Source organism: Argiope bruennichi, chromosome X2, assembly GCF_947563725.1.
Source record: "Argiope bruennichi chromosome X2, qqArgBrue1.1, whole genome shotgun sequence".
In the NCBI taxonomy this organism is placed as follows: domain Eukaryota; kingdom Metazoa; phylum Arthropoda; class Arachnida; order Araneae; family Araneidae; genus Argiope; species Argiope bruennichi.
The window spans coordinates 7,335,358-7,461,257 of NC_079163.1; the positions used below are offsets into that span (position 1 = coordinate 7,335,358).

Genomic DNA, 125,900 nt, shown 5'->3' on the forward strand with positions numbered 1-125,900 from the left:
GATCAGATCAAGAACTGGAATTGATCATATACAGAAGTCGCGCGATGAAACATGGAAACGAGCAGGATGCTCTTAATCAATGGAAGATTAGCTTCATGTATTTGCTCCTCGTAATTCAAGCTGGTGGTCATTTTACAAGAATGAAATCTTTTTTATATGTGGTTCCAATTTTCATTTGTTAGTTTTCCAACTAGCCTATTAATTATTTAAGAATATTTAGGGAACAGGTTCTTAGGCATTCAATTCATTGTTATACTAATAGCTTTTCACTTTGAAAGCCATTACAGATATCTTGGTAACTGTTAATATTTAACTGCTGTTATTTGGAAACCGAGATTGATTATGAGTTTTATAAAATATCAAAACATTTTATATCTTCCTACATATGAAGTTTTACATCTTACTTCAGTTAATTGAAATTCATTTATTTACCAAAAAGTTATTAATAATCTATAAATTAATTACATTCTCGGGCTGACATTTTTGTTGCTTATTTACATTCCGTATTTTCGTTTAAAGTACTTGCGTTCACAGTGCGAACAGCTACTGGTACTTGTGTGTTATCGAGACAGGGTCACCTCCTAGGTGCCGGTCCAAAAAGCTCATATCTGTACATGTTCTTTTCTGAAAGTATTACCAAAATTGTAATATAAATATTGCAATAGATTTAAAATTCATTCAAGAACATTATTTGTTTTTGTGTGTGTTAGTTTGTTTTTTCCTGATTAGGATATAGTTTAATCATTAATTTAAAGGTTAGTTTGGAAAAGTGTTCCAATAACTCGTCTTTTAAATCATGCTTCATTTGTGGAAGTCGCACCAGAGCTGATCGCACTGAAGCACTTACTCGAAATTGAATCAGCACACTAGAACTTTATTAATGTCAAAATAAACATGCTATTGTTTGCCAACGGTTTCTAAAATCCTCCGCGCTTTTGCGCATTTGTTAGGATGGGTTTAATTCGACAAAATAGGGGTGAGATGAAAGATGAAAAGATGAGATGTTTACATTTAAGTATAAAGTAAATTCCAGAAATGAGTATATTCTTCTGCGTCTCACCCCTTGGTGAGATAGGATTGTGGAAAAGCGGTCACCTCAGGATACAGACACGTAAAGTAAAGCCCAAATTTGATAAGATTAAAACAAATACAAGGCCTAAAATGGATTCCAATGTAAATGAATACTTATAGAGATAATTTTGCTGAGGATAGCGATAAGTTTACCGATAATGAAGTTTATTCTATTCGTCAAAAGGAAAAGATATACAAATCCCTGGTACCCCAACACCAACTAAAAGAGTTACAGGGAAAATAAATAACGATTTTTTTAGGTCTTCGAGTTTAGATTTTAGCCAGATAGTCGTACTTTCAATGGAAACTGAAGGGAATTTGCAGGTAGTGACTAAATGCTAAAAGAATATGAAGAATAATGGAAATTATAGGCTGACTACTCCGATCCACCCGGAGATACACGGAAAAACTTGAATGAGTGGACCGCGATGACAGCAACACTGGCAGGAACTGTGGTTGAACCGGCCATGGTACAACCCTTCCCTAAGGAAGTACGTCTCGTCATCATTTGGAGGTAGCCACACCTATCCTTTCGTATACGAACCGTATTTGTATTCGGGTGGCTAAAACCAGTCACCATGCCGGAAGCTTCTCGGCCCGAGGGACAAAAACATAATGGAAAGAAAAAGATTTTGAAAAACAGTCAAAAAGGGAGAAAAACTCAAGATGTAGGTTGAGGAAAAGAGAATAATGAAATAAAAGAACCTGGAATTTACGTTGAAAAGACAGAAATGGAGAAACATGGAAATGGCAATACAAATGGAAAAAAAATAATAGAAAACAACGGCCAACCCTCAGAACCATCGGAATTCTTAGAAAAATTTGAAGAAATTTTGATCAGAAACAAAACGGGGTTGGCACTCAAACCTGAAAAAAAAATCCCTGTGTTTTCCCTGTACGTACATGCAAGATAATAGGAAATGCGCGAACAGCATCATGTATTGGTTATAATGGAATAATAATACTCCATAGTTTTAATGAATAGAAAAAGCAAGGTTCTTCAATAAATATGGATTCAAAGAAGATGCAGTTTTTAAAATATTAAACTTTTGGACGTTCAAATACTTTTTATTGTATTCTTCACAAATATAAAATACTCTGCTAAAATGCCTTTTTTCAGTTTCAATAGTTCCACCTGGAATCAAGTAGCTTGTAGCCACTATTCCAGTATTGGTATATTTTCTTAGTCTTAGATTTTTAAGCTCTATCAAAATGTCGAATATTTTCTTCGGTTAGGCTTCTTTGACAATATTTTTCATTAACTGTTTTTCAAAAATTCATATAAGAAAGACACCATTGGTTCAGACGTCTGAATTTTTAAAAGAAATGGCTAAAGAATATATTTGCAATGCAACAGAAGCTAATTTTAGTCAGAATCACAGTTTATCCTGACAAGCATTTATAATATCACTAGTGGAAGATCCAGAAAAAGGACTTTCTTTTTTTTTTAATGAAGTTTATGCATTTCTTTATATTATATTATCAAACGCTTTTAGAGTACTTTCGCAAACAGTGATATTTTCTACCCAGTGGAAAGAACAAGCTTCAATTAAAAGCGAGAAGAACCAGTAACTTATAGGAAATCGGCACGTCTAGCTGGACTATCTATAAATATTCTATACATTGCTCTTAGAATGACATCTACTTTCTATTCCACAAGTATGACAAGTTTTATGTTCATACTGAAGTGCTCAATGGATTATGTTTAATCCACAAGTACCTAGACCTACAGTCATTTTTACATTGATTTTATCCAAACTTGATATAACTTCTTTAAAATTCTCAAACAATTCTTGAGCAGTGGTATGCCTTAAAAATATTGAATTCAAATATCTTCTGGAGACTGTTGGTTGATTCATTGCAATATCTTACAATAAAAATCATTTGGTATTTTTGTGAAATGCGGTTTAAAGCTTAGTCAAAGCATATTCCATTTTTTAAAGATATTGTTGACGGAGCTAATCCGTAACAAATACTGTGTGAAATTTTTTTTGTGCAACTTAAAATACATTTTGTGGCTATTTCACTATCAGCGAACGTAGTGAAAATATTCCCATTATATCACTGAATGCATTAAAGGACGAATGTGACGCAACAAGTTTTAATGCACATAAAAGTTCAGCTTTATATGATTTTTCTTGAATTAAAAAGTTCGAAATTGGCTAATTTTCATTCATAAAATTTCACGTGTCCTCTTCTCCTATATTCCTTTTGCATATAAAGTCCAATATTGGGTATATCTTTTTTGAACAAGCATGAAATTTTGTATATTTCTGTTTTAGAATTAATATATACTTGTTTTTCCATATTACTTAAGTTTAGTATCTTCTTAAAAAGCGAGAAGTATGCAGCAAATGGATTTTACGGAATTTCTCTAACCCATTCAGCAGAGTTAGCTCACATTTTTATCCGTCAAATCTGTATTAAATAAGGATTTGCAACAGCTCATTGTTTAGAAATTTCTCTAATCTACTCTAAATAAGCTCACAATTTCTCAAATAATAAACAAACCATTCAATAAACTGGCATGTCAGTGACTAAACACTACCCGTGATGCTTTCCGCAGGCTGAATGTTGATATTCCCGCCAGAGAAAATTATTCTCTCTCGCAGTTATGGCAGTCTCGCACATTCTAATTAGCTGAGATCCAGGAATCTCATGGAAAAAGAACAACTACCTCTGAAATCAAAATTAAACTGATCTATATGGGAGACCGGGGCAGGTTGACACCAGTTTTGATTACGAATTTTTCTTATTTTTTTAGTAATGATTAAATAGCTGATATGTGTTCCAAGGCATTTTTACATCCTTTGGCTAGTACAAAACGGCATTAATAACATTTTGGTTAAAAAATAAGAGAGCAACATCGAGTTGAATGAGCTAAACTCCACCAGTGTCAACTTGCCCCTGGACCGGGGTATGTTGGCACCATACGCGGGGCAGGTTGACATTATATGTTTGTACTTTTTCTTATTATACTGTAGGTATTTAACAAGAATATATATATATATATATATATTAATTACGAACTTTTATTGAACTAAAGTTTAAATAATTAAATTTAACTACAAAATGCACATTTTTTTTTCGGATTTAGGAACATTTGACCAAGATACAACGAACTCAGATCGACTTCACATTGAAAAAAATGTTTTTTGTCTCTTTTTTGCTCCAATGCCCAAAGGCGGTGGTAGAACCATTTTTAAATCAGCCTAATTAGATAACTGCTATCTCAGCGTTATTGGGGGAAATAAATGCGTTCGTCATTTTAGAACTTTTCTTGAGGAAACTCATCTTTCATTTTTGGGAGCTCTTTTGCTTCAAAATTTAAGCGGAGAATATTGAGATTTCTTTATCTTTAATTAACAATTTTACTGATGCAAAATAATTGACTTCTGGATCTTTTTCTAAATTCAAATAATCCGATTTCTCAATGAAATCACAGTTGATATCAACATCGCCATCATCTGGAGACCTCCATTTTTCTTTATTCTAAGAATGAAAGATTTGCCTCCTGAATTTAGTTTTCTTTCTCTGCATTTCGTCTTTTGCCACTTTCCTGTTTTTGGTCTTTCTTTCTTCATTTTTACTGTGTAGGACATTAGTCTTGGTTTTCACAAATGTTTTTAATCTTTTTATCTTAACGGCTTGTTTTCCCCCCTGAAATGTATCCTTCACCGGGGTATCTGTCAAAATAGCGGCCTGCTTCTTCCTTCGCCCTTTTCTTGTTCCTTGTCTTGTGCCAGCCTTTGGTAATGGCCATAGTTCTTCCAACGGTGAAACACTATGTGGGATCAAAACTTCGGGATCTGGGGATAAAACCTGCAGTAATTGAATGCCATTTCTTTCATGCTTTGCTTTGGAAATTTCATCGGGATCAGTAGGCATCAGATTAGAACAAATGCAATCGAAAGCTGAAGAATCACTGAGATATATTAGATGTGGTTTGAGGACGGTCTGTTATATAAATGGGAAAAAATTCCGAATCGAGAAATATTTCTGGGTTCAGTGGAGTTATTCCAGTAGTTGCAAAGCCGGCTGTTATATTGCTGTCGGTGGTAGCCAGTGGGAGAGCAGTCGCTATGATACCTGGAATATCGTAAATCTTCATTGTTTTTCCAGGATTGTTTCTATGCCATGAATCACATGCACTGTTCACTTATTTCTTTAGCGGGCTATACACACTGCGATCCAGAGCTTGTTGCTTATGGCTACAATGAGGTGGAAAACTCAGTACAACTCCGTTCGCTTTGAAATAATTGAATGCTGAAATCGAAAGATGAGAATCATGACTGTCCAGTAGAAGTAGCGCAGGTCTTTCCTTTGTCGATTTTGTGTACAGGATGAAATGTTTAGCAAAGTGCATAAAATGCTCTTCCTTCATCCATCCTGCTGGATTGTAACATCCAGTGCTGCTGTAGGTGCCCTACTGAGGAAGTGATCTCTGAAATTCACACGTGGAACAATGGAGAGGAGGAATCTTGTTTCCTACAGCAGATTCCTCTTTCTGCAGATGTCATTTTGCTAATCTGTTTAAATCCCCTCCGAGCTAATACCCTGTCGGGTTTTTGAACAGTTGAGATCCCTGTCTCATCCATATTTCATATATCCATCCGAAACTGTACTTGTCGTAACATTGCGTCAAAAGTTTTAAAAAATGCGGCAACGTTTGTTTTATTAAAGGAGGCAGCCCGGCTGAGAATCGTTGCTTCTGGCCTTCTGATGGATAAAGAAGTTCCTTTTTAAAAATAAGCTGAACCAATCCTCGTCTGCTTGTTGATTTTCGTCCCTTGAATCAGGCACTTTCCGTTTGAATGAAATAGCAAACTCGTACGCAAATTTCCGTACTTCTTTCGGACTAAGACCAAAATAAACATATGACGCTCGTTTTACATATTCTGAGAGATCTGCTTCCTCCTGAAAGCTGAAATTTTTTCTTGTTGGTAGATAGCTGAAAGTCCTAGGATAATCACCCCCGGCTTTTGAAGCTTTTAGGCAGTAGCATTTTAAGTAACGCAAAGCTATCCCATACTTTTCAGAAGCCTTTGATTACGACAATTCTTTATGCAATATCGATTTTACTGTTTCCACAATAACGACACTGGGGGGGGGGGGTGAAGCTCGGTTTGTCGTTCTCTTTCTGTTTCTAACCATGGCTCTGAAAAAAATATTAGACAAGTAAATCATCGACATCATCAAAAACGCAAGACAAACCTGCCCCGCCGGTGCCAAAGTGCCCCGCCTGGCTTGGTGCCAACATGCCCCGTCACGCCATTTTAATTTTGATTCCATTTTTGATTCAGAAATATTAAATTAATTAAAAGATGCTTTTTCACAAATACGTTCATAAATATCAAAATACTAAATATAATATGCGAGGTTCTTCATTGCTAATATTGTATATTTCAGAAGAAAATCGAGTAGTAATACTTACTCTAGTGTCTGTAGTGAATGAAACCGACTGAAAACTTTGAGCGTATGAAGTCATACTTCCTGTTCACTCTTCCTCTTTCTACTGAAATTTAGAGTATTTTACCTGCGCTATTAGCAAAGTGCCAACTAGCCCAGAAAAAAAGGGTGAACGAGTAGAAAAGACCCGAGTTTCCGCGATTATACAGTTGTTTGATTTTTGGTGCTATGATTACGATTCTCTCAATGTTCTGAAATAGGCATTTTGTAAATGGAAAAAAAAAAGGAACATAGAAACTTAAAATTATTGGTTTATAAAAATTCAAGTTCACACATTTCCCGTTTTTTTAGATTTTTAAATTTCCCTAGATACTCCCGATGCCGTGGCAACCCTGAAATAAAGAAATATTAAAGTAGAAAGCTTACACCAGCATGCGCAAGTAAATTAAGAATAAAAGAAAATAAATAAGCTTTAGAAGAAAAAAATCAAAGCAAATACCGGCTCAAATTTTATTAAGCAAGTGCAAACAACCGATATTACACTAGTTGATGAAAAATTGAAATTGGTCCGAAAGAGGAATACTTTACAAAACAAAAAACCAGCGTCGTTGCTGCGACCAAAAGCGAATTTACCAACTTCAGTGGTAAGACCTACAATACAAGAAATTTATTTGACTGCGAAAATGAGAACATATTTTCTTCCTAAGTCCACAAAAAATAGGTATTAGATCATTGGGTCAGACCTGCAGCCGGAAACTGTACTGGTGCTGGTCGAAACTGAAGAAATGGTACATAAACTAAAAGATGAAATAAACATCGAAATTTGAAAAAATGTATGGCTATTACCCTGAGAGTTCCACTGATTACAATATTTAATACAAAGGATAGTGACAAATTAGGAGATGAAGAGGAAACAAGTTTCTTGAATCGGATAAGGCAATGCAATGGTTTTCCAGATGGTGATACGAAAGTACTCCTCCGAAAAAAAAAATGGTAAAGAGGGTTTAACACACTATGTTATAAGTTTGGACACGAGTTGACCAATGCCGAAAAAGCAAAATATATTGCAATGGGGCTTTGGATATACAAAACCATGCCGTCGTTTTAAATGTCGGATTTGGACACTTAAAGGCGAAGAGTACCGAGATAGAGGAAAGTTGCTGTAAATGTTCTGGGACGCATAGCCATATAAAATAGGATGTTAAATATATTTTGAAGGTCATTTTAGCAGCGAGATATTAGCTAAATGACATTGAAATAATGATCGGTCCTGGGATCTGAGTGACAATCATGCAGAGAATTTGTTGATTTACGATAGTGGAGTTACAGAATAGTATTAATGGCAAGAACCCAAATCCGAAGTCTAGGAATGCATATTTTAAGACAATGATCTAATAAATTGGATAAAATATAAATTATCTTCCTCTCGAATGGTTAAACTTTAACTCCGACAATTATTCAACTTCTGAGCGATTTAAATATCTCCTTGTTATATCATGCCCATAGACGCAAATTATTTCAGCAGATTTAAGAAGTGCGAACATTTTTTCGTATGTTCTTAAGCTGAGGTCTTTTGTGTCAGTTCAAGATATATCGCATGGTTTGCAAACATTTTCCCAGTACTGTACTAATATAAAAACGCTTAGAGCTATGATGAATTGAAATTCTTATAATTAAGGTCAAAGTAAATTTTGAGGAGACTGATATTTTCCAAACTTTTAGTCCTTTGTATTTTCGATTCGTCCAGATTTGAACCCTATTAAAATTCTGTGCTTGAAAATGTTTTTCGCTCATTCTATTGTGCATCCCGTTACGGCCACAATGAGTCCTATAACGGGAACATCTGCTGGCTTTACTTTTTCGAACTTTGGTAACTACCTTAGAAGTGACACCATGATATTACAGAGACTAACGTTAACCATAACCTGCAACAAATCCTTGCTCCCAAAAAACTAATTAGCCAGCCTATGGACAAGCTTATGAAGAAATGTGCTCCAAGAAGAATGCAGAGTATTCCGGGGTTCTACTTTTCTTAACAGGTCGTCATGTCATATGCAGCCAGCACATGGGTTTAGCTCGCAAGAAGCCAAATATTGAAAAAATTCAAATGCCAGCCGCAATACTCTAGGAAAACCAGGGAGCACAGCATCCATATTTACGAAAGACTAAATTTTTAGGATAAAAGTAGATCCAAGGTATTTCTAGATTGGACACCCTAGGCGAAACCCCCGAAAATCTATTTTGCCAAAACGAATTGCAGACAATGGAACCAAGATTTATGGGAATTCAGACTGCTCTTCAATAGACCAACTGAGACTACAGGATGTAATTAAACATTGCGATATCTTGATCAGAAAATAAATTAAAGAATTAGACTTCGTCTCATCTAAAACTTTATTAAAAACATTTAAATATTAAAACAAATTAAAATTACAATTTTAAAAACTTTTTGCAGTCCAGCTACCGAATACATCAGGATGCAAGTTTTTCAATCCATCGACGATAACTTGATATTCTTGTAAAAACTGTTGGAAAGCGTTCATCACAGTCATTTCTATTCCACGTTAGTATACCAATCACTTCGAATTTGTCATCCTTGGCTATGATGAGAGGTGCGCCAGAATCGGCCTGCAAAGAAAAGTCAATATACACCTACTTATTTGACTGGTTTATTTAGAAAATGCGAGATATCTACTTTTTATTAGGTCGATTAAAGGAACCGTTCATTTCTCTTATTTCTTATATGCATGGAAAATTTAACGCACCTTTAAAACTTGCATAAGAATATTAAAATTATTTGAAGTTTTAAATCCGTTTAATCTTTCCCTAATTTCCCCCTTTTGGGAATTTATCAAATCAAGATGAGTTATGTATATTCGACGTACCTATTGGATTGCATCATGGATGTTTGGTTGAGAATTAGAGTCTCGGGCTCATTTTTCTAAAAAAATCGACATTAATTTTCTTTTGCATTTCTAAGCAATGAAACGAGCCTACGTATTTAATGATTACGCATCCAATTTATTTTCTGTAAGCAAAAAAATTCCTTTGAGCTTGCGATTGATACTTTGTATAGAGTAGTATTTGGTTATATTATTGCCCCGTTTCGAAGAAACTATTTTGATTCGCGGTCAGATAAAGTGACAGTTACTTTTCTTTAAACTTCCATACTGCACCGACAGATTTATCTCCAACAAAACCGCTTATGCGGCGGCACTTCGGCAGAAACTGGTGTGAGCTTCGATTTCTAATCCCGAAGATGAAACCTTACAATTACAATTAGGCTACCGCATTTCGTGAGGTGAATTTAAATTAAGAAATTCAGTAGTTTTTATCGAGTAAACTACTACTGAACCAAGAGTGTGTCATTTTCTAATGAACTTTGTACGTTTAACCCCCCCACCCTCCCCTAATCATGTGGCTCGCTTAACTTCTAAGATTATGTTGCAGCAAAGTCTACTTAATAGAGTAAAATTATCATGCATTGCGCACTAAAATTTTAGTAAAAATTTAATTTAGAAAAGTGTTATGCTTTCTAATCTTCATCTGAAGATATTACAGAAAGGCGATCTCAATTTATGGAGGAGACATGGCCTATATGTAAAGTTAAGAACTTTTCAAAACTAACACTTTGCAACACATGATAACATTTCACGTTTAAACAGAAGTTTGACTTTGTTCCAATGAATATAAAGTTAAGAAGTTGAAGATATCGGTATCTAATGAATGAGTTTATGAAGTCCGAGTATTGGAAGGCTTGAGATGGAATTTAAGAAATGACCATTTTAGTCACACTTAGGGTAGTCGTTTATATTTTAAACTGAAATGGGCCACTACATTTCAAATACAATTTCGGCCATATTGCACAGTTCTAATGATGATCTTTGCGCTCGAATTCTCGGTAGGTTATGAAACAAGCATTACGAAATACAAACACTTAGCGTTAGTATTTTCACCTAGAAACGCTATCATTCCGATTCCAAGTTTCATTCCTTCCAACTTTTCGGCAAAACTTCAAATACTCCTTCGGTATGAAACAGTTAAGCGTTGAATATTTTATGGAAAATATCAAATATTGAAGTACGCGATTGAATTGGGCTGCGACAAACAGAAAATTAATGTCGCTGACTTAAATTGTTTGGGAAAGACATTTAGACGTTTTTGTAAGAGTTAAGATGTAGTAAATTTACTTATTCAAGTTCAAAATAACTGCTCGATGCCAAAATGAAAGATTTCATACTCCAAACAAAAACGTTTATACTAACCATTTAAGTTAAATACCATATTTGGAGACTAAAACATTTAAACTGAAAACGACGAAATCCAACTAGAAAATACTATATTAGTAAAATATTGATACATCTATTAGATTGGCAATCGTACTGAACCATTTTCGTTAAATATCAAACTATTTCAGAGGTACTCTAAACATATTTTGAAGTACGATAGATCGTAAAGGAAAAAAATGTGAAGTAAATTTTTACATTGCACATGGTTTCATCTGTTCTAGGTTCTGTACAAAGGATAGAATCCGAAATTGCAGTTCGCATTCGGCTCTGACATTCCCGAGGAGAAATCACCAATAATGGTTCCACATCTTTGATTTCACCTACAATAAAAGAATTAAAAGAAATAGTCTTATAAAAGAAAAATCGCCATCTGATTAAGCTTGCATACAGTCATTTTTCAAGGAAAATAATTCTCCAAAATTATAGTCCCGATAAGATTCAACTATATTCCCTTCAAACTATATTGAAACATTTTCTGGTGGCAAGATCGATACAGTCGCAAGAGTATACATTCGATATAAAATTAAGAAATTTCAGTTATTTGTTTCATCAATGTAGTCTGTTTCAACAAAAGCTTGTATACAATTTGTTTGATGCAAACTTCTCGACCAAATTTTAAAGAGTTGATCCCATTAGCTTATACGCCTGAAGATGCATAGCTTTGTTATCAAAATTTATGAATATTCTGTACCACTCCAAATTTTCTACTATTCCTTTGAACATCAGAATTCCATCGTACTAGAAGTTATCTTTTCACGCATTCTTTAGTTAATCTCGCAGATTTGATTTTGTTGAAGTCTGAGGATTAACCGTTTGGGAATTTTTTTTTCATCCGACTTATAAGTCAGCTAATCAAGAGTCGAAGTATGCTTTGGGAGCTTCGTAAACTTGTCTGAACATATAATTTGATGAAAAGTTTAGATCAGTCAAACTGCCAAAAATTTGTCAATATGTTCAAATATTTAACCCCGAGGGCGGATAGGCGAATGTAATTTCCTATCACTACTAGCTTCCATAATTTTTAGGGCATGAAAGAACCTCGTGTTTTATTTTGTAGAAGGTATATACAGGGTAGTTATAATTAAAATTCCACTTACAAATGGTCATAAAAAGAAAACTACTGGACCAAATGTTATCAAACTTGATAAAAATTTAAAGGAGGTCATGGGAATTTCTTTTCCACCAAAAAACAATAAAGTTCAAAACTCACCACCAGGGGGAAATAGCGCTGTACGCAATATTTTTAAGCAAAATAGGACATGAAGACATCGGTTTAAATTGTGTTTAATCATTTCTGAAACTTGTTACAAAGCATGTTCAATGTGGTGTCCGCCATTTTCTGAAAGCAAGTTAAATCGCATCACTGCATTCTCAGCATTAGCTTTTAGCACATCAGGAGGATCATGCCGGCGGATCGCATTTTTCAATTCCGCCAAATTTTTTAAATTATCACCATAAACAGTACATTTGAGATAACACATTGAACATGCTTTGTAACACGTATCAGAAACAAACACATTTTAAACAGGTGTCTTCATGTCCCATTTTGCTTAACAATATTAATATAGCGCCATTTCACCCCTGGTGGTGAGTTTTTGAACTTTGGCAGAAAAGAAATTCCTATGACCTCCTTAAAATTAACAACTTTGATAACATTTAGTCCAGTAGTATTCCTTTTATGACCATTTGAAAGTGGAATTTTAATTATAACCACCCTGCATTTACATTCGAAATCATTTCACTTTTGCCCCAAGAGTTCCTTCATTCCCGATTAGCAAATATCACTATTCAACAACTCAATCTTCATGCAGATTATATTTTTGTAAAATCCAACCTTTATGCCTGATTGATTACATTTGAGGGGCTTTAAATGAAGACCCCCCCCCTCCTTTTTTGAAATATCGACGAGCGTTTTCAGGAAATCCTGTGGCCTTTTGAAACCGAAACTCGGCCATTTTGTATTAAATATCGAGTTTAGTTTAACTTGTCTTATTCCTCCGTTCTTTTTATTTAGTTTTTTGAAGGGGGTATCCTCGATTTACTTTCAGAATTACGAGTCTGAAAATTTTCCTTTACCATTTTACTGCCAATCCCGATCCATTCCCGATTTCTGGCAAGATTTTTTCCTTCCTTAAATTAGCAAGCGGCACTTTTATTACCCATATTTGTCAAACTTATGATTTGAATATTATTTGAAACGAACTATTTTAAATATGTCAAATGCATACATTTGTCTTCCGTTTTCGGAAATATTTTTGTAGCCTTATATAGACTTTTGTTGAAGACCACATAAATATTTTAAAATTCTGATAATTCAGAAGAAAGTTCCCTCACATACGATATAAGATTTAACATGAGAAAAACTTTTCTTGAAATATTCAAATAGCACTTTAAAACTTACGACAATATCTTAGATTAAAAATATGCAATGATTAATACATTGCATGCACACTGTAGCATGCATGCAATGGATGGTCGACTGCTTGTCATCCGAAGATGAATTTTCCTTTTGAAAGATTTAAGATTTGTTGCTTAATTGCACTTTATATAGTAAACGTCATAATTTGTCATACGTCAAGATTAGCTATTAGATGATTAAGAGGATCGACTTTGAAATTAGTAAAATAATTTATCGAAATCTGAAGTTTCCGCTTTAATATTTTATCGTCTAAAATATATGTTGAATGAATGAAACAGAAGAAAAGTTTTATTAACATGTTATCGAGCTTAAAGCTGCAACTATTAAAGACTTTCAAATGTCTTTAAAGATCGAAATATGCTTGAAATGCTCCATGCATGTTTGATGAAAAGATTATCACTTGTTTCTTCCAAAATTAATGAACAGAAATTTAAAAACTAGGACAGATTGAGCATTTAGAAAATTAGAAATTTTGTACATTTTTTTAAAATTAAACATTTTATTTAAAGTTGAAGATAAACAATTACAATTTTATAGCCATATCAATTTGCGATAATTCTTAATGGAGTCTGCTTATCTGAATATATTGAGGTACAAACTCTTCAAATGCGATACGACATCAAACTTTGTTACAATGCGAGCTGAATGTTAACTTTACTCATTTGTATCTTGTAATTCTAGTTAAATCTGACATTGCCTGCAAGAAACTATTGAGAATGAGACAAATTGTACTCGCATCATCTCGCTTCTTTCGATAGGATTGATACATTAGCATGGTATCACCCGGGGGGTGCACCTCGAAATGAGGATGAGACGTTTCCGGTATGGTAGTTGGATTTTGCCACCCTGGTGGGTACATAAGTAGGTGGGGAATCTGGTTCCTCCATCGATGACGGGACGCACTTCCATAGGGTAGGGTTGTACCGTGGCCGGTGATGGCCCTTAGGACTCGCAGTTCCCGCCAATATTGCTGTTGCGGTGGTCCGATCATTCAGTCTTCTTAATGCGTGTGCCTTCGGGTGGGTCGGAGAGTCAGCAATACGACTTACATTAGCATGGTATCTCGTCAATTAGTTGTAGATGTTTCATGGCAAGGCTATGTGTGCATAAAATGGTTACGACACATTTATACCAATAATCCTGTTAAACGGATAGATATTGGCAAGAATTTTTTTAAATCAAGATTCCCCAAATGTATAAAATTTGATGGTACAAATTGTTTGCTTGTATGCAAGACCAGACTTTGAAAGTCATTTATTCCCATAGCTTTCATAATAGCCTCAAGTATCAAAATTATTGCATTTTCTATCAATCTTACGATACGAACCGAGAACCATTTAAATGTCTCGAGAGGCAGATTAATGGATTCGGTATTTCGTAGATTGGCTTATGAACTTTCACTGAAGACGGAATGCACAGGTTTCTTTGTTATTCGGAATTTCTATAAAATATAGTTTAAGTTTATAGGCGTAGCAAATCAGAAACTAATTTTTAAGAAATATAAGAGTAATGTTCGAAAGTTATCTCCAGTTTTCATTTTCTTTAAGTGTGCTTACCTGGTGTTTCTTTCCAGCGCAACAGGCTTGCTGATTCATTGACTAAACCTTCTTTGCTCTCATTCTCTTCGGATAGACAAACTACACGTCTGAAATCTCCGAGTTGCACAGGACGAGACAACTTTAGAAGGGCTATATCATTTTGCATCGTTCTGGGGTTGTAGCCAGCGTGCCTTTTTATTTCAATTACTTCAAAATCGGGTTCGGAACGATTCTCCGAGGCGGGTCGTCCCAGACGCACCAATATTTGGTTCCGAGGTATCCTGGAAACATAGAATATTTTTTGTTTAAATCAAACAAATGGCGAAGTGAATCAAATTGTTTTAGAAAATAGCTTAGTATTCATTCATACATTCGACAGAAAAAGGAAAGTTTCAACCCGAGTCGCTGACTTCTTCGCATAATATGCTCCGAATATTTTCATCCAATTAGTTATTGAAAGCCGTATAGATAAAGTCATTCATATAATTTAAATGACAAATTGCGTGGACGTTTGTATAGACATTATGTTTCCTTAGTTTCATGGAAGGAAAAAATCCCATTATCTTAAAGATTAGAAAAGTTTCTTGTATTTATACTAATAATGGATTGCCGGATGGATCCTTCACCTTGAACAGAGACATTCCTAATGAGTGTCTAGAAAAGTCAAATTAATCGTACACTAACTATGGCAGTTATTCAAGTTATTTTTGAACAAGAGACCAGGAGTTTGTTACTTCGCTTCTCTGAGTTGGTACCAATTACTAACAAGTGAAATCAACTTCTGGCATCTTTTCAGTTACAAACGACTACTGAAATTGCGATTTTCATAAAATTATCGTGTTAACAGCAGTATCCGGAAGATGCATAATTACGCCTAGTGATGCAACTAATTTAAGTTACGGTAAAATCTTGCCCGAATTAGTTATTCTAAATAGGACGATTTACCCGGACCAACCTGGTTTATATAAGATAGTGCGAAGCTTATTTCTTGAAGACGGGTGAAGAACTTGCGTTTTCACTTTTCTAGAGGAATACATACTACCACATCAATTTAGACAGCCACTTGCTACCGGTTGAAGTACGCGACTTGGAATTCAGAATTATACTAAGCCATAATTTAAACAGAACTTAATTGTACTCACGGAGGTTAATTATATCGAAATAAAATTTAAGCTTGAATATTTTAGAGATTTTTTTTCAGGAAATTCCCTTAAAGACGGTCCTGTCTAGGTCCTAGTTAGGAAATCCAACCAGCTATTTACGAAACTAATTATCTTTGGATTTATGTCGTATGGTTTAAATTTCTTGAACTACTTGCTTTCACAGAAAATAATCGAGAAATATGAAAACGTAGTATTAGAACTAAAATGTCGATTAGCCATTACTAATACATTCACTATACTGTCAAAAACCTCTGTGTGTAGCAAGCCATTAATATAATGATGATATTACAGACCCGGATATCTAGACACTTGTTACTCGTATTCTATAAAAGCTAAGTTAAAGGAAAATTCAGTTATCTTGGAAACTGCATTCGTATAAGAGGGTGTTTATGTTTGCATACGCTTTAAATTTTCCAGAAGCAACCCGGATTTTTTAGTTTCAAATGTTTCTGAATTAAATAAAATGAGCAGATACAAAATTCGGCAAAGATGCAAAATCATCGAAAATAAACAAGATTTGGGGTTTGTTTCAATACAGGCAAATGATAAGTCGCTATTTATACTTTGAGATTTTTATTTCAGTCGTTTATACGGTAACTTTGCTTTGAGAAAGATTGATTTCTAGTTCATTATGAGTGATGAAACATGATTAAGAATTTGAATTGCAAATTTTATATTTGAATATTTAGTAACAAATAGTATTTTCCAGATATATCGTTTAAATAATTAAAATTCTGGATAAATTTAGCAATTAAAAAGTTTAAATAAAAAAATATTGAAAAATAAACGGTTGCATATTTTTTGCAATTTCTTTAAAATTTACATATTAATAGTAAAGCACTATTTAATTACATGTTGCAGTTTCATTAACTGATACTTGAAATCCTTTTTAAAGAAATTTTCATACTTTATCTACTGCTACAGGCATTTAACTTTATTATGCGTCAATTAGTTTCTGAACTAGCAGCGTCCGGATATTTTGACGAACTGTACATCGGGAGACGGTTCAATCTTATTTTAAGTGAGACGAGATCAAGAATCATTACTTATCACTTTGTTCATTAGAATGCCTTTTCATCATGTATCGATACTAAAATTTTACTAGAGATTAAGATATACTTGACATTTTTGATACACATTACTAACGGATTTAGTCACTTAAGATAGCAAATATTCTATAGTGCATGCTATCAACATCAGTCTTCTGTAAATTACAATTTAGAATACAATGGAGCGATTCAAAACCTCAAACTATCTACCAGAAAATATCAATGTCTGCTGTATTTATATTTACAAAACATGCATTCTATTTTGCCCTTTAGTTAAAAGTTATGCCGAAACAATCGACGGTCCAGTTGATTTCGAGCAATGACTTAATTACCGTTAGTGTTTTGATTAATCATCCTCAAAAGGGCTGAAGTGGTAACCGACATTTAATATTCCAGATGATTTCTTTAAACGTACGGAACCAAGTAATTTAAGAAGTGGATGCGAAAAATCATTTAAAAGAGCCAATCAAGCTGAAACTATTTTTCACATACTGTAACAACTTATTCAAGAACTGTCTACGAATGTTACTAAGTTGATATATGACACTGAGTCGGCTTTTTCCTCTGAGTAAAATTGTAGTGGCTTACTTTAAATCGCATTCACAATGGAGTTAAACGTAAGAAACTGTAGATAGAAAGACAACTTTGTTGGAATAACAATAACCTCAGAAGAGTCCTGGAAATATTTAAGAATCGGTAATTAAGTATTGTCTAAATGAAACTCAAAACTAACCTTATAGTACAATGGGCAGCAGTAAGCACATACTGTTCTTGGATAAGAGCTCCTCCACAAAATATTTTGTCTGAAGACTTTGCAATTAGTGAAGCCTAGAAAATTATCAATTGAAAACAATGGTTCAAATTTAAAATAAGGAATAATTAAATCGTTCGATTTAACCTTCTATTAGTCGCAGTCATTTCCCTACTTGAATAATTGCAATGTATTTAAAGGGTATAGGATCTATTTTATGATATTGTCAAAACCAAATAACATTTTCCCGAAATAACTATTATTGAAATTGTAAAATAGTCCAAGAAAATTCAGATGAATTAAAAATGTCTAATCAATGCAGGTTACATGCACGATGTTACGAGCGCCTTTGGCTAAAAACTAATTTTAACTTTAATCATACTAGAGCTATAACTTGCTTTTACAACTCTAAAATCAGAATTAACTGCGCGCGAAACCAATGTATGTTTTTGTATATGGCAACTAAATATAAATATAGCATGTAAATAGAATTGTAATTTAGATAGATAATAAAATGGAGTCAGATTAACAACGAGTGGATTATTTCGCATTACGATCCCACATCTTTGAATCTTATTAGCGGAGAAACGACTGAATGAAATGAAATTCAGGTAGAGTCTCAACATTGTGGTGACCCGGACGTGATTGCTAAAAATACGGTACGTCTGTTTTTATTTGCAATAAGAATTAAGTAGTGAAATAAAAATGGAGATGTCCGTTAAGAAGCGAATACCTATTAGATCTAACTTTACGAAAACGTATAATGTTTTAATTGAAAGATTAAAGGTCGATGAACCTCAGGAAAAAGAGATTAAATCACTTTTCGGCAATTTGGAACGAATTTATTCGGATTTGGCCAAATTAGATAATGAAATATGTAGTTTTCTTCTGGAAAATTCTGATACCGAAAAGTATGAAGATGAGTATATGAAAATCGAAGAATACAGCACAAAAATGATTGAAGCGAAAGTAAATGTGGACATATATTTGACTAAACTTTCTTACGCTGAAAAGGAAAGCGTTGGTTCTGTTTCTCCTAGAATTAAACGAAAACTTAAGTTACCTAAAATAGAACTCGTTAAATTTAACGGTGAAATTAAGAATTGGCTGGCTTTCTGGAGTCAATTTAAGCGTATTCATGATGATGATAAATTAGAAAATGAAGACAAATTTCAATATTTGATCCAATGTGTAAGTGAAGGAACTAGAGCTCGGGAAATTATAGACAGTTATCCTCCAACAAATGCGAATTATTGCAAGGCAATAGAAAGTTTAAAATCGCGTTTCGGAAAGGATGAGTTGCTTATTGAATACTACGTTCGTGAGCTACTAAAATTAGTTATAATAAATGCTTCAGAAGCTAAAAGGAAATTAAGCACGTCGCAAATTTATGATAAATTAGAAACTTACTTAAGAGCTCTAGAATCAATTGGTTTAACATCAGACAAGTATTCAGCAATGCTTTTCCCCCTGGTGGAATCCTGCATACCTGAAGATATATTCAGGGTATGGCTGCGTAATCCAATTATAATAGCAAATCATGACCCGGAAAGCAATGCTTATTCAGAAAAACTGAAAAACTTATTACTCTTTCTGAAAACAGAAATAGAAGGTGAGGAAAGAATTCGCTTAGCGAGATCAGGATTTGCGCCTAAGGTGTGTAAGGAGAGGAATTCTGATTCTGTGGCTACTGCTACAGATTTGTTTTCAGGAGGTACAGAAAAAAGAAAACATAATACCATCTGCGTTTTTTGTGAAAACCCTCACGAAAGCAAAGAATGTTACAATGCCAAAAAATTTGATTTTGAAAAGAAACAAAAGATTTTGAAAAATAAAAAATGCTGCTTCACTTGTTTAAAGCCTGGCCATAGGTCAAGAATTTGCAAGTCAAATGTACAGTGCCTGCTTTGTAATAAGAGGCATTGGACTTTGATGTGTCCAGATCTGCCAACAAACAAACCAAAAGTCAAAACACCTGAGGTGGAAGAGAATCTAAATGTCAATTTATCCAATCAGTGTGCTGCTGAAGAAGTTCTCCTTCAAACATTGCAAGTTAATATTAAAGCAGAAGGAAAAACACGCAGAGTACGAGCTCTTATTGACAGTGGTTCGCAGCGATCATACTTATTAGAGAAAACAATTAAAGAAATGAATCTGAGGCCCATTGAAGTTAAAAATATCATACATTCGGTATTTGGTGGATCTACGTTAGAAAAACAAGATCATGGACTATATGAAATAACCCTTCAGAATTTGAATACGGGATTCACTTACGATATGCAAGTCCTCGATCAACCAATTATATGCGGAAAAATACCTCGGATCCACAAAGGAAATTGGCAAAAGGAGTTGAAGAAAAAGAATATAATACTCTCTGATCAAGGCAATGATTCTCCTGACATTGAATTGCTGATAGGGGCTGACTTTTGCGGACAGTTATTCTCAGGAAATATATATGCTCTGAAATGTGGATTAGTAGCATATGAAACAAAATTAGGCTGGCTGATCATGGGTAAAGTTTTTGGAGGAAAAGAGGAAAATACTTCCGCTCAACTGGTGACTTCAATGCTAATACAAAATAGCTCTATCTCTGATCCTTGGAAATTAGAAACTTTAGGTATTATGGATCCAGTTGAAACTAAATCTAAAGAAGAAATGAAAAGAAACGCAATGGATCATTTTATGAAAGCAGTGGATAGAGATGAAAATGGCAGATACATAGTTAAGCTACCTTGGATAGAAGCAAAAGAAATTCTACAAGACAATAGATCCACAGCTGAACAACGTTGTATCCGTACTTCACAAAAGTTAAAAGATGAAAAGAAATATGCAGAATATGAGGCTGTTTTTGAAGAATGGCTTGAGGAAAATATAATAGAGAAAGTGCCCAAAATGGAGGAGGGAAATCCAAGTTATTATTTGCCGCACCGAGGTGTTTTTAAGGAAAACTCATCAACCAAAGTACGTCCAGTGTTTGACGCTTCTTGTCGAGTTAAGAAAGTTCCGTCCTTAAATGACTGTCTGGAAAAGGGACCAAATTTAATAGAGCAAATTCCACCCATTTTAAGAAAATTCAGACAAAATAACATTGGGGTAATTTCTGATATTAAAAAAGCCTTTCTTCAAATCTCAATTGCAAAAGAGGATCAAGATGTTTTGCGATTTCTTTGGTGGAAAGATTACGAAACAAGAAAATTTGAGATACTTCGTCACCGCCGTCTTGTTTTTGGCCTCACTTGTAGTCCTTTCCTCTTGGCAGCGGTTTTGATGAATCATCTAGAGGAAAGTAAAGAGTGCTTTCCTGAAACCTCCGAAATATTGAAGAATTCCTTTTATGTAGATAACTGTGTGACATCCGTGCGCAATGAAGATGATCTTACCCGATTCATTCAAGAAGCAAAGCTGTTGCTTTCCAAGGCTTGTTTTGATCTTCGAGGTTGGGAATATACAAGGGACCTAAGTCGGGACGAGCCAACTGTTCCAACCTCAGTACTTGGACTGTTATGGAATACAAATGAAGATTTCCTTTTCTGTGATTTACAAAATACAGAATTTAATTTTGATGTTTGCAGTAAAAGAAATATTCTGTCAACGTCTCAAAAGATATTTGATCCACTTGGATTTTTATGTCCTGTGACAATATGTTTAAAACTCTTAGTGCAAAATATTTGGAAAAGAAACTTAGGGTGGGATGAAATTCTACCAGATGACATTCAGAAAAAATTCAAAACTTTGATTGTTGATTTGAAATTGCTGTCTGAAGTTAAGATCCCTAGGTGTGTAAAGATCAATGGCTGCACAGAAGGACTAAGTCTTCATACCTTTTGTGATGCCAGCAAAGTTGCATACAGTACTGTCGTATTTTTGAGAAATACCTTGGGAGAGGAAGTCAAAATATATTTTATAGAGGCAAAAAGTAGAGTAGCACCTTTAAAGGTTATTACAATACCTCGTCTAGAATTACTAGCATGCTGCATTGGAGCTAGGTTAACTTCAGATATTAAAAATTCTATGTCTTTGAGAGACGTACCTACTTTTTATTGGACAGATTCTTCTGTTGCTCTTCATTGGATTCAAAAAGAAGATCATTGGGGTACGTTCGTGAATAACAGAGTAGAAGAAATAAGAAGTCTTTCTTCAAAGGATGCTTGGAAGCATCTCCCAGGCACTTGCAATCCTGCTGATCTCCCTTCCCGTGGTTGTTCAATCCAAGGATTTTTGAAATCGAGATGGTGGGAGGGTCCACAGTGGTTGAAACTTCCAGAAGAAGAATGGCCAGCGACAGACTCTGAATACAATTTTGAAGAGGTTTTCCGGGAAAGGAAAAAGAGGGTCGTAACTTTGGTCAACTCTACAGATCTGAATAAATCCTGGTATTTGTACAAGTTCTCAAGATATTCAAAAATTGTGCGAATGATAGCATGGATGCTACGATTTGTACAAAATTGCCGAAATCCAATTAACAAGATGAAAGATCTTTTAACTGTTGCAGAACTAGATGCCGCCGAAAGAAAGGTGATACAAATCGTGCAACAAGAAACCTTTAATAACGAAGATGCAAGATCAAAACTTAAATCACTCTGTGTGTTTAATGATTCTGATGGACTAATTAGATTGAAAACTAAAATTACTAGACGAGATGATGAAGAAAATTTTAGATACCCTCGAGTATTGCCTTGTAAGCACCCATTAGTGGAGAGATTGATTTTCGAACATCATTTGATCTCTTCCCATGCTGGAGTTCAAGTTGTCCTAACAGATATCCGTCAAAAATTTTGGATTCTGCAGGGCCGAAAAACTGTCCAGAAAGTGCTCTCAAGGTGTATAAGATGCAAAAGATATACGAGCAAGAAAATTGAATCAATTCCTGCGCCACTACCGGAAGATCGTGTACGGGAAGCCTTGATATTCGAAGTCACTGGAGTGGATTTAGCAGGGCCGCTTCATTTAAAGGATGGGAAAAAGGCCTGGATCTTGCTTTTTACTTGCGCTGTATATAGGGCCATTCATTTGGAATTAATACAGAGTCTTTCAACTAATGGATTCCTTCTAGGTTTTAGAAGATTCGTCGCAAGACGAGGGCGACCTAGGACTATATACAGCGATAACGGAACAAATTTTACTGGAACAAATAATTTGATGGGTTCTCTTGATTGGGACAAGATTGTCAATGACGCCTCCGTCTTAAGAATTCAGTGGAAATTTAACCCCCCAACAGCTGCTTGGTGGGGCGGATTTTTTGAGAGCATGATTAAGATGGTGAAGAAGCTTTTAAGAAGAGTTTTAGGAAAGGCATCGCTTCATTACGAAGAAATGTTCACTATTCTTTGTGACGTAGAAGCCAACATCAATTCTAGACCTTTGAATTATCTATCGGAAGATCCGAATGATTTAATTCCACTGACTCCCTCAATGTTCATTCAAGAGACTACAAAGGTAGGAGTTCCCGATTTGGATACTTTGGATAAAGTAAATATCTCCAAACGATATCAGTATCAACAAAAATTACGAGAGGACTTGAGGAAAAGATTTCGAAAAGAATATCTAAGCTTGTTAATCCAGAAGAAGCCAAAAGGAAAGGAATCTAGACAAGTGCAAGTGGGAGATATTGTTATAATTGAAAGTGATATCAAAAAGCGACTAGACTGGCCTTTGGGATTGGTAATCGAAGTGTTTCCTGGGAAAGATGGCTGCATCCGAGTAGTGAAGCTGAAAACAGCGAGTGGGGAACTTGTGCGTCCAGTGCAACGTTTATACCCCTTGGAATTAGACAATGACGATCCTGTGGGTGCGAGAAAAAACGAACCGGTTGCTTCGTATGAAGAAATCGAAATCCCAAGCTCGGAAAATAACAACTATGAAACAAAAACTAGAAGTGGAAGAAGAGTGGTTAAACCTTCACGTTTTAAATAACTTTTGAACTTTATTATGTACTTTTCAAATATGTGCATTTCATGTTTTGATTTCTAAATATTTTGAATGCAATATTTTGTTAATTTTGATTTTGTAACCTCCTAATTTAAAAATCAAAAGGTGGGAGGATGTTACGAGCGCCTTTGGCTAAAAACTAATTTTAACTTTAATCATACTAGAGCTATAACTTGCTTTTACAACTCTAAAATCAGAATTAACTGCGCGCGAAACCAATGTATGTTTTTGTATATGGCAACTAAATATAAATATAGCATGTAAATAGAATTGTAATTTAGATAGATAATAAAATGGAGTCAGATTAACAACGAGTGGATTATTTCACATTACGATCCCACATCTTTGAATCTTATTAGCGGAGAAACGACTGAATGAAATGAAATTCAGGTAGAGTCTCAACACACATCTTTGATATTGCGACTAATGGAGGGTTAAATTCTCCGATACAGGCATAGGTACAACAGAAAAATGCTAATCCAATTCAAGTTCCATCGACCTGGAGTTTCGGAGTCGATACTTAATACAGTCAATTGTATACACTATAAATTAAGACTTCAGTGAAAAATGGACATCAGGCGACAGGTAATTTATTTAGATTCTATACCGTTATGAAAAGTCAAAATTCAAGAGTATATTTCATTTGGTCCAGGGGAATTTCGATCTCAAGTAATACCTTATCTAACCGATGAATATTTTTAAAATAATGCAGTTAATACTCTGTTTACTAGAATAGAAAGCCTTTAAATTTTAGATATTAATAAAAAACTTAAATTGTGTATTGAATGAACTAAAACTTTAAAAATTGCTCATTTGCTAATAAATTCTATTCTTCAACACTAGAAGATCCTATCATCAACTTTATGCAAGATTTAATTTATATCGTTTCAGGTAGTTCCCTGTACAGTTTCGTTTACTTGCCTGCTGTATTGGCCACCATTTCCATTCTTTTATTAAAGGAATCTTTACGTTAATTAGAAAATAATTAACATTTAAAATAGACTGACCTAGGTTAACTCATTTGGCATCATCTTTCGTTTGACATTTCGATCAACACTAAGAAAATCTAAAATGTTTTCGAAGTTATCATGATCTTGGATTCGTTGAAGTTCTGGTGAAACACTGTTATCACACGAAATATTGTTAATGAAGCAAAGTTATTTAAAACTGAATTTGATAAATATTTAGTTACAAAGCATAAATCCTCAATATATTGGTCAAAGAAACGGATATTAATGCTATAACCTTAAACACTTATTTGAGACAATTTCTTTTTTACAGATTTAAATTTCGAAAGTTACGATACCAAGATATCTAGAATTCGTGTGGCAGAAGTGGTATCCAAATGTTAATTTTATACTTACCATCCAAGGCCATGGATCTCGATTTGTGACCATCAACGGTAATCTTCCACACTCTAATGGAAAAAAAAAATGTTTATAAGATACCATCTTACGGGACCAGAAATATTAAAACAGTTGATCATACTTGCCTTTTAAAATTTGAGAAGATTTTTTCTCGTTTAGTATCGCTTTATTTGGTTTCAACTCTTCCCAATCTACTCGCACTGTTTCAACTGGGAATTCAGGACAGCAGACGCCAATAAAAACTTCATCGACAAGACATACATTCCTGAGCAATTCGTCAATATTGCTTATAATGCTCGAAACTGAACACTGCTGGATCGGCATACAATTACCAGTTTCGTTTTTTGGCGTAACACAGCTTTTAAATTTAAATTTTTCTTTTTCTTTAACATTCGTGAGAATAGAAAATACGTCTGAATTAACAGGAAGACTTCTAGCGAAACGAGATTTGTCGAAACCTATTGCACTTCCATCATCTCCATTTTCATCCATATTATCCATATCTGAATCATTAAAACCGTGTGTTTCACCGAAAGTAATGCTTTCCTGTTTCGAATTTTTATTGCTATCAATACCTTCTTCAAAAGTCAAAGCTTCAATAACAGGGATATTAAAATTCTCATTATCCGTACTTAAAATGGATTCTTTTATGGGTTGAGGCAAGTTTCTGGGCAGTACTTCATCTTCCTTTATTCTCTTATTTTCATATGTAGGATTTCGTCGGACTAATGCTTCGATAACTACAGGCCTTTCGAAATTTTCTACTTGAAATGTAGGCTTTTCTCTTCTAACCAACGCTTCCACAACAACAGGAGCTTCATGTTCGGGCTCTTTTAATTTGTAGAAAGAGTCAAATCCGACTGAGTAATTGGGTGCATCAATGACGACATTCCCATCCTTAAATGGCTTCGCTTTAACAGACTTATACATATAGGAAGCTGCTGGTTCAACAATGACGGACTTATCCTTTAAATAATCCACAACGACAGGTAGTTCACTTTTAGTAGCAGACGTAAACGGTACCTTTTTTATAGGCTCATACATACTGTAGGAAGTAGACGGCTCGACCTTCACGGGTTTATCTTTCTTGCTCAGAGAATCCACGACGACCGGCAGTTCACTCTCAATGGAAGAGGTAAATGGTACCTTTTTTATAGGCTCATACATACTGTAGGAAGTAGACGGCTCAACCTTCACGGGTTTATCTTTCTTGCTCAGAGAATCCACGACGACCGGCAGTTCACTCTCAATGGAAGAGGTAAATGGTACCTTTTTTATAGGCTCATACATACTGTAGGAAGTAGACGGCTCGACCTTCACGGGTTTATCTTTCTTGCTCAGAGAATCCACGACGACCGGCAGTTCACTCTCAATGGAAGAGGTAAATGGTACCTTTTTTATAGGCTCATACATACTGTAGGAAGTAGACGGCTCAACCTTCACGGGTTTATCTTTCTTGCTCAGAGAATCCACGACGACCGGCAGTTCACTCTCAATGGAAGAGGAAAATGGTACCTTTTTTATAGGCTCATACATACTGTAGGAAGTAGACGGCTCAACCTTCACGGGTTTATCTTTCTTGCTCAGAGAATCCACGACGACCGGCAGTTCACTCTCAATGGAAGAGGAAAATGGTACCTTTTTTATAGGCTCATACATACTGTAGGAAGTAGACGGCTCAACCTTCACGGGTTTATCTTTCTTGCTCAGAGAATCCACGACGACCGGCAGTTCACTCTCAATGGAAGAGGAAAATGGTACCTTTTTTATAGGCTCATACATACTGTAGGAAGTAGACGGCTCAACCTTCACGGGTTTATCTTTCTTGCTCAGAGAATCCACGACGACCGGCAGTTCACTCTCAATGGAAGAGGTAAATGGTACCTTTTTTATAGGCTCATACATACTGTAGGAAGTAGACGGCTCAACCTTCACGGGTTTATCTTTCTTGCTCAGAGAATCCACGACGACCGGCAGTTCACTCTCAATGGAAGAGGTAAATGGTACCTTTTTTATAGGCTCATACATACTGTAGGAAGTAGACGGCTCGACCTTCACGGGTTTATCTTTCTTGCTCAGAGAATCCACGACGACCGGCAGTTCACTCTCAATGGAAGAGGTAAATGGTACCTTTTTTATAGGCTCATACATACTGTAGGAAGTAGACGGCTCAACCTTCACGGGTTTATCTTTCTTGCTCAGAGAATCCACGACGACCGGCAGTTCACTCTCAATGGAAGAGGTAAATGGTACCTTTTTTATAGGCTCATACATACTGTAGGAAGTAGACGGCTCAACCTTCACGGGTTTATCTTTCTTGCTCAGAGAATCCACGACGACCGGCAGTTCACTCTCAATGGAAGAGGAAAATGGTACCTTTTTTATAGGCTCATACATACTGTAGGAAGTAGACGGCTCAACCTTCACGGGTTTATCTTTCTTGCTCAGAGAATCCACGACGACCGGCAGTTCACTCTCAATGGAAGAGGTAAATGGTACCTTTTTTATAGGCTCATACATACTGTAGGAAGTAGACGGCTCAACCTTCACGGGTTTATCTTTCTTGCTCAGAGAATCCACGACGACCGGCAGTTCACTCTCAATGGAAGAGGAAAATGGTACCTTTTTTATAGGCTCATACATACTGTAGGAAGTAGACGGCTCAACCTTCACGGGTTTATCTTTCTTGCTCAGAGAATCCACGACGACCGGCAGTTCACTCTCAATGGAAGAGGAAAATGGTACCTTTTTTATAGGCTCATACATACTGTAGGAAGTAGACGGCTCAACCTTCACGGGTTTATCTTTCTTGCTCAGAGAATCCACGACGACCGGCAGTTCACTCTCAATGGAAGAGGAAAATGGTACCTTTTTTATAGGCTCATACATACTGTAGGAAGTAGACGGCTCAACCTTCACGGGTTTATCTTTCTTGCTCAGAGAATCCACGACGACCGGCAGTTCACTCTCAATGGAAGAGGTAAATGGTACCTTTTTTATAGGCTCATACATACTGTAGGAAGTAGACGGCTCAACCTTGACGGGTTTATCTTTCTTGCTCAGAGAATCCACGACGACCGGCAGTTCACTCTCAATGGAAGAGGTAAATGGTACCTTTTTTATAGGCTCATACATACTGTAGGAAGTAGACGGCTCAACCTTCACGGGTTTATCTTTCTTGCTCAGAGAATCCTCGACGACCGGCAGTTCACTCTCAATGGAAGAGGTAAATGGTACCTTTTTTATAGGCTCATACATACTGTAGGAAGTAGACGGCTCAACCTTGACGGGTTTATCTTTCTTGCTCAGAGAATCCACGACGACCGGCAGTTCACTCTCAATGGAAGAGGTAAATGGTACCTTTTTTATGGGCTCATACATACTGTAGGAAGTAGACGGCTCAACCTTCACGGGTTTATCTTTCTTGCTCAGAGAATCCACGACCACCGGCAGTTCACTCTCAATGGAAGAGATAAATGGTACCTTTTTTATAGGCTCATACATACTGTAGGAAGTAGACGGCTCAACCTTCACGGATTTATCTTTCTTGCTCAGAGAATCCACGACGACCGGTAGTTCACTCTCAATGGAAGAGGTAAATGGTATGTCTTTAATAGGCTTCTCTTTAATAGGCTTCTCTTTAATAGGCTTCTCTTTAATAGGCTTCTCTTTAATAGGCTTCTCTTTAATAGGCTTCTCTTTAATAGGCTTCTCTTTAATAGGCTTCTCTTTAATAGGCTTCTCTTTAATAGGCTTCTCTTTAATAGGCTTCTCTTTAATAGGCTTCTCTTTAATAGGCTTCTCTTTAATAGGCTTCTCTTTAATAGGCTTCTCTTTAATAGGCTTCTCTTTAATAGGCTTCTCTTTAATAGGCTTCTCTTTAATAGGCTTCTCTTTAATAGGCTTCTCTTTAATAGGCTTCTCTTTAATAGGCTTGTAGTAGGATGTAGACGATTCTACCATGACTGCTTTATCTTTTTTTCTCTTAGAATCCAAAACGACTGAAAGCTCAGACGCATCATAAGGCGCGGATAGAATTTTGTCAGGATCGTAAGATACGGATGGCTTCCGTTTTTCAGTCAATAGATCCAAATTTGAAAATTTATTCTTATATTCGTAAACATCTGGGCGTTTTATAATTGAATCCATCACAATTGTATTACCATCATATTTATACTTAATGGGGTTTTCTTTGATGGTCAAGAATTCATTAATTGCTGGATTTTCGCCATTTTCATGATCTGTATGACCTCTCTTGACAAGAGCTTCAACGACAATAGGATTATCGTATTCAGTACCATGTTTTTCTATAACCTCTTTCTTGACGAGGGCTTCAATGACATTTGGAGTCTCCACATCGGATTCCAAATACCTTCCATCCAAGTATTGAGTTACAGGAAAATGATTTTGGTCAATGAAATGCCAGGTGTGTTCCGCTTTCATCTTATGGCGCTCATTTGCATTAGAATATGGGTCTTGTATTGGTTGAGGAACCATCGGTTGGTGATAATACGCAGACCAGTCATGCCCATTCGCTTGAATATATCCTGGTACATAATCTTGGTAATTTGGAAGATTTTCTGGAGAATACCTTGCTGGCAGTTGTACGATGCCTTCTTCAACTGGAATATAGTGATAACTGGCTAAAATAAAAAAAAAAGACAAATTAATTTACTGGAAGTACAAATTAATGCCCTGTATATCTTTATCAGTCTATATTACAACTAAAAGTATTCATACCCTCGTAATCTCTTTTGTACCTACTAGGGAACGCTTTCCCCTGAACTCCAGTCAAAACATACAGCACGATAAAGAATATCAGCATTTTAAACTGAAAAATAAAATTTAAATCAAATTTATTTCGAAAGAGTGCACGAGGTAAAGTTATTTGCCAGCTGAAATACTACATGCATATAGAAAGGAAATACTGGTTACATTTTATAGCTAACATGAAATAAAATTATTCAAACTAAAGTACATTAAGTGCTAGAAATTTAAGATTCACTTTAAAAGCGATAGAAATTCAAAACATTTAAGTAATTTAAAAATCAAACAAATTAAATTATCTTGTATTTCTTTTTTTATAACCAATTTCCAACAATATCAACGTTTACATGTACTAAAAATTCCTTTATTATAAAGACTTGCATCACAGTCAGTTCATTCTCACCTTCCGAACTACGTGGGCATAAAAGAAAAAAATCTTTTTCATGATCGAAATTTAAATGCTAAAATTTCCAACTCATGCGTCTCTGTGACGTGTATATGCAAATTTTTAATATCCTTTTGACTTTTTTTCTTTATAAAAAATTCTTAAGCATATTTTTCATCAGAAATACGGAATTTAATTTTCGTTCATTAGACAATAATTTTATTATGTCATTATGCTCTTAGAAAATGCCATAAGCTTTAGCTTAACATATTGAATAACAACGAAACATTAATTCAAAATTTGCATATTGTTTAGTAAATGCGCTATAGGCTTCGAAAGGAACTGAAGAGATTTTCAGTTTTTATCCTTCCTTACATGACATGATTCATTACATATTCTTATAATAGTGCTGCTCTGAGAATGCAATATTTTTAGGAAACTTATATAAGGAATGAGAGCAGAGACTTCGTCTTAAAAGTAAGGAATTTTTTTAAATCTAGTTTTCAAATGTTGTTAAAAGTTTAGTATTTAGTTTCGATTTTATTTCTATAACTTATGAGAAAAGTGTATGTAAACAACAATTATTCCTTTAGTGCAGATACTAATTTTTAAAAGTTCACACTTTTCAGGACAAGTATATTTCAGTACTTTAAATCTTTCTCCAAATAATTACAAACGTAATTTTTTTTCTCACTATTGTACAAAATCAAAAACGCATAAGATAAAAAGTGCTTTAATTATCCCAGTAATTTGTGCGCTTTTGTTTTGGTAACTTAACGACTAAATAGACTGAAGTTTAAATCACGTAAACGCTCTGCTGTAAATATTACCACTTGAGGAGCAACAATAATTGCCAGATCTCGTTTACTGGGGCGAAATCAGATTTTTTATTGAATGTTTTAACCAAGAATGTTGATACTGAATGTTTATACCGAGTAGAATAAAAAAAAATATTGTGTATCTTGATTAATAATATATACAAGAATGTTTTGAATTCATTAATCTGACGCTGGCTTTAAGTCTTGCGAAAATTGTTTTCAAAAACATGCAATATATTCGTGAAAATTGGAATGTAGTTGTGCATAACTTCAATCGTATTTGTTTCTAAAAATGTAGTTATTCTGATATCATCAACTGGAAAAATTGAGAAATGCGCTTTTAAAAATTGGCATGGCCTCTGTAATACTTTGCGAAGTTGCGCAAAAAGTATAGACTTGTTGCAAAAAGGACAAATTACCATTAAGGGTAACGACTTGCGCTGGATCTTGTCAGAGTTAAAAAATATTTTTATAAAGATTTTAATTTCTACAATACACGAAATTTTAGACAAAACTCCATTCCAAATTATCGTTTAATTTTTAAATTGTGTGTAGTCATGAGAAAAAGATAACGAACATTGATTACTCCGATTACAAGTTTAGCTAAAGTTCTCTAAAACTAGCTCATTTTTAGCCTTTTGCTTTTTCGCATGCAAAGGTGAATCTAGTTCGCTTATCCAGTTGATACAAAACCATGTTTGAACTGTAATGTCTTATTCATGTTACTTTCAGATTTCTATATCACTGGACTTCTAAATATTTAGTGTCGCAACAGATGTGAATCGCATAAAATACCATGTATTCTTGGAAACTTTTTATTAAAGGGAATCTCAATGAGTTGAATCTCAAGCAAAAATCTATGAATTTTACCAAATGTATTGTATCATTTAAAGTAGAAAGTGTCTGATTAGATTAGTTTCAAATTTTGGAGGAAAATTTAGTTTAATTCACTTTCTGACGGGTGGGGGGATTTGATAAATTCGCGTTTTTAAAAATAGAGCCTCCTTTGTGTTAGTGTTATTCAGGCATCGAGTTATTACTTATAAACTGACATTAAATCTTTCTAAAATGCTATAAATTGTTACAAAAATTACTTGCATTTAAAGAGTTAAATTTGCGTAGAATGAAATCTTGTAAAAAAAGTTTTTATTGGGACCAGGACATAGCCGAAAGTCACTGAATATTGAAATAAACTTGTGTCCCATTTATAGATGTTCTATCGCATAAATTATTAGGGTAAAACATGGGTATCATTGAAAAGATTATTTTTGAGCTTTAAGATGTAAAACTTGATTTTGTGCTGTAATATTTTCGGAAGGAAACGCGGAAAAACGCAAATTTCACTCAATTTTTAAATAAAATTCCAATTAAAAATCTTTAAAAAAAATCTTCTAGAGGTGCATATTCCTGATCTTCAATGTAGAAATGTGCCGAATTTGGTAGCTGTGGGCCAAACGGTTTGGCTGGTAGAGCGCTAACACACACGCGTGCCTTTATTATTATAGAGTATAAAAATACTCAATGTCATTCAGAAATTAGCTAATTTCAATGCACATCAATTAAGCTTCATTATTTTATTGCTCGCTGCACTTTAGGGTAAGAACATAAATAACGGTTGAAACTTTTAAAATTTTCCAACTCCTAAAAGGAGTACAAATTAAGCTGGAATAATAATTAGATTTTAAGTAGAGAGGACTTGGCCTCTTTTGAAAGGATTTGCACCTTTTTAAATTTATCCAAATGCCACTAGCAGAATGTAACATTTATTACCCTACTTAAGGGATTCAATCTTTTATAGATTTGCTAGATATGTCTTGACTTTAGCGGTCTATAATTTTATCACATACAAACAAGTTCGTATATAATTTGCCAATATAAGAATTACCTATTGAATGTTTCTAACACAATAGTGAAATTTCTCATTTATGAAATGCATTTATTGCACTTCCAGAGATGAAACGTGCGAATATAGATGCAAGGCATACGGCCGTATTTGTCTTGGTGATTTTATTTCAATTAACAAATGTAGTATCCGGAGCTTCACTAGGTAAGTTAAAATATTAGATTCCATTTTAGTAGATATTTTTTTAATAGCAACTTGGTTCTTTATGTCGATATTACAATACAGCGAATCTTAAGGATGATTCTTTCAATTAGATATTTTAAGATAACTAATGAAGCTAGAAACAAACTCGTTTCAAAAACATAATTTCTCATTTATGCCTAGGATTACTCGTGAGTTATTTCATGTTACACTTCAAACTCAAATTCTCGTTATGAACTTTAATTTGGTAATTCGAAATAAAGATTCGTGTAGAAATCTGATCAACATCTTTCTTTATGGGGTAAAGATGAACTTTCTGATCCTTTCTCGCATATTCGGGATTATTTCGGACTGAATTTCAGGATGCAATGTTTCGTTTTCCCAGAAAAATCCTTAGATTCTTAGTTTCAGGTTCGATATCTAAATTTACTATCATTTCTACATGTTAATTCATATAATTAATACTGGCATAATTACTTAATATCAAACTGCTGTCGGGAAGTAACTCTTAACACAATTTGTTCTGAAGCGATCTTAGAAGAGCTTTTTAATTTGTTTCAGAATAATACAAATGAAATAAAATAGCACCTAGTTTTAGCTCTTTGAAGAGCTTAAATGCTTGTATCGTCTTAAATATAAAGAAGGAAACAATGTTAAAAACAGCCGATAGAATATTAAAATGATTTCATAGCTTTATGGTCCAAGCCCAACTTCTCAAGATTATATAAGAATTTTAAATGTTTGAATCATTAATACTAATAATGGTACTCAAATTCAGGAATAAAATCAAATTCCGAATGAAATCTTAAAATATCCCCATTTTAAGGCATCTATACCTTTACTAAATAATTGATTGCCGTAGTAGCTATTCTACAGATAGGATATTTTATTTGTAGTTCGTAAAATGAGTAATATTTTTAAAGATTTAGTTTGAAATGTTTTGATAATGGGTAATTTTTATATACTTGAACCCCGTTTAGTAATTTAGAATGAACTATTCCGATGCAATTACATTTCAGTCGCTTGCTTCTGTCAGGTTTTCTAGTAATATTTGTAGAATGATCAATAAGCCTTCATATAGCTTTTGAAAAATTGTAGATTTTTCTTTAGCGTATGTTAGATTTTGTTTAATACTGAGATATCGATTTTATTGAACAATGTATTTTTATAACTCGAGGGCCACAAATGAGCTGATACTGAAAAATAAAACCAGAGCGAGATAAGGTTCACAAGATGAATTGCTATACTGCTTTGTAGTCGAGCTTTTGTTTTTAAACTGCGAACTGCCCAGTCTTGACCATTATGATACAACTACTTATAAACTCAGCCCCTCCCAGAGGAACTTGAAATAGGCAAAATTATTGAAACAAAATACTATATTTCAATTCAAAATATTAGTTCATAAATTTTTACTTGCTGCTTTTTTTCCCGATTAGAAACTGATATAACTTTATTTCTTAGCTTCTCTTGAAGCTTTGATACTCCTGCAGAAAGCCCGTCATTTAAATCGCGACATGAATGTTGTTGGGCATTTAAGGTTGGTACATTCATCGGAATAAAGGAGTGCGACTTTCTGATGCATCTCACTGAAAAATTGAGAACCATAAGATTAGCATATTTAAATAGATTAATTTTCATGCACTGTACCTATGAGTAAAACGCTACTTGCAGGTAAAGAACGCAAGCGTTTCTCATTCAAACATCGTAGTTACGCTGCATTATCCATAATATACGTGGGAATATATTCTCGAAACGAATATTTCATTTATTTGGTTCAGGCTTGTACATAATTTTGTTATCAATTGCATCTACTTCCTCAACTGCATGAGATTTGAAGTTTAGTCAATGTTCTTGGTAACAAAATATAGTAAAAATTTCAAAATTACGACTTATTTTACTTTGGAGGTAACTTTGAGAAAGATCGTGACTAAACAGTAGAAAATGATTAAAATCTTTAGTGTACCTTTTTAGTGCATTAAGTGACTTAATTTAGATAATCAAAAAGAAAGTTCGTTTGAAATCAAATTTAAAATAAATAGGTTTGGAAAAGTGTAAATTTGAATACTGATCATGACAGTACAACTTTAAAAAAAATGATCCGAAACCTAAATTCTTAACAAGTTTAACTATGTTGCTGAGAGGAAACTCGATTCTAATCTCTAACCTGTTAACTAAGGCTTTGCTCTATGTGCCATATCACTCCAATTTCGTATGCTAGTTGTACAGGAATAGGTGGTTTAGTCTTAACTCTGTGGTTGGAACTTTAGATAGCAGATAATTAAGGAATTTTTCAATGAAAATCGCATTTTAACAGTGGTATTACTTGATTTAAACTTTTGAAGGATTAACTAAGAATCTCCGTTAATTGCAAGAATTTGTTTAAAATTCCTTGATGGTGAATAAAACTTTCTTTATTGCTGTCAGATGGTCAGAACCGAGAATTTTTAATTTTCCTTTAAAAAGTTTAGCTGAAATCAATAACGCCGCTTAATGCTTCAATAAGCATCTTCAGAAAATTAAATCTGACTGAAGGAAATTATTTAAGAACCAGAAAACAGACCCAAAGTATCCTATATTTTCATCGAAATAAAGTGTCCCAAAATAACGTCAAATTACATGATCTCGAGTTCAAAAGGAATCTTGCAGAGAATGAAAATCCTCCTCCCTCCTTAAAATGTCATATTAAAGGAATATTCAGAAGGGCTTCTAAAATGTTTATCCATAGCTCTAATAGCTGTAAATGTCTTCCTATTTTAATAATTGCAATATTGTACAATTTTTGCTGTTTGACTTAATATTTACATTAACTTTGCAAGACATTTACCATATATAAAGATTTTCCCAGATATCTCATTTAAATTTTACATTTAGACTAAGGTTTTCAAACATTTAAAATCGGTTCAAGGGGCTTTTATTTTGAATAAAAAATGTATAGAGCTCCAAGAATTGTTAAATCTGATATAGGGCTATTAGCGAATACAAAATGATATAAATTTGAAATTCCTGAGCATGCACTGAATATTACAATACAGTTAATCTAATAGTTTCTTTCTTATTTCTTTTTTTAAAGGAAACTTAAAACTGTTTAATGAAACTCTTGATGAAGAAGAGGAACGTAGAACAGTCCTTCAAAATATCCAAAAAAATTACGCAGATGAGTTCGGAAACTATGAAATGGCAGACATCGAGAACTTTTTATCCGATTTTATGACTCCTGTGAAGAAAACCAAGCCGATTTATGCATCTAAAACATTTTTTGGGTCTGGCCAATTTTTTGGTGTTCATGAAAGATCCAAAGACGACTCGCAATATCAGCCTTGGAACCCATTTCGAGCAAATCGTGTCATAGAATCTCAACCTTCATATTTTGATGTCCCTGATGACTTATTCCAACAACATGTATATAGCGAAAATGATCAGGAAACCTCTTATTACCAGACGGATTATGAAAAAGTTTCCGATTTTCCTCGCGGGCTTGGGGACCTTTCGGAAGATAGCCTTCCTTTCAAAGAAATTGCTAGCTCTGAAGGTTTATTACGTGAAGTTTCTCGCCCGGCGGATGACGGTGTCGAAGGTTTGGTGGATGCTGGATCCCACCTGGCGGATGACGGTGTCGAAGGTTTGGTGGATGCTGGATCCCACCTGGCGGATGACGGTGTCGAAGGTTTGGTGGATGCTGGATCCCACCTGGCGGATGACGGTGTCGAAGGTTTGGTGGATGCTGGATCCCACCTGGCGGATGACGGTGTCGAAGGTTTGGTGGATGCTGGATCCCACCTGGCGGATGACGGTGTCGAAGGTTTGGTGGATGCTGGATCCCACCTGGCGGATGACGGTGTCGAAGGTCTGGTGGATGCTGGATCCCACCTGGCGGATGACGGTGTCGAAGGTCTGGTGGATGCTGGATCCCACCTGGCGGATGACGGTGTCGAAGGTCTGGTGGATGCTGGATCCCACCTGGCGGATGACGGTGTCGAAGGTATGGTGGATGCTGGATCCCGTCCTGAAGAAGGGGACTTGGATTTGAAGGATTTTCACCCGGAAGAAGTAAAAACAGTAATTAGATTTGCTCAATCCTCTATGGAAAGTGAGGGCAGCGAGTTTGAAGAACTCGATGATTTAACCGAAAATCGGGAGAATTTATCTGTTCAATCGGTGAATGGTGATGACAAAATATCTGATGCACCTAAAAATCTGGAAAGTGATCTTATTTTAAGAGAGAATGGCGACTCCGAGTTTGATAAATTTAATGTCTCAAAAGTATTTCAGGATATATTGAGCTTTAACACGTCAAACACAATGGATCCTAGTGAGAATTCTAGAAATGAAGATCAAATTTTGAATCTAGAAGAGCAAAGCATAAATGAATCTCATTTAGGCAAAACTACCGATGAACATTTAAAGAAAGTACAAAGAGATGAAGATTCTGATTTAAAGGAATTTGTTGAAAAGCAAAATTTCGATAAGGTGTCGGTCGCATTGGAAGACCCGGATTTCCTCCAGTTTAATATCGATGAATTTCAAAGTAGTGGTGATATGGATGATAGTTTTGACGTAGCCTTGACAGACACTAGACTTGAAAGTAAATCTGGACGTATAATAGATTTTTTTCCCAGAGGGAATAACACAGCAGAATGCACTACTCCTAAAGGAGAACCGGGTCACTGCCGTAGTGTGACTCAGTGTCCTCTGAGTGCCCTTGAGAGCAACTTTAACTTATTTTTACAATATGTATGCTTATCGAGGGGCGTTTTAATAGGAATTTGCTGCCCAGATAACCCCGTGATTGAAATTTCAGATCCCACAGAAAATTCTACTGGGACTAACGTGACGGAATTTAAGCAACCTGACGATGGTAAGTTTCTCCATTCATATTGACTTCATTTCGATTTTCTTTCACAATTATTATTAAACAATTATTCACAATTATTTACTTCATAATTATTAAACATTTATTTTATCTTTGTAGGATGTGGTCTCAATTCTAATACCAGGATAGTTGGAGGGAAAGTATCTCTACCTCATGAATGGACATGGATGGTAATGTTAGACTTTGAAAGATTTCAATCAAATCATTCACAGAAAAGGAAAAATGTATTTTTATTTTGAAACGAGTGAAAATAGGATTTTTCTGTATGCTTTGATTAGCTCAAGTTTTCAGTTTTCAAGTTCTATAATATTTAGTCACTAAAAAAAGTATTGGGACACTTGGCAGGAATAACTACAAAACTATTTATAAAAATATTTATCACCTTAAAATAAAAACAAAACGAATCGAGACATTTTAGCATTTGGTCTACAGTTTGTTAAAATTATTTTATTGGTATTTTAAAATTATAATTTGATGTAGCTTTTCAAATATAATTCAAAGGCAAATAGGAGTCAAAAGTATTGGCACACTTTTGAAATGAGAAATTCAAAAAACATTTTGAATTTACTACCACATTTTTAGACTATAATTTTAAACATAAAATTTTCAATAAATAAGATTAGTTATAGAAAAAATGAAGATATGTCGGTTGATGTGCGAAATCTTGTAATAAATCATTGGAAAAATGGACAATCAGTTCGTTGTATAGCACATATCTTGAAATTGAGTAGGTCTACTCTTTTTAACATTCACAAGTTCAAGAAATCGAATAGTGTTCAAAACAAGCAAAAGCTAGGGCGTCCAAGGACATTTAATGAACGGGAAGAGAAGTGTATTATGAAGCAAGTTCACTTTAATCCAAAAATTAGTGCAGTAAAATTGACTCTGCGATGTACAAGTTCGGAAAATATGTAAATCCTGAAACTATCAGAAGTGTTTTAATGAAATATAAATATCATGGCAGACTACCTCAAAGAAAGCCCTACATCAGGAAAGCAAATCAACAAGATAGGCTAGCATTTGCTAAAATGTATGTAAAGCAGCCAAAAGAGTTTCAGAAAAAATATAATTTTTGTTGATGAAAGCAAACGTTTTCGGATCGTATGACGAGCAAAAAGTTTGGCGGAAACCAAATATAGCAATGCATGTCAAAAATGGGCGGCCTACGGGACTTTTAATTAGACTTTTTTGAGCACGTTTTTTTTTTTTTCAATTACAACCATAATTGTATTAGTGTAAGAGTTTTGTTTGAATTATTATGATTAGTATATATCAAAATAATATTGATTTCTTTATTTTGGCTCCAATTGTTCATTTAAGTAAAATATTATAACAATCTGTGAACTTGTGTGTCCCAATACTTTTTTTTGATAGACTGTATAATAAAATACGAATAAAGCGCTACAGAACACAAGTAACATAATAGTATATAGGCACTGAATGGAGAACTTAAATCTCTTGTGTTAGAAATTGATAAACTTGAAGAAAGTTGTTTGTCTAAAACATACAGTGTAACGAAATATTTATGAAAGTCCCTGACAGTTTCATGCATTCAAGTTTCGCACCAACTCTTCACCTTCTTTGAGATATGATTACCTTCAACAGATAAAATACGCAGAAGAAACCTTCTTTATTGTTTTGCTTTTAGTTAGTTATTTGATTATATTAGTTTAGTATCTTGCTTATATCGGGTACTGAAATCACTCTCGTATATCGTCTTTTCTCTACTTTGGAAGTAAATGACACTGGACATCTGAGCATCGATTCTTGTTGCACTCCAATCTGCTCAGTTTGAATTGCGCATCTCGCAACGCGTAGAATATAAGGCACTATAGGTTGCCAACCGACATAGAACAGCTCTCGTAGTTTCGACTCTTTGTTACTGCCTATCTAGAAAAAGTCAAGTTTTTAGAAAGAGAACATGTTTGCCTTCCTCATTGATTAATAGTGCTCCTTAGCTTATATAAACTCAGGATGGATAAGTTTCTTCAAGAATTAAAAAAAGGGTTATTAGCACTAGAAGGGAGGACTTCGCCAATCCTGTGTAACGGTGAGTGTTTATATCTTGCGCTTGCATTGATCGAAGTCAAAGATTAAGACGATCGTTTAAAAATATCAAAGATGAATTGCTTTTCTTTTAGATTTTCTGCGCTTTTAAGGTACTAATTGTATCATTATTAAACGTTTTAAAACTGCTTTTAATTTCTGTAAATTGAAAATATCTTTTAGTTTGTAGCTTTAAATATGAATTTTTAGACCTACACGATACCAAATACTTCAGAGTTCAAGCATAAATTCGTATAATCTTCTCTTTTTAGGTTGCCCTACTGCGACGAAATAGGTTTTTCTGTGGTGGAGTGATCATCAATGACTGGTACATTCTCACAGCTGCTCATTGCGTGATGGGGTATTCATTTTATACTTCATATCAAATCGATTTTTTGAGGTACTTGTGTTATCACTTTATCAATCATTTATTTCAATATCATTTGTCTATTCCTTTTAGAATTAAAGTGAAAGACCTCAAAGTTAGACTAGGGGAATACAACTTTAGCGAGAAAAATGAGCACCAGGAAGATATACCAGTGGCCGAAATAAAACGACATGCCCTCTTTGTGACTTTAACCTTTCAGCATGATATTGCTTTGTTGAAATTGAAGAGAAGAATAGAATATACAAAGTTTATAGGCAGTATATGTTTGCCCAATCCAAAAAGTGGAAATTATACCAATGTGAATGCCACGGTTGTTGGTTGGGGTACGGTAGCATTTGGTAAGTTTTTTTGTATCTTTAAGCCTCCTCTCCCCATTATTCGAGAAGGAACAAATCTTTTAAAGTTTTTCCTTCAATCCTTTCATACAAATTATTTAGCGCGATGCACTAAGAGAACCGAAAGCCAATGATATTCAACCAAATCAGCATTGAATAGTTTCTTCTCTTTACAATCTTGTAAAGTAAGGTTGTGGATAAATATTTGATATTAATCTTCCACTGAAAGTAGTTTAATTGTAAATTTACAAAAATGATTAAAAGAAAAATTCATTGAGAGTATGAATTTTCTATAGGAAAGGCAACTGTTCCAGATATTAAGAGAACTTGGAGCTTCAAATCTGTGTAATGCGAAATCAACAAACTTGTCTATTTCCTTTTCTAAATACCTGGATTTCTGCAACTGCTTCTTGTTTAATTTGCAATTGTTTTCTTTCGATACAAGAAATTTAATTGCATAAATTGTGATCCTACCTTAATAAGTTAGCCTTTAACACTAGATCATTCTTGAAAAAGTGTTTTTACTGACTTTCATTTATGAAATATTGTCTACTTTTGGAATACTAAACATCTATAATAGTTCGGTGTGCAATGGACGATTCGATGTACCTGATCGAATGATTTTAATCTTTATGCAAATTGAAGTGGTTTTCGAAGCTGTTCTTGAAACGTCCAAGATAAAATTTCAATCATACGCGATACTATATTTAAATATGCTTTTAAATCGTGGATTTGAAATGTGCGCTTATTCTGCATAACTCTAGTGTTTTATTTTTTGCTCTATATTTAAAAATCAAATTCTATTATAAAGACGAAATCCATCTTAAATATGCTTTTGGTTAAAATTAAATCGTATGTAAGAACATAGTTTAATCTTAGTGCATGTAGTGAATTTTTCTGTGAAGTATTCCAATCTTCAATTGTGAAATTCATATCATTTTAAAACTTCGTCGACTCGACAGTAAGCGTGGGCAACGCTCTTAAAGTCCCGAAAACATAGATATTACTTAGTCCCATGATAAGCATCAAGGCTGGAACTTTCCAAAGCTGATTTTTTTTTGTTGGGTTTTTTGGTAGGGGACGCCATTTTGGACCAGGATTCTTATTTGTGGGTGCATGGTCTCTTAATGTTTCTATAGATACAAAATTCTTCACTATGCATAAAACCAATACTTTTCAATGTTTCACTATTTATAGTTCATAAATCTTGCTGACAACTGAAGTCAGAAATATACAAACTGAGCTCTGGTTGTTTAATCTGAACAATAAATCCTTTCCATCCGCGTTCTTAACAAATTAACTCGGTTCAGAAATTTGCCATCAAGTCTGGTCCTATATATTTCTGCGATGCTATTTCGAAACCAACAATAAGACCTGTTTCTGAATCAAGCTGTAAGTTTCCCAATCAAAACATCTCTGCCCCATAGAGGATGAATAGTAGGCGTATGATGGCAGTGCAATACTTACCCAATACAAGTTTAGACTTTTACCAAGTTTGAAGTACGTAAATTCGTATGAGCTGATCACATAAACTGCAGAATATGTTCAGAATATTAGATGCTTTTAAGTGTCACCTATTCTGGCCCTCGTGCAAAGCGGTGTCCAAATTATGGTACTCAACGTATGCCAATTGTGCAGACATCAAGATGACTCCAACTCTTGCATATCTAAATTATATTTCTTGTTTTCTATCTAATAAAGCTTATTCTAACGATTTTTCGAACAATTTTTGGAAAACTAAATTTAAACAGATAATACCGCTTTCAATTTTTTCCAGAAGCAAAAAATTATGAAAGCCGTATATCAAAGAATGGGATTTCATACTCTCCAACTCTAAATATTTGCGAACTGGCAATCCAGTAGATCTAAAGGTTCTTCCTTTAAGATTCCTTTTCCAAATTTCATTTTAAAAATAAACTTGTTTCACACAATACTTGATTTTAATCGCATATCTATATCTAACTTCTAACCATTTCTAGTTTCTTTGAGGGTGTCTTTCAATTTTATTCTGAACAAAATAAAAAAAATTATCTAAATCTTAAGCTTCAATACAGTTTATTATTCTAAAAGAGGATAAATGCATTTCCTTGCTTCAGAGTGCCTGTAAAAATATGCACTTCAAATGCTTCTAATTTTGAAGAATATTCTACTTTCACAGCAAATTTACCTTAACTCGGAACAGCAGAAATCGTATTTCGAGCTCTGAAAAATGAAACAATTCAAACTGAAATCGCAAAAAGACTCAGTTTAAAAAGGACTATTTCATCAAGAAAACGCAAAAGTCGAAGCACCGTTTATTACTTAAACAAAACGAATTATACTTCCAATAGAACCCTCTTGATCGATTGATTTTCAAATAAATGCTTCAAGTCAATGGTAGGTGCACTATCGCTGCAGATTTACGAGATTCTGACAAAATGTTGAGCAGTGACACCGAGGGCTCGGCGTTTTTCTGCTTGTGATATGAACTAAATTATGAATCGTGGATTTTCAACCAAGTTTTTAAAGGGGGAAAACTTCCAACTCCTAAAATAAAATTTTTCTTTGTTATAGAGCTGCCGTGGTTTTCGTCATACACTTGGTCAATCAAAAGCTTAATAAATGAATAACCAGTTTGCATCGTATTGCATGACTCGTGTGGAAAGTCTCGGGAGGTATTACTGCACTTGATTCATTCAAATGAAGTCTCCCTTCCATTTTTTTTATATACTAACCTCAAGCCATGGCTGCGAGTTTTCTTTTGACCTAATCAATTGCGATATACAGTTTATATTTACTCCCATTTTTCTTTTATCCCTCGGAATTTGACAAATCGGTTAATTACCAACTATTATTTTGTGTAGGTTTTAGGGTCATAGCCGGATTTGGAGGAAAATGGGTATTAATGTTTGAGGGAGATGATTGAAGAATTAATTAATGATTGCTCTCTATCGAATAATGGCGAGCATGCTTGTTTTCATTAAGGGAATTATAAATTTCATTCCCTAGATATTGCTTTTTGCCTTCCATATTTTGCTGTTAATTTTGGTTTTAAAATAGAGAATTACCTGCCTGATCATCACTCCTCCCTTTTCCTAGAGTTCGTTCTGAATGGCTTTGTTGCACAATCCCTTGCGTTAAGTTTTCCAAAGCCGAGTGAGGCATTTTTTTTAAGGCCTATTGTAAAAAGAGGTGGATAATAAGAATGTGGTATGTTTGATCTGATAACTCGCACTCGAATTGCAGCTGTATTTTGCACGTATTCCAAAATCAAGAAATCGTTATCCCAAACTTCGCAACCCTGGAACTCGAATTGCGTGGATGTTCAACCAAAAAAACGCGTATGGAATAAATTCAGAAGACGCCTTATAACATTCAATATTATAGTTTTCCAGAGAGCGAAATATATTACAGGATTATACGCAATCAAGGGGATTCTTAATAAAATTTCTGAAATGGTTTCCTGTTTCAAAGAAATGCGGATCAATGTTAAGAATACTTGTAGAATAGCCCTCCCTTTCGTGTTTCAAAAAGGATGACGGGTATTTTTAATATATAGAAATGGTAAATATCCTTGAGGAATCTCTTGCATCTTAATTCTCACTCAACGGCTATTAACAGCCTTTCATCTCAATAACCCTAGAACGTAATCTTATACACGATTTTATACATCAGCTTCTGTATATTATATAGCTCTTGTATATAATAGAGCTATGTAGTGCTTTGTCAACTGTAAAACATCACATGGAACAAACAACATAGACTATTCAATGCCGAAATATTCTTTTAATGATTATCTGGCAATGTTCTACAAAAGTTAATAGAATCTAGGAGTAAGCCTTTCCAATTAGCGGAAATGTACTGTTGACTAAAACTCCCGACTGAAACTTGCGAAACATTCTAAGAACGCTTTCGATTATAAACTACTGGATTCTATAAATTTGGAAAAAGGTCAATTTAGATTGACATGTGTCTTGATGGAGAAAACGCCGTATTTTACCTTTTCAGTGGTTTAATAAAATGGCGTTCGGATGTTGATAATCTTGTTTCATTGGAAACTGGAACCGCACTTGTCGAACGTTTCTCTTTTTGGTCAGGTTTTTCCATCTCGAAATAATTTTGGTTTGTTATTTTACGATTTTTTATTTTAATACGAATCGACCCGCTTTTATTCGAAGTTTTACAGGTCATAGATGATTTAAAGAGCGTTTAGAAATAACTATTACAATGCAAATTGCCATTAAGAGAGCATAGCAGAATAGACTTAAGTGTTGCATTGTGTATTTTAAAAAGCGAATCTTTTTTGTTTATATCATGATATTAAAAAAAAATTTGATATACATTTTTCATTTTCAATGAACAGTATCTCGGGTAAAGGTAACCGCAAAAAACTAAACATGATCTAATCGCAACAACTTTTCAATTCGGTAAGTTGTACGCGTACATTTCTATAGAAAAGATTTGCATCAGCAGTGAGAATTATCACTCAGTGTACCATTGACTATCGTCAATCGGCACAAATTCTTTGCAATAGTTATCTCAATGTGGCTTTTGCTCCTCATTTCCGATACAAGTAGGCAACTGCTTAACATTCTGCGAGTTTTATCAAATACTGCTAGAATAGCTGACTACACCAATCTTTTATGTGTTGGTTGCCCCGTCATCCGGTCTAAGCTAGATTATGGATGTGTAGTGCATAGCTAAACATGACTTTCCCAATCTGAGTTTGAATTACATGCACCAAGTCCTTCGGTCGTGTTGTAGTGCTTTCAAATTTCACCAATCAACACTTAAGAATCCTAAGACATTAATATTATGAAGGTGAAAAATACTCTACTGGTTATTTCTTTCAGATTTTAAGCAAACGTTTTCCTACCTTACCGGAAATCATTTCAAATCCTTTAGGCATGTTTATTTAATACTCGTCTTTCTGGTATTCCCTTATGGAAATACGTTTAAGCAGATAGCTTACAAAAGTCCATAACATATCTGACAATTTTATTCAGACTTCACGGTTAGAGCATAGCTTTGCTGCATCCATTTCGAAACTCCTCATTCCAGGCCGGGTTTTAGTTTGGTTTTGATCTCTCGAAAGATAATTGTTTTAATGATTACATCCCCGTTTTCCTTGCAAGGTCAAAGTTTTAAACCCTTAAGTTGTGCCTGAATCAGTAGCAATCAAGTTGAAAGCTTCAGATTTGCTTATGCATTTGCCTTAAAAATAAATGCTGGCTGTTTATATGAAGAAAAAGTATTTCAATAAATCATCTACTGACTATGAAATTCTCAACAAGTTGTGCCCAGTTCTTTCATCATCCGTTTATGCTTCCGATTAAATTCTTTAACTTTATTTTACTTCAGAATGGTTCCGATGTTTTATTTTCTTGGATTCATGCCTGTATTGTAACAGAGGAAATAAGATGGTTGAATCTGTTACAAAACCGGCATATGAACTTTATATGCAGCTTCCTCAGTATGCGGGAGATGTGGACATGCATTGGAAAACGAATTTTTTAGGCTGAGAAATCAACCGAATTCAAAAACGGAAAGAATTCTTCATATTTTAATTGGGTTAAGGATTTATCACTCAAAATTTACCCATGAAAATTGATTTTTCTTGTTACTTCCATATTACAGTTCTTGTTGGGGCATTCCAAATATACTTGATTGTTCAGCCCTGAATGCATTGCGCTGCAAATATTTCGGTTTTATGTGATTTACCATTTTTTAACTGGACAAGAACACATTTCAGCATTTTTATATTTACATGATTTTGCAAGATATCCGATTTTAACTATTCATACATTCTTAACTTCGAAATAATTTCTAGCTTTATTTCTTGAACATGTTTAATTCTGAATAAAATTAGTTTTAAATGTGAAATTAAGTGAAGTTTCTTACAAAATTATCATGCGCCAGAATTATACTCGCCTTCTAAAGGAATCATTTAAGAAAATTGATTCATTTTAACCCTTTATTTGTGGGAAAATCCTTCCCCATAAGCTGCATAAGAACTTAATCAGTTGTGGGAAAGCTGCTTTTAAGAATTATCAAATAAAGAATTTAAAACATTTTAACCTCCGATGCATTCACTTTGTGTCAGATTTGTATTTAATGACCTTCTTGCTGAGAAATTTCTGAGGATTAGGCATTTGGAAGACGGCATGCAAGTCGATTTAATTCTTTGTACTGTCTGCGCTCATGGGGAGAAAAGGTGCATTTCAGTTATTGGTGTAAAATGTTAGTTGCATTGATAAACTGGTTTGAATATTTTCGTTTATCAAATGGAAAAACGTAATCGTATATTTAAAGATTTGTAATTTTTGCGGGGTTTTGCGTAATAAGTGCTTTTTTACGGAACTCCTCATAAGTCCAAAAATCGTCATTGGTTGTTCAGGAGAATAAGAAACGAATGGAGGCGCTTTTCAATACCATTAAGGATGAGATTCGCTTTGAACGTCTGTATAGAAATTCTTTCCGTATGTTCTTAATTCTGAAAGGCTTGATTTTATTTAGTATTCAAACTGAAACTATTTGTTCAGCTCAATGGTGGGTAAAACTGGCAATGGTGATTATTTCGATAACATTAACAGTTATTTCGATATTCTAAACCTGATTTCTTGCGAGATTACCGAATTCTTTTTGGTAGCATTCAGAATCATTTACAAAACGCAACTAATTTAAATATGGTTATTCAATGGACTAATTTGAAACTCCTTTTGATGCTGATTTGACAAATTTGAGGAAATTTTTCTGAATATTTAAGAGTGATCCTGAATAGATTTTTTTTTTTTGCTAGCTTCAGTTTCTTCGTTTTAATACGTTGACTGCCGAACTGAATTTTTCACAATGCAATTCATATGGCCCCGCTGGTCACCAGTGATCTCCACGGCAGTCAACGTGTTAATTTTGTCTTTGCTATCAATTTAATAGCCCGTTGGCTCTAAATTGGCATCGGAAAAACACACTTTTGTTTACATTCGGTTTTATTTTTTAAACGCTAGTGGCTTTATTGTAATCGCTATAGTAATAGCTTAGAAAAAGCATGGTTCTTACGCAAGTAAAAACCAAAGCAAATCGAAATCAAGAACGAATTGCCTCATTAAATTCCAATGTGGAGAAGCAAATAGCAAAGAAATGTTCTATATACCGTTAAAATCATGGGCATCGTAAATGAACAAGCGAGTTTCTGGAGCAATGAATGCCATTTTATAATATGGGTCCTCAGCCTTCCTTACTTTTTGAATGCCAAGGAATGCGCTCGTGTTATTATAAGTACCATGTATCCAAACGGTTGAAAATGATAGAATCCGAAGATATATTTTCGGAAGATCTTGGGCAGTATTACTTTACAGAAATGATTTTGTAAATCTAAAATTGCTATATTCTGCATTATAGGCTTTGTTTAGTCTCTTTCCGGATGCAAAATCTTCCAGCAAAATCAATTTTTCAAAATACCCAAAATGGAAAGAGTCGACTTTGTTAGCAAGTATGATTGCATTGCTTGTAATTCTCGAAACGAATAGATATTCTCGAATGCTAATTTCTGCTTAGTTTCGTTTATATTCCTTGAGGTTCGTGTTTCAGAAAGGGAGGCATCTTCCAAAATGTATTGGTTTTTTCTTAAGAAAACGCTTAAATATCCAAATCTTCGGAATATTACTCTCTATTCATCATAACTAAGGTAACTTAAAGCTTCATAAAATAACTTTCGGCATACGTGGGAGATCGTATCGCAATATAAAGTTCGAATGTATCTTGAAGATAACACTAGATTGTTGTATACAATTAACTATAGTACTTGGAAATTCATTTTAAATCTTTGAACTTAAATTGCAACCAATGCAATCTCCAGATTATGAAATGGGGAAAAAATGAAAATCTTTCAATTGGAATTTCTTTTCAAGTTCGTAATGATACATGAAAGGTATTCCTCGAACGTATTTCATTTTGCATTTCGATAATTTTGCATTGGATATTCTGCTTGAAAAATATTTGTTTCAAAGATAATCTGTTACTACTTACAATAACGATCATTTGAAGTTCGCTAATATTTCCGATTTTGATCTATATTAAGATTGTAAATATTCATTGAGTTGTCAATAGGTTTGGATAATTTGGTACATATTATAGGTTCAAAAATCTTTTTAAATGAAATGTAAAATATTGTTACGATGTTCTATTTTTATTGCTATTTACTTATCATAATTGTCCTTGTAGAGAATTCGTACAAGATCTTTTATGTTTAATACGGATTCTTGATCATTTATAACTCTTACTATTCGTATTAGTCACTTCCATATGAGAAAAAAAGGCAAATCCTCACTTCAGCCGAGGATTTACCTTTTCAGCCAAATATTAGGCGGCGCTGAATGAGCCAAGATCTAAGGTAGCGACTTAATTTTTTTCGTCATTTTTTTCAAAATGACGGAAAAGTAGAGTAGTTAATCAATAATTAGAGCAAACTTTTCAAATTACTTTTCAAATGAACCGATGCAGTCCTAAATTTTAGTTTTTGGACTCTGTGAACTTCGTATTTTTGTGAGTAATGTCTACTGTAACATTATTTTATAGGTGGTACAGCAAGTCCAGTTTTACGCCAAGTAACGGTGCCTGTTTGGGATAACGATGAATGTGACAGAACGTATCGACTAGAAAGAATAACGAATGCATTCATGTGTGCTGGATCTCCTGAAAATGGGGAAGACGCTTGCCAGGTAAATTAGCAAACATTATAAAACGTGTTAAAGAAGCGTACAGAATTTTTTGAAAATCAAACATGTGGTCCATGATGAATTAGTTCTTACTGATCAGCGCGATGTAGCAACTCTCAACTTACGTTTAATATTGCAATTTCGATATAGAGCAATCGAGGCATTTAATGCATCTTTCCAATGCAAGAGATGCCGCTGCTATAACCGAATCTATTCTTAATGCAAGCACGTATATATCGGTAAAAATGTCTTCAATTGTTTTTTCCATTAATGTAACGTGGAGAGAATACTCAATTTAATCGATTTCAAACGCCCAAAATATTATAGAAATACTGTATGTAATAAAAATTCATCTGCAATTAAGAATTTACCAATATTAAAGGAAAAATAAAAATAAATAAAATGAAGGCATGCTTTTCAGATTTCAATCGACCCCAAGCTGAACAAAAGGACTTTCAAATGTTGCTGCAACAATAAATAGAAGCTAAATAAAACTTAAAGCTATTCTAAAATTCACCGATATCTGACTGAAAATCAAACTGCTTTGCAAGGCAATCTCCTAGATATTGACTTTGTACTTTAATCAGTTAACTGTTTTTGACGTGTATACTCGTTATGGGAAAAATGAAACGTTTTGTGTGATGACGATTTTATTCGTCAGAAGTAGCGACAATTTGCAGTTTGAGTTTTTTTACTACAATTGCAATTCAAACATATTCGTAAATTTAAAGATGTTTAAAATATTTTGAGGCCAAATCGCAATCAAAAGAACAAATAAAATTAATCAAAAAAAAAAAACCTCGTATAATTTGAATAGTTTCGTTATGCGTTATACCATGCTTTGCTCAAAAATGTATGTTAATATAGGTAAATAAATGCGATTATTGAAGTCATTTCATTGTGACAACTTCACATTACCCATATATTGTTTGACAAGTATACTCATCATCGTTAAATTTTTACGAAGCATTTTAGATAACCTTTCCGGCCTTTACGGAAAATGCGTAACTGCTTCTTAATATGCAGTAAAAACTTTTTAACTACTTGTGGTAGCAAGAAATTCATAGTTGCGGGGGCCAAAACAGTCCGCTATAACTCGCAGCGAGATGACACAAAGTATCCAATGTTTTATTTAAATCGGGAAAGAATTAGAGGATAATATTTATCCTTTAAATGAATTAAGTTTCTACCCAAGACTGTGAACTGTGTTCCGACAAACAATCTTAGTCGACGGGTCGCGAACATCATTTTTACTTCTGTTATAATTGTCTGCTGACGAGTGTAGCACGTAATTGGCGATTCCATGACAAAAGCGACACATGCATGGAACTTCTTTCCACCGCTAGTTTTTAAACAAGTCGATATAAGTGGAAATCTTAAATATGTTTTGTAATTCTAAACTTTCTTTCAGGGAGATTCGGGAGGTCCTTTAATGACTCTTAGTGAAGAAGGTCGTTGGGAAGTAATCGGAATAGTTTCTTGGGGACGGCGTTGCGGGGACCCCACGTTTCCTGGCGTCTACACTCGAGTTAGCTCGTACTTGAACTGGATCACTGAAAATGCAAATTGAAAAGAGACCTTTGATTTATTGATCGACCACAAAAGTGTTCAACTGCGTTGATTTTATTCTTTTAATGTCATGTACAAGAATACTTGTTTTTAAATGATTTGATCATTGCACATTGTTTTTAAATAAGGATTTTATTTCTACAAAATCTAAGCTGGAGCAGTATAAATAAACTATGAAAATTAAATAAAGCAATTTTTTAAATTAAGTTTCTTATTTTAAATGTTTTATTTTTAGAATTTAAGTTCCACATCGTGTATATTTTGGCACCAATTATTAAAATTCAATGAAAGGAAATTTTCCATTCTTTCTATGGAATTTCGGGAAACAAGTTAATATAAATATACGAAACCTTTCCTAAACAGTTCATGTATCAGCGATGGTTTGCTATTTAAAATTCAAATACAAACAGCAGTTAATATTCTTTAAAAAAGACTACAGGCATTTTGTCATTGTCACGTGATTTGTTGCACAACCCAGTCTTTGAATTTCGATATCCTTGTGCACACTCCAGGCATGTTGGGTTCTGCACAGCCAATGCCCCACGATATGATACCAGCCAAGAACCAGTAGCCTTCATCCGCTTGGATTTGAAGAGGTCCTCCGGAATCTCCCTGCAAAATGAATTTGACAAATGTAGCAAAGAGCAAATATCCAAGTCACATTTTTAACTTTCGATCGGGGATAAAGAGCGAGATTTCTGTGTTGAACGAAAGATTCTTGCCGCAAGTACATTTTTTATGCAATCTTTGCAGCAGCATTCAGATTCTAAATGAAATTTTAAATAGCCCTTAGTATTACGTAAAGCATAAGTCTTTTAACCCTTGCCGATTGAAATATTGATTATTTAAAATAGTACTTCCGGATAATCAGTTTTCCTCATTTATTCTTTAAAATAATGAGCTTCAAAGATTTTGAAATAGTTTAGCTTCCTGAATCAAATAAAATAGTTTTGAATTTTGTTCATTTTAGTAGTTTCAAGTTAATCCAGAAAAGGATTTTAGTTCTAAAAGGTATTTTAACCCTTTATTTACCGAATTATTTTGCCATCAATTTTTCATTTTTGAACCATTAGTTAAGTTTCGGTACAGAATAAACCCAGGAGGGGAAAAAAGCAATTAAAATAATTAATATTTTAATGTTTTTAGTAGAGATCTACTGCTTTCTTTTGGAAATCCGTTCTTTCAAATGCTGTTAGAAAAAAAAAATGGTCATTGTGAAGATATCAGTCGGATTTGAACGGTACTTTAAAATACCGTCGGTACATAAAGGGTTAAGTTTTGGTTTTATGTTCCTACTTTTCTGAATTGGCCATCTGCAGGATGCAATTAATCTCGTATTTTTTAATTAAAGCCTCGGTATATTAAAATTTCAGCTCGATTCTTCAGGCTTCCATATTTATCAATAAGAAATTTGTGAACATTTAGCCTCAAAAGAAAAGAACCATTGTTCTTTTTCATCCAGTTTGATAGTTCCAGGCCTTGAAACACATTTCAGCAATTATTCATTGAAGAAGTCAGAATTGAGGCTGCACATGTTCCTTGAATCAATCAAAGGACTTTAAAGGGCATATTACTTGCAGAAGATTAAAAAAAAATATTATATTTTAGAATGAAATCACACACTTCACCTTGCTCATACTATTGTTCATCTTCGCTATTTATAGAGAATTTTGAAACGGATCAAATTCCTCTACTTTTTTTATCGTGTTCCTTTTTGGCAGATTTAAAGTTTATAAAACTCGATATTCGTCTGGAAAATAACAAACGATATCCTGTTTGAACTATCGAGTTTGGTCACAAAGTGCGAATATTGAAAACAATGCTGGCATTTTCTCCATAAAATTTTATTCTCTTAATAGCATATTCTTCTCTTTTACAAGATCTTTTGAAAGAAAGATCTTTTTTACAGCAGTTGGTTAAGTTACCGAAACAAGACGTCAACACATACTGATTTACCCAACATTACAAATTGGAAAATAGGTATAGCACTGGTATGGTTACAATCGGGGATTACGATACCGAATACCGGTATTTGAGCCATTTGTACAATTTTGTAATACCAGTATTTATGAGAAATTTTTTAAATTGTCTCCAATATATGTTCAGGGATCGACAACATAGTAAAATAGTATGTTTCTGTTTGTCTCCCTAAAGGACGAAATTAGACTATGAATACTAAGTTGCATCGTACAATCAAAAGAAGTGATAAAATATTATTTGACAACGGATCGTAAAACCCTGCGTGCTTTTGCGCATGCATTAGGATGGGTTTAATTCGACAAAATAGAGGCGAGAGGAAAGATGAAAGGAGATGTTTACATTTAACAATGAAGACTCGCGTTTTATGAGACGTAAATATTACAGATAATTAGTAATGCAGAATGTCTTAGGGTATTTACATAATTATAATGGTTTTAAAAATGAAAGGGACCAATCAAGTCAAATCTGATCAAGTTTATAGCAAATTTTCTAAAATTTTTACCCACAAACCTATCCACATTCAGAAGAATTCGGTACAGTTACCGAAGATTTTGATGACACTAATATCGATAGTGAAAAGGAATTCTCTTGAACAAAAATTGGAATTAGCGATAAATAAAAATTTCAACAAACCAAAATGCAATACAGAAATCAGCTATATCCAAAACCATCCTACGAGAAATCGATTTATTTGAAGACGAGAGATTTAGGGGTAAATACTTGGAAAAAATATATCGCGCGTTGCTAACAGTATCACCAACTAGCGTAAATGCCGAAAGAGCATTTTCGGCAGCTGGTAATCTTTCCACAAAATTACGTTCCAGGCTTAATGACAGTACAATTGATGCATTATGTTTTTTACAATCACATTTCAAAAATTTTTAATTGTACCACTGAATAGTGATATTTACACTATTTTGCAATTGAAATAAATGAGACGTTCCTTTACTTTTTTGTGATTCTTTATATACTGTTATAATTTATAAGTTACAAATTATTTTTTGCTATATTTGCACTAATAAAACTGGCAAATAAAACAAAGAAACGCCTGTGTTTTCTTTCTTTTTCTAGAATTTCTACTACCGGTATTGAAACCGGTATCCCGGTACTAAGATCTAAAAAATAACGATACCGGTATTGAACTTTTGGTCCTATATTGCAATCCCTATTTATCTTTATAATCTATTTTGTTGATTTATATAAAACTTTGCACTCGACATGTCCTATTCCCTTCAGCATTCATGGGTTGGAGAGGGAGGGAGTGGGGGGTGCTAGCTCAGGTGTCGTCCTCATCATCTTATCGCTGCTCAAAATGACAAGATCCGTCCCAAAATAGCTTTAGTGTTGATTTAAAATGGGACGTTAATATAACTAAAACTGAAACTCAGCATTCATGGAATTGGTCTGATAAATTATTTTTTGGATATCCCAGAATTTATTCAATTATTAGTTGCATAAACCAGCACGAACTTTTAATTTAATTGAAGCTGCACAATGAGGATGATTTTGACCATATGCGAGTTAGCAACCTCCCCGGCGAGAAAATGATAGAACCAGCGCTCTTTCGATCCCGTTCAGATAGGAAACTTCATCAGTTTCATAGAAATTATTTCAAAATGTATTTACCTGACAGGAGTCTCGGCCACCTTCTTCAAATCCTGCACACATGAATATGTCTGGAATATATTCATGCCTTCCAGCCGCCAGAAACATATTTTTACATTTCTCATTACTGATTATTGGAACCTGAACTTCTTGCAGTATTGATGGCAGTATTCCTCCTGCAAAATTAATTTTTAAATTTCATTAATGTGCATATACTTTAATTTGTAGAGTGAAAAGCTGACACGCTTCACCTTAATACTATAAAAAGAAATGAAATGTTACCTTTTTTTAAAAAAAAATATTTACTACTTGTAAGAACATGTATAGATGATATCTTTAATTTGGTGGCAGTAACAGAAAATGTACTACTCAGAGAAGATAAAACAAAGGAGTTACTTTCATTTGCTGCTAAATTCACGGAGGTTTAATTCTTTTCTGAGCAATTCTATATATGAATAAAAATGACTTTCTACACTAAATCTCCATGATAAGCAAACTGTTATTTCTTCGTAACAATACAGTTTTAAGATGTGCATATTAAATAGAAGTATTCGCTTTACTTATCACTATATCACTATTTAGCAAATGTTACGAAACAGATTGCAATTTAGTCTAGGTTTTATTGATAATTTTAGTCACTGGACATGGATTACAAAAATAGGCACTTATAGCTGTAAAGCCTTGCTCATGAATGTAATTCTTATAAAAAAAATATTAGCTTTTTTCCAGGGCCTGTTATAGCCATAATGAAGATGATTTGTACAATATTCTGTAGTTATGGTCTCCATTCATATGTAAGCTGCTTATCAAAATAAAGATACAGTCTGAAAAGTTATATTCCCTTAGGTTTTCAACTAAATGTTCAAAATTAATGTCAGTTATTAGCAAATAAAATCAAAATTGGACTTAGGAGTATATATGAATAAATGAAAAGTGAAAATTAGGCAGCAGGCAATATTTTGTCCAATAGGAACAAATTGAAATGAGGGTATGTAGTGTTGTTTAAATATTATAGGGCTTCCGAGAGTGATGAGTTTCCATATTGCTCACTCACGGTCAGTATGAAAACTTATATTTATCTATCAAAATGCATTATTTAAGGGAAGGGCAAAATTGGCTGTTAATAGGTATGCATGGGGGAGATAAAAGCAAATAATGGCTGTGCCTTTTCTGAAAGTGCAATTTTAAGCTGCTTTATGATGTAGACAGTCATTTTGTGAGTTAAGTCATCCCATGCAGTGGGTTGAAATTTAACGATGAAGTTGAGCTACCTCTTCGAGGGATATCCTCCATTTTTAAATATACTGATATTAAAGATTATTTGTGTATTCAAATATTAACGCATATTAGTAAATTGTTCGGATTAACAACACTCCTAAATATCCTTAGGATTCCAAGACTTAGTTGACAATTTTATAACCTATTACAGAACCTCCATCAAGAATATGCAATTCAACCCTTCGTTTACAATAACGTCTCTGATACGAGCACCAAATTGCTGCATTTTTAGTATTTAAATCTGCAAATAAGTGAATGTATTCAGTTATTTAAAACCCAAAAATCACGTGGAAACTCTTTAAAATCTCGAGTGCCCTTAATGTTGTAAGAGATCGAAATAAGAAAAATTGTCCAAAAGAATATGTCATCTAACAAAAAGGTTACGGAAAGTCGTAGTTCAAGTAATCAATCCAGCCATTTTCAATTGAATCAAATCAAAAACACGATGAAATCGCTTCTGTGGAAACGGAATCTTCCATGAATAAGAAGGGACATCTTATCAAATGGTTAATTAGTTGTTCCGAAGGAGTCGTCATTCTATACTGATTTAATTTTTTAAAAAAAAATACATATATATTTAAATAGGTGATCGTATTCTTGTATTTAATATTGTATTTTGTATTAAATAAATATATAAAATTGAATATACAAGCATTTTTTTGCAATCTGACCCTTAAAATTAATTATCTATACGATCAGAAGTGGAAGAAGCTGACTTGCAGGCTCTTTTTCCAACGATTTACTAAATTTTAAAGCACCTATAAAGGAACAATTCTTTCCTTCCTTAATTATTCTATAAGGAAGGTATTTTTGCTGGATCACATTCTCTGAAATTTCTGGTTACGGTTCTGATGGGAAGCCAAATTTCACTACCGCAAGCAGAGAGGCATTGAGTGATCGGAAGGTCAAGAGAAACTTGGATACTCTGGGAGCTAGTCTGGATGGGTGTCTATAGGCACAGAACATTAGTGCATTTATATCATTTTTTTTAACCTCTTTTCCACTTTTTATAATATACCCCGTGTGTCATTTACACTTGTTAAATCTCTTCTGACGACAGATAAAATACAGGGTGGTTATAATTAAAGTTCCACTTTGAAATGGTCATAAAAGGAAAACTATTGGACCAAATGTTATCAAACTTGGCAATACTTTAAAGGAGATCAAGATAATTTCTTTTCCGCCAAAGAAAAAAGTTCAAAAACTCACGACCAGGGAGAAAATGGTGCTGTATGCAATATTGTTAAACAAAATAGGACATTAAGACTTCGGTTTACAAGGTGTTTAATCGTTTCTGAGACGTATTACAAAGCATGCTCAATGTGGCGTCCACCATTTTCTGAAAGCAAGTTAAATCGCATTACTGCATTCACAACAGTAGTTCTTAGCATATCAGGAAAAATGTTACGCACATATCGGTAATCGCATCTCTCAATTCCGCCAAATTGTTTAAATTATCACCATAAGCCAACAGTGCTTGTGATGAGCTTTTGAACTTTTTTTTGGGAGGGGGGGAGCAGAAAAGAAATTTCCATGACCTTGTTTAAACTATTACTAAGATTGATAACATTTGGTCCGGTAGTTTTCCTTTTATGATAGCTTCAAAATGGAACTTTAATTATAACCACCCTATATTATACCCACCGGGTGCCACTTACCTTCACTACGTCACTGAGCCTATGTCTCAGGCCTTCTAAATTAATAATAAGACGACCCTATGAATAAGTGATGATTAATTACATCTTCCTAACTTCTTCCAAATCAAATCACTTCTAGAATCATAGTACCGTCTACACATAATCCAATTACTCTTGGTTGCATTCAGCATGACAATGAATTATTATATCCCGTCTTAGAAGATGAACTGATTGGGGTACCAATACTGATCTTCTGGAAAAATTATTATATAATTAAGTCTGCATGCAGCAACACAAAGTGTAATTCAAGTTTCTATGGTAGTTTGAAGATCTGAAATCCTTTTTTCGGATTCTTTGAGATAGCAATAACAAAAAAAAAATATCTTCGACTGCAGCTATTGACTTCCCTTGACTAGCCTATTTACTAAATGATTTACAGCTTAAAAACTTTGATTGATATTTAGATTTTTGAGCATATTCCATTTGTACTTAAGTCAAAAAGTACATTTAATGAAAACGGATCATTCACAGGAAACAATACTTCACATTCAAATTCCACTATATAGAGCACTATCAGCCGCTTAATTTGTATATTTCATGTGCTTACTTTTTCGCAAAAGTTCAATTTTTCGTTCATTTATAAAAAGAATCAGCATAATTACATCAATGATCGATGACTGAACCTTGAACAGAGAGCATACTTTTACAGATTATACTTAAATTTGATAAAGAATGTGTTAATTTAGAGGATTCGAATTGAGTTCACTATAAATCAGAGCTAACAATATAAATTCCTCTCTTTATAACTCATTCCTTAGTATTAATCTTATAAAGTCAATTTAAAAATCAAAGAAAAAGATCTTTTTCATTTGTTTTGATGTATTGATAAATTTCTCTCTTCTTAACCCTTAATTGGAGAGGTGAAAATTTAGGACTCAAGTGGGGAGGTGTGGTCTACGAGACCGCATCTTCTTTCAATAGAAAACTCAATTTGAGTGTAAAATATTAGCATGAAAATCAGCCAATATATTCTGCAGATATTCTTCTTGATATATAAATATGTTTTAGAAATTTTTCCAAATATATTATCATAGGAAAAAGTAATTGCGTTTGATCACATTTTCTTCTCAAATTACATGTTACAACAAATAATATTCTTGAAAAAACATATCACTTTTTATTTCATTTGTTTTTCCAGTATCCAAAGGTACACAGAAAACAATATCAGGGAAAATTAAATAATTATATGGAAAATAAAAAAATTGACCTTTTTTTTTTATAGGCATCATCCCTAAGTAGAAACTTGTGAACATTCGTAGCATGGTTTTTCAGGGCATTTTAAACATACAGGTTAAGTATTAGTATAAAAATCCGCCTGTAAATTCTGTAGATGTTTCTCTTGGCGTATTCATATATTTTAGAAATTTTTCAAATGCATTATCATTAGAAAAATTAATTATATTTGAACATACATATCAGAATCAGTCGAATTTCTTTCATCGAAAAATTTTTCTGTACAATTATCTTCATCACTAAAATTTTTTTCTGCTTCATTTAGAAACTCTAGAGCTCTGATTCATAAAGAGGATCAGTAAGTTGGATGATATTTTGAGGACCCAGTTTTAGAGCCATCGGCTAAGCCTTTTATAATTCCGGAACACTAAAAGGGGAGTGCGGTCTCACTGACGTGGTGCAAAGAAATAGTTCAAATCTTTAAAAAAAAAAAAAAAAAAAGCATCCGCTGAAACCGGTTGAGAAAGAGCACGTGTAGTGAAGGTCACGAAACAAGAAGCTACTGGATCAATCCATTCGATTGAGCTAAAAATAGAATGGGGTGACTGAAAGTTTATTATTAGCGGTCTGAGATACTGCTCCTCTCCAGTTAATTGATAATGGAGACACAATAAAAGAAAGATCTTTTGATGGGGGTGTAAAAAAATATGATAAACTACGCTTTGATGAAAACGTCGTGAACAAGCATTACAGTGAAATAATTTTGTGCTTGTGAAAATAATTACAAAATAATTTCCTTAATACTAGCGCTGTTATCACAGCAACATGCAAGTGTATTCGTAGACGTGATCAAATTCCTGGGAGAATAAAAATGACTTTTTTTATTCGAAGAGTCATTTTTAAGTTATTAAATTTCGTTACATTTTGGAGGGTAATATCAGTTTCAGACATACGTAAAATCATATTCGATTTACATCAAAACTGAACGAATTCAGCAAATGATTGCAAAAATAGTGCCGAATTCCAATAAAAGTTCGAAGGAGACAGTGGACAAAACAGGAAAAATAATGTCTTTTACAGGAAAGGAATACAAATAAGATGATTTTCAGGACAGTCAAAAATATGTCTTACAAAAGAACAGATCTAGAATATTTACGATTCTTTAAAACAGAAAGCTATGCAAAAGCATTTCTATATGAATGTCACTGCTTGATAATCAGATTGAGTGAACGCAGGGCTATTTGAATTCCATAGTTTGATGCTGGGACTAGGAACTTCTTTGGCGGAAGAATTATTCCTTAAAAAATATGAGTGTGTGTCATTCAATATTGCAAATTTGAATATTTATCACAATTAATAGTTCAAATGGAAATATTAATTGTGGCAAATATGACATTTCGACGAATAATTGATTTCCAGTCAGAGACTGAATTAGAATTTTTTCGAATACAATTTATATGTATTTGTGAATTCTCAGTTTTGAATAAAATCGCGAATATATAAAAATAATTGCTGAAATGCTGATAAAAAATTCACTCGTTTAAAATTTTGTAATGTAGATTGATTTTATTTTTAAATATTGTTTATCGCAGCTAGAGACAGTTATAAAATTTCCAAGAAATACATAGTTAGCAAGAAATGAGTTACCCACTTCAGAGAGCTTTAAAATGCGTTCTGTTCATCAAATGAGATAAAATTTGAACTACAGATTATTGAGATGGTGCGCTTTACATTTATTAAATAAAAAATTAGTACAAAAATTCGCCGTTAGGGGAAGTTATAATACACATAAAACCATTTAATATGGTTTATAATTGTTAAATAAAGTAAAATTAAAATTGCTCAATACGTCCTCTTCATATTCAACAATATGCTCTAAACGGAGAACCATATTTTCTATAGATGACTGGAGTGAGGAATATTAAGAATGTGGCGCCAAATGTTGATCTGGTAGAGATTTGATGCCTTTGACGTAGATATTGTCCTTCAAATAACCCCACAACCAAAAGTAGCAAGGGGGGATGTTCGGCGTGCGAGGAGGCCATGTTATTGGTAAATGACGGCTGATAACTCGTGCTTCTATGAAATGCTGTATTAACAATCGCTTTACACGACTTACTTTTTTTTTTCAATATGAGATGGTGCACCATCCTGCATGAAAAGGATATCTTGAAGGCATCCACACTGTAGAAGGCATTACAAAATCCTTCAACATATCATGGTACCTTTGTCCTGTGACAGAACAAGTTTGGATTCCATTTCAAGTTATCTCTTCAAAGAAATTCGGTCCAATGATAAAGGTAGCTGTAAAATCACACCATAGTGTCACTTTTTTAGGATGCAAGGGTTGTTCCTGGATAACGTGAGGGTTTTCCTCTGCCCAAATTCGACAGTTGTGGATGTTAACTTGCCCATTCAGGCAAAAGTGGGCCTCATCACTCCCCAGAATGTTCCATGGCCAAGTTGTGTCAGCCACCGTTCGAGCAAGGAACTGAAGTGCAAAAATTTTAAGGAGCTCTAAGTCCCCATCCTGCAACAGGTGCTCAGATTTGATTTTCTATGGATAAGAATGCAAAATCTGTCGTACGAGCTTTCGTACAGTTGAATGCGGCATATCCAGAACACGGGAAACAACTGGCAAACTCACACTATTATGCGGCGACTAATTGCTGGCTTCAACGAGCGCGATCGCAAAATTCTCGATGCTGGGATTTTTTTTCGTTCTCCGCCTGAAAAAATGCCACGTTGCCCAGTTTTTTCACATTTCTGCATCATCTGGCATAGGGAACCTGGAGACATTGGACCTCTTCGTATCTGCTTCATACGACGAAATTCCTTTAGAGCAGCTAAGGAGTTTCATTGATTCTTGTAACATGACGGACAGAGAAGAAACTAATGTCCGTGCAGAATCTGCCTTCTTTTTATTCAAAGAAAAATGGTAATAGACATGCGCTGTAATGCAAATTATGTTTCACATTTTCAATATATGCAAATAAATGCCATTTGTGTTACAATGCCATCTATTGGTGAATTTTTGTACTATTTTTTTAATTAATAAATGTAAATTGCATCATCTGAATAATCTGTAGTTCAAATTTTATCTTATTTGGACCAATAGAACGTATTTTAGGCCCCTCTGAAGTGGGTAACTTATTTCTTGCTAACCCTATACACTGTACCCCATATACACTGATCTCTCTTCAACATACTGTTAATCGTTCACTTTTTACTGTGAAAATAAAAATGCGCTGCTGAAGTTGCTACGCCCTTTTTTTATTTTTACTTATAAAATCTCGCGTTAAAAAAAATTGAACAGAATTTAAAAAAAAAAAAATTCTTTTTGGATAATATTTGATAAACTAATTTAAGCAGAATTTCAGAGCACACGAGTTCTATCGAAATGTTGCCTTGTTGTCCTTTGCCAATTACTTTTTATCAATATATAATTGAATTGCGATAATGTAATAGATTTTAGGAAAATACATACTGTTTTTAAAATCAACAACTTCGACTATTTACTAATTTCAAAACTATTACTGTTTTATATATTTTAACATTGCTGCTATATATTTTTGAAATTTGCTACATATATTTTCTTTACAAATTATCATTTTGTTTTCTTGTTCATTTTTCGTCAATTGACGTTCGTACTTTATAGAATTTAGTTAAATTAAACAACTCAAATGGAATGCCATATTCTTTGAGTATAAACAAAGAAAACTATGAAATTCATTTCTCTAAGAACTTACCTTCACTGAGCCTCCCCCAGCCAGTAACAGTTGCATTTTTTCCAACAAGACTTTCTTCTACTGGAGGTAAACAAATTGGAGATATATGAGGGTATTTTTCTGAATCAATTGCTTCCTCGAGCTGCACCAGTGCTAAATCATTCTCATATGTGAAGAAATTGTACCTCGGATGAACAATTTTCTTTTTTGCTCCTCTTTCCACATAGCCGTGCGGTTCTTGAACACTAGCAAAATCATATTCGCCAACCCTTATCTTTATCTGAGATAAAAGTAAACTGAAAATAAAAAAATAAATTAATAGAACGCATCTCTCCATTCCAAGTTTTTAAATTGAAGTTAGTTACATCAAAATGTTAAACTAGATTTTTAAATCAGTGTAAATGTCATAAAAATGATTAGAATGTTCTACACATTAGCTGGTATTCATTTATTAAAATGGATGGTTGAATTTTCTTTAGCTTCAATAACCGAGATACTAATTTTTAAATTAAAAAAAAGCTCATTGGATCTTAGTTTAATACTCAGGTATACCTAACACGATATGTCCCAAAAATGCGATTCTATAATAATTGAGATTGGAAGTAAGTTAAAACGGTGGGAATATTTCAGGTTATTTGCCAAAAAGGTTTTCAAACACCGTAGACATTAACCAACCCAAAGTCACATAAAAGAGGGTTGACAAAGTATTTAACTGTCTATAAAATTATAGATTTTTCTTTTCTTTTCAGAGCTTTATCTGGTTTCACATCTCATTTAAAATCAATGGGATTTGAAGAACAAAAACGGATCAATTATCCGTCAAATATTTGGCAAGTGGTTAGATACTTTTGATACAAACTATTGCCATGAGTTTGAATTATTAAGATTTATAGATTTTATTTTTAGGAAAGGGATTGTCTTATCGAATAATGGAATTCAGTTTTCTTTTAGCAGTTAATTTTCACTGAATCCCAGGGATTCTGACTCCCTAAAGCTCACATGTCATTCCAATGGGACAATAATTGCGCACCAAGGAACATTCACATAAATATCCATATATCCATTCACATGAAATATCCATATTCAGCTTTTATAAAAAAATTTTTTTTTTTTTTTTGCTTAAATAGCAATGATGTCAAAAATGAATATACATGTCTATCAGGACTCATCTCAATCGAAATGAAGCTTTTAATTTTATACAATCTTTAAAATAATTAACATACACAAAAAAACTTATCTAATACAGTACACTCTCGATTATCCGCGGAATTGGGTGGCGCGGCCGCCGCGGATAACAAAAATCGCGGATAATCCGAAAAAAGCTAAAAACGGGTATAGCAGAAGAGAAAACAGTCATTCCAACTTTGAAAAATCGTTTTATGTACAATGAAACGTAAAATAAACAACAGGAAATGTTTAACTAACGCTTAATATTTTAGTATATCACTCAAAACTAACCTAAAATGCATTTTGTTAATGAAAACAGAAAAGTGCTTTGTGCGTACGAGAGGCGCCAAGGATGCACAGAAAAATTAATACATATGTACTGTTTTAATACTGTAATGTACTATGTAATTACAAAAGCATAACTGTAAAACTACTCCTTTTTGAAGAAATCAGTCATTTGTGTTTGCTTCTTGCTTTGGAAGCATTTTCTCTTTGCTTGGAAGCAAAAAAAAAAAAAACTTTGTGCGGTAGGCGCGGATAATCCGCTCGCGGATAATCGGGAGTCTACTGTAATGCATTTATTCAGCTGGACTTATTCATCATTTTGATGTGCAGTATCACACATATTACTATAAAAATAAATCATTTCATTCATCTTACTGCAATGAAGTTTAATCACATCACCTGACACATCAATTATAATAAATTTTCATTTGACATTGCTCTAAACAAACTCATATCTGCAAATTTTCTTCATGTTTGTTGCAAAGGTCCCGCTTTACAAGTTTTTTAAGGTTTGGTTTTATTCAAGGTGGAATAGTCTTTACGACCTCACTAAGATACAAATTGTCTAAGTTTCACCTCCATCGCAGCCTCTGAACAATTCTCTTTGCTCTAATTACCCTCTACCACCGCCACGAAGAGGCGTGAGGCAAATTGCGACGGTCAAAACCCATCAGTAGCAGAAAGGATCCATCAGCTCAAGGAAGGATGTCTGACCAGTAGAAGGCCAGCCCCTAAATTTAAATCAAGCATTGTAGATTTAAAATTAAGATCTGTTATTGAGGATTTCCAGCTTGCCTTACTTTTCAGTAGGGGGGATGGAAATCTTTAGTCGAACTTCGATCAATTGATTTTTTTTAATTAAAAAAATCAAAACAAATTTCCCCTCTGGTTTCATGTCGGTTTAATAATTATTTAGTATTAATATAACTAATAATAAATAATTTTTCTGATATTGCTGTTATTATTAATAAATCAACTTAATATTATAATGATTTATTGAATAATTATTTGAATGCCCGGGCCAGTTCACTTCGCGGAATGACATGCAAAGCCCCCGTCGAAACTCTTTATATGGTCACAGTATCATCAAAATAGCACCTTTTAAACCTCATTCTAAGTTTTGGGAATAAAGAGTGCTAAATCAGTTAAATACGGAAGATGATTCAAGATACAGACGCTATTTTTTTGCCATTTCGGACAAGTAATAGTGTATACATATAGAAAAATCTTTGTGACTAAAAAAAATAACAAAATGCTCGATGTTCTTGAAATTTTCGATAAGAAAACTTACTCATCTACACAATGCCCAGCTGTTGCGACCCACTGCCGACTAATAAGGGCTCCTCCGCAACGATGAGTGCTGGAAAATCCAAAGAAAGATGTCCGTCGTACAGATGCCTACGAAGAAAAAAAATAACATGAGTAGGGCGAACATATTTGAATCGCTGTCCTTTGATGATTATTACACTGTTGCAATGCCGTATCACAACCATGACATCCACCTTTGACACTAAAATGATTGTCAACAAATGATTCTTAATCAAGATCATTCAATAATGTTAGAAACTTTTTCTTAGTTATTTGTTATTAATTATTTTGCACAACTAAAATTACACAGAAAAAAGATGGAACTTAGACTGGATGATGCCTTAGAAGCTATTGCAGATTTTGTATTCAAATCTTTTCAAATTAAATATATAAGTTGCTGTTAAAGTTTAAACAATATTGCAGTTCTAACAAGTTTGCAATAAAAGCATTACTTTTTTTTTATATATCTTAAGGACCTTCGCAACGTCTATTAATGATTATTTTAAGAGATGTCATAAATATTCATTTTTTATGTATTAAATTTTTCTTTTTAACATACATTATTTTTTGCCAATATCCGAGTAACAACCCTAGAATCACACATATATTGTACATTATTGTGTGATATCGAATAATATGCGCAGTATTGTATAATATTGTTGAATATTGAATAATATCCTTTAATATTGTACAATATTGAGCAGCAGGCTGTGCTACTTGAGAACTTTACATAATATTGACTAATAGTTCTTTTTTAATGAAAGGCTTGTGAGGAGATAAAAGATAATCATTTATATAATGAAATGTAATCCCACCGGGAAGCACCTTAGATGTGAGGCTGAGAATTTCCCGGTATGGTGGTTGGTTCTCGTCACCTGAGTGGGTACAAAAATAATGTAAGGTCCGCTACCTCCTTACATTATTACATCGGCTTATTCCTACCTCTTACCTTAAGGTCGTACCTCCCACGGAAGGGATTGTACTGTGGCCGGTGATTGTCTTTGGGACTCAACCTCAGTTCCCGCCAATGCTGTCGCGGTGGTAAGGTTATTCAGATATATCCATATGTCTCAGGGCTGGTCGGAGTAGTCAGTTTGTTATATATTATGAAATGTAAGTAAAATTGCAGCTCTATGTGGAAGGATTTCAACTTGGTTAAGCGATCGTGTTTGGATTCTTTAGTTATTCGGGTTCGATTATCACAATCTATTCCCGATTATTTATTTTTCAATTAATAATAAGGAAAAGTAGATACTTGGCTCTGATTTAAAGGAATCCTCTGAGTAGTATTTGATAAAACTAAATTTTCTATTTCTGTATGGGTACAAACGGAAAAGTCAATTTGACATCGGACTTAATATAAATAAATTTACTGGATCTACTTTATTCACTGAACGATCCCATTAATCAGCAATTAAAAAAAACACTTAATGCATTAAAAAAGCAAACAGTCAGTGTACAATCTATATAAACTAAACTAAATGCTAAAAACCTGCAGTAACTTTCGCTAAAATTAAAAAATTGCCAAGAGCAGAAGTGATAAAAAAATAAAAATTGTACTGTGTTAAAGTTGGCATGTATAAAGGAACAAACTATCAATCCGATATTTCGATTGATTCTTGAGTTGGGATTGAATTTAAGTTTGAGTCATACAACAACAAAAAAAAAGTTTTTTTAATTTTCTGTTATAAAAAACAGTAGAACTGAATTTGAGAACGAATTCTTCGCCAGGGATGCATTTTGAGAAGTTCTTATAGCCGAAAAGTTAAAAATAAATAGTTTCATTTTATTTGAAAATATTTTTTTTTCATTTTTAACAAATTAATTTAAGATCTGTGAATTTCTTTGTTATTCAGCCTAAAAACTGATGGTTTTAATTAGTATTTTTTTTTCTTAATTTTTATATTTCCATTTATTGAAGTACCGATTACTCCATTATTTTCTTAGATTTAATTCGATGAAAAAAAAGATCTAAATTCTTGTAGCATATTTCCTTTGTAATAAGATCCTTGAGAAAGCTTTCTCCAGTCAAACCTTCAACTCAGTATTAAAGAAAAAAGAATTCAAGTTCAATAATCAGTTAAAATTTTATATTACCAAAGGCTGACTCAAATTTGGTTTAAAAAATTACGTTCATTATTTTTAAAAATATGCTGTTACACAGGATTTCTACATTCTTCAATTTCTAGTTCCCTATGTAGAAATTTTCGAAATTCTGGTTTAGTTTCTAACATTCAACTGCTACCTTTCTATTTATAATTCCTTAAAATTACGTCATAGCATTAGAATTTTTATGAGAATAGACATTGAATTTTCATTTATTTATTTTATTTGAATCCTTGTTTAGTAATTATCTTTTCCAGTACTTAATATTGGTCTTTAAAAAACCAACAGGTACCTTACAAAACTAAACATCATAAACATGTGTTTTTACAATAAATGAAATATACGATTGATATTGTAGGATAATATACATAAGTGATAGTACTTACATAAATTTATAAACACGAATTCACTGTATTAATTACAAATTGACTATATTAATTAATTATTAACTGCGTCGATCAATATTTGAGTTGTTTTGGCTTCAAAATTTCATTATGTGAAGATTTCAAATAGCATCCAACTAGTATGTTTTGCCCAATCAATAGATGGCAGCACGATATTCGAATAAATTATGAGAATCGGATGTGACAATTTTTATTTTACAATACATACAATGTAATACAATGCACATTTTTTTTTTTTTATTGTTCAGCAAAAATTGAGAAAATCTATGCAAATAAGATTAAGGGCGAAAAGAAAAAAAAAATCTAACAATTTAATTTCGAATTTAACTTATAATTAAAATCAATAAATCAAAGTACTAATTGTTTAATTTACATTTCTTAAAAAAATTATTCCCATTAGATGCATAAAGAAAATACTAAATTAATAACTCGATAAAATTCATTGAAAAAAAAAAGCAAATGTTACTGTTATGCTCCTAGTGGTAAGGATAAGAAAAAGTGGATTATAAAATTTCTTATTTTTATTTAAATGAATACTTTACTGGTATTGTTTTATGACTGTGATTTACGTATGATGTCAGTAATAACTCATCTCAACTTGAATTAATTCTATATAATTATTGTGCTGTCGTTCAATGTAAGATACATTTTCAAAATTTATATAAATATCCACAATTAAGATGTTCTTATATTGGCGTGATTTTTTAAAATATACTATTCAGAACCATCTGTAGCTGGATCTAACAAACGAAATGCCACCAAACTCGGTATGGAGGCTAATGATGACATGGGAAATAGGATTGCGTGAAAAAAAATATTAATTACAAAATTCACCTATAGTGATATTTGTGGCGTTGTACAACGTAAAAAGTATTACAAATAATAATAATAACACATACAAAATTACAGTGAAATATTAAGCTTCCGATTAGTTCCCCGGCAAGTTAATACAGCTTCACCAATAATGCGCTTTCTGGTAATGTAAGCCGTACATTCACTTCGGCCAGCTCACTTCTCCTTAGAATATCTTTCGGAACTATTTCAAAGTTTTCATAGCTGTTGTTGCATGCAAAAACTTAAATTTACATTTTGTTTTGATCCCCTTAGATCCCCTGCTAATTTCCGGTTTGGTAAATTACAACAGCGCCATTAATATCTCTATCGGCGAGTTTTATTTATTTATTTATTTTTACGGAATTTTACTTCCGTGTCATTATTAGCCTCCATACCGAGTTTGGTGTCGTTTCGGTTGTTAAATCGAGCTACAGATGGCTCTGAATAGTGTCAGTTTCAAAAAAATCACTCAGTATAAAATTCATAATATTTATTGAACCTTTTGATAAATTGCCATCCATAAACAAGACTATGGATCATTTAAAAGGGGAGGGAACTTATTTCCGTCAATTATTTACGAAATCATTGGATGAAATCGAAACCGCTATGAAATTGGAATTGCTAAGATAACCACAAACCACAAACTGGCTACTCCGACCCGCTGGAAGGCACACGGAGAAACTTGAATGACCGGACCGCCGCAACAGCACAACTGGCAGGAACTCTTGTTGAGTTCTAAAGTCGCATTCCGACGGCCTGTGACCTATACGGATATGGTCGTAAATCTGCCAACTGACCCATTGTATGACCACCCCCGCCTGTGGACGTCGGTCGGGAGTTTCCCGTAAATTGTCGGTAAAATGAATAGACATCAAAGAATCCCAGAAAACCACAAGAGAGAGGAAAGAGGGGAAACTGATCTTTTCTCCAAACACGCACAGGCTGTCGGAATGGGGCTAAGAGGCCATCACCGGTCACGGTACAACCCTTCCCTAAGGAAGTACGTCCCGTCATCGATGGGAAGAGTCAGACCCCTACACTTTTCATGTATCCACAAGGGTAGAAGACCAACCACCATGCCGGAAGCTTTTCATCCTCAATTACTAGGTCCCCCCCCCTCCAGTGGGACTGGTAAGTAAGATAGAATTGATACTAGTATTCGGTATTTCGAAAACTGAAAAGTTAATTGAATTAGATGAACAAATATGAGTAATGTGATCCACAATTGAAAATTTTGAAGGTGAATTTTTTGAGTGATATCGATTTAACAAAAAATTATCGCGATCGATGGATTGCTAGGAAAACGAAGGTTGGTTTGAATTTAGCATCAAATGGAGAAAATGCGAATGACAGTGTGTTAAAAGAAATAAAATGGACTTTTCTTCTTCTTAAGCTGTAATGAAAATATTTTTGACGGCAAAATAAAGAAATGGTTTGGATTCTAGAGACAATTCAAAAAAATTCTCGAGAATGGTTGCATTGATTCGACATCTTCGGTAAGTGACAGAAACTGGTTTGTCAGCAAGAGATTAAGAAGAGTTTTCAGCCATCGGGAACAAACTATTAAAAAATTAAAATACTTTTTTTACTAAAGAAGAGTTATTTATACGAATTTATTCACGCGAACTTTGGAATCTTGTTTTAATGCAAACGCAGAAGAGGAAATTTTCTTTTTGCATGCTCTTTATGATAAATTAGAAATCCAGCTACGAGCACTGAAGACATAAGGAGTGGCATCTGTGAAGTAGAAATCAATATTGCACCCCTTAGTAAAGTCAGTGTTATCAGTTTATCTCATCAAGGATAGGGACTGGACTTGTAGTAGAATAAATATAAGCCGAATATTTTGGAGGACTTTTTAGAATTTCTTCGATCGGAAGTTAAAGATGATGAGCGGTTACAACTTACTCCATCAGGTTTCGTAAAGGATCAAGAATTTCAAAGAATTAAACAGAAGGATAAAATTCCTATTTCATCTTGCGTTGTATCTAGTGAAAGGAAAAGAGACGATAAAAATGATAAACAATACATATTTCATTATAAGTCATTTCACGATTTCTCAGAATGCTTGAAAACTTCTGACTGCTTTAGGAGAAAAAAGAAACATTGAAGAAGAAAAATACGTGTTTTGTCTGTTTGAAACCAGGTCAAAATTGAACGGTTTACAAAATCAATTTAAAATGCACTATATGCAAAAAAAAAAAAAAAAAAAAAAAAAAAAAAAAAAAAAAAAAACATCATTATCATGTGTTCAAGCATATATCAAACAAAGCAAGATAAAGCACAAGAAATAAATTTGAAAGTTCTCTTGTCATTGAAGAAGTCGTCTATATTACTGGTAATGGTATTAGAGAAAATCATCAATAACGACAAATCTAGAAGATTGTTTGATAGGTTTAGTTTAGTTATATTAACATCCCATTTGAAAGCAACACTAGGGCTATTTCGGGACGGACCTCGTTATTTTGAACCGCGGTCAGATGAAGATGAGGACAACTGATCTGGCAACCCCTCTCCAAACTTCCACACCACACCAGTGGGAGAGCATTTAGCCCTGTCAGATTTAGCATGCACCATACCCGCTCACACGACGGCTTTTCATTGGAATCTGGGCTGGAACATAAAACCCTCCGGTTCCGAAGCCGAGACCTTACCACCAGACCACCGCGGCCCAATTGTTTGATAGGCTTTCAGAGATCTTTCATAAGAAAAAGTAAGCGAATAAACTAGGATTGAAATCAATAGATCAATTTTGTGCTTTGGATTTTGAGGGAATTGGGCAGTGAAACCAAATAAGAATCCCACTTTTTTTTTTTTAATATTTCATTGCAAAGCTCGTGTTCAAATTTCAAGCACTATATTTCTGTTTTGGGTGAAAAGAAGATTTGTGGTGCTATTCTACTTGTACATGATCATAATATTTATCCCATTTTGTAAAAGACTAATATACATTTAAGAGATAAAGAGAAAATATACTTGAAGTAAGTTTATTGATAAAAATAAATTACCTGGTATATTATTCGCTGGATTAATCGAGCCCATTGACAATAACTTGACAGCTACGGAAACAAGACTTGGACATTTCAAAGGAAACAAACTATTCAAAATCTTTGGAGAATATTACTTAGGCTATGAAATTAGGTTTGACGGAATTATGAAGCCTTAATATGATCGTTATAAGATATTCTGTCGAAGTTAGGTCAAGACAAATAATTAATGAAAAACTATTGAATTTTTCCGTAAAACTACTAAAAGAAACTGAGGTAAAGATACGAAGTATATTTGTCGTGGAAAAGTGTACCTCCAGAATTAGAAAGCAACAAAGAGCCAGACGTTATATGATTTAATTCAATTACAAAAAGAAAAAAAAAAAACCTCATTCAATCTGAACATTTAAGAGAATACAATAATGTGTTTCATGAGGGAATTCGAGAGGGAACTGTCGAAGTTGTAGGTAAAGATTAAAAAGAAGGACTCTGTTTACCATATCATCCTATTAATAAAAACTGGTGATACAACTTCGCTTAGTTTTTGATGTCTCAGCAAAGGGCTTTATAGAAAATTGTTTGACTAATTGTTCAGAAAAAGGCTCAAATTTATTAGAACGGATAGTGCAATTTTACAAAAATACTATTAGAATAATGTCAAATATTGAAAAGGCCTTTATACAAATCATGAGAAAGACAACAATCCATATTGTGGAACATGAATCTGAACGCTTTACTGATAATTCACTTTATTTCTCAAAATATAACCCTATCCGTAGCAACACAGATATGGGAATTTGAAGCTTCTGGTATTGTGATTGGATCTCGCCTCGGTGTGCATAGTAACTGCGCGAGGTTGAATTATTCCCTCCAATGAGGACCATTTGGACTCAACCGTAATTCCGTGTTATTGCTATTCTACCGCCAAGATAATTCATATGCCTTCAAACTGCATAAATGTAACTCTTTTGCAGTTATTTTTCAAAACATTCGAAGATCCAAAGAATACTCTATATCCTTAAAAATTGTCACCAGAAGGAAAATTTGAGAAAGGTGAATAAAACTATGAAAAAAAAACAATCAGCTGAAAATTGCTTGCTGAAGTTTATTAAGAAGGAAAGTTTGCGGAAAGCAAAATGAAAGTCTTGAAAAATGTGCAACATTCAAAGATGAAAACTATGTCAGTAGATTTAGAACAGCTTATACAGTTAGATGTTGATGCAGATTTTAAGTACCAGTAATGCTAACATGACTAATAAAGCAGCAGCATTATGAACTGCGACAGGCAAGATTTCAAATTCTCATTTCCAACTTGAGGGAAAATTGCGAGATTATTTCGGTCATCAAAATAAGAAAGCTCGCAATGTATTGTATGCAAAAAATTCAAATGCAAACCTACAGAACCCAATTTAATATTCCTTCTTAAAATGAATCAAAATTTCTACAGTCTCTGAAATTACAGGGATTGATTTGGCAGACACATTTTGTTTAATTTTGGATAAAAAGACACGGATTTCACTTTCAACTGTGCCATTTACAGGGCTGTCCATTTTGAATTAGTCCATTCCTTGTCATCATAAGCTTTTATAATGACTGTAAAAAGATTTTTTTTTGTTAGGAGGATCTATCTGCACTGCTAATGGAACCATTTCCGTTGATTCAAGTAATGATGTGAAGAATTTAGAGTGGGGGAGAATCACCTCGTACTTAACTATCAAGAAAATGAAATGGAATTTCAACTCTCCAGTTGCCGCAAGGTGAGGTTATTGGTGAGAGCAGATGATCTACATACTTAAAGAAATACTAACGTGAATTTTGGACAGAAAGAGAGTCATCTATGAAAAGTTGGAAACTAACATCTGCTACTATGAAACCGCAGTAAATTCCAAGTCACTCGTATTCAGAAGGTCTAAAACCATTAATGCTTGCTTGCTCCTTGAAAAGCATTCCAAGCAGCGACGCAAATGATTTAGACAAAATCTATAGTAAAAACTTAAATAAAAAATTATATTTTGTACAAAACCTACGGCATGATTTAAGAATAAATTTTCGCAAAGAATATTTAACTCCGCTGATACATAAAGGTCACATTCGTGAATAATCTCTGAGTGTTGGAAATTTGGCTCTGCTTAAAACTAACGTAAAACGCCTCCACCCACCGGTTGAAGTTTTTCATGGAGTAGATGTGCATTCAAGACCAGTGATTGGTTTCCACTAAGCAGACCAGGTAGATGCCTAGGGCTGCTAAGCTAAGAGGCGGTAGCAAGCAAGTTGATTAAATAGCTTTATTTTTATATTTGCCAAAAAGGGTTTTAAAAAGTACAGATTCAATGAATGATAAAATATTAGAATAATATGAAAATTTTACCAAGTATAAAGGGTAAGGTTCCTATAGATTTTATAAATTCATTTAATGATTAGAATATTTATATAACCAAACATTTGCTTCAATAATATTGTGTACAAACGTGGATGCTAACCATATTGGAGCCATAATCTAATATATAAAAATGAATTTTTGTTTCTTCGCATTTAAGCTCTATCGTACCATTCAACCGATTGCGACAAAACTTTGCTAGCTTATTGCTTGCATTTGCACGAAGGTTATAGGAGTAGTACAATTTTTATATCTTAAATTGAAATTTTTGTTTGTTCGTATTTTATGCGCTGTCATCTGATTGCGATAATACTACTTTGCCAACTTATTGCTTTGAATCTAGAAAATCCATGTTTTTCACATGGTCAGTTGTATGTTGGCTGCTCACGAGTCACACAATTTATTTGTTTCTGCAGAAGACGGAAAAACAAAAAATATTGCCTACCCTAAAAATATACTTGAATAATAAAGTAAACAAATGGAACAAATTTTATTCAATGGGCGTATTCACTCAATGGATGTATTCACTGTTGACAAGAAAATAAATATCATTCTTTCTATCATTCCTAATTAAACAAGATAGCTATTTCAAATTTTAAACGATATTTCCAAAATTATTTCTTCTGTGACAGCAATATGCCGGGTACCAGCTAGTAGATAATAAAAACAAATACATATTCTCGAAGTTAATAAAATATTAGCCTAAAATAAATCATTAACATATAAAAGTATGCTGAAATATGGAACTAAATTCATCATTTTATTAAAAGAAAGGCCTCATAATGTGTTTTGCTTCAGGCTATAAGACACCAACTGTTAAAGAGTCGCCAAAGTAGGAAGAGCTGATGAGGTGAAACTGAGATCATTCCACACACTTTATCCCTTGGAAATAGATGGTTCGGAATAGTTACTATTAGTTGCTTAACAAAAAGTAGAAAGTGCAAACAGTTAGTACTAGTGTTAGTACTAGTTGCTTCTGGCAACTAGTACTAACTGCAAACACTACATGAAAACTAGTCACAAGAGAGTCACGAAATGACTTCACTTTGAATGTTAGTAGATACTTCAATACTCAGAATGCAGGTTTCAGTTACGTTTATATGAATCGAATTTTAGATATTTCTGGTTTTTATTATAAAGTACATCCATCTTTTCAACAGTCAGAATATTTCATTTTAGTCCCACGTATTTTATCAAATATATTTGAAGACCCATTGTCCATGCCCCTTTCAGAGTATGAACAATTTATCTTCAAGCTTCTTTCATCCTTTTAAAGAAATTCTTAAAATATTCAAGTTAAAGCATATTTTAATTCCTTGTTTATTTCAATTTTTAGAGCCTTATTCTATTCTATATTTATTCCTTTTTATAATTAAATTAAAATAAATTTTGAATTCTAATTTTCAAATGTATAAGGTTAATGAAATTTATGGACGGACATTTCAACATACGAAATTTTCATTTCGATTTCAATTTTTCAGAGGAAAGACATTGACAACATATTATCTTCTAGAAGTCAAACATTCAAAGTTTACTGTTTTTATTATGGTATTTATTTCGAGCAAAAATTCGTGACACTTTTCTAAGGAAGAGACGAAAATCGGTTACCTGCCACGGCCAAGATCCAAAAGCGGAGTTCTTTCCTCCAACAACTTTCTTTTGAGGGTGAGGATTTTGCAAACCGCAGGGGGAAACTAAAAATAAAATATAAAAAACTAAAAATAAAATGGTTAATGATTCTGTTTTCTTTATATAACATGCCGGACATGGAGTTATCAAGCATTCAACTCAATTTAAGAAACTGGCAAATGCGTGCATTGCAATTTTTCAAATGAATCATTTCTGTTAAATACATTGACACATATTCTGTTTTCTAGGTTTAACTAAGCAAGATTTTTTGCTTTTCTCCCTTTACAGCAATGTTTTAAATCACGAAAATGTTATTTAAAAAGAAGAAAACAAGACTAAACAAGTCTAACTAAATTTTCTACATATGAAATACACAAGTTCTAGTTCAGCTAATTATAAATACTTAGTAATGCAGAAAAAAAAAGTGTTCTGTACTGGCAACTTATGCCACTGGGATAAAAAGCCTCTTTACATGGTCTGTTGATTGTTTCATTTGTTCTTAAATTCAAAATTTCTCTATATCGAAGAGCTAAATGATTTTTTCAAGCATTCAAGTATATAAAAAATAAACTTACTTGGGAAGGGAGTTGATTGCTTAGAGGAAACTGTTGTTGAATATCTTTCAGTTGAAGTCGAAATAAATGGTTTCGAAGGTGAAAATATGCTTCCCGTTGGCTTGATGCTTGAAGACGGTCTGATTATTGAGGGTACAGTGCTTTCAACTAAGACACTTCCATTCACAATTGTTGCATTGTATTTATTAGTACTGACAGGCAATTTTGTTGTCGGAGGAGAGAACCAGTTAAAATGCGTGGTTCCCGGTGGCTTCGGTCGATAAGTTGTAAAGAAAGGTATCATCGATACGCTAAATGTCGTTGGTTTAACTGTAGAATAAGGAGTTTTTTCACTTGTACTGAAAATCGGGCGATAGGTATACGTACTCGACTTTCTTGTGGTTGAAACTCTTTGAGTCGGCTTTACTGTATGTCCATTTGTGCCGAAAATAGGCCTATAGGTAGTGCTAGGCTTTCTTGTGGTTGAAACTCTTTGGGTTGGTCTTACTGTTTTTTCACTAGTACTGAAAATAGGTCTATAAGTAGTGCTATTTGGCTTTCTTGTAGTTGAAACCCTCTGAGTCGGTTTTACTAAGGAAACAGGTTTACTAGTTGATGAACTATTTTTGGAACTGTAGGGTGTTGTTGAGGTCACTTGTAAGTGTGTTGTTTTAGGTGTAGTATAATAATTGGAAAAAGTAAAAAGATGCGATTTTGAAGGTGTAGTGAATCCTGGGCTTGGCTTCCATGATGGTCGATATTTTGGAGTTGTTTGTGGTCTCCGAGTTGTTGATGATTTTGTTGAAATAAATAAATGAGTAGATGGTTTATGAGTTTGTGGTCTCTGAGTGGTTGAATACTGAGGGCCCTTTGTTGAAGCATAGAAAGAAGTGATAGCAGAGGGACGGAACCAGCCGTTCGTAGAATTAGGTGAGACATTTCCTGAAAAAAAAAATAGACGCTTATTAAAAAGCATTTCAACCTTTGAAACAACTGAAGAATATCTTAGTTATAATCCAAAAGAAAGAAAATAATTTGGCTAATATAATTATTTTTTAAATAATTAAATATAACTGAGGCTTAATAAGAGAACTGTTAGTAAACCGAAAGAGCGGTTTTTAAAAATTTGAAATAGGAAGTGAAAACAAATATTAGCTTCACAATATTTTTGATTCCCATGTACTTATATACAAAGCATTACTGCCGAGATAGGATTAAATATATTTATTGATGGCTATCATAATTTTTTTAAATTGAAGCATCGGAATTTTTTTCCAAAAATTATTAAGTAATTCACATCCTAATTAATTGTTTGTAAGTTCTTTAAAATCAGTATCTACCAAAAAATTTGTTTTTGACATTTTTTTAACATAATTTGTTACGACATCATTGGGGAAAATGTCACGTCATATAAATAACTGCGTTTAAATTATTCTTCTGTTCATGCATATAAGACAAAACAAGTTTGTTTGACACTTTATGCATTTTGCTTATTTCTAAAATATTTTGTTATCATATAATTTCTTCTTATTTGAAAACATGAACGACAAACTGTATTACAATGTAATTTTTATTAGTTTGAAAATTACAATAATTCTGAAGATTTATCTGGATTACTTAAAATGTTTTCTAGATACTTCTTTATTAATCAGATGAACATTTTCACGGATTTATTTCCATGTTGATAATCAAATAGTTAGATGTTACGTGCTAAGATAGAAAGCAGTTCATTGATTTTGATTTAAAAATATGAATTTGGGTCATGTTTAAAAAAAGAAATAAGAAAATTCTGTTTATTAAATATCCCCCTCTAGTAACAATGTTTTTAAAAAATAAAAGTTACTGAAGAAATCAAAATTTGAAAAGAAGAAACTGAAATCTGTAAAAAATAACAGATGACAAAGATAAATTATTATATTTATGACATTATAATTGTACTTCCATGTTTCAAAAATTAGTAAAACTATTCAAAAGATTCACTTGGGCATTTCTGCTCTTGAAAAAAGAACTGGTGATGCGGTTTTCTCTAACTTTTGTTACAAACAATGGTTTATGAATTCTCCCATCTAGAAATATTAATACATTGTTAAAACAATCCAATTAAAATGAAAAAATATTTTTGCAGGTAAAATATTTTAAAATCCTTAACAATTAGATTTCATATACAAGTTTTTATTCTTTTGACACTACCTTGCAGCAATCAATATGACCCAATTTTCTTATAATTTTATAAAATGCGTGACTTACAGCAAACAAAGCCCCCTTTTTAATCTTTTTTTTATATGTCAAAAATAAAAACTTTCTAATAACAAGTGCATAATGGGTTTCGTAAAAGTTCGTAAGTACACATAAAAATTGCTTCAAAATACTTACTTTCCAAAATACTGTGGACCTCAGATAAAATTAATTTTAGAATTAAATTATATAAATTTCAAAATGATATCTGTGTTTTATAATTAAAAGCAATCTAAAACAACGGAATTACAATAAAACAAAATCATTTAAAAATAAAATTAATATCACTGAATGCGATAAAAACGAAATTAATATCGCTTGATAATAAGACAAATATCACGTGATATTCAATATAACTCCAATAGTATAATACCAATATAATGGCAAAAAAGTTTGTAATTTTTTAATATCGTGCTGCAATTGAGAAAAAACTTCAACATAGGATCTAAAAATACTAGTCTAATCCAGTTTCAGTCATTAAAAGTCATTAAAGTCATTTCTTAATTAAAGAGTACTTTATAAATTTTAAGATTTCAAATGAGATTACATTCGGAAGTAAAAAATGTGAGTTGAGTGCAATTTAAATAATATTATCATTAATTTAAGTTAATAACACATACATTTCTCCGAGTAATAGCACAGAAAATAATTTCCCAAAAAGTTTAATTGATGCCTTCCAATACTTATTAAAATAAATTCCATTAAAAAATTTAACATAAGCTATAGAGTTTGAATTCGAAATGATGCACTTCGTTGTCAGATAAGATCATATAAACAGACAAGAAAGTTTTATTCTTTCACGCCTTGCCAAAGCTATGATGATTTAAATATGCACCACATTGCTGTTAAATAACTTCCATTTCCTAAGAATCCGGAATTTTCACATGACGAACTTTTTATGCAAAACGAAAGGGAACTCGCTCCCCCCCCCCCACACCCATACACAAGTTTCGAAGTGAAGTTTGTCGAGAATTCAACTTGGTTCCTATAACTCCAATGTACTTCATCTATAAAAGTGTTTACAGAAAAACCATTGCTCATACTTTTCATTATGCACAGCCATAAAAATTTTAATCATGAAAACGAAAAGATAAATTTATGGGGGAAAAAAATAGTCGAGTGACGATGAGGACGGAATTTTTGTTGGGGCATTTGAGGTCTCGTCCGCAACCTTTAATACAATTTAAATTATCGTTTAAATGCTTTGTGGCTTATAGTTTAGTTTAGATTAATGTCCCTCTTCGGAGAAACAAAAAGGGCTATTTTAATAAGGTTCCCGTAATTTTGAACCATGACCAGATGGCGAGTATCACACTTGAGATGGCATTCCATTTGATGGCATCCATAGCACGACAATGGAAGGATGCTTGACCATCGACGACAGATTTGGTTTGAGCCAAACCAACGTGCAAGGAGGATCTGTAATAAAAGCAGGCTTCGAATCTGTGTCTTGTGGTCTCGAAGCCGACCCATCCAGCAAGGCTTTTCGTGTGAAATTCAAAATAAAAATTCTTAACACCCTGATCTGCAAATTTACTCTACTTCCTATTTAAGACATTTATTTTTATTCTAATTCCTATAATAATATATGGGCATTTGAAATATTGATACACTTTTAAGCAACTTTTGGGCTTTAAATTACTTAACACTTTCATTTAATTGCAGTTTTAAAATTAAGAATTCAGAAAATCAATGCTCTTCATTGTATGCGAAGGGGGTTCATTCAGCTTCATCCACAAGCGGAATAATCCGTGCATAATGCTTGTTCGGAAGTGTAGTATCCGTTGCTGATAACAATTTGCCGATCATTCTGTTTACGGGTACAAAGAGATTGAGTGTGAAAAGATGGAAAAATCTCTTTACAAATTTTTGATGCATTTGTAACTATATCTTTCCATTATATAAAACAATCATATTAAATATGGCATGATTTAAAGAAACTATTTTATTTAATTGAGAATAATTATAAATCTAACAAATTCAGTTTCTAATATGTTTGTTCTAAGAGATAATTCTCAAATACAATCAATCAGTCGGCTAATTAACACACATAATATACACGTTATTGAAGTCGAGATTTTTATACAAGATTTAGATTGAATACTAGTCCCAGTACAGTTTATAAATAGTAGAAACCAAAACCTTTCCCTACATTTATTAACAGCAGCAGTTACCCACAATATCATTGAATACATATATTTTTAATAAAGTGGTTTAATCAAGTCATAAGATTCTAGATCCTATCAAATAAATTTGATATTGTATTTTTCTCGACAAAAAAAGCAGGTATTGACAAACGATGGTAAACATTTCAACGACTTCTGGAAAAATTCTTAACAGTTGACTGAAAAGCAAAACATCTAATATGATTAATCTAAAAGTAAATATCTTACCGGTTAGAAAAATCTAGCTGAATTGAAAGGAAAACTATAATGATGCTATTTGTTAAGCTTTTTAACGAAAAGAGCAAAATGTTCATGTTGGAAATCATTTTTTTTTCTGAATAAAAAATATTACTGATACAAGAATGTGAATAACTATGAGTCACTAATAGTTATTCACTTCATTTTCAGCTTTCGGAGCTTTAACGAGACATTTCATTTCAGGCCAATACAAATGCTACTCAGTTAGATAAGAATTTTATCTGATTCAAATTGTGATGTATATATGTACTTTCTAAGATGAAGGAAAAATCATTTCTATTCGAGTATTATATACAACCTATACCTAAATCACACTTTTTTAAAAACTAAATATCTGATAGCAAAAGTTCATTTTTAAAATTTTATTAAATTAACAATATTTTATATAATTTAAATGTTTTTAATTTCCTTCAAAATAGTTCTAAAACGTGTTTATATTAATGGAACTCTCCTAGCTATATCGCATATGCTGTACGTTTCAGTATTCCGAGACTACAATTGTTCAGCGACTCTACCTCGCTAAGGGATGAAACGAGGATCAGCACATGTCTGGAATTCTTCGCCATCCTTTAACTTTGATTTCCGTTTCATTAGATACTTTTTCATTCAGATTTCATTCAGATATGTGAGTTGTTGTGTGTGTATATGTAAGTACCGTGTCATTTCTGACCGTACAATTTTAACTCAAAACTGCGTACTGATTGCTTATATAGCTAGTTAGAGTGGCATAAAAACATTCGGGAGTGGTACAAGGAGTATTTTTTATAATATCATTAAATGTGACCAAAATTATCGACCGTTGATGATTTCAAAATGTTATCAAAAATTCAACAACAAATAAAAATGAAGTGTTTTAATATAAATTATTTTATATTATAGTAAAAAGGTGAATTATCGAATTTTAAGAGCAGAAAGTTTTGAGCTTTAAATTCAGCTTACCTATACCAAACTCTCTGTATAGCGCTATCAATTTTTTAAAACAAACAAAAAACCGGCTTTATACCATATAAAATCAGCAAAACGTGGTAGAAAGATGAAGTGACATCCTTTCCCTGATGGTGTTATCACGTGCTAGGAAAAATTTAGAATGAAAATTAAACTAATTAGAACTTCAACTGGCCGGGTTTATCTAAAATATAATTAATGATAAATAATCAAATTTTAGATCGTATCAGATCTAAAATTTGATCCTTTTAAATTTTAGCAGAATTTAAAGTAAGTTATATTTGCATGTACCAAATAATGCAACAAGCATTTGTATTTGCCTTATCAATACCGTCTGTGCTAGTCTTCCTATCAAAATATTAAACAGGATTCAAAAATATTAATATAACAGGATGTATATAAAAAATATCGAAATTTCAATCTCCTAGATTACATATATAGAGTTCGTTCGCTGCTAAATTGAAATAACCAAGATAAATATCAGCTATGTGCATTCGGAAAGATTTTCCCTTCTGACAACAACAATAATAAAGATAAATAGAAAGTCTTCTGCATTTTGACGATACGATGGCAACTTCTGAAGAGAAAGTCTTCTGTATTTTGCAAATAAGATGGCAACTTCTGAATAGAAAGTGTCTGCGATTTGTTAAATATATACCTAATCTAGAGAATAGAGAGAATCAATAGAAAGATTTTTTTTAATTTATTTTTTCCCAAACAGTAACAAAATCCTTAATTCTGACATCAGTCTGAATTTTTGTGAAAGAACAGAAGGAGATCAAGTTTGTCTGAAGATAATACTTAGAAGGTCAGGCAAAGTTATTGTATAGTTTTGAATGTTTCATTAAGGATCATATTTATTTGTCACCTCTATCCACTGGCTTACTCGATGTGCAATATGGGACTCATTTTTAGTCCTATGCTTCCATTATTCCTGACCTGATGATTAAAGTATAGAAATAAATCGGCCATGGATTATTTCTGAGCAACGTGACAAAGTGTTGACTTATTAAAAATTTGTATGAAAGCATTGCCTTTCAATTTATATATGATGCATTATTAAAATATTAAGCAATTTTCTTGCTCCGATATTTTTGATGCCTCGAATTTTTTGGTGTTCAAGTTATTTAAGATTATAGATGCGAATTCATTAAATTAATTTTAATAAAATTTTTATACCTTCATATAAATGAACATTAGATTACATAATCAAAAATAAATGTCTTCTCTTTCATTTTTCCCATTAATTATCTCTTCTCTGTATTAAAAACAATATAGAGTTTTTATTTTCGCTTTGAAGTGAAGCCTTCTTTATACAGATAGCAATGTTCATTATTAAATCAGTTGAAAAAAGCTTCCATCTTATATAAATATTATTCTTTTATTTTATATTTCTTTTTCAATAATCGAAGTCATTATTACCAATAGTCAATAATCGAAGACATTAGATACGTCGTACCTAATAACGTCAGTGATGACATTATATATTACGTCATATTGATCAAGGTAGTTTTCTTAAATATTAGAAATTTCTAACTATGAATAATGAAAGAGAAACAAGTATTGCCAAAATTCTCAGAGCCCATGAAATATTTTGCACTTTCAGTTTGGAGTTTAGCAACTGATATTCAATAAAATAAATACGGCTTTATGCAAGTACCATTCATAAGCATTAGTTAAGAACACTTTTTTGAATTTAACAGCTATGAAAGTGAAGGAGTTAAGTCCATCAGTTTACCAGACTTATTTATATCTATACTTATAATAAAGCTCAATGTGTGTGTGTGTGTGTTGGCGCTCTACAGACCAGGTCATTTGACATACAGCTACCAAATTTGGTACATGTATACCTTAGAGGTCGGGAGTGTGCACCTGGGGTCCCTTTTTTTGAAATTTTAATTAGAATTTTAATTATTAATTAAAAACTAACTTTTCCGCCAAAAAAATCTTCCATTTCCTCCACCGCCAAATGAGTAAGACTTCAGTTTTTTTTTTCTCCCAACAGAAATGAGGCTAGGGTTAACATTTTTCAGCGGATTATTTCAAACGATTCTGTTTATTTTCTTAATGTTTTATGCATTTAAAATTAAACATTGTTAATTAATCCATGTTTCAGATTCATTCTGAAGTACTTTTGAATTAAAATAACACAGAATAAAGGAAATTACAAATGTATAATCTGCATAGCGTTACCCCAACTGGCGTAGAAAAATTCGCGCATTTGCGTTACCCTAACTGGCGAAGAAAATTCACGCATGAGCATTGTTCTGATTGTTGTCATGACAACCACTATCAACGGATGATTTAAATTATTTTTAGGTTAGTTGCATGCTTTTGTAAGTAAATTGTATTTATGTTATATATTTTTTGTATATGCTTATAGTTTTAAGTACATCGTTTTTTAAGTAGTTTTTTTTAACCTGTTTTCAATGATTTAAATATTTTTAGGTTAGTTGCATGCTTTTGTAATTAAATTGTATTTATGTTAGTTATATATATTTTTTGTATATGCTTATAGTTTTAAGTACATCGTTTTTTAAGTAGTTTTTTTAAACCTGTTTTAGACCGATTATTTTAAACGATTCATTTTATTTTCTTAGTGTTTGATGCATTTAAAATGAAACATTGTTAATGAATCGATCTGTTCATGATGAATCTGAGAAAATTTTGTTGACAAATTCTTGAGATATTACATAAATTAAGAAAGATATTCTTTAGTGCCCATAAAGTTTAAACGCTCAGTGACTCTATTATCAGTAATCATATTATTAAAAAAATGCTTTGTTTCAGTAAAAAATATTATGATATTAATTGCAGATTAATCATTTACACTTTAATTTAAAGCATAAATTCTACGAGGGGTAACAGAAAATTAGAGAGGTACATATCACGTTATGACTGAAGGCCTTTATAATATTATGAGTGAATTATATGACTATCAAAATTTGAAGTTTTATAATATTTTGCTGAAGAATCTATTAAAGTTGGAATTGCATAAAATATTTAATTATTAAAGTTTTAAAGAACATTAAGATTGGCGAACCGGCTGGTCGCCAAAGGCGGCTAGTAGTATAATAAGGAAAAAGTGCGTTTGACACAGAAATCTAAGAAACGGATCAATAATGATTTCATGAAATAGGAAACCATATAGAAAAAATTATTCCATAGGGTTTTCCTCAAATCGAAATATATTGTAATTTTGTAATTCAAAGAGGAAACTAGTGGTAAATAATTAATTTTCGAATGCTAAGGTGTTAGAATGGATATTCTGTACTTTGATTATCCTAACTCCATTTTATGGACTTCAGTGTTAATTAATTGCCTACTAGTAATGTAGCAATCGCAAATGCTATCTAACTATGCGCATTGTTACAATGCAGTTTCTATGAACGAAACCGTGTATATTTGAGCTTAGCACACCGAAAAACGATTCTCGAGATCGCAAGAGTAAAAATACTCTTTGTACAGTGTAACTTAAGAGTGCAAAAGGTGAAGATATCAATGTTACTGCCTGTCAATCTCAAAGCGAAAGGCTTACAATAGTAATTTTTAAGCGATTTTAAGCCGATCATTCAGTGCTTGCCTTTATACTTTCGCAGGTCTTTCATTTTCATTTCTGAACCTGGTTTGTGCTCTCTATTGATGCATTTAAAATTCTATTTTCCATCCATTTATAACTTTTATTTAGCTATTTGTACAATCTTAGTTAGAATTTTAATTGAAAAAAATTCTCATTTTGTGCAAACTATGACAATATAATGTAATCAGCAATTAAATTTTGAACCTTACATGGAAAATATAATAAGTAGTATTCTCGAAGATAATTTAACTCATTGCGTTTATATGCATAGGAAAAAACAGACCAACAGACGGCCAACCATTTTGCAGATTTGGTTCTAATTTGATATTTTAGATGCCCAGTCTGGGTATCAAATTTTTCTCCTTAGCTCTTTGCGTTTCGTAATTATCGAATTCATTTGTACTACAAAAGCCAGCCAGATAGATAGACTTCTTGCGAATGGATTCCGTTCAAAATTTGGGTGAAATGTACAAATTTAGTCTTCATTCCATACATCTATCCCGAAGCATTTTTGAGTTATTTAGTTCCCAGGCAGATTGACATAAAGTTAAAAATGTCTTTTTCTTACTCAGCTAGGTCTTAAACGTGGAGTTTCGTCAAAATCTCGAGTTTTTTTGAGATTGCAATACTTCCTCTATACTTAGTAAACGAGAAAGTAAAAATATTCCTTTATAGTTTTTTAAAAAAATGTCCGGTTTTTATAATTAGAGGTGATTTAGATTACATTAAAAACATGGCGATTTTTTACAATTTTATACAAAATTGATTTTAAATTTACAATTTGAATTATTTTATATGAAACATATTGAAACCAACTCTCCAGAAAATAGCTTACAATTTAAAGTTTTGTTATTTCTATATGTCAAACTACTACAAAGTACTTAATACTACTAATACAGGGTGTCCCAAAAAACCTTAGCTTTTATTCTTTAAATATGGATCACGTATATATATTATAAAATATAAAGTTACATAAAAAAAGTGCAGAATTTTATGAAATCGATTAACATTTTCAGGGTATTAAATTTGAATAAATATAAAATTTCAACTTTTACGTTGCCCCATACAAAAATTTTCGAGGGTGTAAAATATCTTCCATGCACTGATAAGGTGATGCACAAAATTTCAATATTTTATCATAAAAATTTAAAAGAAGTTGATGAGGGTTTAATCATAAACTAAAATGTAAATATTTACAGCTAGAATACAAATGATCTGATAAAGTATCACAAAAAATAAAATATTCTTTTTATCTTTAATTTTATTTACATATTTTTAAAACTCTACTTCCTGAAAAATACCTTAAATTTTTACAGGATTAATTATAGAATAAAACTTGAAAATGGCACTATCAAAATGAACAATAAAACAGCTAAGAAATGCTTGCATATGCCGGCCTCTCCTTCTGATCGGTATGTCACGTAAACGCAACTGATGCGTCGTTGCATAAGAAAGTTGTGCGTGTTCTGCCAGTGATCAATAACATTGCTTATATAAGAGTAACGCTCGCAAACGGACAGTGTAAGCGAATCTTATTTCACATTTCCACTGCATTTTGTAAGTGTAATTGCATTTACATAACAGTATTTGCAAAACAGAAACGGAGAACTTTTTGAAATGCTAATGTGAACGTTATCATTGAATGAAATGATATGAATGCTAAATGAAACGTTACCATTGTGATTGCACAGTCTATGCAATCACATTGATAACGAAATTGCACAGGAATATCAACATACATTTCCCAATTCTCGATTTCCTTTTGGAAGATTTATCCCAACTGATGCAAAGAATGCGTGAAAGAGGAAGTGTACATCCTGTAGGTGGGCTAGGTAAGCCCAGACTTCAACGGATGAAGAAACTGATATTTTAGCTGGTCTAAGATTCAGATGGTATCTAGATTTTAGCAGAATTCAGGAAACATTGCCATGTTTTAGAGCTAAGAAGTCATTTTTTCGTTTTTTTGTTTGTTTTTGTGATTGCTATCAAGTTGGTCATTTTTTAGTGTGTGTTCTTCCCGTTTTGGGGTTGTCTAAACGTAAAAAATAAAAGAAAGGAGACAAAGAGTTCACTGCTCACCCTAAAATGATTTCAACTTTTACTATTGCATGAACAAAGCGGTAATTATCATGAAATGAATAAGTGCGGTGATGGAAATCTAACTAAAATCGGTATTTTTTTAATTTTTGAAGGAATGTAAGGAAACTCGGTCAATACAAAACTAAATTATTAAAGGAAGTAATTGGTGCACAGCACCAACAATGAAAAGACTTTTTCGATGTGGGAGAAGAAATTCGTATAGGATTCATTCAAATTCAATGAGAAATGGCTCAATAAAATGTAAAGTACAGAGCGGAGATCATTTAACGCAGATTGCAAGAATCTAGTCTAAATGCAAGAATTGTACTAAAAAGGCAATTTTATTTTCGAAACGGAGGTTTAAAAGATTAAAATAAGAAGAAAAAAAAGTGTTTACTAAACATCAAAACAACTGGATTGTGTGATGAGACCAAAATCTTACTTTCTATAGGGAGAAGAATAGGAGAAACTTTCTATCCTCATTGCATTATACCCACTTAATATTATAAGCTAGGAATAGCAACACACATGGTCAGAGTTTGTATAATTAATGGGAATAAAAATGCCTCCAAAAACGAAGTACGTTCCAAAACTATTGCCTTCCACATATGAACATTTCTCAGATAATGAAGAATTTATTTTTCCACAGGATTTAGCTCCATGCCGTGTTGTAAAAACGGGTTTCAAGACAACCATATTTCCCTACTGAAATAATTTGGGAAATCGCCAGAGATTAATCCAATTGAAAATTTAGGGAGAAAATGAAAGGAATTGTTTCACAGAAGCGACCCAGAAGTAAAACCAAATTAATTGAAGCAATAATACAATTAGAGTATCCAATAATAACAGCTCAGGAACTAAACTCATTGGTGAGCTCCCTTGAACGGCGCTGAAAGGAATAATTAGGCTAAAGATTATACAATTATTAACTATCATAAAGGAGAATTTTAAAATACTGTCAATCGTTCTATATTTCCCTTTTCTTCCTTATAACTGCTGTTCCAATACAAATGTAACTACAAAAATTATGTTATTAAATTTGTGATAAATTCTGTTAAAAAGATATATAATTGTATGGTATTTCACCTAAAAAAAAGTGGTATTTTGAACCATAAAAATCTCAAAAATGCACTTTTCCGAAAGGTTTCTACAATTCTGGCCATCACCGTATGCTGATGGGAGATAGATATGTCAATGAGATTCTGAATATAATCACTTCTTGTTTTACGATGAACAACCCTTAACAGTATTTCCATATGTTTGGTTTCAAGAGCGCGGATCTCTAGCTCATTGTACCACAGATGTGAAACGGTGGTTGAATAACGAGTTTCCAAATAAGTGGATAGCCTTGCATTAGTCAATCGTATTTCCCACAATAAATTCTGATCTGTTCAGTTATATTAATGTCAAGTTTTAAAGAAACATTAGAGCTATTTTGGGACGGACCTCGTCATTTTGAATCGCTGTCAGATGATAAGGACAATGCCTCAGCTGGCACTCCTTCTCCAAATTTCCACACCATACTAGCGAGAAGACGCTGGGCCCGGTAAATTTAACATACACCAGACCTGGTTATACGACAGTTCTTCGGAGAAATCGGGCCTCGAACCTGAAATTCTCCGGTTCCGACACCTTACCACCAGGCCACCGCTTTTCTTCTGCCTACCAACTTTGATATAACACTAATGGATTTTTATTTGTGGATTTGTTTATGCACAATTGTTTATTTGTTATCTCTCTTCAATAAAACAGTGATGCAATAACACGTTCAATATGGTTATCGTAGCATCAAGGAGTAAGAACTTGATCGACTGCATAGAAATGTTATCAGACGAATGCAAAGTTGTATTGGCATGGATAGAAAATATTTTCAACAAGTTTTGTAATCTTTGAGTAAAGTTATTATGTCCACAAAATTTAGATATTTTTGTGCTAATAAATAGCGAAATAATTATTTATTTATGCAATCATTATTTTCTTCTGTAATTCATGTACAACCCCAGAAATGCGAATACCTGACACGATGCATATCCAGGCATAGAAAAGAAATTTAAATCAGCATTTGTGTATTTTGATATCTTCGAGATGTTCTATAATAAAATGCTGAAAATTTATACATCGCCTTATTAGTGTCAGGGGCAAATTTTACTTACCTGGATACTTTTGAACATGTGCCGTATAAAAATTAAAATTTTGTATTAATTCAAATTTAATAACCAGGAAATTTTAATCGATTTCATAACATTCTGTCCTTTATTCGATTTAACTTTGTAATTTATATAAGGGGTGTTCAAATGAAAAAGTACGAAACGTCGTAACAACGTAACCGTTAGCATATTTGCCTATGCCGCTATGGGAGAACGTAGCGAAACATCTACTGCTGGTATTGGAGTCTCCGGCGTAGATCGGAGCACGCGCGGCCGCTCGCATGTTCAGGAGAGAGCAGAGGCTCTTATTAAGAGCGCCGTCCATTTGATGTGGCACTACATGTGAAGACAGGATGGCGTTCACATTAACTCCATTGTGTACTGTGAGACCTTCTGAAGACTACGCAGGTCCATCAAGAACAAAAGACAGAGGCTTCTCACGGAAGGTGTCGTTCTGCTCCATAATAACGCACGTCCACACGTCCCCAGGGTCCCACACGCGGAACTGGCTAAATTCAAGTGGGCGCATCTCGACCCTCCGCCCTACAGCCCAAACATGTTAACCTGCGATTTTCATGTGTTTCGTCCCCTGAAAAAACATCTGAAAGGGAAGCGCTTCAACTCAGACGGTGAATTCAAAGACGCTGTGAAGGACTGGGTCTCGTTACGGCCATAGGAATTTTGGGAAAAGGGAATCTTTCGGCTCGTTAATCAATAGAATCGTTGTGCTCAGGCCTATGGTGTATACTTTGAATAAAGCCTTCATTTATACCCACAGTGTCGTTTCGTACCGTTTCATTTGAACACCCCTTGTAATATACAGAGTAAGTTTGACTTAATCTGCAAAACAAAACAGCCCATGTGGATCATAAAACTCTATAGCAATCTGGCCTAACTTTTACCATTGGTAGGTTTTGGTGTATAAAATAAATATGTTACAAATTGGGAAAAATCCAAATTTCAAGAGTTTTTGAAAAAACTGCAATTAAAATAATGCATATTTTGAAAGAAAGGAGAAAATTCTATAAGATGTCATTTTCTTCAGGATCCTTGGTCTTAAAGCCGAGCTACAAGCGTCAAAATCTTGACGGAATGAAAAATCGAATTGTTCATCAAATTTTTTAATTTTAAATACCGTAAATACCGTTCTACCTACAATCTTTCAAAATTATCAAACACTTGTCCATACTTACAGCTTTTGAAAGAGTCTATAATAAACCATATCAATATTCTGGTTGAAGAGAAATTAAGTCTTTCGTTTTCAATGCATCATAAAATCTCTACACCTTATACAAAAGAATTTGTAAAAAACAACAACTCACTGAGGTATCCTTTGTCTGATTAAAACACGTATGAATTCGATGGAATGTGTTGAAATTACAATCATTGATGATTTTGGTTGTTCGCATACCGAAAACATGCATTTGGCTGCTTCCGCACAGAAACCACCATAGTCGTAAATGAAAGTTCACTCTGAAATTTTACTATTGCCTCACCGAATCGGTACTCAGATCATTTAACCTGACAATTTCTATGAGGTAAGCCTCTTTTTTCCAGGAAGCCTAACACAAAGAAATCCAATGTAGTGATATCTGGTGATTGCAGGTAGCCAAAAAAATTGCCCATCTACAATTAATACATAGCGGATGCTGCTCATTCAGGAAGTACTGAACTACCGATGAAGAATATGCAGGGGCCCCAATTTTGCTGGAACTAATCTAAGTTTAGAAATGGAATCAAATAATCCTGGTAGGCGATGCACCATGGATTCCAAACACATATTGCTTGTCAAATGATCCTGTAACACATTTGGAACTATAAAGCGATTGTTGATCACTCCAAGCTAATCATTGATTCTGAATTGCATCTGGAACGAAGAATTTAGTGTTACGTGTGCATTTTGTTCTGCATAATGATGCTAATAGTCAAATTTAAATTTCTACACTATAAAAAGGGACTTATCAATCCACGCTTTCGTTCGCATGAAATGTTCTTCGGTATTTCCCTCTAACAAACACTGGCAAATGCTACCCGTTAGGGGTCTGAGAGCAGTAACTACGTGAAATGATATGTGTGGTATTAGCTTTCATGTGAGGTTTTCATCAATTCACTTCGTGAAACTCCATTTTCACTCACAGGTAAAAATGTACACGGATTCGCAATTAGATCTTCCTTCACTCGGTCGAATACACACTCCTGAATGGTAGCAGTTCGGCTATCCTAGTGTGTACCTTCTGTACGTCTTATCAAAAAAAAAAAGTTTCTCTAAACCTTGGGTGAACAGCAGAAAATACAGAACGGTTGGGTGTACGACGCCTTGTGAAACGCACATGAATTGTACTCTTCCTTTGTTCTCGGTGAATTACCATCACAAAATCCATATACAAAGTGCATCCGGATATTCTCCGTTTTTAATATGAGATATACCCGTTTAGAAGCAAGTAGAAATCTGTACAGTGTAAAAAGAATTGGCCGAGCTTAGACCAAGTCCAGAAAATATTGAGGCAATAACAACAAGCATCAAGAAGTTGAGGACTTATAAGCTGCTCAGTGAATCGTCCCGTCTTTTGCATAAGTTAGCGGGATGAACACACAAGAAGGTTAGATGATATTTGCATATCAGAAAGAGTACACTGTGACAGATTTGCATACATTCGATTTATATATCTTCCTTTAATTTATCGACTTCTCGTATAATATATATTTCGACAGACGCCGATTTCAATGATGAAATGCAAACGAAAGACTAAATTTTTCCTTAATTGGTTTACTTACGCTCATTCGAAAGCGGAAGGAATTTAAAACTATATCTAAATTTGACAGATTGTATAGTATTTGTGGTATTCAATATAAAAACTTTTGGCGACAATTCGATTTTGTTTATTGATAAGATTTCGACATTTGTAGCCTTTAAATCCAGATATCCTGATGAAAATGGTGCTGTCTTATAGAATATTTCTTGTTTTTTCAAAATATTTCCTTATATATATGTACAGATCTGCCAAAATGTTTTCAAATTTTGATACCCCCCCCCCGATTTGTAGCACAATTCATTTTATCCGCTTAGCAATCAAACAGTAAGATAGAAGAAGATCCGATTTGTTTGACAGATTTGGTCAAACTCACCCTGTATGTCTATGATCAATATTTAAGAAATAAATACCAAGGTCAATATTTTTAGGACACCTTGTATACAGATTAAATTAATAAAAAAATATCTAGTTTTGTCAATTCAAAACTGTCCGCCAAACATTGCCTAAGAGCCCCTAGAATACTTAATCTGCCCCTGGCTGTTTGATTGTTACATTGTAACTTCAGAAGAAACTGATTTTCAATCATACAATATTTTAATAACTAGATCTATTTGACAGTCTTCAATCGAATAGTATTCCAAAGAGGACACTTTCCACTTCTTCAACGAAGGATTGAATTAAATTTTTAGATTTGTAAACTTGTATGTTTCAATTTTTGTATAAATTATTCCATTACATAATTCTATGCAGTTTGTAGAAATATAGAAGGTTACTGGAATACTTTTGATATATCGTATTATTATTTTTATTTCAATGAATAATCTATTTTTACACGTTTAAAATTGTTTTTCATTTGTATTTGAATTCAGATCATTTTTAAGAATTTATACAACTAGAATGTTCACTTAAAAATCTTCCTTTTTCTGTTTGTTAAATATATTCTTTAAAATCTAAAACTAAAAATGTGTTAAAAAAACTGAAGTTCATTAAGTTATTAATATATGAATGTACACAAATAAACAATAAAGACTTTATCACATAAAAACACATTTTATATATAATTTGAGTAATTTTTATCTCGTGCAATTTAGTTTTCGCTACATTTTTTCACATGTGTTAAATCAAAAATTCTTATATCACTCGAATCGTTTGGCGTGGTAACTCCGCCTTTCCACTCCAGTGATGCCGGCATCAAAATTGAAAAAAGCTGGATTAATTTTTAAGGAGTAAAAATTTTGGCGGGCATTTTCTGACTTTCGTAAAAGCTTCCATCATCCATTTTGGAAGTTAAAAACCGATTGCGACTAGTAAAAAATTCTTGCTCACTCTTACTATCTCGAAGAAATTTCACCAATGTGCTCGGTAGGCCCTTTACTATACTTACTAGATTTTTTAAATGCAGACGAAATCTTTTCAAAACAATTTGATTTTAGAATACATACATAATAATAAAGCATCTTTAGAATACATCCATAATAATAATTTTAATAAAGCATCTTTTATCAATAGAAATAACAGTATTTTCAGAAAGATTGTTTTATCACTAGAAACGCATTACCTGACTAAACGGTTAATAGGAATAGCATTCAATTTTATTTTATTTTTTGGTCCAAATTGCAGAAATACTTTAAATAAAGTAACAGTTTTTAAGTTGCTTCAGTCAATAAATGTAATTCTGAAAAATTACAAATATTTATTAGTTATATTCAATAAATTAATCTTATTTTAAGCAAAACTTACTATTATTTAGCGACGAAAACTAACCGAGTAATGAAACCGAGTGAGAATTTTATTATTTAGATCACTTCAGCGACCTTCTCGAGGAAACTCTTACGTGATCGAAACGAAACTTCCAGAAATATGATACTAGCTTTTAAATTTCTTCAAATGATATGAAACGAAGTAAGAAGCTTTGAAAGGACTCTTAATGCCTTCTTATTCGCTTAGAAAACATTAATTTCTTCGCCTATTTGCAGTACGTAAGTACGTTTTAAATATGGGTAGACAAGGGGCGGATTTTGATTTTTTTTCAATTTTAACTAAAATAAATCAAATAAAAATCCATCTTTATAGAACGAAATACTATGGACCTATGGGTGTCAATTTACAAGCCGAAGAAGGGATTGTACAATATTGCTTAAAATTCCTTTGCAAAAGTCACTAGAAAATCCTCGTAATATACGACCAAAAAGGCAGTAATGCTTTGGATGTTTTTTTGGAGTATGGATATATTCTTTTATTGGGTCATACTTCTAAGGTGTTTTAATTTCTACTAAATATATGGCTACTTTATTTAGGCTATTCTCTGATTATTTGAATAAATTTGTTTGGGTATAAAATTTTTCAGGAATGTGGTTTTTAGTATGATGAGGCTTCATTTGGGCCTTCTGTAACAGAAAGTATAAGTATTTCATGTCATTATATTTAAATGATGCACAAATTTGTGGTTTTCTTTGATATTTTGAACAATTTAACCGAACAGCCTAATTTTTACAAAACGCTGTGAGGCAGAAAGTCAGATAATTACTTTTTTGGCGATATATTTTGATAACCATGAACATCACTTGCTGCCAGCAGTGGTATGGATTTCCAGTGATTTAGCTTAATCTTAATCTCTTTAGTGTTCTCATTTGGAAAGGATATGATGTATATAATAAATATAACACTGGAGGAACTCAAAATAAATCATTAATCATAATTGTGAACTTATTTTAATAGTGACACTAATTATATCACTAGTAATTTCAATTAGCTTCTGTCATATCTTTCCTGGGGATTTGAACCCTTTATAAACATTGTCTTGTGGCTTCCAGAATTGATTCAAAGGTTTAAAGTTATTGAAGTTTAAATGCCTTCTGTATATGACATTTGTAGCTAAAACAAGAAGGCATTCCTCATTCAGTAATCTCCTTTAAGAATGACTTAAACTATTGTAATAACTTACTTAGCAAAGAGCTAAGCAGTAAAACAAAATGGATAAACGAATTTAAAATTTAAAAAAAAAAAAACTTGAATTATTGCACCCAAATAGGAACACTTTTTAGCCACAAATATATTCATTAAATAAGAAAATAAATTGAAAAAATGAAAAAGAAAGAATATTATAAGTTCAACGAGTGTGTTGATACAACAATTCTACCTGAGCAGTAAAATAAAGTAAACATTAGATTTACGGAAGTAAAAAGAGATACAAAATCACGAAAGATATCGGAAAGAGTCCGGTAAAATAAAAGGTACTTCTTCAGCGGATTTCAGTAATATATTCTAAACTACTACCTAAAAGAAAAGAAAAAAAACTTTGCCCTTCCACGTAACATCATAAATGGAACAAAATGAGAAATGAAAAAGTCATTTAATGGATAAATTGATTAGTAAAGTACGTGGAAAAATTCTATCTCCGAGGCATGTTGTTGATGCCAAGACATGAGAAACCGCAGATTTCGCAGCTGCACTCACTCATCGATTCATATGAATTAGAAAATTAAAATATATCAGATTTTTTTCAAGCATCATTAAGAATAGTTAAAAGTTCCTTTGCCAGTTTAAGTCTCCCTCGCAAAGGCAGGAAAAAGTATACCACTTTTTATATAATTTTAATTTTCTTAAAATACGGATTTATAAAAATTCTCATTCCAGTATCGCATGTGAACTTATAATTAGTATTTAAGACATCTATGTAGTGAATGCTGATTCGAGTCTCGCTCTTTAATGAATCGAGATGATCGTCTAGTGATTGCATCCGATTGTTGAAATTTTTAGCTACAATATTTTTTCTCTTCCTTTAAAACCCTCATAAACCCTTTTCGCAATGCCAGACGGACTTACTAACATGTTCAATAAAATCTGGATAAAATCCATATCAGTTGCTGCCATTTTTTTTCTATGCCATTATTTATCCTTTATCCTGGCGTCTTTACTCATCTCATTTTGAATCCTATTGTGTCTGATGTGCTTCTCTATTATTGTTAAAGCAGCAATTGAGACTGAGCAAAAATTGATACTCATATGCACAACCCAATCTTCGTTATCCACGTATGTCGACTTGAATCTTATACTTTGAGATCTGTTCTGCTAGGGGTAAAATGAAACGCCATTTAATGGGCAGAATATATTAAAAGGGAAAAAAAATGTTGTAGGGATTTTACTCTTCATTTCATTGAAGTGTACCTTAGATATGAAAATCATAGTATTTCAAATGACTATTCCAAAAGATGTAGTATGGCTCAAGTATGTAGTATGTATTGATCAAAGAAAGTTTTCTCATAAATAGCAAAAAAAAATCTTCAAATTCTATTACAGACAATATCTGTATTAAAAAGAAACAATGCTTATATGCCATTTGATTTTACTTACCAAATTTATTTGTTGAAGAGCTCTGTTTCTGGGTCAGATCATCTGATGAAGATGTAGTTGAAAGTGTTAAAGATTTTTCAGTAGTTACTGATGAAGATGGATATCTTGTAAAATGAACAACTGGCGTTTCAGTTGCTTGTGTTGGTTTCATTGCCGGTCGCTGAGTTGTTTTAGCAGGAAGCTTTGATTGCTGTTCAGATTGTGGTTTTGTCTGACTTGATGCAGCTGTAGTTTGAGGGTAAAGCGGTCTCGTGTTAAATATTCCTGACAATTCAGGCTTATTAGATGGTTTAAGCTTGTTAAGACTTCCATGCTGTGTAACTGATGTAGTTGGAGATTCAGTTGTTTGTTCACTGTTATAACTCTCTGAAGTAGTGCTAATCTGTGGAATCAGATTGTTTTTCGAATCGTTGTGACCACAACAACTTCCGAAGAGAAATCCATCAGCACAGGTTCCTAAATGTTTACCTTCTGTTTTTATGCATTCCCATACAAACATACAAGTTCCACCGTCTCCCATAGAATTATAACATGCTTGAGGTCGTATCTGTAGGGATCTAACTGTAATAAAGTAAGAAAATAACAAAGTTACATTATGAAATTTCAAATTAAAATAAAAGCGAAATATTTTTTTGAACAAAAAAAAACAGGAAAATTTTGAGTTATATAAGAGCATTTTCCCAAAAATATACATCAAGTTTGAATAAATAAAATTGACTTGAGAGTTTAATGTATTATGTTAAATTTTTTTTTAGCTGAAAATCACATTCGGGGAAAATTGCATAGATTTTTAGTTGAAAGGAATAAATAAGGTGTTAATAATTTGGCTTAATCTGCAGTCAAAATTTAAAATATTTTACAAAACCATCGTTAACATGCTTCATATTTGAGCATATTTATGGTATTTTTTATTTATTCATATTATAAATATTCTTATTTTCTCTTTCACTTTTTTATCACCATCTTTTTCTAATTTTCATTCCTGGCTTTAATCTTTTAAGTTGAACAAAAAATCTAAATTAAGAGTTCCTCACTTATCATTTTTCATATTATTTATTTTTGACACTACCCAATTAGAGAAGGGTTTTAACATCTCCTGAAAAAATACAATCCTTAAAAACTGAAACGAATGTACAGAAAAAGTCATTCTCAAAAAGTAATTAAATCCATGAAAACTTATTGTAGCTTCTTTCTTTTTTGTTGTAATTTATTATTTTTCTAATTTGTTATTTTAAAGAGAAAATTAGGACCCTTTAAACGACAGTCATGACTTTAATGTAAACAAATTATTTTATAGGATTTTCGGATTTTTTAGTAAACTGATTTGAAAAACTTAATTGTTTCACCTTGAAATACATTAAAACAAAACTTTAATGATTGATAAATGTTGCTCAAAATGTGATTCATTAATGATAAAGCATTTAATAAAATTCATGTATTGTAGGTAAATCTTTAAGAACTCAACAAAATTTAGGAGAAAATGAAATTTTTTACTAAAAAATAAACCATACAAGTGTACGCTTTTATTTAAATAGTGGTTGTGGTTATCAATGAATTAAAAAGGTCGATTTGTTGAAGTGGAAAAGGAAGATTTGTAACAAAAAAAATGCAACAATCAGCACACAATTTTGTAAATGATAATAAAAAAATGTCGTTGTGTATAAATATATTGCGGATACAGAAATTTTAGTTGTATTATATTACGTATAATTACATGTAATATAAGATTGTAGAGAAAATTGCATGCCCTCTAAAATTAGCAAATGATATTCTTTATAAGATATTATTAGCAAATGTATTCTTTATAAGATATTATTATCAAATGATATTCTTTATAATTTTGTCAGGAAAAGTAATGTTTTTCAAGTAAATATATTTTTTTTATCTATAAAGAAAATAAAGAGCTTACAAAATGTTTCATACGGAATAAATAGAGAACCTTTTAAAATAAAGCGATATTCGTAAATTAAAGAAGAAAGTTTTTCGACGATGAAACCAAAACATTTAACCTTTATAACATATAAACAATATTATTTTAATACTATAATTCCATAATCATTATTAATAAGATAAAAAAAGAAAATTTAAATTTGGCTATTATATCTCATACTATTAATTCCATGAATGGATTTATCAGCGAAATCAACTGAATCCACGATATTTCTACAAAGCATATTTGATCATCCTTTAATGTAATTTTTATTATAAAATCCCCTTTAATTTTAGAGCTCAGTTGTAAATTATCAACAAACGTGTTTAATTCCTTTCAGTGACGAAGTTGAAGTCTCTTCTTACATTTATTTATTTTACTCTAATTTACTTTTATTCAAACTTTAAGAACAGAATCTACAATACTTTTTCCATACTTTTATTAAGCTTAGTTTGTTTATTGTTTATAAAGACATAATTTTATAATTAATTTTTCATTCATATCATGATGGACTAGAATTTTGAAATGTTGCACACTTGTTTGTTCCCGATAATAATAGAGTGTTTTAATAGTTATTAGTCAATTGATTCATTGAATTAAAGTTTGATTCCGGACGAATGTTCCCACTTAAAAGTGAACCTGATAAAAAAAACAAAAAAACAATGACGTTAATATTGCGTAATATATTTAATTATAAATTAACGATTAAAAAGAAGAAATTAATTGAAATAATAGAAATTCTACTTTTAAGTACATTAATAAAAGTGTTTTCAAAAACCGTTTTTAATATATTTATTTCATTGAAATTGACTTAATTGCACATTCATTAGAAGTATTTTTATGATACATAATTAATGACTATCCTGCCAATTATTTCAGGCAGAACAAATTATAATGCCTAACTGGTTTCACTACTTTTAGAAAAGAATAGGTAAATATAGCTCTAACTCCGAAATACGTTAACTAATATAATGAAATTACTAATAAGACTTTCAAAATTTTCTTCTCGAAATTTGCAATTTTGATTCTGAATTGAAAGATAAAAAATAAGATTATTTTGTAGAAAAGTTATTCTTTCATAAACCTTAATAAAAGTTCTTTTTTGAAATTGCATTTAAACGTGATTTAAAGAGATGAAAATTGAGGTCTGGACCTGATTTCAAATCTCAGTCTTGTTGTCGTATGTCTAGTGATAAATGCTGTATACTTCTAGAATAAAAAAAAGAGAGGTAATAAAATCAATTCGATTTTGTGCTAGTTAGTAAATTCAAACAATTATACAAAAGACATTCAAGAAAACGGTTATTCCTTAAAATTCAATTTCTTTAAGGCAAATTTATCTCGATTTATAATAATTAACCTCTCTCTAGCTTACAGTTTTTCTTTCTAATCGCAATTTACAACTGTATAAATATATTCTGTTAAAGAAATTATGTTGCATATTTCCAGTGACTAAAATTAGCAAATATGATGAGGAAAAAAATATCCATATTAAGAAATTATTCATTATTATTTATCTTAACAGCAAATAAGAAAACCTTCTTTAAAAACCTTTTAACTATTCTTAATTGTTCAAAATTAATAACAACTAAAAATCGAATCCATCACTCTAAACGTATTTTTTCCTGAGAAAATCATCTGCTTCGAATACAAAAAATGCAATCTAGATCAAATTTTGAAAATTAAATACAATTCTAGTGTCGTAAAATTTCTTTTTTTTTTATTTATTTATTCTATGAGCTTCTGTATTTGACTTTAACGAAACCAGTTGTTAGGTTAGATAATTATCCCTGCAAAGTAATACTTATAGAAAATATTCAGGTTAATAGGTCTAATACGTCCGCATTTCCAATGGAGGTACTCTTCGGGGTCAAATAGTTTACAAATCTCATTGTGAAACTTTTGGGGTGATTGGAAACTATAAAGACTCATCGAACATTTTTCCAAAGCTGATTTTGGAAAGGCTGATCGACTGTTCATATTTCAGATAATGGTTGCATTTCATAAACCGTATATTAAAAATTTCTCTTGGCTTCAATGTTTAATGAGCTTTTAGTGATATAAATATTTTTTACTGAAAACTTTACATTCAATAGAAACCAGTGGAAAACAAAGCTAGACATTTCAAGGAGGTAATCTACAGAAATGACGTTAAAATTTCACATTCATGTCATATCAATAATTTTGTTACTCTTATCACAAGACATACCATTTATTTAACGGCATAAAAAATGGAAACTGGTTCTGCAAATTTAATTATTCACGAATTAAAAATTCGCAAGATGAAAATATAAATTATACAGGTTGTTTCAAATCTGAAAAAAATGTAGTTCCTCAAATACCATTTTATGGATTACATTGAAATGATATAATTGTATAGATATAAAAATGAAGCTTTTTCAGGAATATGCAATTCTTTATAATTTACTTTCGTAAATTTTAGTTTATGGAATGTCAAAACGCATTTATCAAAAAAAAAAAAGTCAAACTCAAGCTTTATTCAAATCCGAAATCTTAGTAAAATTATAATCTTGTAAAATCCTTTAAAATTTTGAAAAAGCCTTCTATAAGAAAGATAAAAAAAATACTTAGTTTTTATTTATGAAACTATATTTCACTCTGTATGAAAAATTTATCTTTTTAATACTTTGAAATCAATATCAATTATCTAAAATATCTTCACAAACTTTTATAGGTCACTTGTAAAACCTTCCCAGTAAAATTATTCATATAATGTCAAAATCACATGATAAATGTGACAATGCATGTCATCTAATATCCACTTTTTTTAATAATGTGCTGTGATGTCGCATCTTTTAATAGATATTCGATGGATTTCCAAAATGAAATGAGTAATGCATATTACGCGTGAATTTTTTCAACCCCAACCTTATTTTCTAAAAGTGAATAATTTGGTTATCAATAGATGTATTCTTTGATTTCTACACAACCATCTACGAATCATAAAACATATTTCAAGATTTTGAAAGCTTTTATAAAAACTTAAATATCAAAATAAAATTAATAGTTTCATTTGTTATTTTTGTATGGATTCTTTTGTTTTATAGCTTACAATTCTGTTAAAATGAATATTGCAAGATGTGAACTTTTTTCTGTTATTGTATTGAAATTTCTATGTTACTTTCCCAAAACCATTAATTATACAGCAGAAGAAATTTTCTTTTGAAAATTAGTCATGGGCATCATATTTATTTCAAAAATTTATCTTAAATTATAAGGAAAATTCAAACCTACTAAATTTTCTTGACTCTTGCTGTTAAAAAAAAATGTGGAATTCGTCCCAGTTTCAATAAATCGGCCGTAAAAATGACGTTATTCATAGAGTTAAAATAAATAAGCCTGTATAATAAATAAACAAAAATAAGTCAACGGTAAATTTCTATTTAATGAGAGTTTCCATTGTCTGAATCAAATAAAAAATGCGAGAATCTGGTATCTCATCTGCATTACAAAAGAAGATTCTGAGTGAAGCAAGGATTAGTAAGCTGATTGGACATGCTTCGATGGATAATGCCATTTAAAAAGCTACCGTAACTTAACGGTAGTTTGATTAATATAATGAAACAGGATGTTCTAATTTCCTACAAGGACCGGTTGCTTTAGAAAAATACTTAAACATGTGTCTTCATTTGTTCAAAATACCTGTCATAGTCAATCAGGCGTTTCTAATTTTTTGGCCCTGCAGATAAAAAGTCTTATTGAATGAAAAAAGACAAAAAAAAAAAAAAAACTCCTATTTGAATGGAAAAAAATGATTATGATTCATTTCGCAGTCTGAACTCGAGTTATTTTTTAAATGATTGCGTTAGGAGACGTTTCATGCTTCCGAAGAGGGTCAAACTTCTTCTTAACGACTTTTCTTCGATGACTTTTTCTTTTAAACTGAGTGATCATTAATGACTTAATGATCATTTTTATCCCTTTTTACACTTAATTTCTTATTACCTTTGTTAGCAACTAGTGAGTTCAGTTTCATTATCTTAGTTAGTAATTAACCAGGTCAATTCCATTATCTTTGTTAGTAATTGACCAGTTCTATTTCATTATCTTTGTTAGTAATTACCTACTTCAATTTCATTAGCTTTATTAGTACTTAACCAATTCAATTTCATTATTTTTCTTAGTAATTAACCAGTTCAATTTCATTATTTTTCTTAGTAATTAACCAGTTCAATTTCATTATTTTTCTTGGTTCTATTTCATTTATGTTAGTAATTAACCATTGTATAAATACTTTTAAAAAGAGTGGGAAAAAGTACTGCTGCACGAAATTCCGCAAATTCCTTCTTTTGGCGAGAAATTCGCTTTTTCAAAGGCAAAATAAGTCTTTGTTTAGCTTTGTTTTGTATCTTATTGTTTCGATTTATTTAATGGAGCAACAATTTAGTGATTTTTCTTAATGAAAATCGTTAAATATATTGTTTATAATAAAAAACCCTTTCAATAATCAAACAGGTTTACATTCAATTATCGAACATTGCACAAGAATTTATTTTGTTTAAAAAAATTTACAAAAATATATAAAACATAGATAATATGTAATAAAAAGCATAAATATGATCATAATAAATTATGCTATTTGTAAGAATTGATAAAAAGTCTGAAGATAGTATTACAATATTATGAAGTGTTTTCTTTTTCCTGTCTTGAGGTCTCCTAAATTCTAAAATTCTTGAGGTCTTGAAAATTCTAAATTTTTTTCGTTTATTTGAACATTCCTTCTACTTAAACATTATTACTGTCAATCCTCTAAAATTTTAAAATCAATTGACTTTTCAAATTATAAATTGCCACAATTTTTTTAAAAAAAAGTAAAAGATCTTTTGAAAAAGAGTGAATTATTCGTTAAAAAATAATTTTAAAATATACTAAACACTATAATCGTCTGGCTAACTATAATTTTTATTACTGATCTCACAGATAAAAAAAGAACTTTTAGAAATAAATAGCTTATAATTATCATTATTTATTTCATTGAAATATCAAACATACATAGCAAAGTTTCGAAGGAAATTCCTCTAATATTCAGAATTCCTCCATTCTTAGAAAAATCAACTTAAAAATAGAAGTATTCGCAAGATAATACTGTTTTAAGTAATATTCATCATTATTATAGTTAGTTTTATCATTCTCAAGGTTAACTTTTAATCAGTTCATGAACTAAAATTTTGAAATGAAACGAAATGGGTGAATGAAAAAGTGCCTTAGACCAGTTATTACCTAGCGATGTGCTCCATATTTTATACATATAAATATTTTAATAATTGCTATTTTATGATGCTTGATCTGTATAAATTTTAGTGAAAGAGAACCATATCTTTTGAATTTCAAATCAACCATCATTCTGGTAATGATGTTACAGTTATATTTTCTCCTATTTTTCCAGTTATAATTAAAAATGTTTAGTAAGAAAACTAAGTGTGACATATCTTTACAATATAAGTAAAATATACTAGTGAAATAAAATAACATTTTTAACAACTTTATGCTATTTAAATAAAAAAAAAATCTTTTTCTCCTTCAAAAATAAAAGTTGCTCTACAAATAAAAAATCACTTTCAACTGTAGAGATCAAGCTGTTTCATTATGCTTAGAAATCGCAATAATTTCTCAAAAACAAATATAACTAATACTTTTGAATCCATTAAATTCGAATTTAAAACTCGCTGGACAGTCATCATATTAACCATTCTTTGTCGACATCCGAAATGAAACAAAATGTCCTTCTAAATGCCGAATTCCGATACGGTATACAGAATCACCTACACCATAAAATGTATTCACCATAAATGTACTGCGCCGTAAATTGTATTCTATAGCTCCAGTCCCGTTTTTTAACAATTATTTCAGATCATTAATCGCGTAATGTAGGGTATGAGTTTTAATTTGCTGCAGCTTTGGAGTGAAATAACTTCCGAGTCGTTGCAAATATATTTTTTATTGAAAAAAAATGTGTAAACACTTTCAGAATGAGAATCTTCAGAGGTGGCACAAGTGCAACTAAATAAAAAAAAAAAATTGTCAGATACATATTTAGTATTTTTTTTCCTACTCCCTCCCCCCCCCCCCGGTTTTTTACGAATGCCTATGTGTGTTTGTTAGAGTGCGTGTACTCTTGAAAATGGGTCTGTTATGACATTTTTCAGCTTATAAGGGCTTTCGTAAACTAAATATTTCCTATAACGCTAAATACAGAAATCACAGGAAATAATATTTAGTAAATAAAATTTCAAATGCAATATACCAAAAAAACGGCGTGGATAGGCATTCACGTTCTGATCTTCCGATTACATTGAAGATTACTTCCATAGACAATATTGCATTTTTATCGCGTAAGTACCGATTTTTAACTATAAAATTGTTGTCCTTGATTGCATATGATGACTTTGCAAACATTTTGAAAAAAATGAAGAGATTTCTTTTTACAGCTTTAAGTTTATTAAAACTCATACTTTATTTATAAGCAAGAAGATAATAAATTACATATAAATAAAAAAACTTTTGCGTTCTGCCATTACAGAAGAAGGGGATTTAAAAAAAAAAGATTAATTTCTATATGCGAGCTCATTCTAAGAATGAAATTATAAATTTTGTAAATATATAAAAAAAAAGAAGTGTATATATCGGCGAAGAAGTATGATTCCAACAGACGTCTTTTACAAAAATTTTAGAGTAAATTTGGAATTCATAAAATATATAATTTTGGTAATAATGTTCTACCAATGAAATTATTAAAAGATAAAATCTGTCCTTTTGCGATTTCTGACATAAAAATAGTAGAATATGCTTATGAGATAACTAGTACTTAAAAAAACAAACACCTTATTGGAATTACGGGAAACCTTGATAGTATTTTTAAAATAATGTTAAATATTGTTTTACTCATCAATCTTCCTAATGAAGAACAAAAGATAAAATAAATAACACCGAGAAGCTATTAACCTGGTGAAACGGATGAAGAAACACGGCAAAAAGCCTTTGTGACGGATAATTCCTTTGTGTCTGGATTAAAAAAAAAAAAAAAGAAAGAAAGAAACAGTGATAAAGATACTTGTAAACTAAATATCCAGACGCTCAAGCTGAAAGAATAAATTTAATTAAAAGCTAAAACATATGTGCTAAAAATAATTCCTTCAGTTGGATGATTCAACTGCGACATTCAAACTGTTATGTTTCTTTGTAATTAAAATACAGTATAAAATCTACGCTTATGGAACTATGTTTCATGAAGAATTTTATAAGTTGCCCGAAACTTTAAAAAATCCATAGTTATTTTATCTTACTTTTATATGTAACGGAGCCTTTGAATTAGTATTTCACAATTAAATAAATTTCTAGCAGAAAATTTTAAGAAACGTATTATGAAGTCCAAATTGCAAGCACATGCCTTAAATACATGTTAAAAATTCTAGAATGAGGCAATTATTTATATGAAACTTGTCATAAAAAAAGAGTTTTAAGTTAATAGTGATAGTAGAACATTATTAAATCATTATTAGAATTATCATCATAAAATAAACAATATTAAATAAATTACTAAGTTATAATTATTTATTAATTTAAATTAATTTTTAAGTTTGTATTAAAAAAATAGCGTCAGGTCTGAGAAAAAAAGAACATCATTACTTTTATTGATAATATCAGAAGAGGTATATACAAAGGGCTGAAATGCTGTTGAAAACAAAAATCTCCTTTATGGAAGATTTTTAGTGGATTCGCGCAACTAGATTATTTTGAGAAATATTTCATTAGTTTCTCAATAACCTTCGAATTTAATTCTGATTATATGAAAAAATGAGATCAATTCATTGGATTATTTTTATTATTGTTTCTAGTTATTGAATGCAATGCGAAATACTGATTTTCTGATCGATCCAAGTTTCGCTTAGTCGTAACGCCAATCGTCAACTGACGATTTAAATTAGGATATCAATTGATGTTAAATTACAACGTCAATTAATATTGTAATCTCAATCCGTGGTCAGATTACGAGAAAGGCACTTGAGCCAATTATTACTCTTTTCACAGCGAAAGACATATAGTAGAAATGACAAGGCTCCTATATATGGCGAATTTCCAGTGAAATCAGCATCAAAAATTATTATCCTACTTCAATTTTCAAACAATTTGCATTTATATAATAAGTTTTGTTCAGATGAACGGAGGGTCTTAATAAACCGAGCAACTAGCCCTTTTTGTGGATAGAAAGCTTTTTTTATAATGAAATCCATGTCATCATCTAATTTTTAAGAATATTCAAAGCCGATGATTTCTTTTTAAAAATCTTTCTCTGAGAATATTGTTCACATCGTATTTTGCATTCATTTCTAAAAAATATCTGATTTATTTTTATACTCTACATAAAAATTGACGTCTCAAGATGAAATAAATGCATGCATTCTGAGAATCTGAGTACTAAATACACACACACATATACATATAAGCAATTGAGTTTATTTATTTATGTTTATATATTTCTCGACTCTTTTGCGTAGCTCCCGAATCTTATAAACTGATAACCGGTTAAAACAACAGGTACTAAATAAAGAGAATAAAAAGTACTAAATATTAGCATTCTGTTTCAAACATACTGGATACGTGCAGGTTCATAAAGAATTTTACAATGAATAAATTTATCAAACTTAACGAAGTTATACATTAACTAAAATAATAATAAAAACTGTAATGTGGCATACTTTCATAAGCCTATCTGAACGATTGGACCCATCACCCAAGGGTAGACAAATATTGTTGATGATTGTGGTTATATTCGAAATAGGAAAAGAAATCGTTTGTCGAAAATAAATAATGCTTGAAAATTAGTTTGTGAAGACAGTTTGAGTCGACGCAATTCAACCATTTATTTTTCTGAACAGTTCCTTTAAAATTTCCAATTTTTCTGAACAGTTCCTTCATTCTCTCTATATTAATTTTATTTTGATGTTTCAAGAGATTTTTACGCTTTCTCTGACTCATGGGATGATAAATGACTGAAAAAAGGTATTCACTTTCTCCTTTCTTTGCTCAATTTAATGTGCTGAAATGAACTCATTGGAAACTGTAAAATAAAGGAATCTAATTGTTTAAACAAAGGGAAACAAATAAACTAAAAATGCTGATTTGTGTTTAGCACCACACATCCCACCTTACTTTTTTTTCCCTCGCTTTCTTAAAATAAAAAATCATGAAGGCTAGTTATATTTATTTAAGACGAATTAAATGACTTTTTACCACACTAAAAGAATCGCGTTTCTTTATAAAACAAAACAAAAAAAAACTGATAGAAGTTTTATCATTGGAATTAAGAAAAAATGAATCATTCATTTTATATAGGATTTCTACCCCTTCATTAATGCCAATATATTATGTAGCACCAGGGTATTGCGTAACCTTTCTAGACATTGAGATGCCATTACTTTCGATAAAAATAGTTGCAGTTCATTGAATGGGATTTGAAAGATCGGCTTCCGGGGCCTCCCTATTAGGAAGAATACCTGAGAACTGACCTTGCGGCTTTAAGACGAAGGCCAAGGAGACTAAAGACAGCAAAACGCTCTTCGCCGGTTTTCTCAGCTTCTCCATCCCTTTGTTGCAGACAGCTGGGGAAAAAAAGAAATCTGGGTCAGTCATGGCAGGGTCAGAAACTTAACGGGTTGATTTTTTTTAAAGAATAATTACAACAAGTTACAGATTATTAATAATAAAGCAAGTGACTTGAGCTGCTGTAAAAGAACACTTGAACTTGACCGAAAACATAGTAACAAAAAAAAAAGGCAGTGAATAAAGAAAAGGGAATTCTGCTCGTTAGTTCTTCAAGTGGTGTTAGAAACAAATGGCCCCTTCCCCTTGATTCGTGGTTTGCTTAGCGAAGCTGCAAAAATTTTGTTGAATTTAGGGCACTTGGGCAAAAGATACCTGAGGCTATACAAAGCTAGTTCATCCGTGACTACAGCAGAATGGAATTGGATTCCATCAAAACGAAGTTTGTTTTGACAATTCTGTCTTCTGATGGAGTGAAAAATTCTTTTTATGAATATAATAATTCAAAAATAATTTCTTAAATATATTAAAAATATCGTTATTGGTTGCAGAAATTATTATTTTCTCCCCTGGTGTATTGTAATACGCAGAATAGAGATATTTTCCTATGAAAGAGGCTTGTTATTTTCATTAATCCAGCATATATTGAATATTATTTTAAAGTTATTATTTTTATGAAATATTTTTTATCTCAATAGGTAACTACGAATTATGTTATTTTTATAAACTTGAAATATAATCTGAAATACTAAAAATTAATTTTTTTTTCAGGTGCTCATTGGAAACATCTTTTTCTTTTTTTGCAATTTATAATTGTTGTTTTATGGTAAAAATGGAAAATAAAGTAAGTAGCGTAACAGAACAAAGTAAAAAGCATAAAATATTTCGATTAGTCAAAAAGATTTCAGTCATTCAGTTATAAAATTTTATTAAGCGCATTGCTTGTGAGATGACAAAAAAATACTCGTTTAATTTCGATAAACTAATTAATATTATTTTTATGGCTTACTTACTAACTTTATTTATTTAATACTGGCTTATTTTATATGAGAATTCTTTGCGAACATTTCTTATTCTGAATGAAATTCTTGACTAGAATTAATGATTTTAATTGTTGAAGCGAATCAGAGATTTAATGAACTTTACTCAACTATACCAACCGAATGAGTGAGTTAAAAAAAATAGGTATCCATTTGCCCTCATTTTAACTTAACTATGTTTCAATCATTCCCATAGTTAATATCTTATTCAATTTTTCTTTCCTGTTGTAATACAAAGTACAATTTCAGAAAGCCTTTTAAGCAATTTGTTTTGTACTGAACTGCAATGCCACTGGCACCTTCAAATCTCCAGTGTCGTCGTTACTCTTAGTATTTATTCAAGCACCTAAGACATTGATTTAGTTCTCTAATCGGCATTATCGTTAATATCTTCAAATTATTTTCTTCAATTGTAAAATAATTTCATTTCTAGATTAATATATCTTCCTTGTTATCATAAAATGGTTTCGAGCTTGTTAACAGTGCTTGCTTACTTATTTTTCAAAACGTTTCCTAATTTACAATATTTATACTGCAAAATTTTGCGTATACTTTTTTAAATATTTTTGAAATAATTTATACAAGTATAAAAATTAATTTCTTTTCTTCGAATTTTTTTATCCGTTTATTACAGTGTCCAAGTTTGATACTCTGTAGGTTAGCGAAAACATAAAAAGATATTTCTGAGCAATTAATTGCTTATGAATCTTTTTGAAAACGTAACCACAAGCATTTTTAAAACCGTAACCACAAATTAATGTTATTTTTCATTTGAGATATATCTTAAGTTCCTTAGACTTTTCAATTTGCATTGATTCCCTTTAATATTGCATTGATATTTTTTTGACTTTCAAATATCTAACGATATATTTTATGACTGGTATAAAGAAATCTAAACTGCCTTTGCAATCCTCAATGATATCATTATTTATTTTCATTCCGTATAGCATTCTTACTCCACAGTCTGCACTGTGCATACTCGACCTTTAATGTTATGGGGGAATTATCTTAACTGTCGGACTGCGTATTTGCCGAATATGACCAGGGGGACAAATGAATTAAACCCTGCAACGGGCACAATTACCTTTCCAAAATTTTGATGAAGAAACGGTTTCTCTCATGAAAACAAATGGTTGCAAATTTTGCAAATATTACATATTAGTTCAAAATATTAATATGAACATTGTAATTACGAAATATTTAAATTATACTGCTTTTTTCCCTTTACAAATAGAAAGAAAAATTAAATTGTTCGTTTCATAAAGAAATATGGAATGGCAAGGTGAATAAAAAAGCAATTATATTCCTTTAACATCTGAAATGGCTCATTACTGTATGGTACTTTTTTAAATCTTTCTTACATCATTAGGACCAATTTTTTCTGTATGCAGAAAAATAATCAAATGACCAAATATGCTATAAAAATGCCATCATTGTTATAATATTTATAATAACGAAACGAAAATCTATACCTGACAAATATAGGAGAGTTCTTTTTCTGGTGATATTACCCGTAATGGCATTATAAAATTATATAGGAACAGTTTTTAGTACAATTTTATTGGTAACCAAAATATAACTTTTTATTTCAACTTAGTTTATTTGTTAAGCAACAAATATTTTGCTAAGCTCTAATGCAATTTTTTTAGTTTTAATTCAGAAAAAAATATTTCCTACTCTAAGAAATAATCTTTAATTATTTTCTTATATCAAAAATAAACTGCATAATTTTAAATAATATAAAGATTTTATTTTAAAGCCCGAATATTAATAGTTAATCTATTTTTTCACGAATACGAAATGCTAACTGCAAATCGTTTGTTTTATGTATTAAACAGATCGTTTCATTATATTATATTATATTCATAAACAAAATAAATTGCCTCTGTGCGGTATAAAATTTTAGCATAGCTTGTAGTGTTAAAAATAAATGTTCTCAATAATAGTAGAGCTTCAAATTATCTTAAACATTTCATGGCCATTGCAATGTAATTATAGATATTCGTATCGAAATATCTTTTATGCACCACTTTCTGATTGTTTGTAAACCAGAATTACAGACCAAAATTTCAACTGTTTTATTTAGAAGTTTCTTTTAATTTTAAAATACATCTTAAACAGCTTGTTTTAATATTCAAATAATATCAATAAAAGGAATTCATTTTCAAATTAATACAATGTAAAAATAAGCTGCTTAATCAACTGTAATACGATAAAAAATTCTATTGATAAGATACGACTGTTAAAAATTGTATTTGATAAGATATAGTAAAACTTGATCTAATCCATCTACTTTTCTTTTACATTCACAATTAGAATACTTTGTAATCCGATTTAATAAGAAAATGTTGTCATCAAGGCTTGTAAAGTTGTAATAGAAAAGAGTCCTATTTGGTTCTCTAGAAAATGTCGTCAACAAAGACTGCAAATAAGTTGGTAATTAAATGAAAAGATGGGAAATGAGCTAAATGAGCCTCCATTTCTTGTAATCAAAACGCAGAGACATGCTTAGTATAAAAACTTTTTTTTGATATACGACTCCCTTGTGAGAATACCATTCCTGAGAGTGGAATAAAATTTTGAATGCATGTATGCGTTCAAGAACGATGTGAAAAACAATATTCCAGTTCTCATTGTTATGGTTACACTGACCAAATTTTGAAATTTTTTCAAATGGCAACACCACTTTTTTTCACAGAAATGTGATCCTCAAAATAAATAAAAATAAAGTCTTTTTAGCTTGAGAAAGGGCAAAGCTAGATAAAGATATGGGAAAATAGCCAATAACAGACAGAAACGTGATAAAATCAAACAATTTTATGTTTCACAAACTTTCGACGTCCGCTTTCCCACATGAGAACATTCTGGATATGACAGATGGTGCATTGTGCTGCAATATGTATCATATAAAGAAGAATCTGTGAACATCGGATAGCCTTTTCCAAAAAAAGATACAGTTGATTTGATGCATAAACTTTGGATTTCAGGTATCCCTACAGTTAGAAATTTAGAATGAGACCGAATAACTTTGACGACCACAGGAACACGAAATGGAAAGAGATAATTTTGTAACCAAGTGTGGGGCAATGCCATCTTACATCTACACGATGTCAGACAGAACATTTCCTTGTTGAAAATCAAGAATAATATATTTGCTTATATTTGGTTTATAACAAGTATTCGTAACTATACAAGTTCATAAATCTTGGAGAGTAATTTCTTTTAAAAAGTAAGGACCAAAGATGAAGAGGTACACAGTCGCTTTTGCTTCGTAATGGAAAAGGGACCACATCAGGGGGATTTGAATCGGTCCAATATAGGCAGTTCTTCCAATCAACGTTACCATTTAATGAGAAATGTGCCTCGTCTATTGTCAGCATTATAATAAATAAGGAATTCACTAGAAAATTCTGCACCAATCTCAACAATTGTCTAAGACGAGATAGATCCTATATGCAACTAGTTTCTTCAAAATGCACTTCAGATCCCGTTCAGCTTGTACTTCGTTTTCTCATAGCTTGTAGATATTCAGTATATGTGCATTCTACGGTAGATACGCAGTACATCATCTGTATTTTGTCTGTTCAGGTAATAAAACTTTCACCACTGTAAAAGGCCTATTGTTCAAGTCAGACGGCATTCAAATCACAGTATCTTTTAATGTCAATCATGACAATATCATACATCAGAGCTAGAAATCTGTATATTTTCGGGCCTTACTCTGCTTCGAGAGAGATTCAGGTAAATTCAGAGCAAAAGACATGGCAGGCAAAGGACAATTTGTATTCTGATGAATTCCACTATTACAGTTTTCACTTTTTTGTCTCTGCCTAGTGCCGTAATCTTTCGCGCTAAAAATACTATTCCAATTCCATTTTTAAAAAATTTTATTGTGAGGATCACGTTACTGTAGAAAAAGTAGTAGTTGACGAAATTTTTCTGCCTCCTAACTGTGAGAGTTGAAATATTGATTTTCACATCATCTTTGGTCACATACGATATAATGCCTGCATTCAACATTTTATTCGGTTTCCTCGAATAATATGTACACTAGGGAATCATAAACTTCATTTTATAATCATCCTCTATATTTACAAAAGGAAGTATTATTAATGCGTATTATTTATCAATTATAAATAATATTATGTGTACGGATTTCAGTACACAATTATGTTAATGTGTGCGAATTATTAATGAGTGCAGATTTTTCCTTGATCAGTAGCTTTGCTTTGATTTAGTTTATTTCTTTAAAAATAATAATAAATTTAAATGTCTGCATCATCTGTGCACGTGAAAATTGCATTTCTTTTCTTAACAATCACGTTGCCCCTTTTTTAAAAATTGATTGCTAAGTATTTAAAGAATCGTGAAGTATGAAATGATTTTATGTTCGGAAACAAGCCAATGAATTTCAGTTACGGGATTATTTGCTGTCAATAGTAAGAAGAGAAATAAATCAATACTACAGGCTATTTTGTAACCTTATGACAGTGAGAGGTTCAGAGTTCCTTGGGATGTCCGGAAATGCAAAGCTTCCTATTTTAAAAATTATTCGCAGAGCTTTTCTGCCTTGGTAGCTTTTATCAAACAGTAAAAATTAAATAGAGAGTTGAAGGATAGAAGTAATTTCCGAAAGTGTTACAATGCATTACAGTAAATAAAATCTAATTTATAAAAAAATCAGCTTGCTTCCTCAAAGAAAGAGAATTCGCCGAATTCTTTAGTGGAAGAGAAAATCTCATCAACGACGGTTTAAATGCTGTTTTAATATATTTATATACCAAATGTAAAATTAAATGAATCTTGATCAATTTATTATTAAATGCACTTTGAAAAAAATTCTTATTGTTTCTTGTCCGTAAATTAAAAATATCATCAGTTTTGATTAAAAGACTTGTTTTTATTAGAAAATCATCAAGATTATTTTCATAAAAACGTATTAGAATATTTGAGATTTTTTACACAACTTTTAAAGAAGAATCATTCAAATATTTAAAAACTTCAATTTATCGCCGTTTTAGATATTTTTTCTCCGGGTTTTCAGAATCAAATAAGGAGCGCATGCTTTTGATGAAAAAGTCCATAATCAAACATTGCAGATTTCAGGTGTTGAGATCCAACAGAAAAAAATTGAAATGCTTTTTTGAAATGTAATTTAATTTCTAATAAATGTTTCCTACTGGCATACTATCAATCTATTTAAAATGCATAATATAAGAGATATTATTAAATAAATATGAAAATAAAATCTTTTCATTAACATAAAGAATAATATTTACAACCTTTGTCTAAATATTTAAAAGGACTTACTGGCAAAGCGTCATTTACCACTATGACTTAAAACTAATCAAAGTCATTTAATAAGCGATTTTTTTTTCAATAGCATAAAGTTGAACTAAATAGTTATATAGCAATTTCATCAGTTGCTTTATTAAATGTTAAGTCTAAATATCAGCCAAAAACAAAGCTGTGACGTGATGTTTCATCTACTAACAAATGAAAAAAAAAAAAATCACTGAATTTCAACAAAGTATCATATATGTGAGAGGTTTGATTTTAACATCCTTCAAGCTTCAATTTAACTACAATTTAAAGTTCTAATAATAATTAATAATCAATAGGAAATAAGCCTCGAAAAATTAGACAAATCACATTTTCGTTTCTTATATGCATTTTTCTTTAAAACATTACAAATGTTACATTTTTTGTATTAAAATTGAATAAGATACTTAATCCATAAAGTAAAATAATAAATTAAAAAAAATACAATATAACTGAGGTCGAAGCAGTAAAAAATAAACCTCTTGATATTACTGAAAGAAACTTAATTTTAATGCTTTGAAAATAAACTTCAAATGAAAGAAATAGACTTACCAAGCTGCTTATTATATTTGACGTATCAATTTGCTCTTTATTTCCACTGATGTTCTCTTTTGCTGAGAGAAAAACTCATGCTTTTCCCCCTCAAAAAAAAAACAGAGAGAGAGAGACCTTAATAAATCAACAAACAAAGTAAAGAGAGCAAAAATGTCAGTTCTAAAACACACTTCTTTCTGCCGATCAAAATCTCGAATTCGGAACTCATAGCCAAAGTGTGAAAAGGCAATCAATTGGTTGAGGAGAACATCCGAAAAGACGTCCGCAGTCAGCTGGAAGAACCGTTAATCTACGAATGGAAGTACCGTTAATCCTTAGCTTCCGAACTTTTCTGACGTCACAGCCTCATTTCTTTTATTTGGAAGCGGATACTTTTGTTTCTTTTTAATTTCTCTCAGTTATCCGATCTCTTTGGGATCAGCAAAAGCAGGTCCAAAAGAAAAAAAGAAACCGGTTCCATTACGGTAAGAAAGCATCTATGCGTTATTCAGCAGAAGAGCGGTTTCAAATAGAGGGAATCGACCATTTGTGCACCTTCGTGACCTAAAAGTTTGCTTCCACTACAAACCCTCTGGGCATTCCTCGTTAGAAAAATGCTTATTTTTAAAACTCGCATTCAGTCCGATCCACAGAGGAGAGCTTCGATTGTCGAAACAGTGCATTCAATGAGTTCTCTTTTTACTTTTTTAGCTCAAAATTCTCAAACCTTCTGACCTACCATCATTTCCTTCAAGGGCCAATGTTACTTTGAGCTGATAACTCGTATTTCCTGATCGTGTTGCCCTGCTAAGATTCCGAATTGTGGAAGTATTTTAAACTTAAAAATTACGTCCTTCCTTTTGTAGCGTGTCGCTAAATGAGAGATGGGACCATTAGATAATGACGTGGAAAATGCTTCGATCGAACTGAATAGTAATACATCATTTGAGTTTTTGGTTCGTAATTACATCTTCAGGTCCTGTTAAGATTCGAGACCGAGGACGTATTTGAAAGATAAACATTCTATCCTTCCGTGTCTGACATGCTTCAAAATTAGAGAGAGAACAATTAGATTAAAAAAGTAGTTTTTTTGTGAAGCCATTATTTTATTTTAATCTTTAGTCCAAAAATATGATATCTTTCTTCTGAATTAAAATTCATAGTTTGGGGCATATTTTAATTCTAACTCAAAGATTTCATCATTTTGTTCATGGCAAATTCTTAAATTGCAAGTATGAGAATCATTGAGCTTTCCTTTGTGTTGATCAAATTAAGAAGCTGGAATATTTAAATTGAAATAATTCAATTCAGCAGGAAATTCATTTACGCTCGATTGTGCACAGAATTTTGCAAAGCATAAAACAATTATGCCTTCTTTGGTTGTGAGCATAGATTAAGTTAGAGAAAAATAAGTTCATTTTTACCGAATAAGGATGTGATTATAACCTTAACAGATCTTTCCTTAACTACAGGTAATTTTATATATAATGTTGATCTCAGATTCTTATTTCTCTCTAAACTGAAACGTATCTTCCGTTAAATAAAGTCGAATGAAAGGGATTGAAATTATAAGGGGGTAAAAAGTATACTAATATTATTTTTAAATAAATATAAATCATTTATATTTACTTTGATTAAACAAAATTTGCTTCGCGTAAACTTGAATTTTGTTCATATTTTAAACATTTATTTATGTTTTATAAATAAGGATTCATCAACAGTATTATGAATTAGGTTTTTTTTCTGTAACGTCTTGTTCTAAATGTGTTGAACGAAAACTCCTCTCATGAAAAGCAGAAATCTCAGAAAAATACTTTCGAATAAAACAAAATCAGACTTTTAAGTTCGAATTGGAAACCCCTATCTTAATTTCTTAAAGATGTATTCAAATCATCTATTATTGAATTTGAAGGTAAGTAAACAAATAACAAGGCAATAAAAATTGTTACATAATCCAGTACACGATATTCGTATATGAAATATGACTTTGAACCAAAGAATGTGACATGCTGTTCTTTACGCCACTGCATGTTCTGGGGAAACATGCAGTGGCGTAATAAGAATAAGTGCCACTTGAGATATGATATGATTAGTTCGCCCCTAGTAATTGTTTAGCAAGAATAAATGGCGTCCGGGGCATGAGTTTGATCTCACATCAGATTTGGCTTTAAACAGCGGCATAAACATTCATATATTTTGTCCCATTAATGTCCCTTGCACAGGCGCCTGGAACATCTGTATCCGCTCCTTTCTAATTCATTGGAATCACGGACACTATCTTATTCATCAAATTTCATCCTATCCAGTAGGGTGGATCAAAAAAGTATCGATTTTTTTAAAAAATTGTTTATCAAATAGCACTAAGGGGCAAAAATTATCTATTAACTAACACATCACTGTTGGATTTCTTCAGAATTTTCGTATTTCGTCTTTATTTTTCCTAATAGTCTCAAAATTTTACAATTTACACAAAATTTCTTATATTTTGCTATAGTTTTAGACTAAATCTTTCGCTAAACACGTCAAAGAATTGGAGCTATACATTGTGTGGGTAGAAGCAGAAAATATTTTTCATATTATAATAATATTTCTATAGAAAAACGATTACATTCGAAACAGCAAATATCAAGAAATCCAAGAACCCTCTATCTTAATCTTGGAACCATGGTTAAAGGAATAGACGTTAATTAATAATAAGTATAAGTAATAGCAATAAGATGTGAGTTAATAATAGTATAATAGTTGTAATAAGATGCGAATTAAGTAAGTAATCATAATTACTCGCATTTTTACTCGATTGATCATCACTCAATCCCTCTTACATAGACTCGAACTTCGCAATCATCCCTTATGCAAGATTTGAAATCAAGAAAATACAATCGACCCTATTCTTCAAAATTGTGAGAAGTATATGTCTAACAGAAAGAACTTCTGCTTGAACTTAATTTGAATGCAATGATTGAATTTTTTCCTCTTATAAAGGTCTTCATGCGTTTTGCTCCGTTAAGCACATACTCAGGTTTTTCTTCAAGTTTGAAACTTTTCGACATCTTTAACTACGATTTTCAAATAGAAGGGCGTGATGGCATTTGCCGTTATGTATCCAAAACAAAATTGCGATCTCCGACTTAAAAAGAGTATAAAAATAAGAAACAGCAAACTATGCCAAAAAAACAAAAGGAGAGACAATGATATTGCAGAGGGTATTTATATATTTTTAGAATAATTTCGATTAAGAATTTTTTTAAAAGACTTACATATTTTGAAATAAAAATTTCTAGCAACAGCTTATTATAAGAAACATCTCTAGCTACTTTTAAATTTATTCTTTCAAAATGTCGAATAAGATATGTTTTGGGGCTTTCTAAAAAAAAAATATTCCTATTTCATAGTTCAAAAACATTTTGAAATGCATGATATTAAAGTTTCTAAGTTCAAAATAAGCATTATTATTAATCGGGAAAAAAAATTGCTTCTATATAGAAAGAGGGCTCTAAACGAATACCTGAAAAATGTGAGTAGTGTTTAAAATATTTCTAAAGTGAAATCACTGTTGACGAAAGAAAAACTCTCAACGCAGAAAATCAGTTGTAAAGTCTTTAAATACATATGTAGTAACAATGAGCAGAAAATGATGAGAGTGGCAAAATGATTGAGAAGACGGAAATACGGGGCGATCTACATTCAATATTCTACCTAATGTCTCTCTTCAACCAAGTAACTGGAAAAGGGAAGATATTCTTTTCTTTACATTCCATGGGCCATTCCCCTCATATCTTTGCCGCTTCAATCTGATTCCAAATGCATTTTGCCCTTGCGGAAATCTTGATGCCACTCCGATCCACTACGCAACAGAGTGCTTTCTGACTTCTTTCCACATGACAAAGCCAACACAACAAGATAAAAATTCAGAGAATGATTTGCCACCTCGAAGAAAATCAAGATCCTTTTAGATTTAAAGAACACTATTCTCAAGAGTAGTAATATGCACATTTATATTTATTTTCTGTTATTTTCGTGTTTGTACATAGCAATTCTTTATATTTGTAATTGTATTTTTATTTTTTGTCCTGTTCCTTTTTTATTATTATTATTTCTGCCCTCATTTCTAGCAGTCTTTTTTATTTATAATTTTATTATTTTTTCCCTGAATTTTGTAATCCCAAGCAAACTGTAAGTCTTTTCATGTAGATAAGCATATTTTTATCAGTTTCTCTTTGACAGTTTGCTTAATACGCCAATGCCATTTCCCATTTGAATTCCATTGCTCTCAACTTTTTTTTATCCAATATTAAAATCCCCTTACCAAATTTGAATCAATTAATGTCAGACGTTGAACAATTTGAGTGATAGTCACAGCGATGGATAGAAAAGGAGCGTCTTTTGATGTCTCTCCCATTTCGTGCTCATTACACTGTTGAAATAACCAATAAGTTAAAGTTACAGGGGCATAAAGCGGTGTTGTGTAGTAACAATGAATAAAAAAATTTACTAAGATTTACAACTTAAAAAAGTTATAAAAAGAGAAAAAAAAACAGTAATATTCATTAACTTTTGGCTTTAACATGTGGCTCAATGCAGAACAGTTTGTAGAATTCTATATGAAAACTATTTAAGAGGAGATAAATGTAAATACACTTAAAAAAGCATTGGTTTATCTAAATGACAGCAACAAAAATAAGTCTATATAATTCTAAAACGGGGTAAAAAAAATGTACAAACTTGGTTCTGTCAATATAAAGAAAGTTTTATTAAGGAGTTTATGATTATTGGAGGATTTTCTTGCAGACATGTAATTCAGAAAAAAAGGCTAACAGATCGGATATTTTTTGTCTAAAAAAATATCTCTTTACTTTAAACATGAACTAAAAGCCCCAGAAATCGTTCTAAAAATGGTAAACATTGTCTGTACTTTTTAAAATACTTTATTGAGAAGAATTACTTTATTTTTGGTTATCGTTCTTTAACGGAAGATGGAGTAAAGTCTTCTTTTTCTTCAATTCCTCACTCATGCCATACTCCAGTATATTGTCCGAAGCACTCGAAGTACTCGACTCTGCATCAGTTTCTGATTCTAAGACAGGGATTTCTCTACTGCGGAAATACCTAAATATTCAGGAGAAGTAGAAACAAAACTATTTGATTTCGTTGCAATATATGTGAAGTGAAATATATTTCTATAGCTTATATCGAAAGAGTTCGCATCCTGATTTGAAGCAAAGTCAAATATTCGCCAGAGAAAGATTTTTCAAAATTTTGATTTCGATTCATCAGAGCGGGATTTAGGATTTGACTGAGTGAGCTTTTATAAAAAAGAATGTTTTTTTATTTTTCAAAATTTGTTGCATCATTATTAGTTTTTAACTTGAAAACCGTCTAAATTTTTTTTCCTATTGTGAACAGGTTTGAAATCAGATAAATCTTGAAAAATAAAATCTACTTCATACTGCGGAATGTCAAGAGATGAATTTTTATTCATGCTGGTTTGGATGAAAAAGCATTTAAAAAGGATTCAGCTAATTTATAACAAATTTCAGAAGGTGTATAAGATTTTTGAAATGGGACATAATCAGAAGGTAACACCGCAAGAATGATTTGTGGGCATTTGTTTTCCAAAATATCTTTAATTACAGCTGCAAAAGCCGATCCAGCAGTTGATGCGTGGACTTCGCTTAGTTTGAATATATCATATACCTTTACTCACTTTTTCGATCACAACTTCCTTTTCGAATTACCAGACAGGACATCAACGAGAAAAGGAAATTTGAGGGTCTTTATAATTAATGCATTTTTTTTTCCATCGTGCATTCAAAGTTTTCGTAATCTGCTTCCACACAACCATCGCAAGTGAGAATCCCACGAAAGGAAACTTGGATGGTCCAAAACGCTGGCACTTGAAGCACCACAGACATTAGGAATAAAATGCCTGTCGGCCAATCTAGTATCCTCTACTTTAATACAATTTGGTAATTTGAGCGAATGAAAGGTGGCAATCAGATGCGTTGTCTCAATGAATTTACCTTTCTGTAGTATTGTGATACGATGCACATCAGTCACTTCCTTACTTTCCAAATTCTTTTTTTTATTTCTTCAACATATGTCCGTTACAACTCTCTGCATGAAACAACTGCCAATGAAAAATTAAAAGTGGCATAGGCCGTGATAATTACGGGAATAGATGCAAGGTTATTCAATGATCTGCTGGGCCTGCTTCCGAGAATTAATTTAGGTAAGCACGAATTAGAACGAAGCTTCTGAGATGAATCAGCATCTCCAAGATGTACCGAAATGTCTTTTTTCTCTAAAATAGGTGACATCGTATAAAATCGTTCATTTCAAGCGGGTATTATAACAACTTATTACATTATAAAACGTATCAAAATGCTGATTCAAATCAGTGATCACTACATTATATTGTCCATTGAAAGAATCAGTTTTTTTTTCCCGTACGATATGACCAAGACATTCTGGCCGGAGTTGCTTTGATAAACTACGGAGCCCAATAAGGAACGGCAATCAGTGAATCTTGACATTCTCAACTTCGACCATGTTGCTAGCCAGAACCTCTAAGCTATTAGTCACCACCCTTAACAAAAAACTCAAGAAATAACTTATTCGTGTGATCCCTAATAGATTAACCGACCAGTTGGCTAGCTATCGATCAAATTGATACAGTGGGGACCACAATACCCCATTATATACACCATCCAATGGTCGCCTGTGGCGCCAATACGCGGGATTTTTGGCTGTGCATAGAAAGCAAAAAGCAAATAAATCGGCTACAGCTTCTCATTGTGAACTCCATTGTTTGCTGTCGATGGATGGAAGAAAACAGCAGAAGCAGAAGACGTAGAGGAGGATAAACTTAAAGGAAGTAAATAGGATTGCTTATCACCTATAAAAAGTGAACTCCTGGGGGGATAAATAGCTTTATTTATTTATTTACTGCTGAAATTATACTTTGTACACTCTCCTCTGTTGGGAATATAATTACCGCCCAATACATTTAAATAGATTACGTAGGTTTTTATTACCTCCATTTGAACACATTAACCGCTTAACTGTTTTGCCCGTATGTCATACGTGCATCGAATTATCAAATTTTGATAGTTGTAAGCAAAAAATAAACCATTCATAACGATTATAATTCAATATTAAAATTACTTCGAATACATAGATAAATCAAGTATTCAATGGATTTCCATTTGAATCAAAATAAGAAAATATTCCCATAATAGAAGGTATCATCTTATTAGATAGTAAAGAAAATAAAATAGTTCAGTGTTTGTACTTGCCATTTTTATGAAAAGAAAGCACACGTTTTAAATTGGTCATCTACATAATAGACATTGCCATTTTCTCTAATAGTATATAGATCTTTACTTACTCCTATTTTTATCACTAGTTCTGCGTATTAGCATGAATTCGATTAATTTATTCTTTCTACTGTTCTTTATGTTTGAAATGTCATTGTGTCCAAGCATTTTGTTTTAATCAATATTCTTAGTTTTCCATTCAGCTCGTCTTAATGGAAGATATTGCGGCTGAAGAATCAACACCCCCCCCCCCCCATTTCTTGAACTAGAGTTAATTAAACTATTATTAATGTCCTATTTTGGTGTCAAATCCTTTATAGCAATATATTTTGCAACCTTAAATTTATGTAATTTTAGAGATATCATCATTGAACTCAGAATTAATAACTTACAGCTGTACTTAGAGATGGCAGAGTTTATTCAAATTTAATCTCTTTCCAAATTATTTTTCTTTGAAGTTTATTGCCTCTATACTTCATTTTGTAGTTTTGAAATGAATGGGAGTATTATATATATATTTAATAATTCGTAAGAAATTGTATAAAATTGATTTTATTTAATAATTTTGATAAATTCTGAAATTATCTACTGTAGAAAAAGTATTATTTTTATGTTTAATATTCAATTTGTAGTTCCTGAATATAAAATTATTTCAAGTACTCTAAAATAAATTTTGTTCCTACAGAAATATATTTGCAATTTTTGTAAAATACATGTTGCTTAAATTTTTGCAGTTGGTTTAGCTACAAATAAATTTTGAACTTGAAAAAATTTTATGTGAATACAACACGATACAATTAAATTAATAACGTGTATCATACTTATGTAAATCAGTTATTTCCTGCTCCATATCGTGCGGATCCTCCCTCATTTATGAAACCAAACAACCTGTACTTCCTGATTTAAATAAGTATAAGGAAGTCTTTATAAATGATTCGTAATTTACGTAAACTTTTTAGGTCTTCTTGAAATCCATAAAGATTAATTTCCTTTGTGTTTTATTCGGGAAGAAAGGTCAGTAGAAGAATATAAAAAGAACACTATAAACAATATGTGGCATATTGTCTGTTAGTGAACTTAAAGTTGGCTTTTTAACTTCGATCTTCTGGCATTTAATCATCTCTGCCAAGTGTTTATTTTAATTCATTTCTATTGTTTAAAAGATAATTCAAAATTAGCATATTCCAAAGAATAAAGAATTTTTTTTAAATCAAGAAACTCTAAATAATGTTAAATCGTTCAATATGATGCAGAATAATAATATTATGTTCTTCCAAATGTCTGTAAAAAATAATAATGTATTTTATAGTACATTAGTAAAAATATACTTAAATTAAACAAACGTCCATTAAGAATTTACGCTGCAACTAATAAGTTCGATATTTTAAAAATATCTTTAAGCATCAACTCACCTGTTCATAATAACATTGACAACCGTCATTCATAGTTAAATCAGTCGAAAATTACCCTTAAGTTGTTTACCTTTAAAATCCCTTTTAAAAAATTGCTTTAAGCAATAGACTTCATACCAGACCAATTTTAAGCAGTCATTTCAATTTACTTCGCTTTATAGCCTTACCCCTCCCCCTTCCCCTGTGTGTCTTAATTATCACATCTAATAAGACAAACAAAAACTGACAGAAATATTTTCCACCAATATTAAAATAGAAAAGTCACAATTCTGCTGGAAAAAATAACATAATTAGTTTTTGCAAAATAATATTAGAAAAGAAAGATTTAATATGATGTTTAAAAACGCCATAGTTAGTAAATGACTCTGAGCGCTAAATTAACTCTGAATTAACTCATAAATTAACTCTGAGCGCTAGCTTTTAAAATTAAAAATAAAATTCTCTTCGTATAATATAAAACCAAATTCGATATAAAAATGTTAAAAATAATATCATAACATTTAAGAATATAAATAGTTTTGACTATACCGTTAGTCAGAGTAATATTCACTAGATTGATTTAAATTCAAAAGCTTAATTTGATTCGAAAATCCGTTATCATCTTTAGAGTTTCACCATCAATATCAATCTGTATCGCAAAAATTTACGTAGAAACTTATGAATACTCAAAAACGTTGCAATTCACCATATTAAATATTCACAGCAGTAGATTTATGCAGACTCACGGATAAATTTTTAAGCGGAAGTAAGCAAGCAGTAGACGATAGTCAAGCATCAACAAGTACACAGACGAGCGTGGTTCCGAAAATAAAGTCAAGAAAATATTCTCAAGAATACTTAAATTTTGCTTTACCAATGCTGAAGTAAATGAAGAAGCAACGCCCCTCTGTATTATTTGCTCAAAAATGTTGGCCGCAGACAGCATGAAACCTAATAAACTTAAACGACATTTGGAAACGCTTCATAGTGAATACGTCAACAAATCCAGAGATTTCTTCGAATTAAAATCATATAAAAAGCAAAAATCATTTTTTAAAGAAATTTTGTCTGTGAATAAAAAAGCTTTAATTGAATCTTACAAAGTTTTATATAAAATAGCCAGATGTAAAAAACCTCACACCATTGGTGAAGGACTTATTTTGCCAGCAGCAATTGAGATTCTAGAAACTATGTTTGGAGGTAATTTTTCAAAACAATTGCAGTCCGCACCTGTTTCAAATGTTACTGTTGCTCGTCGAATTGGTGATATAGCTGAAGATGTACAGTGTCAGCTTCTTTCGAAGTTGCGTGACAAATTGTTTTCAATACAGCTTGATGAAGAAACAGATAGGCAATTAAATGAGCATCTTTATTACTATGTTCGATTTTGCGATAATATGTCAGTAGTAGAAGAACTTCTTTTCTGTAAACCAATAGAACTGAAAACAACGGCCCTCGCATTATTTGCTATTTTAAATGATTTTATGAACTAGGCAAACATAGAATGGAAAAATTGCGTCGGAATATGCACCGATGGTGCTTGTTCAATGTCCGGACGATTCCAAGGTATACAAGCACTTGTAAAACATAAATCGTCTCAGTATGTCTGGACACATTGCATGATCCACAGAGAAGCTTTGGCTTTGAAAGAAATGTATCCTGGTCTGAATATTGTGTTAACTACGGTTGTAACCGTAGTAAATTATATAAAAATGAGACCCCCTGAAAGCGAGAATCTTTTCCGCACTTTGTAATGACGTGGGTTCAGTACATTCAGCTTTACTATATTATTGCGAGGCAAGATGGTTATCACGTGGGAAACTTTTGCAACGTGTTTATGAATTAAGAGAAGAAATCGCCATTTTCCTAGAAAAAGAAGAAAACAGACCGGAGGTCGAGAATTTTCGCGATGGTTTATTTGTGATGAAATTGAGGTACATGCTCGACATATTCGAGAAATTAAATAACTTGAATCTTCAACTCCAAGGAGCAAATATACATATGTTGGATACGAATGATAAAGTTAATGCTTTTAGTAGAAAATTGGATTGTGAAGCAGAAATTTAAAGCAAAAAAACCTAACAATGTTTGCAAATGTGGATGATTGTACTAAAACTTACAAGGCTGAAGAAGAGAAAGTAAAAGTTGTTTTTGTAACCACTGAAAATCATCTAGCCATGCTGGCAAAGAATTTTTAAAAGTATTTTCTTGCTGATGACAAACTGATAGCAAGTTACGAGTAAGTTAGGGATTCATTTCATAAGACTTCTGAAGGACTCT

The 125,900-nt window shown here is 32.2% G+C and overlaps 3 protein-coding genes across 4 annotated transcripts; 1 reads left to right on the plus strand and 2 right to left on the minus strand.

Moving 5' to 3' along the window:
* Window positions 1-8,856: 8,856 nt before the first annotated feature.
* LOC129960586 (titin-like) lies at window positions 8,857-30,173 on the minus strand. The gene is made up of 8 exons (XM_056074080.1): window positions 30,155-30,173; window positions 29,725-29,815; window positions 25,110-29,627; window positions 24,982-25,034; window positions 17,672-17,766; window positions 14,745-15,007; window positions 10,965-11,089; window positions 8,857-9,108 (listed from the first exon to the last, which is right to left on the minus strand). The coding sequence occupies exons 2-8, from the start codon at window positions 29,807-29,809 to the stop codon at window positions 8,953-8,955; spliced, it is 5,295 nt and encodes a 1,764-aa protein (XP_055930055.1). The 5' UTR covers window positions 29,810-29,815; window positions 30,155-30,173; the 3' UTR covers window positions 8,857-8,952.
* A 329-nt stretch (window positions 30,174-30,502) lies between these two features.
* LOC129960587 (uncharacterized) lies at window positions 30,503-50,911 on the plus strand. Its single transcript, XM_056074081.1, has 8 exons — window positions 30,503-30,613; window positions 32,906-33,001; window positions 36,069-37,853; window positions 37,968-38,038; window positions 40,187-40,275; window positions 40,375-40,640; window positions 49,191-49,333; window positions 50,742-50,911. Exons 2-8 carry the CDS (start codon window positions 32,908-32,910, stop codon window positions 50,898-50,900), a joined length of 2,607 nt encoding a protein of 868 aa, XP_055930056.1. The 5' UTR covers window positions 30,503-30,613; window positions 32,906-32,907; the 3' UTR covers window positions 50,901-50,911.
* Window positions 50,912-50,937: 26 nt separating this feature from the next.
* LOC129960588 (serine proteinase stubble-like) lies at window positions 50,938-115,295 on the minus strand. Of its 2 annotated transcripts, none has more exons than XM_056074082.1 (9): window positions 114,932-115,295; window positions 107,972-108,076; window positions 96,527-97,087; window positions 76,033-76,953; window positions 75,437-75,522; window positions 65,104-65,210; window positions 62,382-62,656; window positions 54,506-54,660; window positions 50,938-51,511 (listed from the first exon to the last, which is right to left on the minus strand). In XM_056074082.1, the coding sequence occupies exons 2-9, from the start codon at window positions 108,057-108,059 to the stop codon at window positions 51,353-51,355; spliced, it is 2,352 nt and encodes a 783-aa protein (XP_055930057.1). In that variant the 5' UTR covers window positions 108,060-108,076; window positions 114,932-115,295; the 3' UTR covers window positions 50,938-51,352. The 2 variants fall into 2 exon arrangements, with proteins under 2 accessions (XP_055930057.1, XP_055930058.1); XM_056074083.1 differs by having other exon boundaries at window positions 107,984-108,076; window positions 114,932-115,294.
* Window positions 115,296-125,900: the final 10,605 nt, after the last annotated feature.

Coding starts and splice junctions, on each gene's coding strand:
- LOC129960586 (XM_056074080.1), bottom strand. CDS start 29,809: ATGCTGATATTCTTTATCGTGCTGTATGTTTTGACTGGAGTTCAGGGG. Junction 25,035..25,109: donor ATCTTCTCAAATTTTAAAAG/GCAAGTATGATC, acceptor TTTTTCCATTAG/AGTGTGGAAGATTACCGTTG. Junction 15,008..17,671: donor GCTGCCCATTGTACTATAAG/GTTAGTTTTGAG, acceptor CTATGTTTCCAG/GATACCTCGGAACCAAATAT.
- LOC129960587 (XM_056074081.1), top strand. CDS start 32,908: ATGAAACGTGCGAATATAGATGCAAGGCATACGGCCGTATTTGTCTTG. Junction 40,276..40,374: donor GCTGCTCATTGCGTGATGGG/GTATTCATTTTA, acceptor TATTCCTTTTAG/AATTAAAGTGAAAGACCTCA. Junction 40,641..49,190: donor TTGGGGTACGGTAGCATTTG/GTAAGTTTTTTT, acceptor ATTATTTTATAG/GTGGTACAGCAAGTCCAGTT.
- LOC129960588 (XM_056074082.1), bottom strand. CDS start 108,059: ATGGAGAAGCTGAGAAAACCGGCGAAGAGCGTTTTGCTGTCTTTAGTC. Junction 54,661..62,381: donor CTGGGGGAGGCTCAGTGAAG/GTAAGTTCTTAG, acceptor TTAATTTTGCAG/GAGGAATACTGCCATCAATA. Junction 51,512..54,505: donor GTGGCCGAGACTCCTGTCAG/GTAAATACATTT, acceptor TTCATTTTGCAG/GGAGATTCCGGAGGACCTCT.